The 115,294-nt window shown below is 43.4% G+C and overlaps 2 protein-coding genes across 4 annotated transcripts; both read right to left on the bottom strand.

Annotated features, from left to right (window-relative positions):
- Positions 1-43,785: 43,785 nt before the first annotated feature.
- On the bottom strand, positions 43,786-61,535 carry LOC308295178 (H-2 class II histocompatibility antigen, A-F alpha chain-like). 2 transcript variants are annotated; one of them, XM_080738172.1, is made up of 4 exons: positions 61,405-61,535; positions 60,678-60,935; positions 59,957-60,238; positions 43,786-44,300 (listed from the first exon to the last, which is right to left on the bottom strand). In XM_080738172.1, the coding sequence occupies exons 1-4, from the start codon at positions 61,469-61,471 to the stop codon at positions 44,179-44,181; spliced, it is 729 nt and encodes a 242-aa protein (XP_080594298.1). In that variant the 5' UTR covers positions 61,472-61,535; the 3' UTR covers positions 43,786-44,178. The 2 variants fall into 2 exon arrangements, with proteins under 2 accessions (XP_080594298.1, XP_080594299.1); XM_080738173.1 differs by having other exon boundaries at positions 44,177-44,300; positions 59,962-60,238.
- Positions 61,536-79,505: 17,970 nt separating this feature from the next.
- On the bottom strand, positions 79,506-94,090 carry LOC308295962 (H-2 class II histocompatibility antigen, E-S beta chain-like). 2 transcript variants are annotated; one of them, XM_080739039.1, is made up of 9 exons: positions 93,643-94,090; positions 91,334-91,410; positions 89,070-89,221; positions 88,506-88,778; positions 87,085-87,301; positions 84,913-84,980; positions 84,096-84,209; positions 83,731-83,787; positions 79,506-81,484 (listed from the first exon to the last, which is right to left on the bottom strand). In XM_080739039.1, the coding sequence occupies exons 3-8, from the start codon at positions 89,125-89,127 to the stop codon at positions 83,750-83,752; spliced, it is 768 nt and encodes a 255-aa protein (XP_080595165.1). In that variant the 5' UTR covers positions 89,128-89,221; positions 91,334-91,410; positions 93,643-94,090; the 3' UTR covers positions 79,506-81,484; positions 83,731-83,749. The 2 variants fall into 2 exon arrangements, with proteins under 2 accessions (XP_080595165.1, XP_080595166.1); XM_080739040.1 differs by lacking the exon at positions 91,334-91,410.
- Between the last annotated feature and the right edge of the window lie 21,204 nt (positions 94,091-115,294).

Genomic DNA, 115,294 nt, shown 5'->3' with positions numbered 1-115,294 from the left:
TAGGATGGATCCCCCCGCCCGGGGGCTCACATCGCCGCAGCAGCAGAGACCCATGTACCGCCGCCACCGCCGCGAAGAGACAGACGAACTGGGCGATTTGGCCAATGAAGAATGGCTTCCGCGTAGAGACCCCTCGGAGAACAGAGGCCACGATTCTACTGTCCAAAGTAAGACCAATCCAGTGCATGTATGTATGTATGTATGTATTGTATAGTTGTATACTGTATATAGTTGTATACTGTGTGATAACAGAGCATCCGTGTGGAACTGGAAGCCTGGGATGGGGGGATGGTCAGTGATCAGTGAGATGGGGTAGGGTAACGGTTTTCCATTGCGACGTGTTGCCACTCCGACATTGGGATCCGGTCTAGAGCCCGCCTACTGCATCCGGCTATTTACACGTACACATACATGCAAGAAATGTTTCCGTATCCGGACCGGATCAGTAACTTGATCCAAGCAGTTAGGATCCACGTGCTTGCGTTTGTTTTTGTCGCTACACAGGACACACGTGGAGTTCCTATCACGCGCGTGCACGTACCGCGTGCAGTGTACGTGCACTGCACAGCTACTAGGATTATTTGATGGGAATTTAGGATTTATTGGCTTAGTTTGTGTGTGCGTGCGTACGATGCGTGTGTGTGTGAGAGAGGGAGAGGTTTCTTTTTATCGTCATCATCATCATCATCATCATCAGTAGCTGATGATGTAGCTTTTCAGTTCAATTCAAAGGAGCTTTATTGGCATGAGAAAACATACGTTTACATTGCCAAAGCAAGTGTTACAAATAAAAACTGTTGAAAATGGGGAACATATATACAGTTGGAGGGAGTACAGCTTTGTGTAAACAGAGCTATGTTGCATTGTGACATTTTATATATTATACATACAGGGTATAAAGGGCATTTCACTGTGACAGTAAATGCATGGTAACTATTTACTATATCTGCATTTTATGTATTACATATGAACTTATTGTAAGTCATTTGCTAAATGTCAAAATTGTAAATTGATTATGTTTACATATAAACCTTTTGATAATTTCCTGGTTATGATTTTAGATGATGAGTCGACGATGATGAGCTACTTCTTCATTGCCACATCGTAGTCGTCCAAGGACAAGGATAGGTAAAGAACAAAAACCTTTTTTCTGTAAAGCAGACTTAGCACCAGACACATGCTCACATAGACATCAAAGGGGGCTGGAGCCCCTGCCCTTTTATCCATCTGTAAAAAGTGCCCTCTCCAGACGATGAATGCTGTTTTTACATAATTACTATATATATAGTTTATATATATATTTGTGTGGTAAGCAGTGAAGTGCATAGAATGTTAGAGAATTTCTAAAACAGCCTTTTGATGAAAATATTAGGCCCCCAACCTCCACCCATTCTGCTGTGACGCGTTGTGAGCTTGGAGGTGTACTATTTTTCATGTATTTTATAGTAATTATGTATTTGTATAATTTACAGATCGACCATAGGCTTGTGTACGTGGTATAGGGGTGCAGAGTTCAGCAGACTCGGTGTAGCCCTTCCGGAGGAGCCTGGCTGTAGTGAAACAGAATGGAGCCCCAGGCCCTGTGCAGGCTGAATGAAAAGCTAGGTCATTCACTTGCGACCTTACAGCCCACCCCCCGTAAAACTAGACAATCATTTGTACTGTACTTCAACCTAAAAAGTGTGAGATAAAGAGAACCCTGAAAGCTGAAGCAGGATTCAGGCTGAATCTCATGTCACTGTGTCAATGTTCTGCACTGCTCTTACTGCTCTTACACACTAAAAGTGTGTAAAAAACACTTTTTCTTGTTTTTATTTTTTGGAATTTGTTTGTAAACAACCACTGATCATAGGTGTGATGTTACTGAAGCCAACAATAAAAGGCTAAAGAGAGATTTCTGCCTGAAAATGTCTTCTTTTATGGGTCCTTGGGTCGCTGCTGCTGACGAAGAACAAACCCCAGATAGGCAGAATGGACAGGCGGTCCATCATTTACTTTATTCTGCTTCTTTCTGGTGATATTGAGGTTCATCCAGGGCCCGTAGTCACTCGGCAAGCCGCCCGTCTCACGAGGGAACAACAACTGCTTTCGGAGACAAAGAACCCCAGCGGTGGTAACATCGATACGGGTTCTACTGGTTACGAGTGCTATGGCTGCCCACGCGGCTCTCTACAGCAAAGCCCCAACATTGAGGCTACTTGTGACCAGCTCGCGGCCGTGGTTTTCGAGCCGCCGCCCGATAACAACAGCGCCGACGTGGACCTGGATGTCCCCCTGGATGTCCCCCTGCCGCCCCCCCTCGTCACCGAGGATGTCCCCCTGCCGCCCCCCCTCGTCACCGAGGATGCTGGTGCCCAGCTCGCAGCCGCTGGATCGCCGGAGATGTCCGTCGAGCCGGATGCCCCCCCGCTGGTCCCGCCACCCCCCAGGGATCGTGATCAGTCGTGGCTGGCGCAATATCTTGGCTTTGAAGCTGTCGGCGCCGCTACACCGACCCCCCGTGCGGTCGAAAAGGCATGGATCTCCTCCTGTTTGAGCTCACAGTCGACACAGGAACCTGAGCTCCCCACCCCCACCCCCGCTCCCCCACTTCAGCCTCAACTACAACCGGACTATGATGACCACCTCCCCCCCACGACAAACTTTCCTGTCTCGGTCGTAGACAAAGAGCCCCCCAGCTACGACGATGGCTCGATTACTACAGAGAACATGCACTCTGTTGTTTTTGCCAAACCAGGACTTCATCATGTCCATTTGAACATCAATAGCTTGAATCCCAAAAAACTGGAGTTAATTAAGGGAATGTTTCATGACGGTAAGGCAAAGATTTTATCCTTCTCTGAAACTAAACTTGATGACTCGTTTACGGATGCTAGCATTGAAATTGCCAACTATACTGTAATCAGGAATGATAGAAACAGGTATGGAGGCGGAGTTTGCATGTATGTACACAATGATGTCAATTTTGTCCCCCGTCCAGACTTACACCACAGTTCACTTGAAACTGTATGGATTGAGGTAATCTTTGAACATGCCAAAAACATACTAATATGCGCTGTCTATAGACCACCTGATCAGAATGATTTCTTTGAGCTGTTTGATGAGAGCTTAGCAAAGGTGGACGGTACCGAGTGTCACATTTTGGGCGACTGGAATGTGGACATTTTGCGTAAAGACGCACCCATGTTCAAGTCCTTTGATGGGTTATGCAAGCAATACAGCCTCACTCAGCTTGTCACAGTACCCACCAGGGTGACAGAGCACTCTCAAACCCTCATAGATCTCGTCGTAACCACTGACAAGTCCAAAGTCACTGCTAGCGGGGCTATTGTATGCGGTCTTAGTGATCATTATATGATCTACTCTACCCGAAAAATACACAAACCCAAAGCTAGTGGCCACAGAACTGTCGTTGCTAGAAGCCTGAAGAACTACTCCAGTGAGGCTTTTAATCTCAAACTAGCGGGTGTAGACTTTTCCCCAGAGCTGCAGTGTACAGATGTCGAGGAAGCATGGTGCGGTTTTAAAACCAAATTGACCGATGCTCTAGACGACGTGGCCCCCTTGAATACCACCAGGGTTAAAGCCCGCCAAGAGCCATGGTATAACTCAGATATTGCAGAATCAGCTAGACTCAGAGACAAAAAATACGATGAAAAACGAAAGTGCTGCAAAAAGCTCAAGAAAAAATTCAACCATGACCTCAAAAAACACATTGAGCATCTTACTGCTCAATGCAAGAGACTTAGAAACCAGACAACCGCCCTAGTTAGATCCGCCAAAAAAAACTACATCGACGACAAAATCGATGAATACAAAAACAACCCACGAGACCTATGGAAGTTGCTTAACAACCAATTAGGCTTAAAATCAAAAACCATATGCCACAACATAAACATCAAAACGGACGCCGCTCTCATTTCTGACAAAGGTGAAGTGGCTACCCATTTTAACAAAACCTTTAACACCACAGCCCGTTCACTGGTCAAAAGACTGGTCGCCCCATCTGGGCGGTATGGTGAAGAATTTGTTAATACATTCTACAAAAAACTGGGCGTCAGTAAAGACAGCTTTAAACTTTCCACAGTGACAACTGATGAAGTGTTTAAAAAATTGAGCGCCCTACCTCAACACAAGGCCACTGGCCTTGATAAAATCCCAGCTAGATTTCTCAGAGATTCAGCCGCCACCATTGCTCCAATCATTACCCACATAATTAACCTTTCCATCGAACAGGGTCATGTCCCCCAGGACTTCAAACTAGCAAAAGTAACCCCCCTGCATAAAAAAGGTAGACCCTGGAAACTACCGCCCCGTTTCCATTCTTAGCTCCATATCCAAAGTCATGGAGAAAATAGTCTACGAACAGATTGCAAGATATCTCGATGAGAATAATCTGATTTACGAGTTCCAATCTGGATTCAGAAAATCCCATTCCACTGACACATGCCTTCTCTATTTGACTGACCAAATCAAACGCGAAGCGGATCAGGGCAAGTATAGTGGCATGGTCATGATGGACCTCCAGAAGGCATTTGACACCGTGGATCATGCTATTCTGATTGAGAAACTAAAAGCCATCGGTCTTGACAGCGCAGCAGTGAGCTGGATGCAATCTTACCTGGTGGGGAGGGAACAGGTGGTGGAGATTAACGGTACCCTGTCCCCCCCCCTCCCAGTAAGCTGTGGAGTTCCCCAAGGTAGCATACTGGGACCTCTGTTGTTCCTAATATACGTGAACGACATGGCATCTGCTTGCGACTGCAACCTGTTCCTGTTCGCGGATGACTCGGCTCTCCTAGTCTCGGGCAAGGACCACTTGCAGGTTGAAAAGACACTTAACTCTGAACTGAGTAAGATCTGCACATGGCTTAACGACAACAAATTATCAATTCACCTGGGCAAAACCGAGTCCATCCTCTTTGGATCAAATCATAACCTCAAAAAGGTAGAGAACTTCACAATCAAAGTGGGTGACAAGGTCATAACACGAAAAAACGAAATCTCCTACTTAGGATGTATCCTTGAAGCTAATCTTTCCAGCGAAAAGATGACTTCAAAAGTAATACAAAAAATCAACCAACGAACTCGTTTCCTACAGAGGATCGCCCCAATGGTCAACTTCAACACACTGAAGACCATAGCTGGTGCAATAATCCAGCCCCTCTTTGACTATGGAGTCCACGTATGGTATCGTGACGCCCCACAAGCCCTAAAAACTAAACTCCAAACAGCCCAAAATAAACTAATTAGGGTCCTGCTTAACCTTCCCAATCAGACTCACCTCACCGCTACTCACCAGTTAAGAGTGGGGTGGCTCAGAGTAGATGACAGAGTACAGCAACTTGCAATGGGCCTGGTGTACAAGATACACTACACCACTATGATACCCAAGTACCTGTCAAAATACTTTAAAAACGTTAAGGATGTCCATAATTACAACACCAGAGGCAGTGCCACAGATCACGTTCAACCCAGAGTCAACTCAAAGAAAGGGTCGAACTCGTTCTTCTGCTACACCACAAAAATGTGGAATGCCTTACCGAAGGCCATAAAGGAGTGTGGATCACTAGCATCCTTTAAAATTGCCCTAAAAAACCACTTACAGGCAGCAGCCGTTCACAACTGGTAAAAACCTAGCCCAACCCTACCCTCCCTGCCCCTTCCTTGTATATACTGTACATACTGATTGTTTAGACTTACTGTTACCTGCCCCTTCCTTGTATATATTGTATATACTGTACTTACTGATTGTATAGACCTACTGTTTTCTTTTTTTCTTTACATATCTACTGCATAGTACTGTGTTCTATTTGTCTGTCATTCAATGTTATATGAGATACTTTAATGGTTTCCTGTTGAAATAAGCTTAGTCTTTTCATGGATCTCCTTTTAGTAGACCTTGTACCAGTGAACTGTACCGTCATGAATCTGTACATTTTCCTATGCAAACTTCTAATAAAGCCTTCAATCAATCAATCAATCAATTCTTCACAAAAATGCATTTTTCTCAGCTTTATGTTCTCAAAGAGCTGTTTTTTAGGCCATATTCAGCAGCTTCTAGCTAATGAATAGAACATGATAAAAACACGAAATCTTTTTCTGTTGCAAAGTAGACATTCTATTCTTCGTTGCCATATAATTGTTGTCTTTATAGTCAAAGCCAATTTTCTCCAGTAGGCCTTCAAAGATGAGCGACAATTCTCAAATTTAGCTGGCAGTGGATGAAGCTTTTTGTTAAATTCTGTGGCAGTAAAAGAGTTAATAGTCTGATTTAAGTAAATAATTCAGAATTCCGATCGAGAGTCAATGTGCCGGTGAACGAGCCAATTAAACAAATGATCAATGAGGCGGTGGAGACTCCTATAGAAACTAGAACAACAGGCACCACATCCTTCTCCCAGATCATGGATGAAGACGAGTTGCATATTATTTATAACGGGCCGGCAGATCTACAAGCTGTAATGTGTATACTATATTGTAATCTTTCTCAAATAATCAAATCATGCCAGTGAAAAGACGTCAAACCAATCAACTCCAGCAGCAGCTGGTGTGACTCTGGGCTGATGGGCTCTGATCCGAGTTATAAATATTAATATTATAGATACATTTTTCCGTGCACATTTTAACTAAATACAATACCATTCTCAATCTCAACTCTCAGTTTCTATAGCCTACCAATGGAGTCCAAAGGAAAATAGTAGGCTAATATAGCGCTGCTGTGCTGTTTTGATGGTCAATAGCCCATTCGCCTATAATTTATTCGCCTTAACAGATTTGGTCCTTTCACCTGGCTCTTTCGCCGTGGAGGAGAGTCTTTTCACCGCCGTTGAAGAGCCATTTCGCCTAAATATTCAAGGGTCCGTCTTTTTTATCCATTTTGCCTGGCTTAAAATGTTAAGTTGGGTGTCTTTAACTAGGCAATGATGCGATGCGGCGCACATGGCTGGGCTGCCATGCTGTGGGCAGACAGACAGACAGACAGACAGACAGACAGACAGAATTTGGCACAGAGCAGAGGAGCGCGAACCAGACACACAGAAAGTTTATGCTTGCAGGGGAATCTGCACGCCTCCCACCAGAACAATTTTGCTGCATATCCTATATATTTTACAAACCTTCTTCACCATAAAGCAGCAGTAGTAGTATAGGCTATCTTCCAAATCAAATGTTATGATATCAGGAGGACATCATGACTCATGACCTTGCGCAGCAGTGCACGTATCAATTAATTAATTATTTGGACACTGATTCCAAAGCTCTAATCTGTATGTCTATGCTCAATTCTGCTGTCACTCTGTCCTGGCATATTATCCCTTAAATATTATAGTGACTGTGAAAGTGTGTTACCTGTTAAACGGTGACCATTACACACGGCTATGCACATAATACACTCCATAGTAATCACATCAATACATATAGTTATTGGAATCAGGTCAGGTGAGTCCAAAGAATTAATTAACCGTATGGGAAATGTGTGAAGCGCATGGTTGCATCATGGTTATATGCCCTATGCAGTTGCAGTGCATATTTTAACTGGGGTGACTCGTGAGCATGTAGATCAGCTATTTTCACAATTTCTGCCTCTAATATTTGTCAATTGGAGTGGGGATTCGACCAGAGATGACATGCGCTTGTTAAAATAAATGCATCCCTGCAGCTGTGTGCATAATGCGCGCAGCTTCCCTCACACAATAGACGCAGAGAGAGAGAGAGAGAGGGGGGGGGGGGGAGAGAGAGAGGGGGGGGGGGGGGGGAGAGAGAGAGAGAGAGAGAGAGAGAGAGAGAGAGAGAGAGAGAGAGAGAGAGGCACCTGATTCCAGTAGCTCTAATCTGTATTAATTTGGAGTGCATAGGATAGTGTAATGGCCACCGACAGGTGAGGCAAACATGGACATTCTGAGGGACTGATCGAGGGTAGGTGAAATGGCTCTTCAACTGTGGTGAATCGACCAGACAGGCCTGGTGAACTGTGAAAAGGCTCTCCTCCACGGCGAAAGTGCCACACGAAAAGACCAAATCCATGCAGGCGAAAAAAAACATAGGCGAATACGCCTGACACTGTTTTGACTAGAGAAGCTGTGGCAAAGTTGCCAAACTCTGTGAGTGAAACAAGCGACCAGGTCTATGAAAACAAGCCCAACAGTTTCACCACTTGAGCTCTATTGCTTTAGCTATTTCCTTGGGGAATGTTGAAAGCAAGGCCAAATAAGCAACTACACTTCAGAAACAAGCCAACACAAAAGCAACACGTGACTAGAGACTTTACAGGAAAATTAGACCAAAGTCACTTATAATGAGCAAACCTGGCAACACCCCAGTTTCATGTGCATCTCGTCTGAATGCAATCTTGCCAAGTGCCAAGTTTGCCACTAAATGCCAGTCTGCCAGGAGCTGGAAAGAGTTTCTTGTCGGCTGTTTGGTGTGGAGACACCTTTACATTAGACCATCATTTATGGTATTATTGCATTCTCTGGATTAATTATTTAAATGGCAGGGGCAGTATGTACGTATTTAAGGGTTGTTGCCCCGCTGATCAATACTAAATCCCGAAAGACACTAGGAGGAGCTCTTATTGGGCCCCTCATTGATTACGGAGTCCTTGTCTGGTATCGCGACGCCCCAGCCGCCTTAAAGTTAAAGCTTCAAACAGCCCAAAACAAACTAATTAGGGTTGTGCTTGGTCTCCCTCCTCTGACCCACCTTACCGATCATCACCACGAAAGCGTGGGATGGCTCAAAGTAGCTGACAGAGTACAGCATCTTGCAATGGGCCTGGTGTACAAGATACACTACACCTCCAAGATTCCCATGTACCTGACAAACTACTTCTTAAAGGTCAAGGATGTTCACGACCACAACACCAGAGGCAGCTCCACTAATCATCATCAACGTAGATTTAACACTAAACAAGGCTCTAACTCGTTCTCCTGCTACACCATCAACATGTGGAACGCCCTTCCTCAGGCCCTAAAGGAGAGCAAATCCCTAGCCTCCTTCAAAATTGGTATGAAAAGTCACCTTCAGACAGCTGCTACCCGTGACTTGTAAATAGACTAAGCCCCCATGCCCCCCCGCCCCCTTTTTTTATTATTCTTTTTTCTGCCTTTGTATTTGATGTTATGCTTTTGAAACTGATATTATCCTAGATAAAGTACTATGTTCTATCCGTCTGTCTTTCAATGTTATATGAGATACTTAAAGTGTGGTTCCTGTGGAAATAAGCCTCGGCTTTCTAGGATCTCCTTTTAGTTGACCTTGTACCAGTGATTTGTACTGTCATGAAACTGTACTTTTTTCTATTGCAAACTTCTAATAAATTCTTCAATCAATCAATCAATAGCCGACTCGGAGGTAAGGAGCCATTCACATTCACAAGTCTTTATTGCATGTGATTTCTCTATCACAATACTTTGCCATCAAAGTAGCCTACTCACTTACATTTTAGCAACTTTTAGCCTAATGAATGACCACAGTCAGTGCGCAACAGGCTCCGCCAATCACTTAGCTTACTTGTTAACACTTATGTTGCAATGATTTTTTCTCTTCAATGTCTCGCGTTGCCATGGTTACCATAGACTTCCATGTAATTGTGCAATTGTGTAAAAAGTGCACGCCCATGCCTAGATGATGCACCACGTGTGTAGATGCTGTTCACAGCTTTCAAACAAAAAAATCCGCTTGGAAATCCGTTCAGGCATTCATGATTTATGGGCCATTATGTTTTCTTCAGATGTAAACAAACATGGCTGCCATGTTTGAAAGAATGGGTTGGTATGGGGGTTAAACATGCAATTTCGCGATCGCGATCATGCCTAATACATTTCTGGAGGTCCAAAAAAATGTTTTGAAAAAAAAAAATTGAATTTTTTTTTTTTTTTTTTTTTCAATAATGGCCCAAACTCGGGAAACTCGGGGTTGGCACAGCGTTGGTATCAATACAAACTCGGGAAACTCGGGGTTGGCACCAGATGTGTTAAAAACGCTTCCAGTGCCAGCCCCTAGATGGCACCATAGAATGCCAGGCTTTCTCCCATAGGCGAGCGCTTTAGCATCCGGGGACTCACGTTGCAGTGACGCGCGTGCTCACGTTCGTGCACGTCATGGAAAGGTCCCGGATGAAAATGGCTACACAATAGGTATTAGCATTTTGTCATTTAAAAGATCATTTTTCGGCGATTTCGCCGTAAATAAACCTCGCGCCGCTTCCCTAAAAACACAATCCAGAGATATGGACCTTCAAATATGTGGTTTTTCATTGGATTCGGCGGCGATTCGCGGCGGCGTTCGTGGCTAACGGCCGGCCGGGGGGCGCCCGGATTTGGAACACTGGCTTGAAAATTTAGGCACAGGCTTCAGAAGGCCTCGGATCATTTTATTCATTTCATTAAAAAAGCCGAACTAATTCGGGATCGGCACACTGGACTACGTTCCGGAAGCGGCGCTGAACATTCGGTGAACATTGGGGGGCTCAAAAATGTATTTTAAACCATTTTTAATGGAATATATCGTCGGACCATGCTAAATGGCTAGCTGGCTAGCGTAGGACGAGCCAGGACCACCCACGACTCTACAAGCAGCTCAGGGTAAGTATATTAATAAAAAACAAATTGTATTGGATTGAAATAAAGCCGAACTAGTTCGGGATCGGCACTCAACAAGTTAAGGCCGAGTGTTAATACTTGTGTTTTTTGTGTGTGATTTTCTATTAGATGGTGGAACCCGACGTGCACTTAGATTGGGGGATATAAGTACTCGTTTGGGGGGGGGGGGGGGGGGGTGTCAGGCCCTAAGGCCTGGGTTATATTATTATTATTATGGGCATTTGGATTATTGATTATTAAGGGATTAAAGACTCCTGGCTGCCACAGCGGACGGAGAGAACGGGGAGATGATGATGACGGTGGACGTGATGACCGTGGAGCCGAGAGACGTCCCCGCCCGCGGTGTCGCCATAAAAGCGCGTCCTACACGTCACCGCATCGAGTGCCTGTTGCTAGCGTGGCCTCCCCGCTGTCTGCTGCCCATGCTGCCTTTTCTTTGTGTCTGGATTTGGTTATAACCCTTCGGGAAGGTTAACTGGTTAAGTGTTGTACTTTTTGTTTCCTTTCTTGTGGTTTATTATTATTTCGTTTACTTTGCTTTGTTTAGGTTAACTGGTGTTTTGTTTGAGTTATTTGTTTGTAGTATTGTTGTGTCACGGTGACGCCGTCGGCCGCTCACCGTTTGAGCCTATTACTATTGATAGCATTCCTCTCCTCTTTATTATTATATCACTCTTAGTAGCTTAATATATCCTATTTATATCCTAGATACGAATATTACCATCTCTCTATATATATTTCTACTTTTGATATTGTTAATGAAAAGAAAAGACATTTTGTGTACCACACTTAAACTATATATTGTAACTAGAAAAGAAAATTTCTAAGAAATTTTAAGTGTGCCTGCAGCTCGCTAAGTCTGTGCAACCTTGTGTAGCGGTTGGTGTTAGTGTTTCGTTTTGAGAGGGTCGTTCCCCCTGAAAAACACGTTTTGGCATGAAACGGTTACGTTTTGCACGTTTGTGGTGCCCCCTATGGGTCGAAGTGGAAATGCTTTTGGGTATATGTTCAGTATAGCGCCCCCCACTTGTGGTTAAAATTTGGTGTTGACTGGATGTTTCGTTTGTGATTTATGGCTACTTCTTACAAAACGGGCTCCTCCCGCTAACTTTGGAACCCTGTTACGGAAGAACGGTATGGACTATCAAAATGTCGTTTAAATATGTTTATCGCATGAGTCCATAGATCGTGTGTATCGATTTTTGTGACATTTGGAGGAAATATGTAGGAAAAGGAGCAAAAAGTGTGTTTTGAAGAAAATTCAAAATGGCGGAAAATCTATCCTGGCGCAAATGGGCGGGGCCTATATGAGGAGATGTGTCATGACCCAAGGAATCCAGGGAAAAAGGAATTTTAATTTTCCGACCTACGGTTCAAGAGTTACAGGCCGAAAGGTAAAGTGGGCTGTTATAGCGCCACCATGAGGCCAACTGACGAAATTCTTTTTTATTTAATCCTTGATATCATTATAAATCTCCTCTCCAAGATTTGAAACTGTAGCCCCTATGGTTTGCGAGAAAAAAAATATTGAATGTGAGTTTTTGCGATTCCCATTATAAGTCAATGGGTAAAATTAATTCACTAATAAATTAATATCAATTAAACGATACAACTTTTCTCTTAGAAAAGTAATAGCACACCATTCCCGGCCGAGCCGCACGTTTTGATGTATATATTGCGGCGGTGGCATAAATCGTGCGGCAGTTATTACGGCTCCAAATTTGCAAGAACGTTACTTACTTAATGACTTACTTAAGTATGGCGGATTAAATAAGTGTTTTGCCATTGCATGGCAGGCACACTTAATAAATCCTTGTATTGTTGCAACCCGGTTTCAGTGTGATAATATGTACTGACCTGATCCCTAGACCACTTTTACGGGTCGTTACAGCATTGGATTCAGAATCCCAAATTCTTTGTATTATTTTACTCTATAATAAAGTCTATGATAGCCCAACTTTAATTGGCTCCCACAAGTTTCCCAAGACAAATCTGCGATGCCCCTATAGCCAAAAATGTTCCATACTAGAAGTTCGCGGCCCTTTGGGCCGCTCACGTCTAGAGTCCACGCCCGCTTCCTTACTGTAGTGTACTGTACTGTACTGTACCTTACTGTGCTTTACTGTACCTTATTGTACTGTGCTGTACCTTACTGTGCTCTACCTTACTGCACTGTACTGTACTGTACCTTACTGTACCTTACTGTGCTGTACCTTACTGCACTGTATTGTACTGTACCTTACTGTATTGTACTGTATCTTCTGTACTGTACTGTACTGTAGGGGAGAGCCGCCACAATTGTAACGTGTCACTATTGTAACACGGCCATTATCTCTCGATTGGTTCATTTTCAACATGACGTCATCACGTCAGCATGTGACCAGGACGCTAGTGTACGTGCACAGGAAGTCTGAAGTCATTCCGTCCACGCTGGAGGAAAATATTCAGGAAAAACTGATTTTCGAGAAAGTGAGTAAAAAAAGTCAGCTTGAGTATCTTTGGTCTACAAATCTTTTCTTTAATGTTGCTGAGCTAAATTCTGCTTGGTTGTCTTTATGTATCTGTTCTACAATAGATTGCTTCGTTTAAACATGACATGCACGTTAATTCTGGTCGGTAAACAACACCAAAGCAGACATGCGAAAGCGGTCCATTTGTAACACGTGTTACAAATGGACCGCATTGGAAAAGTGGCTGAGAATTTCAAGGGCAGCTACTAAAGTTTAGCTTTTTGTTTTGTTTTTACAGAATGCCAGCACACAGGGCGAGGACGAGGGGCTTAGTAACCCAACAGGTGCTGAAGGCAGCCTCAGATGAGGTCCTTCTAACAGGTCTATCAGTACGCAGTGTGGCCCGTGCATACAAATGTGCCATGTCACATTACATCGATATGTAAAAAGAAGGAAGGCAATGACGACAGAAGGGAGCAGAGAGCTGCCCGTGCCAGGGTACCGCTCCCATTTTAGGGTCTTCTCTGACGAGCAGGAGCAGGTCTTGGGGACCTATCTGAGCAAGTGTGCAGACCTGTATTTTGGATTATGCCCAAAGGAGGTGAGAATAGATTGAATTACTAGAAAAGAAAATTTCCAAGAAATTTTAAGTGTGCCTGCAGCTCGCTAAGTCTGTGCAACCTTGTGTAGCGGTTGGTGTTAGCATTAGCGTTACATTTTTTAACATTAGCATTTTTTGCATAAGCTTTAACATTATGGTTCTTCATATGACACCACCCATAGCCATTTCGACTAATTAGTGGCGTTTTGGCGCATTTTTGGCCGTTATCACGGGTCGCACTTTAACGACAGTTTTTTTGAGAAAAAATTGTTTTGTGAGAAAAAAATTGTTTTGTGAGAAAAAAAAAGTTTTTTGAGAAAAAAAAATTTGAGAAAAATTTTTTTTGAGAAAAAAACATTTTTGAGAAAAAAAAATTGAGAAAAAAAAATTGAGAAAAAAAAAGAATTATGATACCAGCCGCGAGTCTGTACGACAAACGGTTCATGAGTTATAGAGGCACTTCCTGTTTGGCGAAGGACACTTCCTGTTACAGAGGGGGCGGGGCTTAATCAATTACAGCTCATTCCTATTGGCCGGAAAAAGACCAAAGTTGTGTGTGCATTTTAAAGTTTAAATCACGTTGCTAGGCAAAAGTATGGCAGTTATGTGGCGCCAAAGTTTCTGGTTTTTTTTTCGGAGTCCCCCATTCTAAGTCAATGGGGTTTTTGGGCGTAGTTTTTTGCGAATTACATCGCAATCGTATCGCGGATCGGAAAGAAAAAAAAAATTGAGAAAAAAAAAATTGAGAAAAAAAAAATTTGAGAAAAAAAAAATTTGAGAAAAAAAAATTTTTGAGAAAAAAAAATTTAGAGAAAAAAAATTGAGAAAAAAAAATTGAGAAAAAAAAATTTGAGAAAAAAAAAATTTGAGAAAAAAAATTTTTGAGAAAAAAACATTTTTGAGAAAAAAAATTTTTGAGAAAAAAAAAATTTTGAGAAAAAAAAATTTTTGAGAAAAAAAATGTTGAGAAAAAAAAAATGTTGAGAAAAAAATTGAGAAAAAAAAATTGAGAAAAAAAAAATTGAGAAAAAAAAAATTTAGAAAAAAAAAATTTGAGAAAAATTTTTTTTGAGAAAAAAACATTTTTGAGAAAAAAAATTTGAGAAAAAAAAATTGAGAAAAAAAAAGAATTATGATACCAGCCGCGAGTCTGTACGACAAACGGTTCATGAGTTATAGAGGCACTTCCTGTTTGGCGAAGGACACTTCCTGTTACAGAGGGGGCGGGGCTTAATCAATTACAGCTCATTCCTATTGGCCGGAAAAAGACCAAAGTTGTGTGTGCATTTTAAAGTTTAAATCACGTTGCTAGGCAAAAGTATGGCAGTTATGTGGCGCCAAAGTTTCTGGGTTTTTTTTCGGAGTCCCCCATTCTAAGTCAATGGGGTTTTTGGGCGTAGTTTTTTGCGAATTACATCGCAATCGTATCGCGGATCGGAAAGAAAAAAAAAATTGAGAAAAAAAAAATTGAGAAAAAAAAAATTTGAGAAAAAAAAAATTTTGAGAAAAAAAAATTTAGAGAAAAAAAAATTTTGAGAAAAAAAATTTGAGAAAAAAAAATTTGAGAAAAAAAAAGAATTATGATACCAGCCGCGAGTCTGTACGACAAACGGTTCATGAGTTATAGAGGCACTTCCTGTTTGGCGAAGGACACTTCCTGTTACATAGGGGGCGGGGCTTAATCAATTACAGCTCATCCCTATTGGCCGGAAAAAGACCAAAGTTGTGTGTGCATTTTAAAGTTTAAATCACGTTGCTAGGCAAAAGTATGGCAGAGTTATGTGGCGCCAAGGTTTCTGGTTTTTTTTCGGAGTCCCCCATTCTAAGTCAATGGGGTTTTTGGGCGTCGTTTTTTGCGAATTACATCGCAATCGTATCGCGGATCGGAAAGAAAAGTAATAGCACACCATTCCCAGCCGAGCCGCACATTTTGATTGCATATTCTGTCCTTTTTTATTTACCTATATTTCTATTAAATGTAGTATATATGCGGGGGTGGCGTAAATTGTGCGGCAGTTATTACGTGCCAAAGTTTCCCCCATTCTAAGTCAATGGGGTTTTTTGGCGTCGTTTTTTGCGAATTACGTCGCAATGGTAACACGGATCGGAAAGAAAAGTAATAGCACACCATTCCCGGCCGAGCCGCACGTTTTGATGTATATATTGCGGCGGTGGCGTAAATTGTGCGGCAGTTATTACGAGCAGAAATTTGCAAGAACATTACTTACTTACTTACTGACTGACTGACTGACTTAAGTATGGCGGATTACAATAAGTGTTCTGCTATTGCATAGCAGGCACACTTAATTATAACTTGTTAGTGTAGGCTATGTGTGTTAAAACATTCTTACATAGGACATTGGTCTCCAATTCATAGATAATTTAAATAAATAGGCCTACATACACATTTATTTTTTATTTATTTATATAAATATATAAAATAAGTGTGTGTGTGTGTGTGTGTGTGTGTGTGTGTGTGTGTGTGTGTGTGTGTGTGTGTGTGTGTGTGTGTGTGTGTGTGTGTGTGTGTGTGTGTGTGATTACAAGGATTATTATATTCCATATGAATAGACAGTTTCCCCCAAAATGATTGAATTCACTCCCACACAATAATAAATGAGACCACACAGTGCAAGTCCGGGTTTTTCTCTTACTGTATATTAAATCAATGAGCATACAAAATAGATGTCCAGTACAGTACAATAAACATGTGTCTCTTTTTCTTTCTCAATCTGAATCTTCATACAATGTAACATCAGTTCACAAATATACTTCAGTAGGTACAGGGAAAATAGATTTGTCAAGCATTCATTGGACAGTTAAGCATAACAATGGATCATGAGATGGTGTTGTGACTGAGTCTCGTGAACTCAGAAAGGATGTAGAATGTTTTGGCTTCTCATTATCCAGTGTCCGGGACACTTTGACATTTCGCTGGTCAATCTCTCTGTCCCTGGAGTGGGGCAGATTCTCATCACGTGCATTAGTTATCAGATCAAAACAAAATAACCTTGTCACTTGTAACACTGAAGTTGGTGTTTTAAATATAATAGATATTAAAATGTTTTTAACCCATCAAATTCCCCCCTAAAACAACAGCTGAAGGAGTTAAAGTGTCGACCCTAGAACCCCAAACAAATGCTGCCAAAGGGACAGAGAACTTATGGTTCACTATCAGCCAAATATTTAATTAAACTCTTTTCGATAGCAGAGTCAAAGAACTGTATATTTCCAAAGGTATTTAAATCAGAACATCTAATAATTGAATCACAATAGGTACAAATATTTTGATAACTTTTAAAAGTAGAGCTAAAAGAAAAATATAGCTGTATTTTCTTAATTATTAATTATTATTATTATTATTACAAAGGTTCAATGTCCCAAGGTTTGTTGAAAAATTCCCCATGCGATCAGGCGAGTCAAAACACATCAACACGTTCCCAAGTCATAATTATAATTTAGGGCTTTACAGTCAAAACAAGACGAACTTGACTCTTCATCATTTATTTACTTTAACAAGACAAAAGAATTTGGGTTAAAGGAGACAGCATTCTGGTTTTGCCTACCCTAGTAAACTAGACTCCTCTGGTCTGTCTACAGGGCTAGGTTTGACGCAGAACCAGCCGTGGGGGCCATAATTTCCTGCCCATCCCCGATTACCTTATGTAAGGTGTTCGTCCCTCTAGACTTGTGGAGATGTCGGAAACCGGAACCTCCTTAAGCCAAGTGTTCCTTCCTTTTTACCCTTAAGGTTAGTTATTGGCTGCTTTTGTCCGAGTCAATTTCTGTAAGAAAACACTTTACAGCGGGAAAAACGTGTGTAATGTCTTTTGATACTCACGAAATACCATATAGAATTTCAACCTCCTTTTGACATTTCTCCTTTGGACAGACAATGGCGGGTGTCTGTCAAATCATTCTCAATTATCATCAAAATATCTTATCTGTAAGACAAAGGAAAAGAAAAGACAGGAAACAATCAATCAATACTGTAAGTAGTAGGTTGTGGGTAATAGAGTTTTTTTTAAATGTTTAACATCATAATGATTCCCAGAACAGAAATTAAACAAAATACTTTACAAAATACTTTAGACCGTATCAAACATTAAACAAGGGAATGTTGTTATTAACTGGAAGAGAGCAGGTCTAAATAATCTCTCACACACAGACCATCTGTCCTTGAAGGCTACAAATGTCTTCTAGCCACACATACGCACACGTGCGCACACGCAAGCAGAGACAAGAGTGGGAGAGAAAGTGAAAAGTTGATAAGGTAGTTAAAATCAATTTATAGACAATCAAGTTAAATTCAAAATCAATGTAAAATCACTGTAAAATCAGACAAACAGATAATAGGCAATCCGATAAACTCCCCCCTTGAACACACAATGTCCATTGTGTGTGAAAACATTAAAGCATAAATGAACTTTTAAATGAAATGATTTTTTTTTTTTTTTTTTATAATCAATAATCATACAATTAATTAATAATTAATAACATTTTTTTTTTTTTTTTTTTTTTTTAATAATGAATCCAACTACTGTACTGTATAATCCTAACATGGCCTAAGATGGGCTGGCCAAAATAATCAAAAGTGGGCTGTCTACTAGGGCCAAACACTGTGTGCCCGTCGTCCCCGCAGACAGCATACACTACCCAAAATAAATCAAAGAAGGTAAACTGACAAATTAAACGCCAAAACTATACTAAACCAGCCCATTTTTTTTTTTTTATTAACAATAATTAATACTATTCAAAGAGAGAAGTCAATAATTAATACTATTAGAATGAAGGTTACCGCCCTTAGAGACTTTGTGGCTGCAGCGATGTGGTCTGGTTGCAGCGGGCGTGTCACCATAGAGTTCCATCAGAGTCAGAAAGGCCAGGGAAAGGCAGCCATGGTTCTGCTCCGCCCTGGACTCCAACAACTGCAGGCTCTATGAGTGGAGAACTGACAACAATACTAAATTAGGCATGAAATACAACTACTAGGGTTGGCACCGTGATCAGCCGATCAACGGGGTGCCACACATCTGAAGTGTCAGTAGTAAGTAGTCATTATCATAATCATCAACAATAGCCAAGTTATCTGGGTGGCATACGTGGGTGGCCCAATGGGCCTTTATCTAGTCATGATTGTACTTGTACCTGACCTGACTCAGTTGGGGGACCGGGACCCTGTGTAGCAGGGTTCTGCTGCTGTTGGGCCTGCCACTTCTTTCCACAGCTGAAACAGGTGATTGTGTGTGTATTGTTCTGGGCCCTGTTAGTGTTTGTGTTGATGTTGTTACCTTGACTCAGTCCTTCAGGTCCATTCCCGGCTGGGGGATCCCGCTGATCACCACTGGGACCCCTCTTCGGGTTATGTGTTCGGTGGAGTGTCACTTGTCCATCATCCGACATTACGGCTCGCAACTTAACTAGTGGCTTGGGCTCTGGAACGATGTCGTTGTAATACCTGGCTAGTATTGTGATCTCATCTGTCGTTCTCAATCTCCATAGTGGGTCATGCATAATGATCGCCTGTCTCAAATGGGGGCGTAAAGCGTCAATCAAAAGCTGATTAAGCACACTAGCATATCCTGGCAGCCCTTTTGTGAAACCAGAGTGGCGGTCAAACTGAGTGGTGAAGTGATGGACGAAATCAGAGACGTCCTCACCCTGCCTCATCTTAATGTTAGTGATTAAGGAAAAGTCCACGTTACCCCTAACAAGGTCCTTAGCCTGATTAATCATAACCTGTACTGCGGCTTGATGTGGGGCGTTCCTGACCTCACCTGCAGGGTTATTACCTTGGGCCGGCACGGGCCGCATACACTGGTATGGGTGACCGTCTGCCTGTAGCCAAGACCGTCTGCCTGTAGCAGAAATCTGATAAGGAAAAGTTTTAGGTGTGCAACACATAGTAATTAGTTTTTTAACTTCCCAGGTGTCTAGTCTTAGCTCCACAATTTCTGCCACGTTCAGCCGTGTCTCGAGCATCCACTGGGTACCAATTACGGTACACAAATGTAATTTTGCCATCCTCTGGGTACGCACTCATCGGGGCCAAAAGAGAATCGCTAATTTGACTAGGTGTGGGTGTGTGAACCTGTTCCTGACGCTCACCTGTGTACACTTTTTCCTTAGTGGGTGTATGGCCATTCTTAGTGGGTGTTGGTTTTGGTGGTTTGCGTGGAACGCCGGGGAGGGGCGGATTCGTGTGGTCAGCGGGATCTCCCAGCTCGACCTGATTACAAGGAGGAGAAAAAACAACTGAGTTATTTAAATCATTGTCACATCTTTCTCCTTCATGTTGCCTCCCCCCTCTCTCTACCCCCTTCCTATCAGATAGAAGTGTAGGTAATGAGGTTTGCATGTCAATGTGATGTCGTGTATTGATACCCCCCTGGCGTGGAGGCCCGTGAGTCACAGCCACAGGTGGGGGAGGTTGTGGTGATGCTGTTCGTCCAGCCGGGCCGACCTCACTGTTGTCCTTCACCTCTGGTGTGGCACGGTGTCGTCCAACCGGGCCGAGCTCACTGTTGTTCGCCCCTGTTCTGGCACGGTGTGAGGAAGGCAGAGGCTGGCTGTCCGATTCTGAAGGCCTCTCCTTTTCTTTTCTCTCCCTCGCTGCCTCTCTTTCTGCAGCCGCCCAGCGCAGCTGTGCCAAAGTGAGAATGCCAAGCCTGGCACCCTCTTTTTGGGCTTTCTTCGGACCTCTCCGTAGTGAGATCTTATCGATATGTTGATACAGTACTCCAGAAAATCTTGTCAAGTCCTCAGTTGTGAGAGAGTCATCATATCCGAATTCCTTTCTCCATATGGGCAAAAATGGTGCAATTGTGGGGCACCTAGAAACAACCTGTTTCATTTCCTCATTGTCTATCTTAGCCGTTAAAGCTGTTATCAGTTCATTCTCCAAGCTTTGGAGAGAGGCTTCAAACTCAAAGTTGTTGTTCAGTTTGTAAAGAGGTTGTTTAGATTTCGGCAGGTGTTTTCTACCTCCCTGTGCATTTCCCATTCTCCAGCTGGTCGGATAGGAGGAGGATGAAATCAAAGCTAGTTTGCTTTCCACCTCAGCTGGCGGAATAGACGGAATAAAAAATAATAAGACTAAAAAAACGAAACACACTAGATAAGACACAACAGGTAAGCGTAAAGCATGAAGATTTCCGTCAGAACGTTCTGTTCTGGAACATAAAGGAAATCTACCAATTAAAATAATCACGCTATTTCTTATGTGATTAAGTGGCTCTAATCAGCCGTATTGGGTTATCGTACTGGCCGAAGAGACATTCCTTCAGAACAAAATACGTTCTGGCCCCAAATAAAAAGATTTCCGTCAGAACGTCTTGAAACAGCCGTTCTGGAGCATAAAATGAAATCTATATTGAAGTCTCGTACTGATACAAACCCAACTTGGACAAGCATTCTCCGCGGCCAAACGGCTGCTATGTCCTCAAAACATGTAACAAAAAGCGACAAACCGTAGACTACAAAACATTAAACAATAAAAACGCAGCTTGGGCTAGAGGTAGCAATTCTCTAACTTAGCAGGTACAAATCTTTAAGTACTTGAAGTACTTGACACATCTGTGATTTACAGTCCAAAAAGGCATGAATAAAATCAAAACTTACACTGTGTGCTTTATACACACTTCTCAAGTCCCATGGTAATTTCTCCGCGCGCAGGAGGAAAAACGAGTGGGAGAGAGTCCTTTCAGTGATAATCCGTGGGAGTCAGGGGAAACGTCTGATAATATCCTCGGCTGGTTGTTTCTCTAGCAGAGATGAACGAAGACTCCAAAACAAACTGTCCAGCAGCTGTATCGAATCCATAAACGTCAACTCAGTAGAAATCCGCAACTGGTTCTAGCAGCGGAAGAGACAAAATGAGTCCAACAAAGTCCCCAATATCTCCTCGGAGCTAATCCGGCAATCGAATGGGCCAATTGATTACAAGGATTATTATATTCCATATGAATAGACAGTTTCCCCCAAAATGATTGAATTCACTCCCACACAATAATAAATGAGACCACACAGTGCAAGTCCGGGTTTTTCTCTTACTGTATATTAAATCAATGAGCATACAAAATAGATGTCCAGTACAGTACAATAAACATGTGTCTCTTTTTCTTTCTCAATCTGAATCTTCATACAATGTAACATCAGTTCACAAATATACTTCAGTAGGTACAGGGAAAATAGATTTGTCAAGCATTCATTGGACAGTTAAGCATAACAATGGATCATGAGATGGTGTTGTGACTGAGTCTCGTGAACTCAGAAAGGATGTAGAATGTTTTGGCTTCTCATTATCCAGTGTCCGGGACACTTTGACATTTCGCTGGTCAATCTCTCTGTCCCTGGAGTGGGGCAGATTCTCATCACGTGCATTAGTTATCAGATCAAAACAAAATAACCTTGTCACTTGTAACACTGAAGTTGGTGTTTTAAATATAATAGATATTAAAATGTTTTTAACCCATCAGTGTGTGTAGGCCTATATATATATAAAAATAAAAGTGTGTGTGTGTGTGTGTGTGTGTGTGTGTGTGTGTGTGTGTGTGTGTGTGTGTGTGTGTGTGTGTGTGTGTGTGTAGGCCTATATATATATAAAAATAAATGTGTGTGTATGTGTATATATTATATGTGTGTGTGTGTGTGTGTGTGTGTGTGTGTGTGTGTGTGTGTGTGTGTGTGTGTGTGTGTGTGTGTGTGTCACACACACACACACACACACACACACACACACACACACACACACACACACACATATAATATATACACATACACACACACAGTAGGCTATATAAAAACAATATAAACACTATAATTATAAATAAATAGACATATTTTTATTTACATTTTTCAGGTCTGCAAATTTGCATACCAGCTTGCCAAAAGATACAACACGAAGTATCCAGCGTCATGGAACAAGAAAGAAATGTCAGGGAAAGATTGGTTCCGGGGATTCATGCGGAGGAACCAACAGCTGTCCATACGCCGTCCAGAGGCGACTAGCCTTTCACGTGCAACAAGCTTCCACAGATTCAACGTTGACGCTTTCTTCAGAAACCTGTCTACTGTCCTGGAACGCCCCACCCAGCCCTTTGAAGCGATGGATGTGTGGAATATGGACGAGACCGGCATTACAACTGTACAGACCCCAGACAGAATTGTCTCCAGGAGGGGGGTGAAACAACTGGGGGCAATGGTGTCAGCTGAGAGGGGCACTCTCATCACGATGGCCTTTGCAGTGAACGCCCAAGGAAATAGCATTCCCCCGATGTTCATCTTTCCCCGAGTGAAATTTAAGCCCTTCATGATCAACGGTGGCCCTCCTGGCTGTATTGGGACGGCCAATGGATCATGATGGATGCAGGCTGAAGATTTCATTGTTTCTGAAACACTTTGTAAAACACACACGACCAACACCAGAGAACAAGGTGATTACTATTTCTATGCATTTGTTATTGATGTTGATGTATTGATGCATTACCTTGCTTATTGTAAATCACTCTGGATTAAGAGTGTCAGCTAATCCTAAATTGTACATTTTAAGGTGATCCTCCTGTTGGACAACCATGGCTCGCACCTGTCTCTGGAGGGAATTGACTTCTGCAGGGACAATGGGGTAGTTCTCCTGTCCTTCCCACCCCATTGTTCCCATAAACTGCAGCCGCTAGACAGAACGGTATATGGGCCGTTGAAGCACTATGTCAATGCTGCTGCCGATCGATGGATGAAAAACAATCCAGGTAGCCTAATGATAAATTATATATGTGTGTGTGTACGTAGGCCTATGTGTGTGTGTGTGTAGCATATGTTCAAAAGCAACTGGAAAACCTGAATTTTGTATTTTTCTTTTTTTCTTTTCTTTTTTGTTTTACAGGCACAACATTGGGGATCTATGATGTGCCTGGTATTGTGCAGAGTGCTCTGCCATTTGCAGCCACCCCATCAAACATCATGGCTGGGTTCAGAGTGTCCGGGATCCATCCCTTCAACCCCCAAGTTTTTACTGACCAAGAGTATTCCCCGTCGAATGTCACCGACAGGCCTGATCCCTCCGTGATTGTCCCTCAGCCAAACGATGCCCCTCCTCCTGTCTCTCCTGAGGCTCCATCCTCAACTCCTCCTCCTGTCTCCCCTGACGCTCCATCCTCAACTCCTCTCTCCCCTGAGAGTCTGGTCTCCCCTGGTCCCAGTTCTGCTCATCCCACTCCTGCCATTCCTGAGAATTCCTCTCCTATTCAGGTAGGCACCATTGTTTTTCCATTGATTTACTGTACGTATGTAGGCTACAGTATGTATGTGTGTGTATGTGAGTGTGTTTATAGTGCCTAGTAACATTCATAGTTAAGGTCACTGGTCTTCAATTCATAGATCATTTAAATAAATATATTGGCCTAGGCCTGCATATAAATAATATAAATAAGTTATTGGCTAGATAAATTCATAAATAAATTAATTCATAAATAATATGAAAATGATCTCTTCTCCTCAGCCCCCTTCTACTTCTCTTTCTCTTTTTACGATGAAGCCTCTGATGTGACAATCTGATTCTGATTTCAGGATGAGGCAGCAGAGGTGTTCAGTCCGGTTTCACTGCGCCCTTTCCCGAAGGCTGGGGCCAGGAAGGCGACAAACAAGGGGAGAAAGAAGCGGTCAACCGCAATATTGACCGACACACCAGAAAAGCTGGCCTTGGAAGCGGAGAGAGATAAGCGTCTGGCACCACGCAGGCTTAGTATGCCTACCAATGTTCCAACTACCTCAAAGGCGACCGCTGCACGCTCTTCTCTCTCCTCTGCCAAGGCCACCACCTCGAAGGCTACCTCTGCCACGACCACCGCCGCTGCCAAGAGGGTGACCACCAAGAGGGCGAAGACTACCACCTCCTCGGAGGCTGCTGCCTCCTCTGACGAAGAGTGTTGTGTTTGTGGGGAGGACTTCCAGAGTTCAAGGCCTGGAGAAATGTGGGTGAAGTGTAGCTGTGGGGAGTGGGCACATGAAGAGTGCACTGAGGGAGAGGCCATCTTCAGATGTCCCAACTGTTAGCTCCATTTCATCTTTTTTAAAGTAGTGAACATAGCAGATCTACAAGCTCACGACGTGAGCGTGAGCACGTTATGTGCTTGTAGATCATCTATTTTCACTACTTTGGGGTCTCAAAAAGAAATAAAATATCTCTTTTGGGTCTTAAGCTAAAATGATTGGGAACCACTGGTCAAGATCCAATTTGGATCCATTTAAATAGGCTAGTCAGTGTAGGCCTATATAGTTTATTATACATTTGGGATATAAAAGGGGTAAATAATAATAATTGGCTTCTCTAATAATATATATGACCTTTATTGAAAGGATGTAGCCCCTTGAGATGTAGCATCTCATTTTCGAGAGGGTCCCCATCACAAAAATACAGACAATACAATAGACAATACAATACAACAAGTACATCCATACATACATAAGACATTGGTAAGACAAAACAAAACAAAGGCTCTCCCGAAACTAGCCACTCCCACCCCACCTAGTCACCCACAGAATGACAGATATGCATTGTCAATGAACGCTAAATGAACAAAAGCAAAAACCAAATAACAATACATGCACATTCAGTAACAAGCATTACCATACCAGAATAAATGCACCAGACAGACATGTACAGTATGATTCACATGATAAAGTATAGTATAGGTAGGAAACAATCAGGGGAAATTAGAAACAAGAACAGGATATTTGAAGATGTGTAAAGATAGAGTCTTTAAAGATGTTAAAAGAGGTAATGGTTCTAATGGAGCTGGGAAGATTGTTCCAATCATTTGGTGCTTTATATTTGAACGCACGTCGACCAACTTCTTTGTTGATGTTGGTGGGGACAGTGAGATAGGGATACTCAGTATGACGTAGGTTGTATGGTGAACTAAATGGAGCTAAGTATTGTTTGAGATAATATGGATAATTAAAATGTATGCATTTGAAAACAAATGCCAGCCAATGAGAATGTCTCCTGGAATTGGGGGATAACCAGTTCAGTGACTCATACATAATGCAGTGGTGGGTTCTATAGGGACACCTCAGGATGAATCTGCAAAGATTGTGGTAAATGACATTAATTGGATAAAGATTTGTTTCTGAGGTGTTTTGATAAATAATGTCGGCATAGTCTAGGATTGGTAATATTAGTTGTGTAATGATTCTTTTCCTGACCTGAAGGGTAAAACAGTTGATGGATCGATATAATACTCTCAGGCTGAAATTTATTTTCTGCACAACAGAAGTGATATGGGACTTGAATGACAATTGAGGATCAAGCCAAAGGCCTAAATATTTGAATTCATCCACTTTTTCAAGTGGAGTGCCATCTGCGAATGTAATGGGTAAAAGTAAAGAAGTTGGTCTAGTGGAAAAAAGCATACTAAAGGACTTCTTCTTATTCAGTAGCAGCTTATTAAGGTAGAACCATCGTTGAACTAAGTCAAAGTCAGCCTGTAGTGAGCACTTAATTTGTGAGATATCCGACTTGGAGGAATAGATGACTGTGTCATCGGCATATAATTGAATTTTGCAATCAGAGCAGATAGTGGGCAAATCGTTAATAAAAATGGAGAACAGCAAAGGCCCCAGGGAAGAGCCCTGGGGTACTCCTTTCTCCATGATCATGAAATCAGATTGATTACCCTGAAATGAAACACACTGGCGTCTAAGGTGGAGATATGAATTAAACCAAAGTAAAGATTGTCTCGAGAGACCAATGGAGTACAGTTTGTCGAGAAGAAGGTAATGATCGACCAAATCAAATGCCTTAGTGAGATCAATAAATATTGCCCCTGTGAGCTTACAATCTTGAAATGAGGAAAATACATCATTTGTAAATTTTAGAAGTGTAGTGGTTGTCGAGAAATTGGGTCTAAAACCAGATTGGAACGGAGATAGAATCTGAAAATCATTCACATACTTAGATAATTGGTTAAAAATTCACTTCTCAAAGATCTTAACTGTACTGTTGATAATTGAAATAGGTCTATAGTTGTTGAGATCTTGAGGATCTCCACCTTTATGCAGAGGAGTAACACTGGCACATTTCCAAACTGATGGGATTTCACATGAAGATAGAGATAAATTGAATAGGTCAGACAGTGGAAATGAAATAATGTGAGATGCAATTTTCAGAAACTTAATCTCCAGACCATCTGGCCCCGCAGCACCTGAGCCTAAATTACAAATGGCCTGTTCAACATCAGTTGGAGTAATTTTGGCAAAAGAAAAGGAACTACCATTGGAGTTATTCAGGGGAGCATGAGAGTAAGGTGGATCTGAAGATAGTGAGCTGCAAACAGAGGAGAAGTGCTGACCAAAGGCATTGGCAATTATGGAGGGATCACCAGTCGTTGTACCATCGTTGACCTTGATAAGAGTGGGGCTTTTGTTAGTTTTATTGAGTATACTATTAATTCTGTTCCAAAATTGTTTAGGGTTATTGAAATCTTTGGCTAGACAGTCTTTATAAAAATTGGCTTTGGCATTTCTTGTTTTGGTTTTACAGGTGTTCCTTAAAAGTTTGTAGGCATTCAAGTCAGTGGGATCATTTGAAGAGCGATACTTTAGCCAGGCCTTGTCTCTCTGTTTAAACAGCCGTATAAGTTCACCATTAATCCAGGGTAAATGTCTGCCTTTAACTTTGATGGTCATCCAGGGGGCATGTCTATCTATGACTTTATTCAGTTCTGTATAGAGGAAGTTCCATGCATCTTCGACAGATGGTATGAGTTGGAACCGATTCCAGTTTATATTAATTAAATCCTGCGTAAATGATTCATTATTCATATTTTTAAACTGTCTTACTTTTATAAATTTAGGTGGCAAACGAGGTAATTTAATCTTCCATACGCAGAAAATAATTGAATGGTCACTGAAGCAGTCAGACAGTACTCCAGATTTTGCAATTCTCTCAGGGTGTGTGACCAGAATCCAGTCTAACAGAGATTTAGATAGATGGACAGGGTCGACTCTAGTATGCTCACTAATGAGCTGAGTTAGGTTGGCACTACTGAACAGATTACGGTCCTTGGAGGAAGACCTATCAAGATAGTTCCGATTAAAGTCGCCCAAAATAATTAATTCATGTAAACGATCGATAGAATTAATAGTAGATAGAATACATTGTGCAGATTCGGCTGGAGCATTAGGCGGCCTATAAATGTTTCCTATGATCAAGTGTTTGTTTCATGAAATTTTTATTTTATAAATAAGCATTCAAAATGTTTAGGCTTCTCATTTGGGATGACAAGCTCAGAAGATAAATTAGAGGAAACATATGTAGCCACGCCTCCAGCTCTTGTGCCTCTATCAGCTCTATACAACACATAACCATTAAGGTGAACAGAATCATCAGTGATGGCATTAGTCAACCAAGTCTCAGAGAGAGTAATTACATGAGGTTTGTTATAAGCAACCCAAGCCCTTAGGTCATCAATTTTAGGAAATAAACACAAAATATTCGCATGTATAATATGTAGACCTTTCATAATTTTTGATTTACAAACACAATAATAATAATTGGCTACTCTAAAATACTCTAAGTTTGTGTAGTTCATGTTCTGAAAAAGGGGTAAATTATAATAATTGGCTACTCTAAAATACTCTTAAGTTTTTGTAGTTCTGTAGTTCATGTTCTGTTATTTACATTTTGAATGAATGTAGCTCCTAGGCCTATTAAGCATATACAACACGGACCCTTTGAACGGTAAGCCTGTCAGGTCATTTCCTGTTTTGCGTCTTGCAATCGGAGCTGCTCTGCTACGGAGCTGCTCTGTTGCTAAACGCCTATCTTGCTGTGCTGTTGTGACTTAGGCACACATTATCATTGCTAACTACTAAACTAAACTATCTCTGTGCCCTGTGGCGACCTATCGCTACTTGGGCTGACTGCCTAGCTTGACGTTCTGCTGTTCAGAGGTCCATACTGTTGGCTAGGCAACTTAGCCTAGCTTTTAGCCTTAGCCTAGCAGCTAACCTGTCTGCCGGGCGATGGCTTTTCACCCCTACCCTCCCGGCCCCTGGTTCCAGTATCGCTCGGGGCATCACTCCTGCTCTGTATGTCTCATGTACAGTTACAACCCCGACTCCTTTGTTGACTCGGATGTTTGTGACCGGTGCACTGTGCTTGCAGCGCTGGAAGCGAGGCTCTTTGAGTTGGAAGCTAGCATAGCTAGCAGTGCTTTTAGCCCGCACTATGCTAACGGGCGGCCAGGAACGGGGGATCACTTTCGGACGCCGACGGCGGCCGGCCGTGGCTCCCATAAACAACCCATGAATGGCTGGGTGGATGTTACTGGTGGGAAGCGTAAACGTAAACAAAAGCACGCGGGACACCAACCACTTCACGTTTCAAATAGATTTTCCCCACTCACTGATACACCCATTGAGCATGTCAGTGAGAACATATCTCCACCTCCGATCAATGACATACACCCATTGAGCATGTCAGTGAGAACATATCTCCACCTCCGATCAATGACAAAGCCTCTAAGCAGGCTAAACCTGTCATTAAGAATACAACTCTGGTTATTGGTAGTTCTATAATGAGAAACGTGAAACTAATGACTCCAGGGACCATAGTTAAATGCATCCCCGGGGCCAGAGCGGGCGACATCGAATCAAACCTAAAAATAATTGCTAAAAGTAAAACATTTGAACGCTATGATAAGATTATAATCCACTGCAGTGGCAATGACACACGACGCAAAAGATCGGAGATCACTAAGATAAATGTTGAGTCAGTGTGCACATATGCAAAGACAATGTCGGAATTTTGCCAGATATGACTAATGATGAAATGTACAGTCGTATGGCTTCATTCAACCGCTGGTTGTCAGGTTGGGCCATCTCTATGGTGGTCTAAGTCCAGACACCAAGTTTCGAGATGGTACCATGCTGCAAACTGGAGTTATGGATGTTTAAAGCCCAGCCAATAGGAAGACAGGGGGGCGGGGCTTCAACAATTACAGCTCTTCCCTATTGGCCGGAAAAAGTGCCAAGTTGTGTGAGCGTTTTAAAGTTGAAATCACGTTGCTACGCAAAAGTATGCCAGAGTTAGCTGTGAGAGCAAAGTGTGACAGCAAAGTGTGACAGCTGCTGCACGCGTTTAGTGGACAGAGGGGGCGGGGCTTCAACAATTACAGCTCGTCCCTATTGGCGGAAAAAAGGCCCAAGTTGTGTGAGCGTTTTAAAGTTGAAATCACGTTGCTAGGCAAAAGTATGGCAGAGTTATGTGTGAGAGCAAAGTAGTTTATTGCAAAAACGCATTGGTTTTAATTGGGGTCATTTTTGACCCCACTCATGGAAGAGTGTAGGTATTGGTTGGTCATGCATCCAAGGGTTAAAAGAACAGATCTGCAAGCTAACATCCTGTACTATCACAGTGTTGATAGCTTGTAAATCTGTTCTTTTTGCGCATGTAACCTTGTACTTGTTTAAAAAAAAATTAGGGCTGGGATGCGATTAAAATTTTTAATCTAATTAATTACAGGCTCTGTGATTAATTAATCGCAATTAATCGCATTTTAATCGCACATCGATATTTGACCTGAGAAGCATTTTTTTCAAATAAAACACATTTTGTTGTACGAGTGAATCAACGAGTGAGTTTTCTAAATATCAAAATTTCGCATCCACTGTGCCAAGCAAAGCGCACTGATCGGCTACTTCTGCCTTTGCGTTTGTTGTCTCTTCTTGGTTGGTGCATCGCTATGATCGGTATGCCCGAAACTGAAGGTTCTGTGGTGCAAAAACTAAGTGCGATTAAAATGCGTAATTTTTTTTAATCGCGTTAATTTTCGGTAATTAATTAATCGCAATTAATAAAGTCCCAGCCCTAAAAAAAATCCATGCTCTGCAGCTTTCTATTGGACACAGACAGACAGGTTCATATGTGCATAGGCCTACAGCTAGGGAGGAGAGTATATTTTACGTTTATATGGGGCTAGTTGGCATTTTGCACCCATATTACTGTCATGTCTTAATACTATGTTGCTTTTAACAGCGCATCTGCCAGTGCGTTGTCGAGGCCCCTCTTGTGTCGTATCTCCATATTAAAATCCTGCATCAATGGGGACCAGCACATTAGTCTCTGGGTCGCATTCTGCTTCTGTTTTAAGAAAACCAGTGGGTTATGATCCGTGTACACCAGTACAGGCAGCAAGCTGGAACCTACATAGACTTCAAAGAACAGTAATGCAAAAATTAATTAATTAAACACTTTAGAATACCCCTATATTCTTCCGAACAGGTCTCCGGCAGGTCAGGTGTGGTGTTTGTTTTTTTTTGGCCTACCCACCGAGCATTTTTAGGTCTATTAGACGTCTATTAGACGTCTATATGTCACCTAGACGACGCGTCTAGAAATGGTTTAAAAATGGTCTAGAAATGGAAATTTATTAGACGACTATATTTAGACTAGACGTCTAATAGACGTCTAATAGACGTCTAAGTTTATACCTGGGTCTAAATTTAGACGTCTAATAGACGTCTATATTTAGACCTTAACGGCCAGCAAAAGTAGTGAAAAACTGACCTTAACGGCCGTCAAAAGTAGTGAAAAACTGATTGTCTCACTGCCTCGGGTGCTTTAGTTCTGTTCTGATGCTCTGCTCCATGGGTATTTGACCATATTAGATTGTGACATTATCATTGACATTGTGAGTGGGATTCGAACTTACTACCTCTGGTGCTTTAATCCTGTACTCATCCTCTGCGCCACTGGAACCTGTTATTCAAAATGGGTGTTTCGTCCTATTTGAATATGACATCATTGACAACATGAGTAGGATTTGAGAGGCCTTCGCTGCTCGACTCGAATCCGACCCGGCCTCGGACCGCAGAGTCCGGGGACCCCCGCTCGGGGTCCACCTCCAGGGACCCCCGGTCGGGGACCACCTCCAGGGACCCCTGGCGATATGACCGTGGACCTGGGGATATGGCTTTGGAGAACCAGGCGGGCCACCGCTCCGCTCCTGTCCGACTTTGGGGCCTCGGCCTGGGGCCGCAGAGTGGCTGGGGGACCCCGGACCCCCCGGACCCCCGGGGACCCCCTGGCAGCACCGCCAAAGAGCTAAAAAATGGCAAAACTCGGGCTAGGAGCGGCCGGGAGAGCCGGGGCCGGTACCCACACGTCCGCCTCAGCGCCCCGTAGCCGGCCGCGCGTAGAGCGCCGCCTATTGGCGGAACCCCGCCACTGCAGCACGCATAAAATGGCATAACTCGGGCTAGGAGCAGCCGGGAGAGCCGGGGGTGGTACCCACGCGTTGGCCTCTGCGCCCCAGAGCATGTCGCTCGTAGAGCGCCACCTAGTGGTCGACCCCCGCCACTGCAGCCAGCTAAAAAGGCTGTAACTCGGCACCCGTGTGACCGGGAGGAACGGGGCTGGCACCCAGGGGGTCCCCGGGGGCCCCGGAGCAGGGCCACTGCCGGGGCCCCCGGGGACCCCCGGAGTTCCGGGGGCTATGGAAAAATAGCCAAAAGTAGCCGATCTACAAGCCAATGCTCCACTCCACGCGGCGTGGCACGGCCGGGGAGGGGTCCGCTTCTCAGGGGGGGTTCTCTGGGGGTCCCTGGCAGCCCATGGAGCGCCGGTGCCCCGCCACGCCGTTCGCGGGCCCCAGGAGAAAATGTAAAAAATTCTAAACGTGGGAAAATGAGCCTAAGTGTAGCGGTTGAACACGCTCCGAGCTCCAGGCTTTCTCCGACCGCAGCTCCACTGCCGTGCGGATTCGAACCAGGCGCCCACGCGTCCGGCTCGCCGCCCCGGACCCGGCCGGGGGCTCCACGCACTCTGGCCGGCTGCCGGCGCACAACTAGGCCGCCGCTCCTCCAGGGGGGCCTTCCAGTGGTCCCTAGCCGACAACCGAGCGCCGGGGCCCGGCCAGGCATTCCAGGGACCCCCCGGGGGAACCAGGCTGGTCCCGAGTACCCACTTTAGCTGTATTGATGAATAGCTATTAAAATGATTTTATTTAATCAATATATATTGAATAGGCACACGAGGAGCACTTCATAGACAAGAGCTGTTTCCGGCTTCATTTATTTTTCTTAAAACAACGAATAAAAAGGTTATTTAAAATAATTCTAACGTGGTATAATTATAGATGTGGATTAAACGTCTAAATGAGGTCTAAAAATATACTGTAAACGGTAAATGGATCAATATTGATCCATAACGGGCCGTTGAAAATAGTGAAAATCAAGGTTGTCGACGGGGTTCGAACTGAAGATCTCTGGCTTACAAGTCCCAAGCACAGTCCACTGAGCCAGCAATGCAGACATGTTAGTATTGTCTTTCTGGCCCTATTAGAAGGTGACGTTGCCCACCTGTGCTCATGTTGAGGAAACTAAATGTATTGATAGGCGCTGCATAAGCCTATCGATTACAATTATTTTGTTTAATCAATGAGACTCACACCACCTGTGTTAATTTTAGGGTAGTACGCATTGTTGAGGAAACTAAATGTATTGATAGGCGCAGCATAAGCCTATCGATTACAATTATTTTGTTTAATCAATGAGACTCACACCACCTGTGTTAATTTTAGGGTAGTACGCATTGTTGAGGAAACTAATTGTATTGATAGGCGCATAAGCCTATATCATTCTATCAGTTTTCTTTTGTTTTATTATTATTATTATTATTATTATTATTATTATTATTACCCCTATCGATATTTGCGTACACGACAACCAGTGCTATTGCTGGTGTACGGCACCAAATTTCCATGGCCCACCATATGGATCCTGTGGGCGTGAAAAATAAGTGGGTGGGCTTTGCATGTTCTCTGGGACCCCATCTACGTATGGACGCCACTTGATCGCCCATCAGCCGTCTGGATGATCTTTTATTCCTTTTTATGTGTTCCTTATTATAACTGCTAGGAATCTTGCAGTTCAAGCACATGTCCACAGTGTGGCAGGCTATTTTCAAAGCTATTGGAACAGCCCACCGTGTACAGACAGAATCACAATCTATTTCCCGTGTACAGTGCATGATCCAAACTTGTGAGGGGCATAAAATCTGTAATAAATCGCTCCAAACATATTGTAAAAATCTAAAACTTCTGTCCATCCATATTCAAAGTAATCCGCATGTAGGCAGTTGTCCTTCACGTATTCATATATATTTAATGTATTTATTCCATAAATATTTTTGGGTGAGGGGGGCTCAACCCAATACAGCAGATCTACAAGCACCTCGCAGATCTACAAGCACCTGCCAGGGACACAGTTTGGTTGGCCTGTATAAGCCTTGCTGTCAACACACTACTACACCAACCATCACCTGCCTACCAATCAGGTCACCAAGCCAGGTGTGGTCAATTAGTGCCTGTCTTTTGATCAGTGCCTCCTGCCAAGTGGCCTCAGTCTTTCTTTGGAGTTCACTAGGAGAGAAGCATGTTTGAGCTCAGAGCAAAGTGTGTTTGTTTTTCCATTTGGACTTACTGTGTTTTGTTGGTGTGTTTGCAACCAAGACCAAAGGAATAGCATATGCTCATCGCCTAACTTACAGGGCAGTACTGTAGTATAGCCTAGGCATGTTCATGACTAAAAACTAGGGCCCGTGTACACAGTGGATAATCCCATCAACGAGGAGCTACAGGACTGGCGGGAGCCTTGAGCAGCCTGGTGGGGACCCCGGGTTTCCAGGGGGTCCCTGGCTGGTTCCCAAAGTGTGGTTTGGGGACCCCCAGGGTTTCCATGGCTGGTTCACAACAGCCTAGTACATTCATGGCTGGTTCCCAAAGTGTGGTTCGGGGACCTCTGGGGGGCCCTACAGGGTTTCAAAGGGGTCCTTGGCTGGTTCCCAAAGTGTGGTTCGGGGACCTCTCTGGGTCCCTGAGGGGTTTCTGGGGCCTTGGCCTCGGACTGCAGAGTCCGGGGACTACCGATCAGGGACCACCTCCGCTCCTGTCCGACTTTGGGGCCTCAGCCTGGGACTGCAGAGTAGCCAGGGACCCCCTGGAGTTCCGGGGACCCCCGGGGACCACCGCCAAAAAGCTAAAAAATGACCAAATGATCCCCCCAAAGGGGCTGCTCACAGGGAATTCCAGGACCACGACTCCTGGTGCTCCGGAACGACGCACCAGGTCGCGCCCCTAGTGGAGGACCCCCCGCCACTGCAGCGCAAATAAAATGCTGTAACTCGATCTAGGAACGACCGGGAGAGCTGGGGCCGGTACCCACGCGTCCGCCTCGGCGGCCCGGAGACGGCCGTTCATAGAGCGCCACCTATTGGCAGACCCCTGCAACTGCAGTCCGCTAAAAAGGCTTTAACTCGGCCCCGGAGCGACCGGGAGAGACGGGGACGGCACCCAGGGGGTCCCCGGCGGCAGGGCCACCGCCTGGGCCCCGAGGGACCCCTGGAGCTCCAGGGACCCCCAGGGACCCCAGCGCCACCGGGAAAAGAAATATGGAAAATACTCAATTAGCCGATCTACAAGCTATTGCTCCGGATCCAGCCTACTGTAGGCTAGTGAAGCCATCTAAACTCTCCACTTCCCTAATCTATTCTCCCACTGTGCTGGACTTGGATGTGCTGGGCTGTGCTGGACTCTATCAGGCTCTTGTGGGCTGTTTTTGGCTCTGGTGGGCTGGGCTGGGCTCTGGTAGGCTATACAGGGCAGTACTGTAGTATAGCCTAGGCATGTTCTGGTGTAGATGGACACTAATATGGGTATAAGTAACTCAGAGTGTACTAATGGAACCAAATGGACCCTACTAATGGAACCAAATGGACCCTAATATGGGTATATGTAACTCAGAGTGTACTAATGGAACCAAATGGAGCGGCCCTGCCATGAACTAGAAACACCACATAGTGTTGTCTTGTATGCCTGTTTACATCTGCCCACACTCATAATAGTATGTTGGTCCGTCTTTAGACCACGAAGGGTTCCCAGTTCGATCCCGGGCTCCCCCTGAGTTAATGTCGAAGAGTCCTTGAGCAAGACTCTGAACCCCTAACTGCTCCTGATGAGCAGGTTGGTGCCAAGCATGGTTTCCTCTGCCATCGCTGTATGAATGTGTGTGTGTGTGAATGGGTGAATGTAATGAATGTGTGTGTGAATGGGTGAATGTAGTGCACAATCTATGTAAAGTGCCTTGGATAAAAGTGCTATATAAATGCACCATTACCATTTATGGGATAGGTCAGGGGTCTTCAATAGGGGGTCCGGCACCCCTAGGGGGTCCTCAGAGCTACTGCAGGGGGCCCTGTTGTAACAGAATGTGTGATAGGAACGTCTTTAGTTCTGTTGTAACAGAATCTTTGTGTGACGGGAACGGTGTACATTACACCCCTATTCTGAGGGAAATAGCAGATCTACAAGCTTGAGCTTGCAGTCCGGCTATTTTAGGCAAAGAGGTTTGATGTAGAAGTAAAACATAAGTGGAGACCAAGTACAGCCTTGTTAAGCATTTCATGTCATGAAAGGTGCTCTACAAATAATGTTTATTACTAGTAAGACGCCTCAGGGCGACATGCGACCTTGCCAAGGTCGCGCCAATTCTTGGCCATTTGGCCAGTGATGTATATCGGACCAGTTACCCATATATGGAGATCCATGTACTGTATATAGTACATCCCTTTTATGCCCATACATGGAGATCCCTGTCTGAACCAGCCACACAGATATGGGCCATGTCTTGGCCATCTGGCCAGTGATATAGTATATATCAATGACATCAGGGATCTTCATACATGGGCATAAAAGGGATTCTGGGAATACCCATATATGGACTTTTACATAGGTGATGTCACCTATGATAGCACCTGTGATGTCACAGTGATGTGTCTGGTGTAGTGCTGTGCACCCTGGTCTGGCCTATTCAAGCCAGGTCCAGCCTGTAATGGCCTGGTGGAGACATCTAACTACCCCCCTTCCCTGGTCTATACTCCTACTTGGCAGGACTGGGCTGGACTTAGGTGTACTGGAGCTCTATTGGGCTCCTGTGGGCTGTATTGGGCTCTGGTGGGCTGTGCTGTGCTTTGCTGGGCTCTGTTAGGCTGTATGGGGCAGTACTGTACTATAGCTTAGAAATATTCATGTAAAACTATTGGCTGTGGCGTGCACACAAAATCATGTGGTAACTCAATATGGTTATTGTGAGGCTGAAGATGCTTTCCATCATAGTGACATGCAGAAAAAAACTGTCCATATAGTATGGTTTACATAGAAGTCATGCCTTAGTGTACACGGCCAATAGTTTTACATGAACATGCCTAGGCTATACTACAGTACTGCCCTGTATAGCCTACCAGAGCACAGCCCACCAGAGCCCAAAACAGCCCACCAGAGCCTGATAGAGTCCAGTCCAGCACAGCCCAGCACATCCAAGTCCAGCACAGTGGGAGAATAGATTAGGGAAGTGGAGAGGTTGGATGGCTTCACTAGCCTACAGTAGGCTGGATCCGGCTTGAATAGGCCAGACCAGGGTGCACAGGACTGCACCAGACTCCACCAGGCTGCTCCATACTCCAGCCATCTCTGTAGATCCTGTGTACACGGCACTCCTAACTCGAACGGTCAAGGGAAAGGGTCGTTTTAGGCGTCAAAACGGGCCCTTTGTCCTTAAAATGAGTAAAAAAATCTAAAAAATATGTTTTGTTTTAGGCCGGACACACATTTCATATTTGAAGCATGCCTGATCCGATGGAATGGGTTTCGTGTCTCTCCGACACTTTGAACCCTTTACGATTGCGAAAAAGACACAGAAACCCGGATTTTTGTCCTTAAAATCAATAAAAAAATCTAAAAAAAAAACGTTTGTTTCACGCAGGAAACACTTTTCATATTTGAAGGATGCCTGATCCGATGGAATGGGTTTCGTGTCTCTCCGACAATTTGAACCCTTTACGATTGCGAAAAAGACACGAAATTTGCACGCCACCAACACGATTACACATTCTTTTGGATAAAATACACTTATTCTGACTTACTTTTTGACGCTGAATCCAACAAACCCGGTCTCGTGTCTCTACGAGACTCCTAACTCGAAAGGTCAAGGAAAAAGCCACTGTGATAATAACAATAGTTAAGCCGTACACGATAGGGAGTTCCAATAGAAAAATATAAGCCTCGTGTACAATATAGGCTCGAAGTACACGCGAGCGTACACGCCCCCATAGTTATAATGGGGCGTGTACGCTTGCAACAGGGTGTCGTGTACGGCACCTGTGCCGACTACAATTTCCCAATGGAGGGCAGCAGAGAGCCATTTGTTGAGATCTAATAGGCCCATCCACATGTTTTACAGATCTAATTGGCCCATCCACATGATTTGTAGATCTAATTCCATCAGCAGTTCCCTACCATGATTTGTTGCTCTAAATCCATCACCTGTCACATCCACATGATTTGTAGATCTAATTCTAAAACCAGTCACATCCACATGATTTGTAGATCTAATTCTAAAACCAGTCACATCCACATGATTTGTAGATCTAAACCATACCACAATTTGTAGCTCTAAATCCATCACCTGTCACATCCACATGATTTGCAGATCTAATTCTAAAACCAGTCACATCCACATGATTTGTAGATCTAATTCTAAAACCATTCACATCCCCATGATTTGTAGATCTAATTCCCACCAGAGCCCATTATTATAGCCTTCCAGAGCCCAGCACAGCCCACCAGAGCCCAAAACAGCCCACCAGAGCCTGATAGAGTCCAGCACAGCCCAGCACATCCAAGTCCAGCACAGTGGGAGAATAGATTAGGGAAGTGGAGAGCTTAGATGGCTTCACTAGCCTACAGTAGGCTGGATCCGGCTGTTATAGGCCAGACCAGGGTGCACAGGACTGCACCAGACTCCAGCAGTCTCCACCGGGCTGCTCAAGGCTACCGCCAGTCCTGTAGCTCCTCGTTGATGGGATTATCCACTGTGTACACGGGCCCTAGTTTCTACATGCCTTAGTGTACACGGCCAATAGTTTGACATGAACATGTCTAGGCTATACTACAGTACTGCCCTGTATAGCCTACCAGAGCCCAGCACAGCCCACCAGAGCCCAAAACAGCCCACCAGAGCCTTTGTGACAGGTGATAGATTTAGAGCTACAGGTTATGGTATGGAACTGCCGATGGAATTAGATCTACAAATCATGGGGATGCGACTAGTTTTAGAATTAGATCTACAAATCATGTGGATGTGACAGGTGATATATTTAGAGCTACAAATTGTGGTATGGTTTAGATCTACAAATCATGTGGATGTGACTGGTTTTAGAATTAGATCTACAAATCATGTGGATGTGACTGGTTTTAGAATTAGATCTACAAATCATGTGGATGTGACAGGTGATGGATTTAGAGCTACAAATCATGGTATGGAACTGCTGATGGAATTAGATCTACAAATCATGTGGATGGGCCAATTAGATCTGTAAAACATGTGGATGGGCCTATTAGATCTCAACAAATGGCTCTCTGCTGCCCTCCATTGGGAAATTGTAGTCGGCACAGGTGCCGTACACGACACCCTGTTGCAAGCGTACACGCCCCATTATAACTATGGGGGCGTGTACGCTCGCGTGTACTTCGAGCCTATATTGTACACGAGGCTTATATTTTTCTATTGGAACTCCCTATCGTGTACGGCTTAACTATTGTTAACCCCTGTGTATACGGGCAATAGTTTTACATGACTTTGTGTACACAGCCAATAGTTTTACATGAACATGTTCAGGCTTTAGTACTGTACTGTCTCGTGTAGCCCAACAGAGCCCATCACAGCACAACACGGCACACCAGAGCCCAATACAGCCTACCAGAGCCCAATAGACTCCAGCAAACCTAAGTCCAGCCCAGTCCTGCCCAATAGGAGTATAGACCAGGGAAGGGGGGTAGTTAGATGACTCCACCAGGCCATTACAGTGACTTTAATGGCAGACCAGGGTAGACAGGACTGCACCAGACTCCACCAGGCTGCTCCATGCTCCAGCCAGCTCTGTAGATCCTTGCACATGCGATTAACCACTGTGTACACGGGCAATAGTTTTAAGTTTTACATGAACCCTCAGAGGGACACTGTGGGCACTTTGAGAACCACCACGGACCACTTGACAAGCCCACAGTGTCCCTCTGAGGGTCCTCCGACCTCACTTTGAGAACCACCACGGACCACTTGACAAGCCCACAGTGTCCCTCTGAGGGTCCCCCGACCTCACTTTGAGAACCACCACGGACCACTTGACAAGCCCACAGTGTCCCTCTGAGGGTCCCCCGACCTCACTTTGAGAACCACCACGGACCACTTGACAAGCCCACAGTGTCCCTCTGAGGGTCCCCCGACCTCACTTTGAGAACCACCACGGACCACTTGACAAGCCCACAGTGTCCCTCTGAGGGTCCTCCGACCTCACTTTGAGAACCACCACGGACCACTTGACAAGCCCACAGTGTCCCTCTGAGGGTCCTCCGACCTCACTTTGAGAACCACCACGGACCACTTGACAAGCCCACAGTGTCCCTCTGAGGGTCCTCCGACCTCACTTTGAGAACCACCACGGACCACTTGACAAGCCCACAGTGTCCCTCTGAGGGTCCTCCGACCTCACTTTGAGAACCACCACGGACCACTTGACAAGCCCACAGTGTCCCACTGAGGGTCCTCCGACCTCACTTTGAGAACCACCACGGACCACTTGACAAGCCCACAGTGTCCCTCTGAGGGTCCTCCGACCTCACTTTGAGAACCACCACGGACCACTTGACAAGCCCACAGTGTCCCACTGAGGGTCCTCCGACCTCACTTTGAGAACCACCACGGACCACTTGACAAGAACCACCACGGACCACTTGACAAGCCCACAGTGTCCCTCTGAGGGTCCTCCGACCTCACTTTGAGAACCACCACGGACCACTTGACAAGCCCACAGTGTCCCTCTGAGGGTCCTCCGACCTCACTTTGAGAACCACCACGGACCACTTGACAAGCCCACAGTGTCCCTCTGAAGGTCCTCCGACCTCACTTTGAGAACCACCACGGACCACTTGACAAGCCCACAGTGTCCCTCTGAGGGTCCTCCGACCTCACTTTGAGAACCACCACGGACCACTTGACAAGCCCACAGTGTCCCTCTGAGGGTCCTCCGACCTCACTTTGAGAACCACCACGGACCACTTGACAAGCCCACAGTGTCCCTCTGAGGGTCCTCCGACCTCACTTTGAGAACCACCACGGACCACTTGACAAGCCCACAGTGTCCCTCTGAGGGTCCTCCGACCTCACTTTGAGAACCACCACGGACCACTTGACAAGCCCACAGTGTCCCTCTGAGGGTCCTCCGACCTCACTTTGAGAACCACCACGGACCACTTGACAAGCCCACAGTGTCCCTCTGAGGGTCCTCCGACCTCACTTTGAGAACCACCACGGACCACTTGACAAGCCCACAGTGTCCCTCTGAGGGTCCTCCGACCTCACTTTGAGAACCACCACGGACCACTTGACAAGCCCACAGTGTCCCTCTGAGGGTCCTCCGACCTCACTTTGAGAACCACCACGGACCATATGGCTCTCTGCTGCCCTACATTGGGAAACTGTAGTCGGCACAGGTGCCGTACACGACACCCTGTTGCAAGCGTACACGCCCCATTATAACTATGGGGGCGTGTACGCTCGCGTGTACTTCGAGCCTATATTGTACACGAGGCTTATATTTTTCTATTGGAACTCCCTATCGTGTACGGCTTAACTATTCTTATTATTATTATTATTATTAATGCCAGTTCTGTGTCATGCCAATGACAGTTTTCACAAACACTTTATTAAGTGAAAGATGAATATTTCTATTTTTTGTTCTCCCAGAGGTCAAATGTTACCTTGACCTGACCTTTAACATGTGAGGTATGGATTCTACACATATGAAAACCAAGAAATTAGAGTACCCAGGTTTTCTATACTAGGACAAGTGGATCTTACACACTTGCACTATATTTTGTTTAATGAATTTCACAATACATTTCCTTAGAATATGTATGTAAACATGGTTTAAGGAACCCTTTGTGTTACATCTTTCATGAAAACAAAAGTACATCTTATGTAATGTAGTCACTACACTACAGTACAGTATGTTGTCACTGCCTGTAATAGATACCATTTCTAGAGATGCTACTTTTAACAACTTTTATGAAAAAACATATAGTCTGAGCTTTATCCTTGCCATTTTTCAAAGACAGAGCATCAATACTAAGGGAGAATCATCGGTTTGAAGTAGAATGCTTAATTTGGATTTTGAAAACTGTGTTTTGGCATGTGATTATAGATGAAGTGATAACACACAGAAAGCTACCTCAGATGCAAGGCTCTCACATATTTCCTAGTCCTAGGGATGTATACCTTCCCAAAAGTCAATATGAGAATCATTACGTCCCAGATGGTACCGATGACCCCAAATTTGGGGCCTTGGCGTATTATGTCATAATTAGTCACTATATGTCACTGCCTGCAATAAAGAACAATTCTAGATATGCTAATTTTAACCACCTTACTGGACAATATATATATAGTCTGAACTTTATCCCAACCATTTTTCAAAGAGATAGGATGAATAATAAGAACCAACCATCAGTTTGAAGTAGAATGTTCCATTCGGATTTTGATTATTTCTTTTTGCATGTTATTATAAATGGAGTGATAACACACAGAAAGCTACCACAGATGCAAGGCTATCACATTTTTCCTAATACTAGGGATGTATACCTTCCCAAAAATCACTATGAGAATCGTTCCCCCCAGATGGTACCGATGACCAAACAATGTGGAGGCTTGGAGCCATGGTTCACAGAGGATTATGTCATAATTATAGTCACTATGTTGTCACTGCCTGTAATAAAAAACAATTATAGATATGCAAATGTTAACAACATTAGTGAAGAATATATAGTCTGAGCTTTATCCCAACCATTTTTCAAAGAGATAGGGTCAATATTAAGAGAGAACCATCAGTTTGAAGTAGAATGTTCCATTCGGATTTTGAAAACTGTGTTTTGGCATGTGGTTATAAAAGGAGTGATAACACACAAAAAGCTACCTCCACTGCAAGGCTATCACATTTTTCCTAGTACTAGGGGTGTATACCTTCCCAAAAACCACTATGAGAATTAATCCCCCCATATGGTACCGATGACCCCATATGTACGGTGTGTCAATAATTTTGACAAATAATAGCTCACAGCAACATATTAAAGCAGAAAGGGGAAAAAAAGAACTAAACTAGTTCATATTTTGGAACCTTGAACTTTAGTGACACATTTTGAATGAACTATGAACTGAACTACCTGTAGTTCATTTTGTGAACTGAACTTTGAACTAGTTCATTTTAACATTTGTGAACTGAACTTTGAACTAGTTCATTTTAACATTTGTGAACTGAACTTTGAACTAGTTCATTTTAACATTTGTGAACTGAACTTTGAACTAGTTCATTTTAACATTTGTGAACTGAACTTTGAACTAGTTCATGTAGAAAGTGAACCTTCCCGACTCATTCTCATCTATCTCACAATGACAACATGCAAATTATGATTTATTTAAGTATAGAATATTTTATTAATTGCAACTGAAACAATACAAATCTAATTGTTTCAGCAAATCATTCATTCACAAACAAATGTTATTAAAACCAGAGAAACTCATGCTAGAAACATGATAATGTCCTGTTAATTCCCAATAAAGTGAACTGTTTTTAGATAATGGATAAACTCTATTAACATAGATATTTACTACTTAAGTATCTGTGTTTGACTCATTTGACGTTAAAGGACAACTCCAGACTAAATAACATCTAGGCTAATTTTCCTACTTATATTGATCCCAAAAGACTGTCTATGGGGTCTATTAGGCAGAAATGAACTTGCCTGGCTCCAGCCCATAGACCCGCCCACTCTCTGAGCAGACTGGTTCAGCGCAGAGCTAGAAATCAGGCTAGAAATTAACCTGCTGTCCAGTTTCCCTAGCAGAACCCAGCAGTCCTAGAGTGGAGCCCATAAGCCTATTGCTTGTACGCTATTTGTTGAAGTCAAAAGTTGTATTTTATTTTATATCAATCTGTTATTACATCCATGCCATCGTTGGCCCACATAAGCCGCCACACTCTCACACTCTGCTAAACAGACGTTATGCTGTTTTGCCAAGTCACGGAAAAGACACTTTGATTGGCAGTTGTTCCAAATGCTCACCCCAAAACATGATTTATGAGACCGTGGTGGCATGTGTGGGACAACCAAGGCATGGGTGTGTTTATGATGACAACTCGACTCGTAATACATTCATGAAAAAATCAATCACTTTTGATTGCAACAACTAGTGTAAAAGCAGGGGCATTTCTGCCTAACAGAACCCATGGACAGTCCTTGAGATCAATAGTAAGTAGGCAAATTAGCTGCAAATTAGATGTCATTTAGTGTGGAGTTGTCCTTTAATTAAAAAATGATTAAATGAACACAGCAAACATGATTATTTTTGTTTTGTTTTTTTAGTTGCATTCATTTCCTTTGATGAGGAAGAAGGTTCCCATGGCAACCCCCAGCAGACCCAGGGTCAGCCCCACCCCACAGAACACAGCTGGACCCACACTGGGCTGGTCCTGTTCCACATCTGGAGAGAAACACACACACACACACACACACACACACACACACACACACACACACACACACACACACATACATACATACATACATACATACATACATACATACATACACATACACATACACACACACATACATACACACATACACACACACACACACACACACACACACACACACACACACACACACACACACACAGTGTTATTGGTCTGGTCACGCGGGTAGATGCCGTCCTAGTATCTTTTCTGAGCAGGGTCATGCCTCTCACTCGCACAGACATGATGCCAAACAACCCCATCACACCTCGACAACATTTATAAACACTTTAGTGTCACAACAGGGTGTTTTAACAAAGAAACAAGCCTGTATGCATATCAATAGACCTGTATAGTAAGTGTTAAGCAGCGTGTGCGTGACATCATTAAATCGAGCGTCCACCCAAACATTGAATCACCAATAGGTGAATGTAATACACAATCTCTAGATAGATAGATAGATAGATAGATAGATAGATAGATAGATAGATAGATAGATAGATACCTTTATTGTCCCAAGGGGGAAATTCAGTTGTCCAGTTGTAGCACAGCAGTATACAGTTATTTACAAAGTTACAGAGAAGTAAGAAAAAAAAGATAGAAGGAGGAAAAAACAAGAGCAGTACAGTACCAATAAAGAAAAGGTGCATCAAGAGAGGGGGCGAATAATATATATATATAAATATATATATACATAAAGTGTCTTACAAAAAGAGACCATAGCAGTCAATTCTAGTTAGTGCAACAAGTATCTCACTGTCATTGTTAAACAAAGCAAAATACTCAGAAACTACCAACACAATAAACACATAAAAATCAGTGCGAAAGAAACAAAAAAACAGCTCAGAGAAGAAGAAACTAGGAAGCATGTCACCGCAAGATGCACATGAGCACCCTCCCCGGAAGGTCCTTAGAGGTCAAAGTCAATACAGCAATAGTTCCGTCAGTCTAAGTTAGGAAGGACGTCCATTTCAATCGTCCGTTATGTGTCTCGTTGTACAGCTTAAGGGCAGCCGGTACAAAAGACTTTCCTAATCTCTCGCATCTCCGTCCTGGGTAGGCAAAGCGGTCGTTTCCTCTCTTACTCCAGTAACTGATGATCTCCAGATGGAGGGGGTGGGAGGAGTTCTCCCAAGATGGAATCCAGCTTTCTAGCCCTGGTTACTTCCTCCACCCCCTGCAGAGAGGACCCAACGACAGAGCCTGCTTTCCTCACCAGTCTGTTTAGGTTAAACGTGTCACCTGCTCTGTTGTTGCCACCCCAGCATGTTATACCAAAAAAGAGGACACTTGCCATGACAGACTGGTAGAACATCTGTAGCATCCTATTGCACACACCAAACGATCTCAGTCTTCTCAGGAGGAACAGCCTGCTTTTCCCCATGCTGTGAATCGCCTGCGCGTTGTCCGACCAGTCCAGTGAACTATTCAGGTGCACTCCGAGGAATTTGTAGTTATCCACGAGCTCAACCACCTCTCCATTAATGGTGCTTGGCACCGGGGGGACTCTCTTGGTACGGAAGTCCACCACCATCTCCTTGGTCTTGCTTGCGTTGAGCCTGAGATGGTTAGCCTCGCTCCACTGCACAAAGTCCCTAACCACACCATCGTGCTCAGCCGTGTTGTCATCCGAGATCTTGCTGACCACCATGGTATCATCTGAGAACATCTGCAGATGGCAGGTCTTGGAATTGAAGCGGAAGTCCAATGTATAGAGAGTGAACAGGAAGGGTGAGAGCACGGTACCTTGGGGGGCCCCTGTGTTGCTCACCAGCACATCTGACTGACAGCCCTTGTCCACCCCCATCAGCTTAAGCTTCTCCGCAAGCAGAGACGGTTGGATAGTGTTGAAAGCACTGGAGAAGTCAAAAAGCATAATTCTGACCGTGCTGCCCGGATCTTCCAGGTGGGTGAAAGCCTTATGGAGCATGTAGGTGATGGCGTCATCAACCCCAATGTCAGCCTGGTAGGCAAACTGAAGGGGGTCGAGGTGACCACTGACTGCCGGTCTCAGTAGGTTCAGAACCAGCCGTTCAAAGACCTTCATGACCTGTGATGTCAGGGCGACTGGTCTGTAATCATTGAGGACCGAGGGGCGGGTCTTCTTAGGCACCGGGACAATGCAGGAGGACTTCCACAGCTGTGGTACAGCTTACTATACACTACACTATAAAGGAAAAAATGACTCCCAAAAAATCTGCTTTATGTGGGATATGAAGGGTCAAACTAGGGGTTTTTAATTATTCTGAATCCATTGCAAGCATTTGTTTTGCATGAAAAACATTCCTTGGGCTAAAAACGGACCCCAAAAGACTGTGAAAATTGATGACTCATCACTAAACCATCGTTTTGAGTGGCCATTTCTTGCCCAAGGAATGTCTTTCGTGCATACAGAAGATCAAGGGCGTTCTTACCTCTGGTTTTGCAAGTGACATACTGGGAGAAATCAGAAACGGCATGAGCAACATTCACCTGGTTGAAGACCCCATTCAACAGAATAAGGGAGCTAGGGTAGTGCGTTTGAAAACTGGCCACAGTTGAAAACAGTGTCCCGTGCTACAGCTGCACTGCCACTTGGCGGACAGTACACAGTCAACAGGACAACGCACGAGAATTCCCACAGGAGATAAAATGGTCTCAAAACGACCCCCAGTAGTTCAATGTCTGGGTTACATATCACCTTTTTCACTGTGGCATGATTTTCCCTGCACCAGTCCTTACTGATGTAGACTAGAATGCCGCCTGCTCTTTTCATGTTTCCATTATTTTTCATTATCTCTCGGTCTGCTCTTATCATACTAAAGCCATCTACAGAGACGGAGTTATCTGGACATGAACTGCTCAGCCATGATTCTGTTAGACAGATAATGTTAGCATTTCTGTAATCACTCTGAGATAACATGAGAGTAACCAGTTCATCCGCATTATCAGCATCTTTGACCGATCGCACATTCCCCAAAACAGCAGACGGAACGCCGTGCCGAGTAGTAGGGGGGGGGGGGGGGGGGGTAGAGGAAGAGGTAGAGGAGGTTTTATTTCTCCACTGGGTTCGCTTTCCCTTCCGAATTCCACTGTTTTCCCTTCTCCTCAGGAAGGGAATAATGTCATTACTGGGTAAGGAGTGTTGATCTGGGGCGCCCGCTGGCCTGGTGGTCAAGGTGCATACCACATACTAGGCTATGATGCCTCCTGGCGTCGCCGGTTCGGTTCCCGATCCGGACGACCTTTGCCACATGTCATTCCCCATCTCTCTCCTCATTTCCTGTCAGTCTACTGTCCTATCGAATAAAGGCATAAAAAAAAGACAAATCTTTAAAAAAAAAAAAAAAAAGGAGTGTTGATCTTTGAGTGAGAGAAGTTCCTCCCTACTGTACTCAGTGGTGAAAGTGAGCCGGAACGGCCGGAACCCCCATTCCGTTAAAACATTTGGGGCCGGAACGGTGTTCCGTTAAGAGGAGGAGAAGCCAGCTGTCAAAATCCCATGTTAAATAACCTACCACAAATGCGCGTCCAGGAAGAAAACAATAGCATATACTAAAGTCAGATTAACATACAGTAGGCTACACAAGTGTTACTAGTTATATTTTCTGATAAAGTGCTTCTAAACTATTCCCGTGGGTTTGTGTAGGTCAGTGTGATCCATTCTGTTTGTGTTTCAGTGTTTGTTTGACACGGAGCAAATAGAGGTGGGACGTTCGCGAACGAATCTTTTGAACGGCTCTTTGAAATGAACGATAGGATTCGGTTCACAGTAGGGAGCCGTTCCTTTCTAATGAACAGTGGTAGGAAAAGTACTCAATTTCTTTACTTAAGTAAAAATATCAATACTGCAATCAAGTAGAAGTTTGGAATGTTAATGTACTTGAGTAAAAGTAAAAAAAGGATTGGTATCAAAATGTACGTCTTTTGAACGGCTCTTTGAAAGGAACGGATCCCAGAGATCCGGCTCACTTCAAAGAGCCATAAATCCCATCTCTAGAGGGACTCGTCATGTCTGTGCCTGCATGCGATGTGGCCTTAAGCTAGATGCAGAATAGACCAAAATGATTCTATTCTGCATCTGGGAATGGGAGATGTAGTGGAGTAGAATTAAAAGTATTGGAAATACTCCAGTAAAGTAGGCTAGGCTATACTTAAAACCTGTACTTAAATACAGTATACAGTATAATGTAATTATTTCGGAGCCCCTGGTGCCTTGTTGTAATTTAGGACTCTCATTGTGCAGCAAAAAAACAGCTGCCATACATTCATGAGTTTATTCATTTATTTACGGACATACAAGGTTTCCACCTGACATTATATAGCCTATATATGGTTCTGTATCCGTATGTCAGTAAGTTTAAGCAGATTTCATTCCATTTGGCTCCTATGAATTTTACAGGTCAGGGGTGGATAACCTAACCTGGCGGAGATTTTCCCCCCGCAGAGCGCAGCACATAGCAGGGGAGATTGATCAACAAGGCGATTGATTTACTGTGTACAGCTCAAACAGCTCAAACAGTATCAAACTGATTAGGCTATATATAGCTGCTGAAAACATCATGCTTAAAAAAGCATGATATCACCGATGTTTTTTGCATAAGGATTAAGGATTATATTTATTAATTGTCCGTCATCATGATGAGGACGTCATGTCTTAGAACTAGCCTTCAGAACGCTTCAGAACTACAGAACGTTGGAATACTTCCGCATACAAAAACGTCATGTCCTAGTATGAGCGAATCGCAACGGCGATCAACGTCACGTGATATGTTCGGCCATTTTTACCCAAGCAGTTCAAAAACAAGGAAAGCGATGAGACTCTGAGAAGTTTTAGTAAACATTAATTTATTAGAAACATATGGACTAACACATGCCAACGAGTGTGCCGTCCGGTAGATATAAAGCTGTTTCGACGACTCGGTGAGCAACTTATTGATTTGTACATGTTTTGAGCGTAGTATGGACGTTGGGGGTCAACCAGCGAGAGCCATATGACTCTACCTTATAACACCAGGAGAGACATAACGTCCGAATATTAGCGCCCTCTCCTGGAAGTTATAATTTATGGCTATCTTAGAGCCTCCCAATTTTTTTTCGGTCGCGGCCAATTTATGACAGTTCCGGCAAGAATTTCAAACCACTTTCACCCCTGACTGTACTGTAATCGAGCGTCTCCATGCGCCGGCGGTCCGTGCGCCCCGTGCGTCATGATGTCGGCCAAATCCTTCCTCCGCGCCTCGCTCCGCGCTTCCCTGTCTCCCGCGGTACTGTTCATGTCCATAATTCAGCGCATCCAACGACTCAAAGGGCTCGAACCGTGTGAGCACTGTGACGGCCCCTATGGCCTTATAGGAATGTGTGGGTGTGTGCCTGTATTAACAACCCTGTTGCAGTGCTGGTTGGAGGGTGGAGCCAGAGGTGATCAGCTGAGGGGAGACACCTGGCCAGTGCCTCCCCAAACAGTATAAAAGACTGCTTAACCCTTGCTTCTTTCTCTTCAGTCCTCCTCAGGCCGCTGGAGCGGCAGGCCACCCCAGAAGAGCTCTTGAGTTCGCATTATGTTCTGTTCAACATTAGTCTGAGTTAAAGGTGGGCAGTTAGTTTCCCTGCCCTTTATTTTGGAAACCGTTTTTGCCTTAATTGCTTTAATTAATTCATTTTGCAAATAAAAACACTATCTTTTGCATTTACCTCCGTGTCGTCTCCCCTTTTTTGTGGTGGTCCTGGCGGTGGTCGTGTCCTGACTCTGCAGGCTGTTCTAGCCTGAGATGTCTCCACGGATCGTATCCAAAAAAAAAAGCGCACCGGTCGATTCAAGGCACCGTGAACCGTCAGTAGACTCACTACTTTAGATTAAAAAAAACACACAGCACCGTTCGGAAACTCCGCGCTCTAAACAGGCTGAGTCTAAAAGTCCTTTGTCCTTTGTTCACGGTCTCCGACCAGCCGGTCAGAACTAAAGGGGTCACACAGAAGAAGAAAAAATAAACGGAAAGGGAAGAAAAAAGAAAGAAGAGGAAAAAATACTGCGGAGCTACAAAGAACACGTCCGCTCTCGAGGAGAGACAGACATTGTTCTAAAAAGCGTCTTGGATAAAGGCACTATATAAATGCACCATTTACCATTTACCAATGCAACACTGTATAGGTGGGCAGTTACAAATCAAACCTGACTCAAACACTGGTCAGCGGTCTGCCATGTAAGTCACGCCTGGGTCCATGTCAGGGTCCCCCAGGAACCTTACATTTTGTATCCCACGTTTTTTTCTTTTTTAAATATATAACACATATAACACACGCCGTAGACCCACAATGGAGAGAAATTATGTTAGCATCAAGAGCTAACACTGGTTGTGATGTGATCCCATGGCCTGGAGGACCGGACCTTAAAGGACCTACACCATGAATTTTCACTTTTTCTATTTTAAAACCTTTTTTGGGGTCCCACTGGCACCTTCTATCCTCACAAAGTCCTATTTCTGTACATTGTGTCTTTCTCTGGTTTTGGGAAGACAGAGATGAAAAGCTTTCCACGGGTTCTCAGAACAGTGCTGTTCTGCAGCATGTGACGTCACACGCGTTTCCTGTTTTTTTTTTTTTCAAAAAAAAAATTTTTTTTTAAACTTTTTTTTTTTCAAAAAAATTTTTTTCAAAAATTTTTTTTTCAAAAAATGTCAAAAAGTCAAAAAAAATGTTTTTCAAAAACATCTTTTTTTTCAAAATTCTTTTTTTTCAATTTTTTTTTTTCAAAAAAAATTTTTTTTTCCAAAAAACTTTTTTTTTTCAAAAATCTTCTTTTTTTTCTGGAAAAACCCCACTAGATGCGCCCCTGAGCAAACAGAGGCCGTTTTGGTATTGCAGCTGGAGAGCCTCATTATAGTAGAGCTAGAACAAACAAAAATAATGGTCAGAGTGTTTGTTGAGGGTTAAAACCTGTCTAATGCCTCATTCACACTACAGATATATAGTTGAACGTTTTGCTTGGTAATTCAATGTAATCTCAATGGAAACCAGCTTTAAAGATACAGGAGACGCTCAAGACAAAGCTTTGAAAGCTTTAAAGCTGGTTTCCATTGAGATTACATTGAATTACCAAGCTAAACGTTCAACTATATATCTGTAGTGTGAATGAGGCATTACATTTTGAGCATATATTTATACAAAAAATATAGTTTTAAAAGCATGGTGTAGGCCCTTTAAAGGGATATTCCACTTTCAAAAAAACGTTTTGTCATTGTATGGTCTAATCAGGCTTGTATGAACACCCTGAACAGTTATTAATTTTCTTCATTCAGTATTTAGATATTTGATGTAAATGTTATCAGGCCCTCCAGGCTCAGGGCCTCTCCCCACACACACTCATTGTAACTTCAAACTCCATTTAAACCATGATAGATTCATTAAAAACACCCATTATTTTTTCTGTTGACTCATTCTACCCTCCTAATACGTGAGCAGGCCGTGTTTCTTCCATAACATTTTTCATGTATTTTTAATAATTATTTGGGAAAATGGAAAAAATTAAATACAATAAAAATATATAAAAAAGAAATGAAAAACGTTATGGAAAAATCACGACCTGCTCACGTATTAGGAGGGTAGTATGAGTCACCAGAAAAAATAATGGGTGTTTTTAAATAATCTATCATGGTTAAAATGGAGTTTGAAGTTACAATGAGTGTGTGTGGGGAGAGGCCCTGGGCCTGGAGGGCCTGATAACATTTACATCAAATATCTAAATACTGAATGAAGAAAATTAAAAACTGTTCAGGGTCTTCATACAAGCCTGATTAGACCATACAATGACAAAAAGTTTTTTGAAAGTGGAATATCCCTTTAACCTTGACAAAAGACAGAACATGGAGAGAATCAGTATAGCCTAGCCGCAAATTGCAACACCAGATTTTTTATAATCGGATGAATCTAGGGTTGCAATACCTCCCATAGGCAGCCAATGCATCAAACCGTTATTTTGCTATCTGATTGTATTAAACGACGTCAAACTCACCAATATTGCGGCTCTATGGAAAGCTTGGAATTTACTCTTGCTATCTGCAAAGTGTTTGTTTCTGAAAAATCCACCGTATAATTGTTATGATTTATTTTCTGTCTAGAAATCCGAGCAGACATGGTTTATTTTAAGTGTTGAACTTCGGAAGCGCTTGTCTTCTATAACGCCATGTCCCGCTGCCTCCTGCATAATGTGACATTTAGAACCAGGTGGTCACAGGACCGTTGAGGGATTTTCCACGAGCGCTTTTCCACGAGCGCTTCCAAACTCCAGGACTTAGAAAAAACTATCACCTGAACCAAATATCTTGGATAGAAAGTAACTCATAACATGTCTACTGTGGATTTTTCTGAAACAAACACTTTGCAGATAGAAAGAGTAAATTCCAAGCTTTCCATAGAGCCACAATATTGGTGAGTTTGAAGTCGTTTAATACAATCAGATAGCAAAAAACTGTTTTGATGCATTAGCTGCCTATGGGAGGTATTGCAACCCTAGATTCTTCCGATTATTTAAAAAATCTAGTGTTGCAATTTGCGGCTAAGTATAGCCTACTGTGTGTGTGTGTTTACACACACATGCATGTGTGCGTCTCTTTGCCGGCGCGGATCCACACATGTGTGTTCACTGTGTGTGAAGATTTATTTTATTTTTATTTGGGTGGGGGGAGGCTTTTATGGCTTTATTGATAGGACAGTAGAGTGCGAGGTTGCTGAGAGTGATAACACAAAAAAAGCTGTAGCAGTCTAGCTGATAAACTTTTTTTTCTCAATACGATTTCAATAGTGTAATATACTTAGATAATGTGTGAAATCACAGAGATCTACGAGCATAGTGCGTCATGCATTGTGTGTTTATTCAGACTGGTGCGGAACTGAACTACGGCAGGTTTACAGGGACAAAAGAGCAGTGGCTACGGGAGCACAATCATTCACAATACATTACATCTCCCCTCTTCAGCAAAGTAAACTCCTAGTGCAAAGAGTACAGTAGTGCAATTGTATCATAGTAGACCATTAACACTGTTTTAACCGTAGCTTATGTTTACCAAACAAAACAATGAAATAATTTCTTAATACATGTAAACATTCTGCGTGCCCTGTCAATGTCCTGGTGTTCCACAACATAATTAAACAAAGTCTGATAAATGAATTACACATCGAAGCCACCATACTATAACTCGGAAGGAGAGGTCGCTAGTACATCACTTCCATCAGGTGTCTTCACCTGTCCCTGACTGTTGGTTGACTTCAGCATTTAACAAACTACAAGTTACAAATTCAGTCTAAGTGGGGCGGTTAACCAAACCAATTGTGCATTTTATGACAGAAGCATGAAACTTTCTACAGTGTTTCTATATACTATGAAGTTTGTTTTCAGACGTGGAAGCACTTCTGAATTGACCTCTGCGGCCCCCGAAATCCAAGATGTCCGTCCAAAAAGGTGTTTTTACCTTTATAACTCCAAATGCATTGATTTTAAGACCCATAAATGTATTAAAGTTGAATATAAAATCAGGCATTGTGGACATTTTGGTACCAGGTATGTGTCTGTATCCATTTCAGTTCTTGAGATACAGCATATAGGTACACCTGAGTCTGTAAAAGTACCTATATGTTGTATCTCAAGAACTGTAATAGATACAGACACATACTTGGTACCAAAATATCCGCAATGCCCAACTATAATATGTTTATGGGTCTTAAAACCAATGCTTTTGGAGTTATAAAGGAAAAAACACTTTTTTGGACGGACATCTGGAACAGTTTGTGCACTGGTTTCCACTTACAGGCAAGTGTAAACCAGTGCAGTTACTGCAGTATAGGGCATTGTCTCTGTCATAAAAGAGGGCTTTACTGAAGTGGAGCATATGGATGTGCCTGTGCAGCTTGGTACAAAAACTAATTTGACAATGAAGAAACTGACAATGAAGAATTAGATCTTGATCAGGAGTCTTGCCTCATAGTACAGGAAATAATAAGAGTAATCGTTCACTCTGTGATACAAGCGTGAACATTGGTACACATCATCGTTGGAGGCCACTCTTTGATTTAAGAAGCCGAGCCACGTGAAAATCAAAGATGGCGGCCCCTGAAATCCAAGAAGTCTGTCCAAAAAAGTGTTTCTTCCTTTATAACTCCAAAAGCATTGGTTTTAAGACACATAAACATATTATAGTTGAATATAAAGTTGGGCATTGCGGATATGTTGGTACCAAGTATGTGTCTGTATCTATTACAGTTTTTGAGATACAACATATAGGTACTTTTACAGACTCAGGTGTACCTATATACTGTATCTCAAGAACTGAAATGGATACAGACACGTACCTGGTACCAAAATGTCCACAATGCCTGATTTTATATTCAACTTTAATACATTTATGGGTCTTAAAATCAATGCATTTGGAGTTATAAAGGTAAAAACACTTTTTTGGACGGACATCTTGGATTTCGGGGGCCACAGAGGTCAATTCAGAAGTGCTTCCACGTCTGAAAACAAACTTCATAGTATATAGAAACACTGTAGAAAGTTTCATGCTTCTGTCATAAAATGCACAATACCTTCCATATAATGAGCTTAACAGGCCCACTGACTCCAGTGGAGTGGTTCTGTAATCTAGCAATGCAAGGTGCTTGTCTGGTGCTTTACTCCAAAGTCTCTCGACTGTTTGCACTGCACGCTCCGCTTCACCATTGGAGTGTGGCGTGTGTGGTGACGATGTTTTGTGCAGTATGCCATAACTCTTGCAGAACTCTTCGAACTCTTCTGATGAATACTGGGGACCCCCATCTGTCCGCAGAATGGAAGGAATTCCGTGCCTTGAAAATTGGGCCTTCAGAGCCTCTATTGTAGTTCTGCTGCGCTGATCTTTCAGCTCCTCTGCTTCAATGTACTTCGAGTAATAATCCACTAATCGTATATAATGTTTGCCTTCAAACTCGAACATGTCTGAGGCCACCTCTTCAAACGGTAGCTCTGGTGTTTCTGTCGGCTTGAGCGGCTCTCTGGGAAGCCTGTTTTGGATGTCAGCACACTTGCAGCAGTTTCTGATCATATTCTCAATTTCAGCACTCATACCTGGCCAGTACAGCACTTCACAAGCTCGCTGCTTGCACTTTACTATTCCTAGATGAGACTGATGTATGAGCTTCAACATGTCTGCCCGCATGGTGGGAGGCACCACAATGCGCAGGCCCTTGTACACTATGTCATCAGACACAGCTAGCTGGCTTCTTGAGTCCCAGTATGGTTGGACAGGAGTGGGCACTTCTCTTCGGCTGTCTGGCCAGCCAATATGAATTGTCTGCTGGAGAAGACTTAGCTCCTCTTCTGAGCGTTCTTGCAGTTCTGTGTATTTTTGCTCACTCACTGACACAAAATTAAGCATGGAGACACACTCTAGGCTACCTGCTTCTGGAGTGCTGTCCTGCAGCTGCGCTCTGGACAAGGTGTCAGGCAGCTCCATGTCTTTTCCTCTTCTGTACTTGACTGTGATGTCATACCACTGTAGTCACAGGCGCATTCTCTGGATGCGCATAGGAGTAGATAGCAGCGGCTTCCTGTAGATATCCTCGAGTGGCTTGTGGTCATTGTATATTGTGACGTGTTTCCCAAATATGTAATGGTGAAACTTAATGCAGGCATGAACAATGGATAGCATTTCTTTCTCAATTTGCGCATAGCGCGTTTCTGCATCGGTCAGCGATCTGGACGAGAAGGCGACAGGCTGATTGTCTTGCAGTAATACTGCTCCCAGTCCCATGCTGCTGGCGTCACTGTATATCTCTACAGGCTTGGCTGCATCATAGTACTTAAGCACCGGAGGGTGCGTGCATAGCTGCTTGAGCTCGTCGAAGGCTTGTCGCTGCGCTGGCTGCCATCTGAACTCAACGTCGCTCTTTAGGAGCTGTCGCAGTGGGGAGTCCACTTCACTTAGGTTCGGAATGAACTTTGACAGGTATGTTACGAAACCTAGGAAACGGCGGACACCGTCCTTGTCTGTCGGTGGTGGCATGCACCTCACCGCTTTGGTTTTCGCTGGGTCCGGCTTCAAACCCTCAGCTGTAATTAGGTGACCCACATATGGCACTGTGGACTGACGAATGTGGCACTTGTCGAAGTTAAGCTTCAGATTGTAGCTTGTAGCTCTCTCGACCACTTTGCAGAGTATTGTGTCGTGTTCTTGCATAGTGGGTGCTGCTATCAGAATGTCATCCATGACACCTGTGGCTCCATTAACTCCTTCCAGCATCTGGTCCATGATGCGCTGGAATATTTCAGGTGCACTTTTGATCCCAAAGGGAAGTCTCAGCCATCTGAACCTCCCTATTGGAGTGTTAAAGGTTGTGAGAAAGGATGAGGCTTCATCCAGCTCTATCTGGAGGAACCCAGATTTAGCATCCAGGACTGAGAATACTTTTGCACCTGGTATGGTAGAAATCACTTCTTCTATGGTGCGCATTGGGTGATGTTCCCTTTTGATGACTTTGTTCAGGTCACTTGGATCTATACAGATTCTTATCTTGTCCTTGCGTGTGACCACTACCATAGAACTGACCCAGTCTGTGGGCTGGTCCACCTTTGTGATGTAACCATCACTCGCCATCTCAGCCAGTTTATCAATTATCGTCTCTCTCAGTGCTACCGGTTGCCGACGCACTGGATGCACAACACCTTTCGCGTCTGGATCAATCTTAATTGTGTACTTGCCTGGCAAAGTCCCTGTAGTGCGTGTCAGCTCTGGAAAATCACTCAGGCCCACGGGTACATTTGGTTTCAGTGTAGTGTCATTAACAGTGCTCACCTCGTTAACTTGAACACCATCCTGCAGAGAGCCCAGTCGAATAATCAGGCCCAAAGCCTCCGCTGTAGCACCACTGAGCACATTCTCTTGAGTAATGTCCATTATCTCCAGCTCTGCTTTGGTTTCACGGTCCTTATATCTGAGTGGAAGATCAACTGCTGCAACTGGTCTCAGCTTATGGTTTGAATAGGAGCGCAGTATTCTGTTGGAGCGTTTTAGCTCTCCCTGGTGCTTTAGTAGCTGATAACTGTCCACAGTCAGTGTGTTGCACTTTGCACCGGTATCAATTCTAAACTGCACCTCCTGAGACAGAACACGGATGCTCACCACCCACTTGTCATCTGCCACTATGGCTACTGGAGCATCCTCCTGAGTTATGTTTATGTCCAGTATTTCCTCATCTGGTGGGCCCTCTTCGGCTGACTCCACACTCACTGAGCTCATGCCCCTGCTGCGACACACTGCTGCCCAGTGGTTTGGTTTGTGACAGTATGAACATGTGGTGCCCTGTGCTGGACATCTACCTTGATTCCACATGTGCTGGGGGTGTTTTCCACATTTTGAGCATTTAGTTTGATTTCCTGCAGCCTGGCTCTGCTGAACAGGTTTTGACTGTGCATAGCCCTGTGGCTTTTTGAGCGGTGGTCACAACGCTCCTATACGTGGCGGTGTGTGTGGGTCTGTCTGTATGCGTGTCTGTAGCCTGCAGGACCTTTTATGACCACACATGTTAAGGGAGGGGCGCTGTTGTTCAGGATAGGCCAGGCACACTCACACACAAACGTTCAGGCCAGGCCAGGCGCGCACACACACACACACACACACACACACACACACACACACACACACACACACACACACACACACACACACACACACACACACACACACACACACACACACACACTCTATTGGTGAGCAAGTGTGGCTCTCTCACTCACTCACTCACTCACTCAATTCCCCCCCCCCCCCCCCCCCCCCAAACACACACAGGGGGCACACGCACGCACGCACACACTCACTCAGGCACACACAGACACGCACGCACACGCACACACACGCACACGCACACACACACACACACACTACACCACGCACGCACGCACACACGCACACACACACACACGCTGTGCTTTGTTTTGGAGAGAGCCACGGTTGCCAGATTCTGTGAGTGAAACAAGCTAAGAGGTCTATGAAAATTTCATAAGAGACTCGTCGTCAATTGCAAGATATTTAAAAGTTATTTGGGGCCATGATGATTTAACCCCTTCTTCCCATTACTAGACTAAGGATTTATATTGTCTGTGTTATTGTTTACATCCACAATTATTCATGTGTGGCAAGATCGCGGTTCCACTAGTTTTACTAGTAGGCTAGTGTAGGCTTAGAAGCATTTTCAGAAGTTAATTTAATGTTTTCCATTTCATGATTTCCTTTATCCTCATCTCGTTGCGCTCAGGTTCACCGGGAAACCTGCGGTCGCGTATTTGACCCTTAAGCACTGCAACCCCCGCTGCACCCACCCAGTAGTGCTGTTGTGCAGCCTCCACCCCCACCGCTCAGTTCACACGGGTGTGATTTTTATTGTATACTGTGGACTTTGCTCTTGAGGACACTGTTGACACTTGTGAATCTTCCTCTCTGACAATCATCATTTGCTTTTGTGACATTTCAAATTGCTGGGGAATCTCTATGGCTTTGGCCAGTGTCAGTGCCTCACCTTGATCCAACAGCCTTTCCTGAACACGTTTCTCTCTCACCCCTGCTATTATTGCATCAATTAGCATGTCATCTCGTTCTGCATACTCACAGTCCATCAGCAGCAGCTTCAAATCCTTCACAAAGTGTTCAAAGCCCTCTGTAGCACCTTGTTTCCTTTGCTTGAAACGATGCCTTGCAATCCTTTTATTTTTCCTTGGCCTGATATAGTTGGCAAACTTATCCAAAACTTTTACTGGGTCGTCTTTCTCACCGTCGGCCCAGTTTAACGTCCTGTAGATCTCTCTGCCTTGTTCCCCGATCCACGTTCCTAGCCAGCCCGCACGTTGTTTACCTTCCAGCTCGGAGAGGGGACCGGCGAAAACTAAATCAACGTGGCTGCGGAATCTCTCAAACTCTTGATATAAATCAGCGGCGTCCCAGTCAATCTTGGGGTGTTCAAACGCTGTAGAAGCCATGGTTGCGTGGTTTGTTCTTGACGCGATTCTGACACCATGTAATATACTTAGATAATGTGTGAAATCACAGAGATCTACGAGCATAGTGCGTCATGCATTGTGTGTTTATTCAGACTGGTGCGGAACTGAACTACGGCAGGTTTACAGGGACAAAAGAGCAGTGGCTACGGGAGCACAAAAGGCGAATCATTCACAATACATTACAAATAGTAGCCTACACAAATAAAAGAAAAGAAAAACGCTGTAGGCCTATGGGAGCTTGAAAACCTCAAATTGTTGTATTGTATTGTATTGTATTGTATTGTATTGTATTGTATTGTATTGTATTGTTGTACTCGCAGTAGGTAGGCTACTAGGCTATGGGAGTTTTTTTCACTGGTTGTCATTGTGATCCCATGGCCTGGAGGAATGGACCCTAACCCTGACAACAGCTGTATAGTTTAACAGAAGTGGTGAAGAAAATGCTAATAAACAGCTTGAATTTGGGGAGAAAAAAAAAACGGGCTCCCTTGCCGTCTGTATAATGCTAATGGTCAATGCCATGTGAACATTGGGATCATGCTGAAGCGAGTGAATAGATAAACGTGGAAATGCAAGTATAAACAGTGTTTAAATAAACAGTATTGATCAGAACAGAGTTCTTACCCCACCATCTGGTCTCAGGGCTGCTCAGTGATGGGTGGTTGACTGTACAGCTGTAGACGTCTCCCTGCTCTGGAGTGAACTTCAGTCTGGAGAACTGGTAGAAGGTTCCATCCTGGTTGAGCTGTGGGACGGTGTCTGTGATGTCATCAGTCAGGTTGAGGTTGTTCCTGGTCCATGTGACGCTCACTGGAGCAGGATAGAAACCAGTCACATGACACACCAAAATGTTGGACACGCCCACTTCAGCATGGTGCTTGGTGAAGAGCCTGCTGTCAGGTTCAACTGGAGACACAGAGAATACACAACATACACATGATATAATATGTATGATGTTACATACAGTACATCATCCAACAGACCCAAGGTCAGCTACACAGCACAGAACATCCATGTGCATGGTAACACAACACACACAGACACGCACACACACACACACACACACACGCACGCACGCACGCACACACACACACACACACACACACACACACACACACACACACACACACACACACACACACACACACACACACACACACACACACACACACACACTGTAACCATCTGCACCTCTGGTCAATATCATGAGAGCAGAGAGGTGCATGTTTACTCTTATTCATAATACAAACAATAAAGCTTAATATATATTTGAATATTTTCATTGAACATGTTGACCATCAGTTTAGATAATAAATATTGTGTTAATAGTTAAGTGTTTCTGTACCTTGTTTCACTGGTGGGTTCTTATAGGCAGTGCGCGCGGTGGTCAGCTGGGCTTTGCAGAGCTCCTGACGACCCAAAGCTCGTTCATAAACTCCTGGCCAGGAGATATGACCTACAAATGGAGGCTGAGGCTCCACCACCTTCCCTTTGTTGAAGTCTGTGTACACCTCCACTTCACCATCCAGTCCTATCATGAACTCTTTATACGAGTCTTTAACTGTGTCTGAACAGCCAATGACCTTAATCTGCTCATGGAACTCTGGAAATAAAACAAACATTACATTAAATTCAACAACAAACTGATTTAAAGTAACAATGACATCATCAGCATGTTAAACATTCATGTCTCAATTCAAATATAAAGTGAAAGGTTCGATAGCTTCTTGTCTAACATTTTATTCACACTAAAATATATGTAAATGTGTTGTGTGTTGTGTGTGTGTGTGTGTGTGTGTGTGTGTGTGTGTGTGTGTGTGTGTGTGTGTGTGTGTGTGTGTGTGTGTGTGTGTGTGTTATTAGTGTGTATTGTTGTGGTGTAACAGAACTGTTCCAGGCCTTGAGGCGTTTACCGGATGTAAAAATAATATGAGTGTTTATTTTATACAATTTATATTTATAACAATATAAATATCATTTTATATAACCCTAGAACTACATGTATAATGTATATCATAACAGTAGATATAAATCTATTATATTTTATATAGTAACATAAATAATATACTTACTTCCTGGGATGGCTTTGACATGAAGTACAGAGGAGAGGATGAGGAGGGTGGCTGTAATCTTCATCATCACTGATCAAAACTCAACTGAATTTAATAAATCAGAATAAACTGATGATAATAAACTGATGTTATAAACAGATGTTTACCTCAAGAGACGTTGTGGAGTCTGAAAGAGAAGGAAGGAGGATTTGTTCTGTAGTTTGGATGAATCAGCCAATCAGATTAAAGATATGCTGTTACATCATCTGTTTCCAAGAAGACGATGTTCAGGATTATTACACATAATACAGTATAGAGGCTGCTGCTGCTGCTGCTGCTGCTACAAGATGTGATTCTATTGTCCAACTGGTTTGATCACATTGTTAGAGACAATGTTGAAACATGTACAGTTGTTGACTGACTGAAAACTGAATGATAACTGAATGATAACTGTGGAGTTGTTTAACTTGTATCATTGTGTAACAGAAGTGCATCACAGTGCAAAGTGTGTTCAGTGTTTTACAAAGGTTTGGATTAATATTTGTGAATTGTGTCTGATTAAACTGAACATGAACTTGTCAAAGAACGTTCACACAGCACTAAATGACAACATAGAAATTATCCTAGAAAAACTAAAATAACTTACAAAGAGAATGTTTTTATTTTAATTTAACCTTTATTTAACCAGATAAAAACACATTGAGACATGATCTCTTTTTCGAGTGTGACCTGGACAAGAGGCAGAAATAAAAAATAATGTGATTTCTAACAGACTAATCAGGAAGTAAAGCTTGTCTATGAAAGTCTGATGTGATTCATTGATTGATTTTATTTGGTCAAATAATGCCAGTTCAAAGCCATCCAGGCCCTGGTGAGAATCCTTCAGTGAAATGACCAGAAGGTCTCAGCCTACAACCCTGCTCTGATGGGGTTAAATGACACAAGACACTGTGTGTGTGTGTGTGTGTGTGTGTGTGTGTGTGTGTGTGTGTGTGTGTGTGTGTGTGTGTGTGTGTGTGCGTGTGCGTGTGTGTGTGTGTGTGTCTTCTGACAGGAAACTCAACATGAATTTCACTTCCTGATTCACTCAGCATCCAATCAGAGTTATTCTTCAGAGAGAAAGAGAGAGAGAGAGAGAGAGAGAGAGAGAGAGAGAGAGAGAGAGAGAGAGAGAGAGAGAGAGATTATTTTAACACATGCATAGTTTTTTCACAATTTCTAGACGTATTCATTGAAATCTTTTTCAAAATCTCTTTCAAAACATGTATTAAAACTTTAAAACCAAACCTTCAAGCTACATCCACAAAACGCCCAGATTCAACAGCCAATCAGATTTGTTCTTTTATTAAACATCACCAGTTACCAGGGAGACATGATGATCAACCTGACAGACAGACTGTACATTTATTTATTGTTTGTTTTATTTGACTCTTGTTGGTGACAATGTACACATGTTTATTATGTTATGGGGCGGCAGTAGCTCAGGGGTAGAGAAACCGTCATTAGAACACAGAGGTTTCCCCCAGAGTTAGTGTGGAAGAGTCCTTGAGCAGACTCTGAACCCCTAGTTGAGCAGGTTGTTGCCTTGCATGGTTTCCTCTGCCATCGGTGTATGAATGTGTGTGAATGGGTGAATGTAATGCACAATCTCTGTAAATTAAGCACCTTGGATAAAGGCACTAGGCTATATGAATGCACCATTTACCATTTATGTCAATAAGACAACTTTACTGAATTCAAAGTCTAGATCAGGGGTTTTCAGCCTTTTTTAGACCAAGGACCTTTAGCTGAGAGAGATGAAGCAGGGACCCCTTAGCTGAGAGAGAGATTAAGAAGGGACCCCTTAGCAGAGAGAGAGAGAGAGAGAGAGAGAGAGAGAGAGAGAGAGAGAGAGAGAGAGAGAGAGAGAGAGAGAGAGAGAGATGAAGCAGGGACCTTCACTACAAATTGTATAGATGAGAGATGAAGCAGCGACCCCCACTACATATTGTATAGATGAGAGATGAAACAGGGACCCCCACTACATATTGTATAGATGTGAGATGAAGCAGGGACCCCCACTTACATATTGTATAGATGAGAGATGAAACAGGGACCCCCACTACATATTGTATAGATGAGAGATGAAGCAGGGACCCCCACTACAAAAATCATGTTTCAGGTTTCAGACTTGTTTGACAGAACTGTCAGTGTTTTGTTAATTAATGATTTTAATGATGGCTTCATGTCCAGACATTTATTTAACCACTTAAACCATCAATACTTAGTAAACTTGACCTTTGGCTCTGACCTTGGTTCACTCTTTTCTTTCTCTACACCAAACCGAAAATAGCAGATCTACAAACTATAGATCTACAAGCTCAAGCTGTTGGGCGTCTCTGGTAAAATGCTGTTCATGTTCATTAAACATCAATCCAAGCCTCATTACATCTGACTGCTGATACCAGCATGTTGTGCGTGTGTGCGCACATGTGTGTGTGTGTGTGTGTGTGTGTGTGTGTGTGTGTGTGTGTGTGTGTGTGTGTGTGTGTGTGTGTGTGTGTGTGTGTGTGTGTGTGTGTGTGGTTCAAGCTTCTCACTGGAAAGTCCCCACACTTTAATTTCACTTCCTTTAGTTTAATTTAGTTTTATTATCACATTGTTATAAAATATAGAACAATATATTGGAAACACAATACTGTGCGAGTAGAGGAAGAAGCCATCAGGCTTATTTGGAATCCTTTCTTTAGTGGAAAAATAATACAAGTTATCTGTGCAATAAAGAAATAAAAATCACATTAGGTAATTAGGTTAGTCCTTTTATAAAGCCTCTTTGTTTCTTGACTAAATGTGTGTTATTAGTCTTGTTTCTTTGTTTTAACCACTTTGGTCGACCTTTGGCTTGTTGTAATGTGCTTTATAAATAAAGTTTGAGTTGAGCTGAGACTTAAACCACCCTCTGGCATAAAAGGTAGACTAATACTGCCACCTACTGGACTGATGGGCACATAGCATCACATTCTCCTTCATTTAATGTCAATTTAAAAACGTAAATAATAATACTAATAATAATAATAATCTGAGATAAGTGTAAATTCAGCAGTACAGACTGAATGCCTCATGGGCGGATTTTGTATGGCTTCTATATGTATATAAGGGAGTGTACATGCTAGACACAACATCATTGTTGTCCTACTAGTTAAGGACATAGGTTCATATGTTTTATTGTCTGCCAAAATCTATAAGCACCCTTGTGTTTCAACGGCCATTTTCATGTGCAATAATGAAAATGATGCCTTTTCATATGTCACAGCTGATACACCAGATGTTGTTGCTGTTGTTGATGAGGATAGGAGAGAAGTGATCATTTTAGAAAACTAAATAAAACTAGTTTTTCCATGCTTTGTAGGAAGAGGATCATCAAAGCTACTTTTCCATCCGTGTTGGATTATGGAGATATAATCTATCGCCATGCAGGTGCCTCCATACTCAAGCCTCTGGACTCATTTACCAGTCAGCTTTGAGGTTTATTACTGGTGCAAACTATAACACTCATCACTGTGCCCTGTATGATATGGTGGGCTGGGGTTCCTTGTAAAGTCACATTTAGACTGGCTGGTCCTTAAGGACCCCTTTGCTAATTCGGAACTGGGAAAGACTGCTTTTAGCATTGGTGCACCTGATTCCTGGAATCTCTTGCAACAAGATTTTAAGATGAGCACCCTAGCATCTGTTGGTCATTTTAGGAGTTTACTTAATAACCGTGCATTACCTGTATGTAACTGTTTTAACTGATTGTTGTCAACACTGTTTTTCACTCTCTGTTATTAAGTCTGTTTGTAATCTCTGCATCATTGTAAATGAGGATCTCTCTCAACCAGGGCAGGAATTTCATGGAGGCCATGAAGGCCATGGCCGCCGTTGCCCCTCAGTTTGGCCTTGTGCCCCTCAAAGAAATGTCATGACCTGAGACCACAGTGGCCTTAATGCCCCAGCTAACTGTACCACTTTCTCCTCTGTCTCTTTCTTGTTGTCAATATGTAGAGACTAGACTGGACAGACACTAGTGTCTCTTTCTTGTCATGTAGACACCAGTGTCTTTTGTTGTGAGATTCTGAAATCTCTCCCGAGTCCCCATCTTTAAACCAATCCTTTGACTTTGATTGGTGCAGGGCTAATGGAAGTCAATCTTCTGAATGGCAATGTTTCTGAATGAAGATGTGTAGCCAGCATGGATCAGATTGTAAATACCATAATTTACCTATTTCACTGCAGATTAGGTTATCATCCCTAACCCTTAAATTCAACAAAATCATTCAATGGACTAAAATCTTGTTTTATTTGATGGCCTTCCTGCCCTGGCATTTGGCCTTTGTGCCCTCAAAAAATGGACAACACCAAAGGCCAAGTGGCCTTGCCCCTAAAATGACGAAATTCCAGGCCTGCTCTCAACTGATCTCTCTGAGAAATTTAAATGAAGGTTGAATGAAAAAAGAAGTAGGTTGTACATTCAACCACAGCCTGGAAGAGGCATTCCTTACCAAGGTGCTACCATCGTCTTAAGGACGCTAGTATACAGCTTGGTTATAAATGTAAACTGCTTGTGTTCACATTTGGAACCCTCGGAAATGTCCATAAATCAGTTGTGAGAGGCCTGCAGATTGCAGGAATTCTGCACAATAAGCCAAGAGCTGACAAGGCATTGGCACAATTCTGTTCAGGTCTGTGATAAGAGGCCATGCTTCCTGTACCATAGAAATACTGTTGTTGAGGTTCCCAAGTTTGTGCATCTACATGTTTGTGTTCAAGACTTTCATGTTAAATGTGAACGCAAATAAAGATGTTTAAAGGGATCCCTGGCTATTGCTAATATGACAAATATGCCTTAATACATTATAATTGTCCTCTATAAATACAATGTAAAATTAAAAACAACTTAAATATTTTATTTCTTCTAGAAATAGCTAATCTTTCACTCAACAGGGGAAATGCCCGTTGCAAGTTGATGATGTCATAAATGTAATTTGTGATCTATCCCTATGGAATTGATGGCATGCATGTGAAAACAAAAGTAATACTTCGCTATGGTTAATATGAGCATCAAATCAATATTTCAAATGTGTTTGTGTTTTTCTTTTTTTTTGCACATGCATGCCATAAAAATGACACATGACATTTATGACATCATCAACTTGCAACGGGCATTTCCCCTATTCACCATATTCCTGGCCATTCTATGGAGGCTGCCATTTTCCTTTTCTTTTTGTGCTGCTTCATAAACATCTTTTCACTTCCTCCCAAGTAAGGAAGTGACATGGAATTGTCTGTTGCCAGATTTTGCCAAAGAAATAAGCCCAACAGAAGCAACTACAGTAGGCTATACTACTTTAAATTCACATTTGAAATTTAGCAGATCAGCAAGCTCACAATGTGTCACATTGCGACACATTGTGAGCTTGTATATTTGCTATTTAATTTTTTTAGGGAAAACATTTTTTTTTTAATATTTCTGAAACATTTTAACAACATACATCTGTGTGGAGGTCCCTGGCACCACATATTTTCAGATGGGGGTCTGCGACTGTGGACAAATATGTAATCTGGGGTCCTTGATATGAAAAGATTTGGGAACCACTGGTTTAAGAAATATTAGAAAGTAAGCCCAATAAGCAACTATTTTTTTAGAGACACAAATTGCTTATTATAAGCAGACATGGCACCCCAGGTAAATTCAGATCCCAGAGCCTAGAACGCCAACTACTGACACTTAAATGCAAGGACAACAGGAAACCAAATGATGTTTTTCACACAGATATAAAAAGCTAGATACCTCCCCCGCCGCTGCAGTTCATTGGCGCGCCTGGTCAAGGAGTCCTGGCAGAAATGGCGGAGTGTGGAAGACAGACTGTCACTCAAAAAAACTGCTGGCCAATCACAGAGCGTCTTTTCCGGGACTTTTCCCATTCAATTCAAAGGAGCTTTATTGGCACGTTTAAATGGCCAAAGCAAGTGTCAATACCAGACATGGAGTTGGATCCAGGATTTGGTCACATTCCCGTCTACAAAAGACAGATTAATGAATCATGTTACTTACCTGTGGAAAGTGATTCCCAGCGTTCTATTTTCCAATGTGCATCTGTTTGTACAACCCGGAGCTGTACATGAAACGACCATGTTTCTCTCTGGGAACTTATTTCACAAATCTCTGAGTGTTTGGTGACAGCTCCAGTTTTGTTTTCATCCAGTTCCTGATGTTGCGCGGCTCAGCGTTGCGTATAAGAAAACCAGCCCCATCTGCCTCTGATTGGCCGACCGAATTTCCGCTTCTGTGACGCACAGGGAAGAATTCCGTAATTCTTTTTATTTTTTTGCCAGGAGTCTTGGACCAGCACCCCCCAGCCGGAAGAGGCGTCTACCTTTCTATGTCTGTGGTTTTTCAGGCCAGCTTTTTCAGCCTCCGCCTCTTTCAGGATATGAACAGGAAGCCGGGGGCGGGGCCAGGAATAACGTGAATAGAGTGAAAGATTAGCTATTTCTAGAAGACATAAAATATTTAAGGTGTTTTTAATTTTACATTGTAGTTATAGAGGACAATTATAATGTATTAAGGCATAATGTATTAAGGCATTATTTGTCGTATTAGCCAGGGATCCTTTTAAAGATGTTTTAGATTTGTTTCTGTACTCTGGGGAGCAAAATAAATCACCATAAAGTCAATGACATGTACGTTTTTTATTTATTTGGCCTCCATGCAGTATAATAATAATACAAATAATATATAATAATAACAAATAATTTATAATAATAATAATCATAATAATACAATAAATACATTCAAATAAAATACAACTTAAAGGAATAGTTCATCCACATCTTTTTAAACTTTTTTCCTATGGATTACTCACCCCATGTAGACATGAATTCATGGATTTTCTTTAGTTTTTGCTGCATTCCTAAGTCTATAATTTGTCCTTTTAATAAAAAAAATATTGAAACAGAATCTATAATTTGAGGAGGCTCTTTGTGTCTCCATAGGGAACCACTGCTGGTCATCAAATCGTTGGCTTAAAACTGTGACAAAAACTAAAAACAATCCATGAATTCCAGTCTCCATGGGTTAATGAGTAATCAATAGAAAAAAAGTCATATTTTGGGTGAACTATCCCTTTAACTATCCTTTTTAATCCCAATAAAGTTATTTTGACTTTCGCTTTAAACCCCTTTTCTCCCCAATTTAGCCATTATGCCAATGACTCCCTCCTACTTTCCACCATTGATTGATTGATTGATTGATTGATTGAATAGGTTATTAGCAGTTTGCAAAAATAGGAAAGTACAGGTCACAATACAAGGTCTGCTAAGATAGCAGACCTTGTATTGAGCTTATGGCTTGTTTCCATTGGGATCCTTTGTACTCAAGTCATTGAAGATGAATTGAGTTGTACATAGTTGCGTTGTGCCGTGCGTGTCGCACACAGAGAATAGAGCGTGACACGTTGTGTGAGCGTATAGATCGGCTATTTTCTGTGGGGGGTGGGGTGGGGGACCCCTGGGGTCCCCAAATGTTTGTTTGTTTGTTTGTTTGTTTGTTTTTTGGGGGGGGGGGGTCCCCAGTTGATTAGCTTAATGTGCAACATTGATTTTTCACTCAACAGTAAACAAACTAAGAAACAGTATACTGTAGGTATATACAGGAAATCTGCTCAATTTCTAAAGTGACAATTTAGGGACTTTTTATAAGACCTTTTTTAATACCTCTGAAATGCTCAAATAAAACAACCCATTATTGCATCAAAACTAATCAACAGACTATACTATAGACAATGGTCAAACATTGGCCAAATGGTCTGAGAGAGAGAAAATATGGTGAACATAGTCAAATGTACAGGCTCTCAGCACTGTGCGTAGTGAGCCTGTGTAGACCGACACCATTTTCACAATATTTATCTGTGGAACCGAGGCAGACAAAATGTAATGCCTAGACTCCCATACAATTCCAAGTGCTTGTCAGGGTGGGTGGGGGGAAAGGGTGGGGGGTCCCCAGTTCAAATATGATTATTATTTTGGGGGATGACGGCCTGAACAGGTTGAGAAGCACAGTAGCAGTGTCAGCAGGCCAGGGGGGGGGGGAGAGGGACTGAGTTACTTGGGCCCAAGGTGGAGGGGCCTTAATTATTTTATACTTTAGCTATTGAAAAATAGCACATGTACAAGCTCACAGCTGCGAGCTTGTAGATCTGCTATTTTTGGTCGTGAAAATGTGTGCAAATCTTTGTATATAGGCCTATGTATGTTTTTTAAGCGAACATTTGTAACTCAAATTTTGCTTGTGGGGCGTCCCTGGAACTAAATATTTTGAGATGGGGGTCCGTGGCCAAATACATATCATTTTGGGTGTCCTTCACATGAAAAAGTTTGAGCAACACTGACATAGAAACATAGGTTTTTTTCAAAAAACCATAGAAGGATTTGAAATATTCAAAGACTTGCAGAAATGTTCTAGATTTTTCAAAAATAGCAGATCTACAAGCTCGCAGCCTGTAGATCTGCTATTTATTCAATAATTAAAGCACAAAATAATGCGTTCCTAAATGGGTTAATCCCCCCCCCCCCCCCCATGAAGAACATTCATGGGGGGCCCGCAGTGAATCCTTGTACCCAGGGCCCAGAATGTGGTGCAACACCCCTGCCTGCATCCTCAGTGTCAGCAGGCCACCTGAGCCATGTGCAGACTACTGTCCTGCATCCTCTGTCGGAGGTGGTTGGCAAAGTCCACCTGGGTCTGCGAGAGCACCTTGTTTATGATGGCCTTGGGGATCCAGCCCTGAAGAAGAGAGACACGCAACACAGAGACCAGGCCTGATCAACGTCCATGTTTGACAACAGTTATTAGAAACTAATCAATGTAACCGATTAAGAAAAATAATCGATTTTTTTACACAAAGAAATACATATTCGATTTTCTTTCGAAATGATTTAAAATGAATGAAAATATCTCAGAGATCAGTAATCCCATGACAAGATGTTGAGAACATACCTTCAGGTCTATGCTCAGTAGCCAGGTGAACTGGGTCTTGTTGGGGTCTTCTGCAGAGGGCTTCAGAACTATACAGGTCGGTCCGTTCTCCGCCCTGCAAAATAAAATGTTGGTCAGTTCCTATTGAGTCAAAATACACTGTTGGTCAGTTCCTATTGAGTCAGACAACTTTAAGACAGATATACTGGTGACATACCACAGTGGTTCTCAACCTTTTCAGACCGAGACCCCCAAAATAATCATACGCTCACAACACTTCGCAATCATGTAGATCTGATATTTTCACAATTTCTGACTCTAATATTTGACAATTTGGCCAATGTTACATTTTTAATTTTAGAGGTATTAAAAGGTCCTTAAATTGTCACTTAAGAAATGTGTAAACTTAAACTTTATGTTGGTTTGTTTACTGTTGAGAGAGAAAACCATGTTGCACATTAAGTCAATCATCTGGGGACCCCCCAAGAGGTCCCGACCCACAGGTTGAGAACCACTGACATACCGGACCACCCCTCTCTGTTAGGGTGCTATGGGTGGGCATTACATTTAGGCCTAGAATTATTGAATGCTTTAACCAGTGAAAAATAGCAGATCTACAAGCTCACAGCGCGGCACCGAGTGCCGCGCTGCAAGCTTGTAGATCTGCTATTTTTGAAAAAGTCATGAAAATGTGTGCAAATCTTTGAATATATGTATTTTCAAAGCGAACGTTTGTAACTAAAATTTTGCTTCTGGGTGGTCCCTGGAACTAAATATTTTGAGATGCGGGTCCGTGGCCAAATACATATAATTTTGGGGGTCCTTCACATGAAAAGGTTTGAGAATCACTGACATAGTGGTCTCTCAAGAACAGACTGACTGAGCTCCAGTTAAGTGAAAAGGACCTTTTCTTTGACGATGGCCGGCCAGATTGCTGACATAGAAACATAGGGTTTTTCAAAAAATCTTAGAAGGATTCAAAAGACACTTATAGAATCGGGTCAAAATTCTAATTTTCACGATTTTTCAAAACGAGCTTGTATATCTGCTATTTTTCAATAGTTAAAGCATAAAATAATGATACACAATAATGTGTACCCGTTCTGAATGGGTAAATACGAGCAGGGCAGCTGCATTCACTGCGCTTAGAATTCTCTGTGCGACTTTTAACGAGTGAGAAAACCCCCACAACTTTTGGGAGAGGCTGGTGGGATTGCTGTAAAATGCGTGTGAAATGGCAAGTGTGGCGTGTGGCGTGAGAAGAGCGTGACTCTCACGCTCAAAGCGTGAGACTTGGCAGCCCTGTCTCAACTATGGTCATGAAGTGTGGGTCATGACCCAAAGTATAAGGTCGCGGCCAAAATGTCTTTCCTCAGACAGGTGGCTGGTATCTCCCTTAGATATAGGGTGAGAGGGGTGCCCGTTGGCCTGGTGGTCAAGGCGCATACCACATACTAGGCTATGATGCCTGCTGGCGTCGCCGGTTCGATTCCCGATCCGGACGACCTTTGCCACATGTCATTCCCCATCTCTCTCCCAGATATAGGGTGAGAAGTGCGACACAAACTGTGTGTCCTTTCCATGGATCAACACCTTGCATCTCCCTCACCAAAATAGTAGATAACGTGTGGATCCAACGGCAGGTGAACTGAGGTAGAGAGAGAGACACTGGAGCAGCTCAGACGGTTCTAGCCTTTTTATTCAGGTGCCAGTAAAAACAATTGACTAACGTTTCGATGCTAATGCATCTTCGTCAGAGTCATGAGGTGCAGCAAAAAAAGAGGAGCATTTAAAGAGACAGGAGAGGGTGGCTCTCTCAATCAACCAATGGCTGTTGGTTCTCAGGTATCAGGTGCTGCATGTCAGTCTCAGGCAATACTGATTAAATAAACAAATACATAGAGTAAAAATAATGCATGTACAGTCAACAATAGGGGCCAACAGTGTTAAGCCAATAAAAACAATTTACAAAATATGAATGCATACAGAGCACAAACAGAGTATAGGGGAGAGAGCCTCAGGGACCGTCTATAAGAAGCAGGATAAGTTCAGTTCTTCGTTTAGGCCATTGGGCTCTAATGTGTCAAGGCTATTGATCCACATTGCTTCTCTGCATAAAGGTTTTTTTATTACATCACCTCCTCGTTGTGGGGCTGCAATTTTCTCAATGCCCCAGAACTTGAGGGAGGCTGGGGAGCCATGGTTGGCTTGTATATAGTGCATAGCTATTGCATAATCCAAATTCTTTGTGCGAATGGCCGTTTTATGTTCACCAATTCTTATTTTAAGTGGTCTCTTTGTTTGGCCAATGTAGGCAAGGCCACAGCCAGGGGCATTTGAGCATAATAGACCACGTGAGTGGAATTACAGTTAATGAAAGAAGATATTTTGAATTTCTTGCCAGTACGTGGATGAGTAAAGAATTTAGTATTGGTCGAATTGGAACACTGGGCACAATTGCCACATTTGTAGAAACCTAAAGGCGGTTTAGGGAGCCAGGACGGGGGGGAAGGTGCATTCATGTCCGAGTGGACAAGACGGTCCCTGAGGCTTCTGGAGCGTCTGAAAGAGAAGAGAGGAGGGTCAGCACATATATTTGCCAGTTTAGGATCACTCTTCAAAATATGCCAGTGTTTGAGAAATAAATTTTTTATAAGCCCTGCTGCTGGTGTGTACTGTGTAGAAAAACAGAGTCTATTGGGGGCCTGTTTAGGCTTTTTTATGAGTAAAGACATCCTGTCTGTGTCAAGAGCTCTATTGTAAGCTGCATCTAGGTCTACTTGGTTGTAGCCTCTTTCTGTAAAACGGTTGGTGAGCTCTGTAGCTTTTGATTTAAAGTCTGAAGTGGAGCTACAGTTGCGTCTGAGGCGCAAATATTGACCAATAGGGATGTTACGGATGAGCTGTTTGGAGTGGTTACTGTTGGCTCTTAAGAGTGTGTTTCTACTGAGTGGTTTACGATAAATGGTTGTATTGAAGAGGCCATCTTTGTGCTTAGATATCGTGAGGTCTAGAAAATGTATTTCTGTGTCATTAAACTCCAAGGTAAAGGTTAAGTACCTAGTGGTGGAGTTGACGTACTGGAGAAACGCTTGCAGCTCATCTACAGTGCCTTTCCAGATCAACAGCACATCATCAATGTACCTGCGCCATAAAGCTATTTTGGAGAGAAATATGTTATTTACAGGGTTATCTATAAACTTCTCTTCCCAAAATCCCATTACCAGACAGGCATAAGAAGGGGCAAAGGCATGCACTGCCCATTGCAGTACCTTGGCATTGTAGATAGAAATTACCAGAGTATTTAAAGAAGTTGTTGGATAGGATTATCTCAGCTAGGTCAGTCAAAAAGGCTGAGGGCGGCAATAAATGTGCCGGGCGTGTATTTAGGTAATGAGAAATGGCTTCTAGACCAACATCATGCGGTATGCATGTATAGAGACTCTGCACATCTAGTGTAGCTAATATGACATCAGCATGTTCACATTTCAAATTTTTGATAAGATTCAGAACATCAGTAGTGTCACCAAGGTAAGATGGCAAATCTTGTACATATTTTCTCAAAAAGTGGTCAACATATTGAGACAGAGGCTCAGTAAGGCTGCCTATGGAGGACACTATAGGGCGGAGGGGAGGGTTCTCCAAGGTTTTGTGTATTTTGGGAACACCATAGATAACTGGGCATACAGGGTGATCTTTACACAAAAATTGTTGTGGCAGGTGAACTGAATTCGATAGGTAAACGAAACGTTGTGTAACTGCGCCTTCTATCGGCACGCACACAACAACAACGTGACGCACGCACACATACACACACACACACACACACACACACCAACAAACGCAGATAAATGTGCCTGCATGTTGACAAAAGTTGTCCTTTAATCCTATAGACGCAACAAGACTAGAGGTGAGCGACTCGAAGGGCCGCGAACATCTAGTACAGTACATTTGGATCCTTTTGACTTATTTGCATATTATATAAATTCATGTTTTTATTTATATGTTCATTATTATTTTTCAGTTTTTACTGCACTTCATGCTTTGGCAATATTGAAATTGAAAATCAAAAATCCATATCTCAAGAATTAGAATTAGAATATTACACACAACCAAGGATTTAAAAACAGAAATGTCAAATCTCTGGTTATGTTATGATAATTTATGCACTCAGTACTTGGTCTGGATTACTTTTGAACAAATGTCTTCATCGATGGGGCGTGGCATGAAGGTGGTCAGCCTGTGGTACTGCTGAGGTGTTATGGAAGCCCAGGTTTGCTTTGAGGCCTTAAGCTCATCTGTGTGGTTGAGTCTGGTGTCTCTCATCTTCCTCATGACAACACAACACAGATTCTCTGTGGGGTTCAGGTCAGGCCAGTTGGTAATAAATGGTAAATTTATATAGCGTTTTATCCAAGGCGCTTTACATAGATTGTACATTACATTCACCCATTCATACACCGGTGGCGGAGGAAACCATGCAAGGCACCAACCTACTCACCGGGAGCATGGGGTTCAGAGTCTTGCTCAAAGACCACCAGTTAGATAGTTTTGGCTCTGTGGGCAGGTGCCAAGTGCTTCTGGCTAAAGGAAATCATCATCTCCATAAAGCTTGTCAACCTATGGCAGCACAGAGTGCTCTAAAATCCCCAGGTAGATGGCTGTGTTGACTCTGAACTTATTTGGGCAAAACCATTGCTGGTGTTGGTCCAATGCGTGTGTTGGTAAACACACACACACACACACACACACACACACACACACACACACACACACACACACACACACACACACACACACACACACACACACACACACACACAAACAGTGTTCGGATAAAGACAACATTTTGCTACAGTAACATTATATTCAGACACTTTTAAAAACATAAACAGGAAGTATATTCTTACCAGCTTTACTGTCTCGAGCAGATCTGTTTTATATTGGTTTTATTCTCATGATAAAAACTAAGCCGTTTATATTGATTTCATTCTCATGACCAAACTGAAGTACTGAACAACTCTGTTCCTCATCACGCTGCTGTTACACACAAACTGGTGACCCATCCAATCATGTCTCCACAAGTGCTGTTTTTTATTTAATTTTATTTTCTTCTCTCTAGTTATTGACAGCTTATACAACTATTGATATGCTTCCTTGTGCAACGAAAATAGCCGATCTTCAAGCACACATGGCATCGTGCTGCGACACGTTGTGAGCTTATCGGTGTGTGACGCCACACTCAACTAAGTGCAGTCAAGCCTTCATAGACGCAGCGTTCAGCATGGAGTAAGAGGACAATTATTACAACATAAAACAATGTGTTCAAGTTCAGCAGAGTTCACTGAAGATTATTCTCTTAACAGAAAGTTAAGACCAAATACTGTATGAGTGAAACCTAAAAAACATGAGGCCCAATTATGTTTCAGATTCCTTTATTGATACATTGTGTCCTTCCAATCAAAGCAAGCAAATTAAAGCCACAATCTAACATGTGAACATCAAACCATTCATGGTCAGGGGTGCAGAAAGCCATTGGGCATTGCCAAAGAGACTGTCTTCAGTGATTGGTTCACCCCCTGATTAATCGCAATAGTTGCAAAGCAGATGATTGTAATGCAACTAGGGGGGGGGCAATACACAATATTAGCGTTAATCGTGATAAACACTCATGAAAATCGTATTGTGGAGATTTCATTTATCGTGATATCGTCCTCAGTCATGCACTGGGATCAAGTCACCTTTTATTTGACGAGCTGCATATCTGGTATCGTATAATATAGTACTTGATAGTCTTTTGTTCACTCTCTATCAAATGTCTTTGCCAATAAATAGCCGATCTACAAGCTCACAACGCGTTGTGAGCTTGTAGATCTGCTATTTTTTAGCAAATGTTCCACCCCAGGATAATGTTTTTTGATTATCACGATAATATCGTAAATTGCAATTTATTTTGTCACAATAACCATGATATGACATTTTTATATCGTCCCATCCCTACATGCAACCCTTATCTGTGGTATTATGTGTCTGGCTTACTAACCAGATTTTATTTATTCCTGGAATTGTATTTACCGCTTTAATAGCGAGATAGATGCGATCGTTGTTATGATTGATTTGGGCTGGTGCCAGTCTACAAATCAGATATGCCATTCCACATATTGATACCTAATTTTCTTCCTACAGTTTGTTTGGGGGAACTGGCTCTGAGTCAGCTACCAGCGCTGCTTCCGCCAACAGTATACAAAGTTGGGCGAAAAGTAGTTCACCATACAGTCGAGGAATCCAGCATGGCCTTCATCGACATAAGCCTGTAAGTCCCCCTGCATTGGTTTGAAGTTGAACCCAGCATCCATATGATATTCATGGGTCGGTATTATCAAAAAATGGCAGATCTACAAGCTCACAATGCTTTGCATGTGACATGTGTGTGTCGAGCTGGTAGATCGCCTATTTTTGGTGAAAAGAGATTAGGTGTAGATGGAAAATGGTAGTCCAAATACAGATCCAACCCAGGTCCAGTTTAGGATGAGAACATCATGCTTGACCGCCTGTTATAGAATAATTCAGAAAATGTATTTAGTAACTATCAGTAAACACTATAACTTGCTTACTCTTTGCTTTTCGACAATCATTTACTGGTTGATTTATCTTGTTTTTTTGTTTTGTTTTGTTTTTCCTTTCTCAGCCTGCAACAAACTTGGTGGGGTACCTCGAGGAAGCGCGGGTATCAAGGCCATACCCCCATGTCCTGTCACTGGGGAATGACATCCGCCACACATCCCAGGCTTTCGTCATCCTCGGTGAGGAGGCTTTAGAGCAGAATACCCTGCTTTGGACTGTCGATGTCTGTCGATGTCTGTTTTAAGGCCTACTACATTTTTGGTGTCGAATACCCTAAGCAGTGTGCTCCGGTTTGGGAATTACTACAAAATGCAGTCTATGAGATGGGCGGAGAACGGGAGAAGAATCGAAGCCTGTCAAGTTTCTGCATGCTTCAATACTTGCTTGCAAGTAAGTAGAGACTGTGGACTTGTGGACTTAAAACTTCTGCTGCTCATTCTTTTTTTCCCCCTCCATTGTCAAGTTTCTGCGTGCTTCAATACTTGCTTGCAAGTAAGTAGAGACTGTGGACTTGTGGACTGAAAACCTCTGCTGCTCATAATGTTTTTCCCCCTCCAGTGTTGTTCATTGGCTCTGACAACACGGTTTGGGTCTATATTCGTTATTTCTTATTTTTTTGTCAAGTGGATTGAAGTGTATCATCCAACAAACAGCATACAGTATTAATGCAGTACTCCCTTAACCAATGATAACTCAGCATGTATTGTCTCATCATTACTTGAGGCCTCTTATAAAGTATCTCTCCTAGCCATGTGTTTTTGGGCCCTGTCATATTTTGATGCCACATAAAGTATTGATGTCTTAATACATAGCTAAAGTCTCTGCTTTTCTGAACTGGTATAATGCCATTCTTCTTCAGTCCAAAGCATTCATTAGATTTATAAATGCGGGGATGGATTAAATGTTATTTGTATATAAAGCAGATTTGTTTTGGTGTGTAAACGTTTAGACATTTAGTTGTCATGTGAAACAGTCATTCTAGTTCATTTGAAGTAGCCTTGGTACATATTTTCTTTTCTGTTACTCAACCTTTTCAGGCCATAACCGCCCCCCACCCCAGGTGCACAGATACATATTGGGAAAATTACAGATTTACAAGCTCATTGTAAGTGTGTAGGTCTGCTGTTTTCACAATATTTGCCTCGTTAAAATATTTTACCATGTTGACCACTACTCATGTCATCAACATGGGTCTGTCCCATATAACGCCACCATCAGGCCGATTTTTTCAAACACATTTTTGGACACTGCTCCTACACATTTTGACCTAAAATCACGCTGTGACCTGAAGGTCGCTTATCTCCCGATTAGGGGGTCTTACTTGTTTATAGTGTGGTTGTTTTGATGCAAGTTGTATATTGTTTTGAATTGTTGGAGAAATAGTTTGCACTTTTTAATAAATGTGTGTAGTTAAAATAACCCAGAATTGTAGTTAATTTGGGCACAACATTAACCTTTCATTGGGTAGAATTGATCCAGGGCTGTAATGAATTTGACCCAGCATTTGGGTTAAATGTGTGCACAATAGTTAACCACATCATTGGGTAGAATTGACCCAGGGCTGTAATACATTTGACCCAGCAATTGGATTAAATAATGTAACCCATCTGTTGGGTTAAAATTAGCAACCCATTTTGCTGGGTCAAATTAACTACTGTTGGGTTGGTCCACTATTGATCCCCGTGTTGGGTTAAAAAATAACTCAAGTTGGGTTGTTGGTAACCCAACATTTTTTAGTGTGTGTGTGTGTTGGTAAACACACACACACACACACACACACACACACACACACACACACACACACACACACACAAACAGTGTTCGGATAAAGACAACATTTTGCTACAGTAACATTATATTCAGACACTTTTAAAAACATAAACAGGAAGTATATTCTTACCAGCTTTACTGTCTCGAGCAGATCTTCTGTTTTATATTGGTTTTATTCTCATGATAAAAACTAAGCCGTTTATATTGATTTCATTCTCATGACCAAACTGAAGTACTGAACAACTCTGTTCCTCATCACGCTGCTGTTACACACAAACTGGTGACCCATCCAATCATGTCTCCACAAGTGCTGTTTTTTATTTAATTTTATTTTCTTCTCTCTAGTTATTGACAGCTTATACAACTATTGATATGCTTCCTTGTGCAACGAAAATAGCCGATCTTCAAGCACACATGGCATCGTGCTGCGACACGTTGTGAGCTTATCGGTGTGTGACGCCACACTCAACTAAGTGCAGTCAAGCCTTCATAGACGCAGCGTTCAAAGCATGGAGTAAGAGGACAATTATTACAACATAAAACAATGTGTTCAAGTTCAGCAGAGTTCACTGAAGATTATTCTCTTAACAGAAAGTTAAGACCAAATACTGTATGAGTGAAACCTAAAAAACATGAGGCCCAATTATGTTTCTGATTCCTTTATTGATACATTGTGTCATTCCAATCAAACCAAGCAAATTAAAGCCACAATCTAACATGTGAACATCAAACCATTCATGGTCAGGGGTGCAGATCCCAGGGAAAAGGAGGCGTTTCCTTGCCTGGTTCCAGACCATAGACCCCGCCCACTCTCAGAGTCTGAAATCAGGCTAGGTGTTTCCTCAAATAACGTCTTTAGAAATAAATGATGTCATTTAAAATATATGTTTAGAAGCTGATTCCACTTTAGAAATTATTCTCACATACAGTAAACACAATACATTATGAAGGGTTTGTTTCCTGATCATTAACAACACAATCCACTGAGCTGTTAACTAGTTTAACTGTTAACTAAACTGTTAAATAGTTTAATTAATGAGTGAAGTTCAGCCAATATGAACGGATAGAAACACAGCAGTGGAGCTGAAAACGGAAAGAAAATAAATAAATACTGATCAAGGAATATTTAAACTTTCCAAATTAGACACTTATTCTGTTATTTACTTTAGTAACGTTTGCACAACCTTTCTGTTACTGTTGACTCTCATGTGGCACTGACACTTAACTAAGTGTCCTTTAAATAGTGCTAAGTGTGATTATTCATGAACTGAAAGGCAGCCCTGCCCAGTTTTATAAGTATTTTAGACAATGATAATTTACAGTAGGCTTCCTGGGATACATTTGGATGTATTGCATTACCAAAATCAAGTTTTCAGTTTTCATAAGTTGCCTAAAGGAATCAATCATCAACATTAAATTATATAAACAGACAAAGCTAAATGTTGTAAATGTCATTAACTCTTGTCAGACCTCCTGCTGTGCAGTGGTCATCTGACTGTTTAGATTAGAATTATCAAATTATTTAATTAATGTAAAAGTATCAATGTTTGTAAGCCCTGCAGTTCAACATGCAGACGTGTTAGTCATGTGATGTCAACCTATAATGAGTTATTTACATTGTTACGACATTATAGTTTGTTTCATGCATTGAACATGGATACAGCATTATTATTTTATACCAAATGTCAGACAAACTGTAATCATTGTGGACATTAGTTTAAAATCCTAGCGTTAACTCTATGTTGGTGATTTTATTGATGAGAAGATTCATTGTTTGTGGTTCCTTTCTAAGTTGTACTGAGATCTGCTCCTCTGCTCATGATTGTAAATGATTACATAAATGATTACATATAAATGATTAATTAATATAAATTATTTTATGTCATCACTGTTTACCATTCATTTCCTAGACTGTGACAGCCCTCCATTGTCGAAACCGGGTCCACCCATCACCTCAGACCACCCTAGAGGCTCTAGGTCCACCCATCACCTCAGACCACCCTAGAGGCTCTAGGTCCACCCATCACCTCAGACCACCCTAGAGACTCTAGGTCCACCCATCACAGGGAAACAGTGATGTCATAATGATCCTAACACATTAATTATCACACATTATAAATGATTAGCCTACATAATAAATGACTTATGGTCAATTATAAAATAACAATAAAACCTTTTTCACAAACATGGCTAACTGACTTCCATTCAGATGGATATTAATATTAATGTTATGAAGAACTCTGATCATTAATTTACTGTTTCAATATAGTGTAGAACTGAAATATTATGCAAATATTCTGACCACAGAAACTATAGTAGGCTAATATAATGAACTGCCCACACGACAGTAATGTGATGAACCTAACACTAACCCTAACCAATTGTAGTTTAGACAGAGCCTAACCAAAATCATTTGTCTCTAAAAGTCGAGTATTGACCCCAACTCTAACCTCACAGAAACTGTCTGAACTTATGGGCGAAACACAGGGAGAACACTTATTCTTGTTAGCCTTGGCTAGCCAGTTAGCATTTGGTTTAAAAGACACATTTGTGAAAGAGGTTAATGATGTCATCACTGTGGTGGTGCTGCTGCTGCTGCTGCTATGAGTAGTAGGCCTATTTAAAAGGTGATTGGACACACATGTATTTCCTCCTCTCTCCACCAGAGGGCAGCAATGACTGTCTGCCTCTCTGTAAACACATCCAGGTGTTCTGTGAAAAGACAATCAACCAATAAGAATCAGAATGTCCCAGCAAGCACGGTCAGGACCTGGACCAATCAGTGACTCTCGATTGGGGCCAGATCACAGCCCATATGGGGATGATCTTGACATCATTACCAGGACATCATATGGACTTTTTTGTTTGACAGGATTTATGTTGGTTGAAATCAGGTGATATTCTAGGCCAGATAAATATCACCCTGGCCACAATAGGCGATGTAAATGGCATGAATCTGCAGACACTGGAAGCGCCGCGGTTAACGGAAGTTACATCATGTGTTGCAGTTTCCGGTGAAATTCTCCCGGTGGAAGTAGCACAGTTTCATGCCGTTTCAGCCTATGGTCATAACCAGGCTTTTCTCTTCGCAGATGAGTAAGCCTGGCTACGCGAGGCTAGATAAATATCATAACTAGTTAGATATGTCCCAGAATATAACATTATATTCTCATATTTCAACTAACATTACAAACAATAACAATAATCCTGTCAAACAAAAAAAGTCCATATGACGTCCTGGTAATGACGTCAAGATCATCCCCATATGGGCTGTGATCTGGCCCCAATCCAGACGTCACTGATTGGTCCAGGTCCTGACGTGCTTGCTGGGGTAATAAATGTGTTAAAATGTAAACACTTCCCTTATACCGAGCAACCTTCCCTTATAGTAAATGGGTTAGGGTTAGAAAATAGCAAATCAATCATTCACACATAACTAGTTAATGTGTTATTCATGAATTGTTAAATGTTTGACAAGTTGGTTAATGTTATAATTTAAAACTATGCTATACAGTACATTAGTTATTAGTAAACTAGTTAAAAAGCTAAGCTCCCAGCATCCTCCCTGTAACTACAGTAACCATTAGAGTAGAAACAACTCAGTCCATTCTAACAACATGTGACCAATACTTTAGGGGAACACACACTGGACGCGGAGGCGGTGCGGAAGCGGCGCGTCAAAACATACGGCCCCATTATTTTCAATGAACTAACCCACACCGCCGCTGTGAGACGCGCGCAGTCGCGGGTCTGCCGCCTCGCCTGCCGCGCCGATACGCCACTGTTCTATTTTTCCAGCGTTGCCGCGCGGTGAACATGTTCTCCCATGGTTCTCCCCACCGGGGGAAATGGATGTGTTGTGTGGCAGCACGCCGCATCCAGTTGGGGTTACCCCGCGGCACTTCACGTGCGTCGATACCGTGGCGCGACGCTGCGCAGCCGCCCGTGTCCAGTGTGTGCTCCCCTTTAGTCAGTAGTGTATCTTAGTAGGAAGAGTAGCTCAGTTGGTAGAGAACTCTCCTTTGGACCACAAGGTTCTGTCTTTGATCCTGCTGGGTTTTCAATGTACTGAATCACTGGGTTCAGTTCACTGAAATGTTGTGTTCAAATGACTGGTTCAGAGTTTGTCTGCATTGTGTTGTCTCTTCACTACCTGAACGTCCTCTCAGGCTATGGGATCTAAGCCCACCCAAATCTGCAAAAAAAAGTAAGCTAATGATAATAATAAAATCTTGAGGGCATTATGGTATGAATAGAACTTGCAGTATCCAGATGCAGGTGTAAGATCTGTTGTGTTTATATCCCACAACCTAATTAGAATCACCCCAAAAAATGTGTGTTTAAGTTTCCATCTCTAACTCCACGTTCAGCAGTTGTTCAATGGTCTAAAAAACATGATACAAAAATCAATAACGCATTCACCTTGCCCAACATCAACTTTATCACCTTCAGATGTGTCTCTACTTCTCATTATCCCCAAATGTTTACAATATTTTCCCAAATTTTGGCCTGTTGGCGGCTGTCCTGTGATGCGAATTACATCACAAATGGGCGTCAACAATCCGAACTGCCTGCACGCAGACATGGAGTGAGGGGGAGGGGCGCAGTTCCGGGGGCACTTCCAGAGAAAGCAACATCACGGTCTGTCTGCTTCACACCAAGGGGGACTAACAGGCACACACACAAAGGGGCCAGGCCCCCGCAGGGGGCTGTAGGCTAGTTGTGTATTATAGGTATAACAAAATGCATAGTTTTCTATGCATTTTGGGGGTTTTGAGTCCCAAAGGTCGCCCACCTTCTGTTTCTTCTTGCCCTCCAGTCCTACAGGCTAGATCCGGCCCTAGTTTTAATTAGGGTCCTAGTCTAGTTGTTTCACTTCTTACACAAGGCAAGCATGTGTTTTATACACTTGTATACATTTTAAATAAAAGTGAATTAAAAAGAAAGAGGAAGTGAACCTGGGTGTGTGGGAGGAGTCTAAAGATCGTCATTTGTTGTCGGCACCAGAACACGACCTGGTAGAAGAAGAAGAGAGACAGTTAAAACAGACAGACAGACAGGCAGACAGACAGATAATATTGTTTTATATGTTGTCATTATATCAGTGTATTTCAATTAGGCCTTTTGACGACAGTTCCACATATCTGTTGATCTGATCTCGCCGTCTTCCACTGGTATAGTTAATTAATTAATGAACTATGTTAATGAAACATGTACATGGAACATGATAATTAAGCATGCTAATCACCTTGTTTCTTCCACTGGTAGTAGATTAATTAATTAAACATGCTTATTAAACACATTAAATGAACATGTTAATCACCTCTCTTCTTCCAGTGGAAGTAGATGAATCCAGTCAGGAACAAGACCAGACCCAGAACCAGACCTGATGCTCCGATGGCCAGCTGGTTCTTCACTGCCTCTGGCATGGAGTCATCTGATGATAGAAATATGATATGATATTACATATTATTACAGTTTATTAAAACACCTTGTTCTTCACTGGCTCTGGCATGGAGTCATCTGATAATAGAACAACAGACGACACAGTCATTGTGAGTCTGTTAAATAATAATGAGTCCTGAGGACTTCTCAGAGTTATAAATACATCCAAAACAGATGATATGATTATAGATTTTAGAAGACATGTCTCAACTTTATACTATGATGATTATAAACCAGAGTGTAGAATGTGTATTAAGATGATCTTTATACTATGATAATTATAAACCAGACTGTAGAATGTGTATTAATAGGAATCTTTATACTATGATGATTATAAACAGACTGTGTAATGTGTATTCAGAGGAATGTTGGGACAGAGTAAGTCATAGACTTCACAGAGAGTCTTTGGTCCCTGCCAGGGAATCCAATCCCAACCTCCCAATCTTTGAGCAGACACTCTGACCACAAGGCATTACCATTGATAATAATGCTCCGTTTACCATTGATATTAATGAACCATTTACCATGAACCATTTACCATTGATATTAATGCTCCATTTACCATTGATATTAATGAACCATTTACCATTGATATTAATGAACCATTTACCATTGATATTAATGCAAAGATGATTATCTGCAGTCATTACACTAGTAAACAAAGATGATTACAGAAGATTACAGCAGTAACTGACCCCAGTCCATCATGATAGGTGCGGTCAGGCTGGGATGTTCCACCATGCATGAGATCTTCTCTCCTGATCTGTAACACACACACACGCACAGGATACAGATCATGGACACAGGAAGCATTGCCTGCTCCATATAGAGCATCACAGTTGAAGACCCACCCGTTTTCACTCTGGAGTCAGAAGCGTTTTCCTCATTCATTTCTTCCATAGACATTTCATAAAGTATTTATTTAAACGTTTTTAAGCCTCGGACAAAGCCACCTCGGCTGGTGAGGAATCATGACAATATTCATTCTTTTTTTTAAATGCAAAGATTGATTAGAAAGCTGATAAAAAAGGGTACAAGACTGTGTACAACATTATTTAAAAAAATTGCGGAAACTACACTCCCAGAATGCATTGCGAATGACACTAGTTTCCTGAAATATATCCCTTAAATCACGGTCAGTTTAGTTATCCAGGCCAGCATGGCCTGACATGTAGTGATTTTTATCTCTGTGGACGCTCTTATCGTCATCTTTAACCTAGTGCATCATATTTGTAAAAGAAAGACACTCGCTCACGGATTTCTGCTGAAGTGCAATAATCAGATGTACATTTTTAGCAATATGGGTAATGCATGCAGTTCTTCTCCATGCGATCTTGATTAAAATGTGTTTTTACTAAAACTAGAGTGATTGCATACATACCCGGGGGTTCTACAGGAGCATATAGAACCATTTTACAACCACCAGCCTAGTGGTACATTGAATTGCTACGACTTAGTGGCTGATAATGAAAAACCCTATGGTGAAAATGAATGGGCTGTTTACTTCCGAATCCGACACCTCATTGCGATGCTCTATATGGCAACTGCCAATTATCACAGACACTGAACAGAATTCAGCCAATGCAATGTCAGCTCTTATAGCTTATCCACAACTTTCCAACATCCCATCGTGCATTGCGCAGAATGTGCAGGCAGCTTCCGGCGCCGCAGCCGAGAGTGATCTACAAGCTCACAACGGTTGCATCTGCGACGCGACATGAGCTTGTATGTCTGCTGTTAACCGGAAGTGTCCCGCAAATAATGCTACAGTAAATTCTCGCGGAAACAGGTGGATAGAGACACACAGGCGCCTACAAATTCACGCCCACAATTGAGACAGCGGCCCCACTTAGGGTAAGGGAGAACGGTGTACTGAAAGCCATTGCAATTCATTTGTAGTTAGCCTAATATTAAAATAATCCTACACAAACTGAAGACTATATTGATTTAAATAAAAATATGTTTCTAGATGTATGGACCGGCTTTGTCAACATATCTTCTTGTTTTCTAAATACATGATGTGTGTCACATTTAATTTGCCACTTGAATGGATTACCCATAATGTTAACAGGGCAGAGAGGAGATGGCAGACAGAGAACATGTCACTTTTTAGTGACATCACTGTCTTTACTGCTGTGCGTTTAGGAGCACCGACTTTTAAGAACCTGGCTATTTCAACTACAGAGTGAATTCTCCAGGTTAGTATTAATCGAAAAATAACCTGCAATACTCCGTTTGGAAGAAGCGAGATGCGATAATTTTCAAAAAATAAATAGCCTAATTATACACGAGAAACAAGCATATCTGGGTATTGAAAACCTCAAGGGATGCGTCCATGACGTGTGTACCATGCGACCACTTAAATTTAAGATTTCCAATGCTAGCACTTTCCCCCCATTGATGAAGTATATTAAAGTATATTGGAGGTAGTGTATCAAGATGACAGATATGCCACTTTAAAAAGGCCAAATTAAACACATGGGATACTTTGTTGGAACACAAAAGAAATCGCTACGTCCTCAACCACTCAAATTATGTTATTTCACGATGCCTCTCATTGGGATTGCATTGGCAGCTGCAGTGCTGAAGTGGGGCCGCTGTCACAATAGGGGGCGTGAATTTGTAGGAGCCCGTGTTTCTATTGGGCATTCCTGCAATCGGCAGACCTCTCACAGCTACGCATTGGAAATAGCAAAACAGTCTCAAAGCTATACTGTTACTGGAAATAGACTGCTCAAAACTGTCTCAAAGCAACTGGAAATAGCCAGAAAAAAAAAACTGTCTCAAAGCTATACTTGAAATAGACTGCAAAAAAGCTACTAACTCACATAGTAGGTGTGTTTTTCAATGTATAGTCTATTAGGTACCTGGGTGTGTACTCCAGGTAGGAGTGGTACTGGTAGTACCAGTCTCCATCAGACAGCTCATAAGAGGAAGTGACATCAGAGGTGGTCTCTTCTCCGTCTCTCAGCCAGGTGACGATGATCACTTTGGGGTAGAAGTCATAGGAGCTGCACTGCAGCATGTGAGTGTGTTTGCTGCTAGTGAAGGGGGTTGCTGAGGTCAGTCTCACGTAGGGCTCCACTGGAAGAACAACAACATAATTATTATGGCCCAATAACAATGTAAGGACTGCAAGGACACTATGGTATAAAAGGAATGGAACAGCACTTAAGATGAATGTTTCATTCATGACACTTTACATCACATCTAAAACTCTTTACTTCCTTATTTACAGTCATTGCTTTAAAGGCTGTGATTGTCGATTATTATTATATTATTATCCTATAATATTTTCATTAATCTGCTTGTTTTAATTTGTTTAGATTAAGGGTTATAATGTAATTAATTTTAAATTGTATTTGCATATTCTGTATTTACTTTGTACATTTCTTATCATGCGTCCCCTTATGTTTGACTAAATATATAGGCCTACAGTATCTTCCATTCTGTCTCCCTTTGAGAACAGTGAGAAAGCACTACTGTTTGTTGACGCTCTAACTGCGATTCATGAATAATTTACATACTCAACTGGTTGATATTTAGAGGATTCCCCTGGTAACGCTATGAACTGTGGGTAATTCCTTCGCCAAAGTCGGCATCAATGCTGACTGGCAGACTTCAATTAAGGTGAGAACACTACTATTATCTTATTCTTAATATGTTTGTATAATGTCAATGTTTGGCCACCAGGTGGCACCACAGAACAACGTTTCATAGAATAGAATAGAGTAGCTTCTACAACATTCTACAGTTTTCTACAGTGTAGAATACAAATGTCATGTCATTTAAACATTATATTGAATATTTTACAGTTACCCATGCTTTACATACAGCAATAAATCAAGCAATGTATTTTAATAAAAATAGTTCAAATGAACAAAAGAGTAGAAAAACAACTAATCCTGTGAAATTGTTATCAATTGATTAACATTGGGCAAAATAAATTAGCAAAGACAATAATCAAAATAAAAATGAAAGCAACAGAGGTTTGTTTTATCACAGAATCTTTTTAAGTTAATTTGACCACATTATTCCTGCATGGTGTCACTATGTCAGACATGACAGGTGAAAACATAATAGCCTAGATCTAAATGTCATAGTCGTAGTGCAATGGCATTGGTGGTGACACAACGAGTTGTGAGCTTGTAGATCAGCTATTTTCAATGTTTATCAGCAAATGAAGATAAGATTAATATTAACACAATTAATCATCTCACAATATTATTAATTATTATGTTAGTTTATGAGGTGAGGAGTGTTGAGTGCTGCTCTGAGATCAGCTCACCTCTCTTGTCCAGAACATTGGCGTAGTAGAGCTCAATGTTGTGTTTGCAGTATGCCACTCGGTATGCTCTCTGCCTAGCCAGTCTCATAGGATCTTTATTGAAGCGCTCTGCGTTCTTCACACCATGCTCAGTGTATCCAACATACTGATCCACTCTGCTGTCCCACCTGAGATACTCGTTAGTATTGAAATTCAATGACTGTATGTACTGTATGTCATTCAGCTCACTGGAGTTGAACACACAGCGGAAAGCCCAATAGAACTCATGTCCACCTGGAAATAGAAACATACATTTCATCAATGTTCAATTAAATAAAGTTGACCGTGCTCTATTTAACCACATGAACCCTATAGCGTCCATTCAGTATATCAGATTTACACTATGCATCACATTGTGAGTTTGTAGATCGTCTATGTCTGATATTTAGTGTAAAGGACAACAGGATGGGGCCTATTGTACGGCCCTGAGGTACTCCAGTCAGGGATAGTATGTAGGGTTTAATTGGTTCAACAGATGAAACATGTTGAATGTGTTAATTTATTAAGTAATTAAATCAAGTTTACCTGCTGCATGGAAACAGATGAAACTCAGTGAAACACAGAGCCAGAGATGAGAAGTCATGATGAGTTGAGATGTTTCAGAGTTTAGTTGAAGTGTTGATGAGTTGAGATGTTTCAGAGAAATGAACACTGACTCGGTTCTCCAACACTCTACTCTACAAGAACCAATGAAAAAACACTATTCACTCTCATCACTTGTTACCAGGTAGACACTAAACCAAAACTACAGCAGATAGTTTTAATAATAATGTATATTCTACCAGTGTGTCCTGCTACACAAACCATTATTGACTAAATTTTACCTCTCATACTTATTCCAGATAATACCTATACATTTGCCACAAAAAAAGAAAAGGGCAGCTGGACCACATGGTATCCAAAACAGAGGGTGGACTAGGTCTCTCTAAACTTCATAATAATAAATATAGCTGCAAGCAGCAATAAAGTGTCCAAGCCATACAAAGCAGGAAAGCAAAAAAGCATCAAAGGAAAGCAAAGAAGAAATCAAAGAAAAACTAGAAGCAGTGTTCTTCCGAACAGGACTCGGGCAGGTCAGGTAGGGTTTTTTTTTTTGGCCTACTGGTGGAAAGGATGCCATGCGTTCTTGGGCCTTTTCCCGGCAATCGGACGCTGCATGCGGGATTTGAGGCATTTTCTTCCAAAAATGTGTTTTGCAAAAGTTGACCCGCTGGTGGCGCTATAACAGGCCAATGTGAGAAGGGTGGTATCTGTTCCTTGGCCTAGTAGGAATGTGTGCAAAATCTCATACACAAAGTAGGTTGTGTTCATGATTTGAGACATTTTGTTCAAAAAGGAGCAATCCTGCAAACCTTGGAATTCAATGTTAGCCAATTAGAATATGATATCGGACAAATCTGTCATGATTACATCACTGTAGAGATACTGTGTACTGATTTGTGTGATTTTCGGATAAAATCGGAAGTAATATCGAAGAATGTGTTTTACATACTGTAAGTCGGCCTTCTGGTGGCTCTATAAATGGCAGATGTGAAAAATGCAGGGCACAGGTTTTTCTTTGGCCTCTGGGAAGTGTGCATACAAAGTTTTACACTAATCGGTGGAGTTATAGGTAGAAGCCCAAATTGGCCTCTACACAACATGTATGCAAAAGACTGTATATGCAACAGACATAAAATACTGTGATACTATTCACCTGGACAGTTTATGATGCTGTACATAGTAAGTAAGCCTTGCTGAGCCATGAGGCCCATATGACTCGGCCGAGCCATGAGTCTCATGGGGCAGGAGCCCATCTCCTGTTTCTGTAGCGTGAGGCAGCTGGATGTACAAGTACACCCCCTGGACATGAACCTAGTATGTCGCCGGGACTTACCCCGAATCCAACCCTGCACTGATGCCGAGTGCCAAGCAGAGAGGGACCCTTTATCTTGAGTTTTGCCTTTTGTTCCTGAGTTCATTTTTTGCTATTTTAGAATTTTGGGTTTTTGCTACAAAACTGCATGGTGGAGGCTGGAGAAATAAAAATCTTAAAACACCCATCTTGAGCTGTTCTTTGGAACCTATATAGGCCATCGGCCAACTTCACACACTGGTTTAAAAATATTAGAAAGTAAGCCACAATAAGCAACTATACTATTTTTAGAGACAAATTGCTTATTATAAGCAGACATGGCAACCCAGGTACATTCACAACACCAACTACTGACACTTTAATGCAAGGATAACAGAAACCAAATGATGTTTTTCAGGCCAGCTTTTTCAGCCTCCGCCTCTTTCAGGATATGAACAGGATGCCGGGGGCAGGGCCAGGAATAACGTGAATATAGAGAGAAATACTTGTTACAAGTAAAAGTTCGGAATTCAAAATGTACTTGAATAAAAGTACAAAGGTATTGGCATCAACTTGAAAGATGTTGAAAATAGCAGATCTACAAGCTCACAATGCAATGCAACACGTGAGCATGTACTAGAGTAGAGGTAAGAGTATACAAGTGAAGTATAAAATACCTCAAAATTGTACTAAGGATAGTACTTCAGTAAATGTAATGTTACTTTTACACCACTGGCATTGTAGACCCAGATGCTTGTGAAACATGATAAAGAAATATTCATGCAATAGTATGAATTTCAGTTTAATTACACAAAGGATTTGCAATTGCAAATAGCAGCATTATTTTCTGTAAGTGGCTAGCAGAGTCAGACTTAACTAAACTTAAATTGTCTTTATTGAAAAACGTTGAGGGGAAGGGGGCTGGGGGTCAAAACTTGGAACTTTAGGGGCTCACATGGGGCTGCTGTCCTGTGGGCAGAGCAGAGAGCAGTGACTATGGATTCCAATTGGGGTGTTGGGAGCCCAGCCAGCCTAGGTGGGGGAGGGAGAGAGAAATGAGGTGAGCTTCAGAATAATTACAAAGTCAGTTGAGCCACAAGGTAGTGAAGTGTTCAATCTGCCCGTTCCACACAGTTCAGAATAATGAACTCACTAAGGCTAGGGCTCCACCAAAATGACGGCGTCGTGCCGGCGTCGGACGGCGTCAAAAAATGAACCGGGGCGAATTTGAGCGTCCGACGTTGACGTTGACGTCGGCAGTGGAGCACCCTTCATTGATTAAAACGGGAGCGTTCCCAGCGTTGACGTTGACGCGACGCTCGACGCGCCCGGTGGAGCCGGGGGATTACACTGCCTCTCTTTGTCTGCCTCCAAAAAAGCAACCTGGGATCTGGTAATGATTGTCTAGATGATTGTCCGATGGGCTGCAGGTGTGACCACACCCAGTCACTGGCATGTGAGGCTGAGCTTCCCCTGGTTTGCAACAATAAATTGATAAACTACGGAGCCCTCTAAGGGTCATATATCGACGTTCTGTTTATGAGCAACCAGTTTGTATTTTTGTGTTTTTTCCAGGAACGTTTTTGTTTTTTCCAGGAACGTTTTTGTTTTTTTATGTATTGACTTTTTTTATTTTTTTATTGACTTTGTCTTTTTGAGGAACATTTTTGTAATTTGGTGTTATTGTCTTTTTTTTCAAAGTGGCAGTGCCACTTTGAAACACGCAGTGCGACTTCAAACACACAGTGCGACTTCAAAGTCACACTGCGTGTTTGAACACGCACTGCGTGTTTGAACACGCACTGCGTGTTCTTAAGACATTACTTGAGAAAGCCGCACATGGGCTTATTGCCGGGCATGCCACCGCCACGGTTCCCGCTTTCTCTGGGGGGTCCGCGGCCCGCCTGTCACCCCACCGTTCAGGGGGTCCCTGAGCCGGCAAGCAGGCACAGGAGCCTCCTACGCACTACTGAGCCTCAAGGACATACTGTAGCAATGTACATGCTCGCGTCGCACAACGTGCGCTGCCGCCGAGCGTTCCACGGACCACCCGCTTCTCAGGAGGGCTCGTGGGGGTCCCTGGCCTCCGACCTACCACCGGGGTTCTGGCACGCAGTTCACGGACCACCGGTGCCGTTCCTCATTAATGAATGGATAATAGTAGGCTTACCAGAACACATTATGCGTAAAATTAACCCAAATGAACGCGTACGGGTCCATTTGGTTTCATGTACAACTCTCCATCATTTAGCTGACTGCGCTAAATGACGCACGTTGTGGCTTTGGCCCAACTTGCGTGCTCCGGTAGCTGGAACGGAGTGATGTCCGTTTGGGCTGTGTGTGTGTGTGTGTGTGTGTGTGTGTGTGTGTGTGTGTGTGTGTGTGTGTGTGTGTGTGTGTGCTGTTCATTCAATCCAGCAGCAGTGATGTCCTCAGGGCTCAGGCGCTTTTTATTTATTTTTTCCTCCACGAGGGTTTTCGTCCACAGCGCGCCCGGGGAACGACCCACGGAGAGACCAACGAACACCCACACCTCTGTCTCGTCACCCCCGAGTGAGAGGGGTCCCTCTGGTTCCGGGGGACCGGAGCTCCGTGGAGCTCCGCCGACCCCGGCATCGCGTTCGTGGCCTATAATCGATCAATCAATCAATCAATCAATCATTCATTCTGTCTGCTGTCTGTCTGTCTGTCTGACTGTCTGTCTGTCTGTCTGTCTGTCTGTCTGTCTGTCTGTCTGTTGCCTTCTTAAATGGTTTCCTGTATAAGCGGAAAAGCTTACTAGTGTAACGCTTCTATACCTTTTACTATAGGTAGCGCCCTGTGTTCAAACTTAATTCCCAAGTGCACCTAAAATAAACCACTTAACAACTTCTTCCTCAACAATTGTTTGGCAATTTATTAAACTAAAGAGGAAAAATAAAGGTTAGGGAAATAAAATGAAATGTCCTTTTTAAACAAAAAACAAAAGTAAAATAGCAACAGGTGTTGTGTTCACACAAAATAGGTCGTGTTTACCTTTTAAACCTTTTTAGAAATATGAACTGTTTCACAATATCAACAATAAACCAGATTATTTTTTAATGCAACATGTACCTTTAACTAATAGAGATGAATTACTTTGTGGGCCCACACACACACACTCAAAAATAACATAAAACAAAACCCCCCGTTGCAGGCCTGGTCGATGCTGGGGATCGTTGTGGCTTTAAAATAGTTGAAGCCGCTTCACTCTAGTTGAGCCAAAAATAAAGGATGAGTACTCACAATATCAGAGTTCAAGGGTTTTCACCTCCAAGCTTTGGGGAGTGACTGGACTGGTGATGGCTAACTAGTGGATTTAAATGGAGCAATGTCCTTTCTCCCTCGTTGCCAGAGGAACTACCCGGCTTTATCCTGGTCACCGGGAGCGCTATCTGGGCCCGTTCTAGCAGATCTTGGAGGTCTGGAAGGTCTCTCTTTGCCAACTAGCCAGGCTGGCTAACTGGATAAACTGACTGTGTAACCTGACTGGCAGTGGCTAGGCTAACTGCTACTGTAATCACAAACTCAAACTACTGTGTTGACTGCTGCTATACAGTATCTCTGCAGTTACCTACAGCCACTCACTTGCATTGTAGGTTTCTTTAGTCCTTAAAAAGCATATACAGCATTCAGCATTCTTTTCCAAAACACATGTTTTCAACCATTTGTTTGTCTCTGCCAAAATCACTGTCTCCCTTCTCTCCACTCTCTCACTCACTTCCTCTCAGGTTGCCCTCTATCTGTCCAGATCAGCACCTGTGGAAAGCATTCTCTTAAAGTGACAGAGCAATGTTGCATTGAATGCACTTTGAACAAAACAAATGGCCCGAAATAAAATATATTAAGTGGCCTGGGGCTACACCCTCCCCCTTCTAAAAGTCTAGATGTCCTCATCAGACCCATTCAGTTAGTTACTGGTTCAGTTGCTTTACAACGCTAAGTGGTAGTAGTGCACAATCATTTTTTATTTTGTTTCTGATTCATAGCTAATCTGAATTACCATGCCTTTGTAAACTATGGTCACAGGTCTGTCAGTAGGCTCTCCAGGTTGGTCATAACTCAGTCTCAGGACAGGTTTCAATTTCCTTCTGGTTCTGAGTTCTTGGGGGGAGTCAGCACTCACAGCCGAGGTGCTCGGGATTGAGACTTCTAGCTCTGTGTCTGCCACACCGTCTCGTTGAGGGTGTTGAGGTTCTACCACCTGCTCGTCTGCTGCTGGCAGTTCCTCTGCCTGTTCATCCTCCTCATGTAAGTTCTGATCCTCTCCAGGTGAATCCTGATCCTCGTCAGGCAAGTCCTGATCCTCTCCAAGTGAATCCTGGTCCTCGTCAGGTGAGTCCTGCTCCTCCTCAGGTGAATCATGATCACTAGAGTTAGCACTAACTGTTTCATACGAGACCAGAACATCTCCTGACTCAGTTGCCTGACCTCGGTTTTCACTACCTGCCCCAAGGTTTAAATGAGGTAAGTTATAATTACTTTCCTCTTCAGACTCAGAAGTCCAGTCTTCTTGACTCATGTGTTCTGAGCTTGGTATCTGACATCCTTCCTTCCTTGCTTTCTGTGCCCTGGTCAGTGGTTTCTTTGAGGGTGCTTTCCTGTCTGACTGCACAGGCATTCTCACCAAGTAACCGATAGGCAGCAAGTGATCTCTGTGCAGTGTTTTCATTGTGCCTGTTCCACTCTCTGGTTTCACACGATACACAGGGAGATTGGGTAACTTGGAAATCACTTCATAGGGTAGCGAGTTCCATTTGTCCAGCAATTTGTGCTTTCCAGTGATGCCAAGATTGCGAACCAGCACCCGGTCACCTTCCCCCAGTTCCTGATTCCTGACTCTTGCATCATACAGTCTTTTGTTTCTTTACTGATTTTTACTTGTCTTACTGTGGTGTTTAATTTGCGTCGAGCTGTCTCATATTCTTCCTCTTCACGTATCTCATTTAGTAGCTTTAAGAATGTGGGAGGTCTCTCTCTTCTTTCTCTCAGTCTCAGGTGTACGAGCATCATATCTGACTGCGTAGCACCTCTTATGAGTTGGTCAATTCGAGCACGATCTGCTCTGTTGCTGGGGAGGCCCCCCTTCTGCACTACTTTGGTCAGTGAGCGCTCTAACCTTCTCAAGAAGTCTGACAGCTTTTCACCCATCTGTTGGTGCAAGCTCCTGAAGGCAAAATACAAGTCTTCACCCGACTCAGGGGTTCCGAAGGCAGTTTCCAGGGCCTCAATATAGCAATCGGGTGTAGCATCCGGGTCATTAAGCCGTACAGCCTGAATTATTTCCAATGCAGGCCCCTTTAGGCTCTCTATTATTCTCTTTCGCTTCTCACGCCCAGAGCAGTCACACTCTTCAATCATCAGGCGGGCTTGTTCCAGCCACTGTTCCAGGCTCTCCTCACCTCCAGGGGTGGGAATATTACCAGAGAATGTCCGCAGGCGTCGAAAGGCATTATTCTCATAGGTAGGTCTCATGGTTTGTCCTAACAGGTCACCGACTGCTCGGATGATAGACTCAGGTGAGGTCCCCTGGGGAACTTCTGTAGGCAGCAGGGAATGAACATCTTTTACTGTTTTTCCCTCGTCTGCCATTAATTTGTTGAGCTTGGTTAAGAAGTCATCAGCAGGGCTTGCAGGTTCATCGCAGAGGGAGACTTTCCATTCTTGTCCTCCATTCAATGGACGCAGGTAGGGGGGAAAAGTGGCTCGGTCTACCACTTCAGTGCATTCACAAAACACTAGGCTCTTGCCTGTCTGAGTGTCACTTTGAATGTCTCTCACTTTTACTTTTCCGAATGCCTTCACTGCATTAGCAGCATCTTCAATGTCTGATTTGTCAATGTTAGCGGGGACGTCAGTCAGTGCAAAGGCATGCTTTGGATCTATTACTTCATTATTGCACCAGCTAAGTAGCTTGGCTGCTATTTCAGAAAGGTTTTGAGTACCGGTAGACATATTGTATTGTATTTTTTCTTTTCTTTTTTAGGAACAAGCGGGAATTACCCCGTCCGTGCCTCCATTATGTAACGCTTCTATACCTTTTACTATAGGTAGCGCCCTGTGTTCAAACTTAATTCCCAAGTGCACCTAAAATAAACCACTTAACAACTTCTTCCTCAACAATTGTTTGGCAATTTATTAAACTAAAGAGGAAAAATAAAGGTTAGGGAAATAAAATGAAATGTCCTTTTTAAACAAAAAACAAAAGTAAAATAGCAACAGGTGTTGTGTTCACACAAAATAGGTCGTGTTTACCTTTTAAACCTTTTTAGAAATATGAACTGTTTCACAATATCAACAATAAACCAGATTATTTTTTAATGCAACATGTACCTTTAACTAATAGAGATGAATTACTTTGTGGGCCCACACACACACACTCAAAAATAACATAAAACAAAACCCCCCGTTGCAGGCCTGGTCGATGCTGGGGATCGTTGTGGCTTTAAAATAGTTGAAGCCGCTTCACTCTAGTTGAGCCAAAAATAAAGGATGAGTACTCACAATATCAGAGTTCAAGGGTTTTCACCTCCAAGCTTTGGGGAGTGACTGGACTGGTGATGGCTAACTAGTGGATTTAAATGGAGCAATGTCCTTTCTCCCTCGTTGCCAGAGGAACTACCCGGCTTTATCCTGGTCACCGGGAGCGCTATCTGGGCCCGTTCTAGCAGATCTTGGAGGTCTGGAAGGTCTCTCTTTGCCAACTAGCCAGGCTGGCTAACTGGATAAACTGACTGTGTAACCTGACTGGCAGTGGCTAGGCTAACTGCTACTGTAATCACAAACTCAAACTACTGTGTTGACTGCTGCTATACAGTATCTCTGCAGTTACCTACAGCCACTCACTTGCATTGTAGGTTTCTTTAGTCCTTAAAAAGCATATACAGCATTCAGCATTCTTTTCCAAAACACATGTTTTCAACCATTTGTTTGTCTCTGCCAAAATCACTGTCTCCCTTCTCTCCACTCTCTCACTCACTTCCTCTCAGGTTGCCCTCTATCTGTCCAGATCAGCACCTGTGGAAAGCATTCTCTTAAAGTGACAGAGCAATGTTGCATTGAATGCACTTTGAACAAAACAAATGGCCCGAAATAAAATATATTAAGTGGCCTGGGGCTACACTAGAATCTCCTTTTAGTTGATCTTGTACTAGTGAACTGTAGGCTACTGTCATGAAACTGTACCTGTCTATCAAATGGTAATTTAAGTGGGCAAAATGAACCTCACCTGCTATATAAAACGTGTAGCCTATTATAGGCTATAACAAGTGTATGTACAAGTAGGCCTATAGTTCAATCCAAAATATAATGCTGTAAGGTGTGTTTACGGACATGATTGTCATGCAAGCACACACACACGCACACACACACATGTTTCGGCTATCCAGGAGTTACCGGTATCTGCTGGTTGCATTCGTGCGTAATTGTGTTATGGGGCAATATTTGCTGACCAATGAAAGACAACTTGTTATTATCATGATTATTAATTTATTACCGTATTGCCTACATCGATAGATAGACAGGCAGACAGACAGACAGACAAATCCAATATGAAATAGCTTGCACGGAGCGCGTCGGTCCGTCTGTCTGTCTGTCTGTCTGTCTGTCTGTCTGTCTGTCTGTCTGTCTGTCTATCCATCCAGGTACCATATCTGGCACGGAGCGCACGGCTGCGCTTGCAGAGAAAAACAGCGGAGTGGCGATGTTCCTCCCTCTCCACCTCCATGTCCTTCATTGGTTATGAATACGATATGAGATATGGGTTGTTAAGACACTCTCTAATAATCCTTCCACAAATTCTCCTCCTTTTCAACTTGAACTTGATTTATCTATCCATCTATCCATATACCGTCTAGAGCCTACTGTATATGCGCTGTCCTAATCAGACAAAAGTCACTATATGCACTGACTATATGCTCTCTTTATCAGGGGGTCCCTGAGCCGGTAACCAGGCCCACGGCCACTGGAGCCTCCTATATGCCCTACGTCCCCGCACAACGCGCGCTACGGGGCCGCCGAGCACTCCACGGACCCCCGCTTCTCAGGGGGACTCCTGGGGGTCCCTGGCCTCCGACCCACCACCCGGGGACCGCCGCACCGTTCGCGGACCACCGGCGCCGTTCCCCATTAGGCCTACCTGAACAAATTAACCCTGTAATGTCAGCCGTGTAATGTAACCTATTGCTGGCCGCTCTTACGCATGCATGTCGCCGGACCAGTATTGTAGGTCTAATACTCTACATGTTTACTGATTTTTGTCACCAGGCCTACTGCCTATTTTGCTATTTCCTATGCAATTAATTAAACCTCCTCTGTTGATGTTCAATATATTATAGGCCTATCGAAAACCCAAATTGACCTGTTATTTAATTATCAATTTGCCATTGGATATAGGCTATAGCCTACCAGCTGCTGCATGCAGGCAGCAGCGCCCAGCTTGTGCGCTCCGGGCAGACAGACAGACAGACAGACAGACAGACAGACAGACAGACAGACAGACAGACAGACTGTGCGTCTGTCTGTCTGTCTGTCTGTCTGTCTGTCTGTCTGTCTGTCTGTCTGTCTGTCTGTCTGTCTGTCTGTCCGTCCATCCATCTTTATCTGACCTATATCTATCCATTTTATAATAATCTATCCAGCTTATAATACATCTGTTCCTTTTGCGCATGAACGAAATAATGTCTGTCCGTCCGCCCGCCCGCGTGAAGTTGGAACCCAATGAAAACACAAATAAAAATGGTGTGGATTACACCTGCACCTGCACACACGCACGCGCGCGCACGCACGCACGCACGCACGCACACACACACACACACACACACACACACACACACACACACCGCACGCGCGTGACAATCATTACGCACCTTAGGCCTACAGCATTATATTTTGGATTGAACTACTTGTACATAATAAACATTTTATAGCCTATACTGGGGTCCCCATCAATGCGCGGGCGTGAAACCTCTCCCATTCATGCCGTGTCGTCTGATTACAAACCAAAGTTGTGATCCTATATAACACCTTTGATGTCTGATGGCCGATTAAGATTGTTTGCTCACCCAGTGGGTTATTCATGCAATGGGCCACTTAAGGACTGTTTTGGGATTCATTGACTGAAGCAATCTACACCTTGAAAGCAGTACATTTAAGTTATGTGTATTCCGTTTGGTTTAGATTATGGAATGTAGAATGAAGTTTATCCTGCTTAACTATATATTTAGCCTATATCTTATTTGATTATATGGAGATCCTGACCCTGATGTCATCAATGTTAGCCCATATACTGTAGCTTGGAATGCCCACTTGCAAATGAATTCCGTCCTGCGTGACCTCGCCCTTTAGCTTTAGGTCCTTCTGTCTGTCTGTCTGTCTGTCTGTCTGTCTGTCTGTCTGTCTGTCTCTCTCTCTCTCTCTCTCTCTCTCTCTCTCTCTCTCTCTCTCTCTCTCTCTCTCTCTCGCTTATAGGTGCCTAGCGCCCCAAAGAAGTGAATTCATGTATTGCTGCACCGCTGTTATTAATAACAGTGCCAGAATCATTACGTGAACTTGTAGATCAGCTCTAAGTGAAAGTGAGAAGTACAGAGAGTTCGTAGACTGCACGCCAGACTGTACCTCGAGTTGCAAGCACATTTAGTTTCTCTACTGACAAAACAATGAATGATTGAGGCCAATGATTGATCAACAGCCCAATGTTTGGGTCAACAGGCCTACATACAACGCAGTCGGGAGACTTTTGCACTGTGGAAATAATATTAAAATGCAACAATGTATTTCCTGCACGGGGCTTCCTAAGTAAAGAGAGCATAGTCAGTGCATATAGTGACTTTTGTCTGATTAGGACAGCGCATATACAGTAGGCTCTAGACGGTATATGGATAGATGGATATAGATCAAGTTCAAGTTGAAAAGGAGGAGAATTTGTGGAAGGATTATTAGAGAGTGCCTTAACAACCCATATCTCATATCGTATTCAATAACCAATGAAGGACATGGAGGTGGAGAGGGAGGAACATCGCCACTCCGCTGTTTTTCTCTGCAAGCGCAGCCGTGCGCTCCGTGCCAGATATGGTACCTGGATGGATAGACAGACAGACAGACAGACAGACAGACAGACAGACAGACAGACAAACAGACGGACCGACGCGCTCCGTGCAAGCTATTTCATATTGGATTTGTCTGTCTGTCTGCCTGTCTATCTATCGATGTAGGCAATACGGTAATAAATTAATAATCATGATAATAACAAGATGTCTTTCATTGGTCAGCAAATATTGCCCCATAACACAATTACGCACGAATGCAACCAGCAGATACCGGTAACTCCTGGATAGCCGAAACATGTGTGTGTTTGCGCGTGTGTGTGTGCTTGCATGACAATCATGTCCGTAAACACACCTTACAGCATTATATTTTGGATTGAACTATAGGCCTACTTGTACATACACATGTTATAGCCTATAATAGGCTACACGTTTTATATAGCAGGTGAGGTTCATTTTGCCCACTTAAATTACCATTTGATAGACAGGTACAGTTTCATGACAGTAGCCTACAGTTCACTAGTACAAGATCAACTAAAAGGAGATTCTAGTAAGCTTTTCCGCTTATACAGGAAACCATTTAAGAAGGCAACAGACAGACAGACAGACAGACAGACAGACAGACAGACAGACAGACAGACAGCAGACAGAATGAATGATTGATTGATTGATTGATCGATTATAGGCCACGAACGCGATGCCGGGGTCGGCGGAGCTCCACGGAGCTCCGGTCCCCCGGAACCAGAGGGACCCCTCTCGCTCGGGGGTGACGAGACAGAGGTGTGGGTGTTCGTTGGTCTCTCCGTGGGTCGTTCCCCGGGCGCGCTGTGGACGAAAACCCTCGTGGAGGAAAAAATAAATAAAAAGCGCCTGAGCCCTGAGGACATGGTCATCATCACTGCTGCTGGATTGAATGAACAGCACACACACACACACACACACACACACACACACACACACACACACACACACACACACACACACACACACAGCCCAAACGGACATCACTCCGTTCCAGCTACCGGAGCACGCAAGTTGGGCCAAAGCCACAACGTGCGTCATTTAGCGCAGTCAGCTAAATGATGGAGAGTTGTACATGAAACCAAATGGACCCGTACGCGTTCATTTGGGTTAATTTTACGCATAATGTGTTCTGGTAAGCCTACTATTATCCATTCATTAATGAGGAACGGCGCCGGTGGTCCGTGAACTGCGTGCCAGAACCCCGGTGGTAGGTCGGAGGCCAGGGACCCCCACGAGCCCTCCTGAGAAGCGGGTGGTCCGTGGAACGCTCGGCGGCAGCGCACGTTGTGCGACGCGAGCATGTACATTGCTACAGTATGTCCTTGAGGCTCAGTAGTGCGTAGGAGGCTCCTGTGCCTGCTTGCCGGCTCAGGGACCCCCTGAACGGTGGGGTGACAGGCGGGCCGCGGACCCCCCAGAGAAAGCGGGAACCGTGGCGGCGGCATGCCCGGCAATAAGCCCATGTGCGGCTTTCTCAAGTAATGTCTGAAGAACACGCAGTGCGTGTTCAAACACGCAGTGCGTGTTCAAACACGCAGTGTGACTTTGAAGTCGCACTGTGTGTTTGAAGTCGCACTGCGTGTTTCAAAGTGGCACTGCCACTTTGAAAAAAAAGACAATAACACCAAATTACAAAAATGTTCCTCAAAAAGACAAAGTCAATAAAAAAAATAAAAAAGTCAATACATAAAAAAACAAAAACGTTCCTGGAAAAAACAAAAACGTTCCTGGAAAAAACAAAACTAACACCAAAATACAAACTGGTTGCTCATAAACAGAACGTCGATATATGTCCCTTAGAGGGCTCCGTAATAAACTAATAAATGAATGCACTCAAACATCATTACTTTATAAAGAAACTCAAAGCCATTTCTTCAAAATCAAATAACTTTAAAACAAACTCAAAATACATTCACTTTAGTGAATAATCAAAACTCAAGCAGTGCATCTGCATTTGTTTTCTCTGCTAGCATTTTAGCACAATGAGGAAATCCCATGCCTTTTTGCTAAATCAAACTAGCAGACCCATTTCAACATATTTTAGCAAAACCAACCAATCAAGCCATTGACAATAAACCATCAGTAGATAGGCACAGAATGTAGCACCGAAGGCAGCAACCAGCAGCATGGACCATGCGACAAACTGAGTGAGGAGGCAGTGGCATCAACTCAACCATTATTTATACCCTTGCTTGACAAGGTTGCCATGTTTGGTTGGGTTGCCATGTTTGGTTGCAAAACCGACAAACACACCATCTCCTCCGGTATTCCGCAGGGTTCAATCCTCGGCCCTTTATTGTTTCCTTATACATACAACCACTGGGCGAAATTATTGCCAATCATGGCGTTAATTACCATTTTTATGCAGATGACACTCAGATGTACATCTCTGTAGCCCCAGATGACCCGAATGCCCTCGAACCATTGCTGTCCTGTCTGTCCAGCATCACACGCTGGATGTCCGCGAACTTCCTCAAATTAAATGAGGACAAGACTGAGGTTCTCATTGTTGGTTCTAGTGATCAGAGGGATTTAATGACGGGTAGACTTACAAACCTGGCTAAACAGCAAAAACACTGTAAAAAACCTTGGGGTTCTCATCGACTCTGAACTGAGTTTTAATACACATATCAGTCACATAGCCAAGACTGCTTTCTTCCATTTTAGGAATATCGCCCGAATTAGAGCTTTTTTGTCACTGGATGACGCTAAAACATTAATTCATGCCTTTGTCTTTTCTAGACTTGATTACTGCAACGCCCTTTTTTCTGGCTTGCCTAAAAAAACTACGGACAGACTACAAGTCATCCAGAATGCGGCTGCCCGAGTATTAACGAGAACTAAGATGAGGGAGCATATCAGCCCAGTTTTGGCTTCGCTACACTGGCTTCCGGTTCCCTTTAGAATAGATTTTAAAATTCTTTTACTTGTTTTCAAAGCCCTTAACGGCCTGGCACCTGCCTATCTTGATGACTGTCTGAATAGATATGTTCCTGGCCGTCCCCTCAGGTCCGCTACTGCTGACCTACTTGAGATTCCGAGCATTGAAATGAAAATTAGAAAATACGGTGAAGCTGCTTTTTGTTTCTATGGGCCGACAGCCTGGAACCGCCTCCCATTATATTTAAGACAGTCTACCTCAGTGGACAGCTTTAAGTCTCAACTTAAGACTCATCTCTTTTCTATTGCTTTTAGATAATCCTACCCTAGCCTAAATGTCTGCTTGTTGCAATTCTATTTTTATTGCTGTTATCTTCTGTGTTAACATTTTATTTACTTTTGTTTTGCTGTATTGTAATTATTGCTGTTTTGTTTTTTATATTTTGTTGTGTGAAGCACTCTGGGCTGCATTTTTGTATGAAGGGTGCTATACAAATAAAGTTTCATTCATTCAAAACCAGGGTTTTCATGGCTATATTTTGTGGAATGGATTTTAAATGCATGAGGTAAGGCTTGAACCGGGGACCTCTGTAATGATAGACAAAGGCCTTACCAGGTGAGCTATGCATAGCTCTGCACAATAAGAAAATATTACTTTGAATGTTTGTTTTAGAGGCAGAAGAATAATTTGCATAAAACTGCAATATTCATTAAATTATTCAAAAAGAATGTTTAAATTTAGAAAAAAATCCGATCTGACAGATATTTAGATATTGGTCCAAAGTTCATGTAAAAAAATACCAGAATAAAAGTGGGTTTAAGCGTTTTACAAACTGCTCAAAATGGCGGAAAATCGAAGGGTGGAGCTTACTTAACAAAGACACAGATGGCTTCCACTTGAGTCAAGGCACGTGTGTAAGCAACTTGCATGTCTTTAAACGAAACAAGGCATGACTTATGCCCATGTAAACTGGCCAAGTCTTACATTAACAACCAGTGTTCAAAACTGGGTCAAGTTCACTCTCAAGTTCAAGTTCTCAAATGTTAATAAAATGACTCTATTACCATTATTTGTCTGTGTAATAATTTATACCAAAATGTTCAAGATTTGTTGCCGGACAACGCCAGTTGGTTTAACCAACGACCCATAAAAAGGTTTCTTAATAAAGGCCAACACAGGTTCGTAATATACACTGAGAGAGCAACCTGGGGAATGTAAACCCCAAAGAGAGAGAGGGAGACCAAACAAGTTCTCAGGGGGATACAAAAGTACAAATTTATTGGTCCCTAATACATGGGCATCTTCGCCATTAGAACAATAACACAAAAAAGAAACCCAAACAAAAGAAAAAAGGCCCTAACTAGGAGCGTCACTAAGCCGGGAATTGTAAAGGGATATTTAAAATAGCGAAATAGTATAAACTTTAATAGGACAACAAATACTAAAACCAGATATTTAAAATACTAAATCCTCCAAAGTGGGGACACTAATAAAACTCCAACGGGCACCGTGCGTCCCTTAATCAAGCACTTAACTCTTTCCTCTTATCATACTATAGGCCAAGACTCAGGCCAAGCGCAGAGCGCTACAGTACTTTTACTCAATTACTTCGTTTGTTAAGTGTCAGTGTACAAGCGCAGAGCGCTACAGTGCTTTTACTCAATTACTTCGTTTGTTACGTGTCAGTATACAAGCGCAGAGCGCTACAGTGCTTTTACTCAATTACTTCGTTTGTTACGTGTCAGTATACGAGCGCAGAGCGCTACAGTGCTTTTACTCAGTTAGTTATAGCAGAGCAACCACCCAGGGGACCCAGTGTCTTCAATGGAGTGCATATGGATAGCCGGACATCATCACTTCTCCCGTCTACTTCGGTACACCTGCAAGCACAGGAGGGAGAGTGCCAGATAACTTGTTCTACACCACCAGGCGCTTTATACGTGAAGGCTAACAGGATTCGTGGCAGTGTGACATAAGACGGTACTCACACACAAAGGCAAGCATACGCTTGCCTCCTGAGTTGAAAAGGCTCGTCACACTGTGATCGCCGTCACACAGCCCGGCCAGGTACGTCACCCTCTGGAAGGCTGGAGGTAGTTTGGACACGACCCGTCTCTCCAAGGCTGGTTCTGCACTGGTGCACAAGTCACTCAGGGTAATTATATGGTATACTTAGTTCGTTTCTCTCAATGTCACTAGGCCCCCTGTCATGCTCTGCTGCTGCTCGTCTGCACACACGTCTGCCCCCTCTGGAGTTCTGCTGTCAACTGAGTGCGTTCTCCTATTCATACTCAGCGACACTCCCTCTGCCGGCTCCCCATTGGCGCGCAGTGACGTCACCCCCACCCCCATTGGCCAAGTCTCTGCTCCTAGTTATCCAACCCTGCAGCATTTCACCCAATGTCCCGGGAACAATCAGTCCATTCACAAAACAGAACATGAATGGGGGAAAGAGAACACAAATTAATCATTCAAATAAACATACAAGGCGTGTGTACACAGCAGAAAATAATAGAAAGAACACACGCATGTACAAAAATAAAATAAAATGAAAAAAACTTAGGAGTACCCTCTTTCACCCCATCACACTCTCCCCTTCTTTAAGGTTAGCAGTCCCTGCGAAAAACACTACGCTGGACTATACCTGCTTGGCGGCTGCCCCAAATTAACACGAGCAGAACGCCGGGGTCCCGCAGGAAAGAACCCATAGCACTGTGGAATAACTGGGCCCCTTATCTCTGGCTCTGGTTCAGGTCTCACCATTTCCTGTGGAGGAGCTATACACACTTTCAAAGCGTTCCGGTGCATAGTGCGATCCCGCCCCCCCCTCTCCGGCTGGATACGATAAACCAGCCCTGCATCGCCCACAGTACCCAGTACTACAAAGGGCTCCGGGTCCCACCAGGGAGCCAGCTTCCCCTGCCCCTGTCTATTTCTATTACGTACCCATACTCGTTCCCCGGGCAACAGCGGAGGGATACCTGCTCTACGATCATAATTACGCTTCCGCTGACCCGCTACCCCCCTCATCTTCTGTTCTGCAGTGTGGTAAGCCATATTTAAACACCGCTGATGGCTCTGTACCCAGTCCCCCACCCTCTGTCTAGGCTGGGATGGCGACACACCCAACTCTACGTCCACAGGGCGCCGCAAATGACGGCCAAACATTAAGAAGGCCGGGGCATAGCCAGTGGCGCTATGGGGCGTATTATTATAAGCTTGTACTAACTCGGGTAAGTGTTCTGCCCAATGGTCCCGCTTGTCTGCATCCAAGGAGCGCAATAAATTCAAAAACGTTTGATTCCACCGTTCGGCTCCGCCATTTCCGGCCGGATTATACGGAGTCGTACGGCTCTTAGTAATACCATATACATTACACAATTCTTGGAGCAAGGCCGACTCGAAATTCTGGCCTCTGTCCGAATGAAGACGGACAGGGCACCCATATGGCTGAATAACATAAGCCCACAGGGCACGGACAGTGGTCTGGGCTGTCTGATCGCGAGTTGGAATGGCCCAACTATACCTCGTAAATAGATCGGTCGCCACCAAAACATTTTGCCACGGATCAGCAGGTCTTCCTAGGTTCAGGAAATCAATAGCAACAACTTCTAGAGGGTAGGACACATTAAATGGCTGTAAGGGGGCCCTGGGCTCTACTCTAACCTTCTGTAGGCTGCAGGTGACACATCCTTGTTGGAACCGACGTACCTCCCCCTCCATGCCTGGCCAATAGAAACGCCGTCGTAGCTGCGCCAGTGTCCGATCTGTTCCCGCATGCGCCGCTGCTTCATGTATTCCCCTCCACACCTCCTGCCGTCGGGGACCTGGGCAAACAAGTTGACAATACTCCTCACGAGTATACGGATCAGTCACTCTGCGATATAACACGCCCTCTCGTAATTCCAACTTTGTCCACTGCCGTAACAGCTGATTTACCCCCCTTGTCCAACTCCTCTTCTCGCTCAACGCAGGATGGGCTCCCCGCTCCACCCACCGGGCCACCCTTCCAACATCATCATCCACTTGCTGTGCGTCCCTCCACTCGCTCCTCTTCATGCCGCCCTCCTCGTCTTCCCCCCGCACTAACTCCACCGCCGCCACGGCCTCGTTGCGCACAGGGAATCTCGACAGCGCATCTGCGTTAGCATTACTTTTTCCCGGCCTGTACTTTATGTCAAACGTGAATGAAGCCAGTTGCGCTGCCCAGCGTTGTTCGACAGCACCTAACCGTGCCGTGGAAAGGTGCGCCACTGGATTATTATCCGTAAACACTGTAAATTGAGCCCCCGTCAGATAATCTTTAAACTTTTCGGTCACGGCCCATTTAAGGGCCAGGAGCTCCAATTTAAAAGAACTATAATTTGCATCATTCTGTTCTGTCGGATGCAAACTCTGGCTTGCGTAGGAAATAACCCGCTCTTTACCCTCTTGGACCTGGGCTAACACAGCACCCAGGCCACGGCTACTGGCGTCCGTGTAAACCACAAACGGCTGGTTAAAATCGGCGTACGCCAGTATAGGGGCCTGGGTTAGCGCTGCCTTTAACGCATCAAACGCACTCTGACATTCGGGGGTCCACATTATTTTATGTTGGTGCGATCTCGCATCATTTGGAATGCCAATCAAAAGGCTAGTTAAGGGCCGTGCCACCGCAGCGAAGGACGGCACGAACCGACGATAATACCCAGCAAACCCCAACCACGCACGAACCTCACGGACAGTAGTGGGGGCGGCCCACTCCCTCACGGCCACCAATTTGTCTGGGTCGGGTCGCACTCCCTCGTGATCCACAACGTGGCCCAGGAACTTCACCTCCCGTTGCAAGATTTTACATTTGTCCAGCCGCAGTTTTAGCCCCTGTTTCCACAGTCGCTGGAACACGGTCTCAAGATGCTGTAGGTGGGAGGAGAAGTCAGGTGAGTAAATAATAATGTCATCGAGATAAACTAACAAGGACTCTGTTACTAGGCCACTAAGGCACTGTTGCATAAGTCGCTGGAAAGTGGCAGGGGCATTACACAACCCAAATGGCATTCTTTTAAATTCAAACAGGCCGAGAGGTGTAGTAAATGCAGTCTTTTCTTGGTCACGCGGGTCCATTCCCACTTGCCAATACCCACTTGCCAGATCTAATGTTGAAAACCATTTAGCTTGCGTCAGGCTCGTCAGTGTCTCTTCAATGCGCGGCAGCGGAAAGGCGTCCTTATGAGTGACAGCATTCAATTTGCGATAGTCGACGCAAAAACGCCAACTGCCATCTTTCTTCTTAACTAATACAATCGGGGCGGCCCACGGGCTACAACTCTCCACAATAACCCCTTGCTCCAACATACCGCTCAGCAGCGTCTTCATTTCTTTGTACATTGAGGGAGGCAGCGGCCGGTGTCGCTCACGAATGGGCGCCGCGTCCCCGGTAGGGATCTGATGCTGCACGGTGTCGGTCTGGCCGAAGTCCTCGTCGTGGGTAGCGAACACCTTCTCCCAGGTGGACAGCATCGCCCGCAGTTCGTCTCGTTCCCCCTCTTGTAGGTCGGGTCGGTCCGCCAACCCCTGCATCTCCCGCGGTAAGGTGCGCTCCAGCTCGTCTTCTTCTGCGCTCACCAGCGCCACTTCCACCGCTCCATCTTCTCCCAGCGACAGGCTCAGATCTCGCTGCCCACGGACATCCACAGCGTCGACGGGGTACAGCCTCCCCAGTTTCTGATACCGGCCCACCCGAACGCTGAATGCATGGGGATTACAAAGGCACACAGGAACCCGCCCTCCCCGCACAGTCACTACAGCCCGTGCCACCCCCAGTTGGTGGTTATTTGTGGCATTCTCCAGCAGGGCCTCGAAGTCGCCACCGGCAGGGCCTCGGCGCGCCCGACCCCACACAAGTATTTCGCTGCGGGCAGGCACCCGAATTTGTCGGCGACCGGCAGGCCACACGTAGCCCAGGGAGCCGTCTTCGTTAGTTACCGTTTCTATCCGTCTGCAAACGGCGAACGTGTGACATACACAAAAGTGTAGTCACATTTTGTTTTATTATGTGTGATTTTATTGTATTTTTATGGGACTTTGTTGTGCTTTAGAATGAGCAGAGAATATATATTTTAGGAACAGACCTATTCCACCTTTTGCCACCAGGTGGCAAAAGCCTCTGGTGAGACAGGTAGTAGTAGGTGGTCACGTGACGTTTCTCCTCAGATTGAACAAGGAAGAGAAACGTAACAACACAAAGCTGACTCTGTCTCCCTTTTGTCCTGTTTTATCAGGTAAATGCTTTATTAGAACACAAATTCTGTTCTTGGTCAGCTCTTTGTAACATAAAGCAAAGCTTCTCTTGGTTCTAGACCAGAAATGTCGTTTTGTATGTGTTTAATGGGTAGTTAGAATCTGAGTGTAAACAGCAGATTCATGGCAGCCATTACTGCTGCTAGTCACAACGTGGCTGTTTTTGGTTTGTTTCATGTACAATATTATGGTGCTCCCTGTAGTGTTTAATAGCTCCTGTTCTGGTGTTTCATATGATTAGTACCCTTTGCATTGGGGATGTTTATTTTCGTTTTTAGTAATTTACAGTAGTTCTCCATTATAATGCCTTGTAATGTATCTTTGCCCTATATCCATTGTTATGCCAATGCAGTATTGAGCTTTTGGGTCCTAGTGACTTAGTGATTTCAAGATTAATGCCATTTCATGGTGATGAATAAATATAAGTTCATGGTATAATATGACAGTTTAAAAAGAATTCATTCTAAAACATTATTACTGGTTAAAATGCCAAAGAATACATACAGTTAATGGATACTGATAAAAACATATGGGAATATGAATATGAACAGAAATGTTTATTGTGATTTTGATGAATATGTATAAGAGAAGAAAATGAGAAAATATGGGATTACTGTAATTTTGTGAATATGTGATGATTGATTACAGTACTGAATGACTGAAAACTCTTTAAAACAAAGAGAAGTAAAGTGATTTGATGATGATTGTGAATAAATTCAGATTGAACAAGGAAGAGAAACGTAACAACACAAAGCTGACTCTGTCTCCCTTTTGTCCTGTTTTATCAGGTGAACAACACTGCAGAGCAGTTTTAAAAATATAATCTGTTTACATTAGCCACTTGGGGCGTGTAACAGATTCTTGGGGGCTCGTCCGGGATTGGCTCCTCCCACTGGCCTGGAGCTGATCCTAAAAATCTACACCGGTGACCCAGAGAGACCTGCTGATGAGACATGCTGAGCCTGTGACCCGAGACACCTGCCAATGCAACGTGTTGAGCCTATAACACAGTGAGCTGGTGATGAGACGTGCTGAACGCGTGACCCAGAGAGACCTGCTGATGAGACATGCTGAGCCTGTGACCCGAGACACCTGCCAATGCAACGTGTTGAGCCTATAACACAGTGAGCTGGTGATGAGACGTGCTGAACGCGTGACCCAGAGAGACTTGCTAATGCGACGTGCCGTGTGTGTGGCCCAGAGAGAGAGCTGCTGATGCGACACGTGGTACCCAGAGCCCGAAGAGAACTGTGAGCAGAGACCGTGTGGGAGACTTTGACTGAGCGACAAGTGGTGGGGAAAGGACTTGACATGGCAGACAGAGAGAGGAAGAACCTGGTCTGGGAGATCAGGAAACGCCTGCTTGCGTTGTCACCCAAAGAACTTTTCCAAATTGCCAAGGAGGTCGGCCCAGTTGGAGGCGAGGACCCGTCAAAGCTCGACAGTGAAGACGTGAATGGGTGCTTTGACCACATCCACGAGTTCATGCACAGTAAGCAGCTGCTAGAGTCTGAGGATGCGGGTATGGTTGAATTACTTATGTTGAGTGTTGCTATTGATAAGGTGATGCAATCTCGCAGTAATGTTACTTTACCTGTTGATTCCAGTGTAATTGAAGCGACACAGCTCATTGATTTAGCCTCTCACTCTAGTGGGTTAACCCTTTCAGACCCAGCCAATGTACCTGTCACTAGTTCAGTTAGTGTAACCTCTGGTGATTCAGTGAATTCTCAGTCACTCAGTGCCTCAGGTACTGCTACTACAGCTAGTACAGCCAATGTTATTCCAGATGATGTTCAGAAAATGCTTGAATGTTATGATGATTTGAGTAAGAAGCTACGTCAATTTATGAACATGCCTACCTCACATCCTACCTCACAACCCACACCTGTACAGCATACTCCACAGAACAACACACCATTCATACACATGCCTACATCACATCCTACTTCACAACCCACACCTGTACAGCTTCCTCCACAGAACCATAACACACCACACCATGTTCATCAATCAGACACAGCTCCATTCCATACACATGAGAAGATGGTGTCCCTGAAAGACTTGTCTTACCTTCACCGCCGTGAATTTAAAGTGCAGGGGGGCCAAATCGGAGATAATTCTTCTGACATCAGCTACACCAGCGTGTGCCGGCAGATGGAGGAAGGATTAAAGGAGAACTTCAGTGACCTTGAAATAGTGAGAGGCGTGCTACGGATCATTAAGCCTGGAGATTTCAAGGACATGCTCATGAATAAGGACGACATGACCGTAGCTGAGCTCAAGGGGTTCCTTCAGTCTCATTTGGGAGAAAAGAGCAGTACGGAACTTTTCCAAGAGCTGATGTGTGCAAAGCAGAATGAACATGAGACCCCGCAACAATTCCTGTATCGTGTAATTGGCCTGAAACAGAGAATCCTGTTCACATCGAGACAAGCTGAAACTGAGATCAAGTGCAGCCCAGATACAGTCCAAGGTGTCTTCCTGCACACCGTGTACCAAGGAATAGGCCACAAGCACAACGATATCCGCAGAGAGCTAAAGCCCTTACTCTCTGACAGCACAGTAACAGATGAGACAATCCTGAAACATGTCATGAAAATAACAAGTGATGAGAGTGAGCGACGACGCAGATTGGGCTCAACACCCCGTCAGAAGCAAACAGCTGCACACAGTGCCCAAGTTGAGGCAGAACCTGAAAAAGAGTCCAACCCAAAGAAGGAGACCGCTGATCGAAAAAGCAAAACAGACAACGTACAGCAGCTCACAGAAAGAATAGATGCACTGACTAAGTTGGTTGAGTCATTGGCCGCGACTGTGCAGCAAGACCGTGCTTGTGGTTCATCCCCTAAACCTCGAATGGTCAGGAAAGAGGGACAGTATGGTTGCCCAAAGTGTCTCGAGAATGGTTTACAGGACTGTAAACACTGCTTTTACTGCGGTGAAGAGGGCCACAGAGCAATAGGCTGCTTGAAGAAACCCAAGCGCCAGGGAAACGAGAGCCGGTTGCTGTAGGGGGACAGCCAGCAACCGGAGCGACCTCGAAGTCCCCCTCTGAAGATGCGCAACAGCACAACAACCACAACGGTGGTGAAAGTAATCCCCAAAGGACGACTGCGGATGCAGTTACTGTGAACAGAGTACGCCCTCACAGAAAGGCGACTCCTCAGCCCTCACTAAACCCCTCACCCCCTAATGAACCGATTGCCAAGCTAATAGGCAAGAAAGCCATAACCAAGTGTCTTCTGAGTGGCGTACCAGTCAGTGCCCTAGTAGACACGGGGGCTCAAGTGAGCATTGTTAACCATTCCTGGAAAGAGCTATACTTACCTGACCTTGACATTCGACCACTGAATGAGCTAATGGAGGATGAAGAAAAGCTCAAAGTATATGCTGTGAATGGAGACCTTATTCCTTTTGATGGATGGGTCGCAATAACTGTGAGTCTGCCCGAAAATGAAGACCCCGACTTGGCTATTAGGGTGCCTTTCCTTGTAAGCCACTTGCCCTTAGAAACGCCATTGATCGGGTTCAATGTGGTGGAAGAACTGATAAAGGGCAAGCCAGAGAGACTTCTCCCTATGTTAACCCGTTTGCTCTGTGGTGCCATGTCGATCCCACATGACACAGCTGAGACTATTGTGCACTTTGTTCAAGCAAAGAAACCCAATACGCTTCAAGGACGTCTGAGAACAGGTCAACTGGACAAGATCATCCCTGCTGGCAGTGTAATATGGGTAAAGTGCAGACTCCCACCTAATCTTGACCCGTCTGATGCCCTGGTGTTATTTGAGCCTGATGAGAGTAACGTCCAGTTGCAGCAGTTGGATGTCGGCGAGGGTTTGCTGGAGATCCAGAATGAGAAGAGCCCATATGTAGCTGTGCCTGTGGGAAACCACCTGAAGCATGACATTACTTTGCCTCGTAAATCAGCCATCGGTAGTGTCCAGTCAATTAAGAAAATCATTGAAACCGACTCACCTGGAAAGAACACAAGTGTCCACAGTGTCACTGCCTCCTCCCCAGCTGAGGCAAGCCCATCACTGCCCCAATGGGAGCCGCCAGTTGACATAAGTCACCTAGATGAAGAACAGCAAGAGATTGCGAAAAAGATGCTGTACGAGGAGTCTGCAGCATTTGCCAGGGACGCTGGAGATATCGGGTACATCCCCAGTCTACAGATGTCGATAAACCTCAAAGACAACATCCCTGTGCAGAGAGCATACTCTTCAGTACCAAAGCCCTTGTTTGCCGAAGTGAAGGAGTACATTCAAGATCTCCTAGCAAAGGGATGGATTGTTAAATCAAAGTCTCCTTATTCAGCTCCTGTCGTGTGCGTCCGCAAAAAGGATGGCTCGCTGCGCCTTTGCATCGATTATCGACTTCTGAACCAGAAGACTGTTCCTGACAGACACCCCTTGCCCCGGATCCAAGATCTGACCGACACCCTGGGTGGCCAGTCGTGGTTTAGTATCCTTGACCAAGGCAAGGCTTACCATCAAGGCTTCATAGATGAGGGTTCAAGACACCTCACCGCCTTCATAACGCCCTGGGGGTTATACGAGTGGGTGAGGATACCCTTTGGCCTCTCAAATGCACCCGCTGCCTTCCAAAGGAGCATGGAAGAGATGTTATGCTCACTCAGAGATGAATCCTGTATACCATACCTGGACGACATCCTCTGCTACGCTAAAACATTTGAGGAGCATGTAGAAGGAGTCCGCAAAGTCCTGAAAGCCCTTCAAGAGCATGGCGTGAAGCTGAGACCCGAAAAGTGTGAACTGTTTCGAAGACAAGTCAGATATGTCGGTCGCCTTGTATCTGCGGATGGAGTGGAGATTGATCCAAAAGACCTGGAGGCTGTGCAGTCCCTCAAAAGCAAGACTCCACAGACGGTTGGTGATGTAAGGAGACTTCTAGGCTTCCTAAGTTACTACCGCAGCTACATACAAGACTTCTCACGCATTGCAAAGCCAGTGTATGAGCTCCTTCAACTCAAATCTGTCACGTCACCAGTCCAGACCCAGCGAGGGAAGAGCAAAGGTCCTCAGTTGGCCTCTAAAACCCCTGTGAATTGGACCAGTGAACACCAGAGTGTACTGGAACAACTGATTGAACTTCTTACCAACCCACCAGTCCTGGCCTACCCAGACTTTAGCCTGCCATTCTCACTGCACACAGATGCCTCAGAACAGGGTCTCGGCGCTGTACTCTATCAGCGGCAGGAAGGCAAGCTGAGAGTGTTGGGTTATGGCTCCAGAACGTTGACCCAGGCAGAGAAGAACTATCGCCTGCACAGTGGGAAGTTGGAATTTTTGGCACTAAAATGGGCAGTGTGCGAGAAATTTAGAGATTATCTATTTTATGCCCCACACTTCACCATTTACACGGATAACAACCCCCTAACGTACGTCATGAGCACGGCAAAGCTCAATGCCGTTGGACACCGTTGGGTCGGGGAGTTGTCTGACTTCCGGTTCGAGATCAAGTACAGACCTGGAAAGGTGAACATAGATGCTGATACCCTGTCTCGTCTGCCCCTCGACATGGACAAGTATGTAGCTGAGTGCAGTGAGGAGCTATCACAGGAAGTTGTGCGTGCCACCTGGGATGGGAATATGGCAGCCCAGAAGCAGGATGTAGCCTGGATCGCAGCCCTCACCCTTGCCAC

Source organism: Nannobrachium achirus, assembly GCF_963921795.1.
Source record: "Nannobrachium achirus genome assembly, chromosome: 12".
Classification (NCBI taxonomy): Eukaryota; Metazoa; Chordata; class Actinopteri; order Myctophiformes; family Myctophidae; genus Nannobrachium; species Nannobrachium achirus.
Note: the sequence above shows the minus strand (reverse complement) of the source record. Positions and strands in the feature narration are given on the sequence as shown.

Bases quoted from the DNA above. Each gene is read 5' to 3' on its own strand.
- LOC308295962 (XM_080739039.1), bottom strand. From the start codon at position 89,127: ATGACTTCTCATCTCTGGCTCTGTGTTTCACTGAGTTTCATCTGTTTC. The intron at 84,981-87,084 runs GTACCTAATAGA...TGTGTGTTACAG, and splicing joins TACCTGGAGTACACACCCAG to ATCAGGAGAGAAGATCTCAT. The intron at 84,210-84,912 runs GTCAGTTACTGC...TTCTATCATCAG, and splicing joins ACCTATCATGATGGACTGGG to ATGACTCCATGCCAGAGGCA.
- LOC308295178 (XM_080738172.1), bottom strand. From the start codon at position 61,471: ATGATGAAGATTACAGCCACCCTCCTCATCCTCTCCTCTGTACTTCAT. The intron at 60,936-61,404 runs GTAAGTATATTA...TTTTATTTCCAG, and splicing joins TGTCAAAGCCATCCCAGGAA to AGTTCCATGAGCAGATTAAG. The intron at 60,239-60,677 runs GTACAGAAACAC...CTGTGTCTCCAG, and splicing joins GAACCCACCAGTGAAACAAG to TTGAACCTGACAGCAGGCTC.